The sequence below is a fragment of the Manacus candei genome, unplaced genomic scaffold (genome assembly GCF_025592945.1).
Source record: "Manacus candei isolate 608988 ecotype Guabito, Panama unplaced genomic scaffold, ASM2559294v1 h1tg000050l, whole genome shotgun sequence".
NCBI lineage: Eukaryota > Metazoa > Chordata > Aves > Passeriformes > Pipridae > Manacus > Manacus candei.
In genome coordinates this window covers 34,396,053-34,536,131 of record NW_026138098.1, presented here as the reverse complement: position 1 = coordinate 34,536,131, position 140,079 = coordinate 34,396,053, and the positions used below count along the sequence as shown (strand labels likewise).

General features: G+C 51.3%; 2 protein-coding genes across 4 annotated transcripts; both read left to right on the top strand.

Annotated features, from left to right (window-relative positions):
* Positions 1–72,602: 72,602 nt before the first annotated feature.
* On the top strand, positions 72,603–126,225 carry UNC5B (unc-5 netrin receptor B). 3 transcript variants are annotated; one of them, XM_051800254.1, is made up of 17 exons: positions 72,603–72,837; positions 109,729–109,950; positions 113,381–113,524; positions 114,984–115,087; positions 115,667–115,847; positions 116,416–116,583; positions 117,402–117,566; positions 118,306–118,338; positions 118,836–119,030; positions 119,297–119,689; positions 120,286–120,373; positions 120,462–120,630; positions 120,736–120,969; positions 121,861–122,010; positions 122,233–122,397; positions 122,494–122,675; positions 123,387–126,225. In XM_051800254.1, exons 1-17 carry the CDS (start codon positions 72,765–72,767, stop codon positions 123,550–123,552), a joined length of 2,832 nt encoding a protein of 943 aa, XP_051656214.1. In that variant the 5' UTR covers positions 72,603–72,764; the 3' UTR covers positions 123,553–126,225. The 3 variants fall into 3 exon arrangements, with proteins under 3 accessions (XP_051656214.1, XP_051656215.1, XP_051656216.1); XM_051800255.1 differs by lacking the exon at positions 118,306–118,338; XM_051800256.1 differs by lacking the exons at positions 72,603–72,837; positions 109,729–109,950; positions 113,381–113,524; positions 114,984–115,087 and adding an exon at positions 115,100–115,445.
* A 3,291-nt stretch (positions 126,226–129,516) lies between these two features.
* SLC29A3 (solute carrier family 29 member 3) lies at positions 129,517–139,683 on the top strand. Its single transcript, XM_051800321.1, has 6 exons — positions 129,517–129,564; positions 130,521–130,772; positions 134,161–134,243; positions 134,963–135,189; positions 136,185–136,347; positions 136,999–139,683. Exons 2-6 carry the CDS (start codon positions 130,533–130,535, stop codon positions 137,666–137,668), a joined length of 1,383 nt encoding a protein of 460 aa, XP_051656281.1. The 5' UTR covers positions 129,517–129,564; positions 130,521–130,532; the 3' UTR covers positions 137,669–139,683.
* Positions 139,684–140,079: the final 396 nt, after the last annotated feature.

The window sequence follows — 140,079 nt, the reverse complement described above, 5'->3', positions numbered from 1 at the left end:
TAAACCCTTCTTTTTTCCCAGGATGAAAAGGAACAAAGGCTCTTGCCTGCTCAGGAAAGAGCTTGGAATGCTGTTTCTGTGAGCTTGAAGAGCTTATTAGGGGCGAGGGTAAACAAAGAGATTTGGGGTTAATTTACACAGGAGGGGGAGGAGGGAAGAAGAGGCTGCTGTTTTTTAAAAGCTGCCACTTGTTCTGTCAATACCAGCAGGTTCTGGTTTGGGTTGTCACAGGCAGCAGTGTCTTTTCAGAGTATTGACTGGCAGCCCTCGGTGGTTTCTCTAATGGCACATTGATCTTCCATGAGTCCCTTCCAGCTCAGCAGCTGCCCAGTGGATTAGAGCGGTGGCAGTGTCACTTCTGATGGGCTGGAGGGGCTGTGACTCAGCCTTGGCTGCTGAGGGGGCTTTTTTTCCAGCATGGGGAGCCCTGTGGCCTTCTTCCACTCAAGGGCTGTGCTGTCGCTGTGTTCCCCAGCTCTCACTCCCATCTCGTCTTCCTCTGCTCCCACTGTTGTTTGGCAGCAGGTGCCTGAGCACCTTTGGAAGTGGAGGGTGCTGGGTATTTTCAGAGCTGGCAGGCTCTGAATCCAGCAGCAGATCCCCATCCTGGGTGAACACAGCTATTGGCAGCTGGCAGGAGCTGTTGGAAGCTGTTGGTACCTCTGATGGTGGGACTGGTCTCAGCCTTCTTCTTGCTGAGGTACAAAACCATACAGAAGAAGCAACTAGTCAACATAGGTGTGGATTAAAAATCATTTAAAAGCTATTTCTTTGCATAGTAAGTGGGTTTAGTGACCCCGTGTTGGAAGTCTTTTTGCTTTGGGAATGTCTTCTCTGGGATAGGTGTGGCTGGCAAAGTGACTTCTTTTCCAGAGCAACGTGCTGAGCCTCCACAGCCGGGCATTTTCCCTGAAATTTCAGAAGATCCTCATTTTTTTCACAGAATCATGGCATGGTTTGGGTTGGGAAGGGACCTGAAAGGTCATATAGTTCCAAACCCCCTGCTATGGGCTACTGGCTCTGGAGTCAGGAGACAGAGGAGCTTCCTAGTCCTTGTAGCACAGAGAACTGTGCTGTGAAAGTTTGGCAATAGGAGGGACATATAGAGAGAAACTCAGATTTTTTAATTTTATTTTTTAAAAATCCTAAGGGTTTGAAATGCTTGAAAGTTAACCACAGTGGAAGCCTTTCTTCTCAAAAGACATGTAGTTCTGCTGCCCATGGAGAACCAGGCCATGAAGGCAGAATTCCTTATTCTCTGCTCTGAGCTTCCAAGTTGTGAACTGAATAAAATCCTTCCTTCCTGTTTTCCTGGGTTTTTTTTCTTTTTTTTTTTTCTCTGCTTTTTTTCTCCCTATTTCCAGTTTTTCTTTATTGTTTGTTTGCTTTTTCCTCCCCGAACTCACTTTACCAAGTGCTTTTCTCCTGCTTGGGAAATAAAGGAGATGGATCTGTAGCTTAAAGATAAATCTTTAGGTCCCTGAGCAAAAATCAGTTCCTGCTGGGGGGGGCTGGCAAGAGCAGCTTGGGGGGGTGTTTGTGTCCACTGGAGCAGGACAGACCTGCCTTTCCCCCTTGGAAGGATCATTTCCAGAGGAAATGATCATTCTCATCTGATGCAAAATCAAGAGTCCTTTGATTTATCCATGCAATAACTTGTCTTAGCAAAGAAAAATCTAAAAACTTTCATTTTCTTCTCCCCCTTCCCCTAGTTTGTAATAGCACAGCAGATTTGCTTGTTGCTCCAGCATCTTCCAGCTGCCTGTGGGACTCCTGAGAGGGAAAGGCCCTGCTTCCCACCTTACTGTGTAGAGCTGTGTGCCTTGGTTTAACAGCAAACATCTGCAGCTTCCCCCTGTTCCGTGGCAGAGCTGGATCCTGCAAGGCTGGAGCATCCTGGACCAGGAGGCTGAGTTGCCTGGTCCCTTGCCAGGTGAATTGGCAGGAAACTGCACATCACTCCTTGGAATTCTCTGTGGGCTTTGATGGATGTTTGCTGTTCCAAAGGTTTTGGTTCTGTTTAATTGTCAGGTTTTGATGAGCAGCCACTTGGGCAGGAGGTTTCACCTCTCCTGAGGGAATTCCCTGGGCTGGCAGGAGCCTTAGGGGAACAATCTCTTGAGGGTTTTTTTTAATCCCTAAATTTTGTATTTGGAACAAATGCTTCCATGTGGGCTGAATCTTGACAAGGGTCATCACTTGGTTGTCATTATCTAATGGTAAATAGTAAAAGTTGGCTCTTCCCACCCTCCACCTCGGGCCGTGTTAAAAACAACCCCTTAATTTTGTCCGTCAGTGCGTGAAAACTAAAACCTGCTGGGGGACTGGAGCTGAAAGTCACCTCTTTGGGTGGACTCAGAGCTTCCAGAGAGAATCCCAGTTCTCATCCAAAACTGATAGAGAGAAAATTTCCCTAGGAAATAGCGGCCTGGGCCGGAGAGCATTAAACTGGAACTTTCCACCAATTAATAGCCATATAATTACAACCCGTCCCCTCCTACTTGCTGCAGACTTCCCCATGTAATTTTCTTTTAATTTTTGCTTAATAGGCACGCAGGAAAGATTAGTTACTCAGCGTGCTGCCTGCATTTGATATGTAGTAGACTCAGCAGTAAGGAAAACTGAGACGTGCTCCATCCATCCTGGATCAACCTTGTGGAGCAAGGAGAGTGCTGGAGGGACCAATGGTGCTTCTCAGCTTGTCAAGGGATGGAGAAACTTAAGGAAAATGCAGGGAAAAAAAAGTCAAGGCTGAACAGAAAAGGCAGATTGGTGAGTAGAGCTGGGGGCTGCTTGTAACACGACCATGGATTTTCCTCACTCTTCCCCCAGCCCCTTACTCTGCTCTGGGTCTGTCATAGCACCCAGGATGCTGTTCTTGCTCTTTTTCACATCTGAAACGCAAAACTGGCATTTTCTTTGTCCATAAGAGTCCCCCTCTCCCTTGCACAGAGAGAAGTCATTGTGCTGTGCTGGCACAGGTTGCCCAGAGAAGCTGTGGTTGCCCCATCCCTGGAAGTGTCCAAGGCCAGGTTGGATGGGCTTTGGAGCAACCTGGGACAGTGGAAGGTGTTCCTGCCCATGGCAGGGAGTGGCACCAGATGATCTTTAAGGTCCCTTCCAACCCAAACCATTCAGTGATTCTATGATTCCATGCAAGCCCTGATGTAAAAGGCAGAGAAACTTCCCCCAGCCACACTCTGCCATAGCAATTCCAAGGAGGGAAAAAAAAAAAAAGAAGTCAGAATTGGAGACTTTCAGGAGCATTAAATTAAAACAGTGCACAGGGTCTGTTTTGGTTCCTGGGCACGAACATGGTCTCAACTCTCCTCTCTGCCTGCTGTCTGATAACAGTGGTACCCCCCGGCTGGGCTGTGATATGCAAAAAAGAGGGAAGGAAATAAAAAGCAGCAGCCTTGTGTAGCCTGGTAAATGTAATTTCAGGTGTCCTAGCCTCTCTCATCACTTCTGTTCCCTGGCTCCCAGGAAATTAATTCTGCAGAAGGAAAACCCCAAATGTCTGAATCACATTTCCCTGGAAGTGGTGGGAGCTGGGACCTGCTTGGGCTGCTGCTCAGCAAGCTCACCTGAATTGCACAGAGGGTCCTGCACAGGGAGCAGGGATTTCATAGAATTGTGGGATGGTTTGGGTTGGAAGGGACCTTAAAGCTCAGTTGGTTCCAACCCCCTGCCATGGGCAGGGACACCCTCCACTAGCCCAGGTTGTTCCAAGCCCTGTCCAACCTCGTCTTGGACACTTCCAGGGATGGGACAGCCACAGTTTCTCTGGGCAACCTGTGCCAGGGCCTCCCCACCCTCACAGGGAAGAGTTTCTTCCCAATATCCCATCTATCCCTGCCCTCTGGCAGTGGGAAGCCATTCCCCCTTGTCCTGTCCCTCCAGGCCCTTGTCCAAAGTCTCTCTCTGGCTATCTTGGAGACCCTTTAGGCACTGGAAGGGGGGCTCTGAGATCTCCATGGAGCCTTCTCTTCTCCAGGCTGAACAATTCCAATTCTCTCAGCCTTCCCTCACAGCAGAGATGTTCCAGCCCTCTAATTATCTCCCTGGCCCTCCCCTGGACTTGCTCTTGTCGTGTCCCCCTTATCCAGGGCAACGTGTTTTCCTGCCGTTCTGCAGGGTTTGAAGCCTCTCCCTGCTGCACTTGTTAAGGTAATTAGATAACTGCTGCCAACAAATACATCCATTTAATAAGTATGCTAATTGGTATTGACCAACACGTGGCAGGCACTTTGTCATGTGCCAATTAGGAGTGCCTAAGAGCTGCTCAAGATACGAGGGGCTCATCATTAGACCTCTGGGTGGGGAGCTGAGGAGATTCAGACTGCCAGCCCAGCTGTGCCGGCACCTTGTGCCCAGGCAGGACCTGGCAGGGATGGGATGAGCACAGGGATGTGCAGAGTCCTGATAATCAGTCCTGTGAGCACGCAGGGCCTTGCCTGTGATGGATTTATGTGATCAGTATCAACCATGCACGGTGTTTTTATTTATGCCCCCAGGGGCCATAGGAGGTGGGATAAAACAGTTGGAGTAAGGGACCTGTTTTTACCTGGGTACATGAGGCAGGGCAGATCAAACAGGACCTAGGTGTGGAGGAGAGTCCTTGGAGCTCAGCTGCACGTGGTGGCAGAGCTTGTACCATGCACAGAAAAGGGGATAAGTGGTCAGCCACAGCTACTCTCCTTTCCCTAGGATGCTCCATGCTGGCCCATCCTCCTGCAGCCCTATTTCACCCAGTGTATTCAAAAAAGTGAGTATTAGCCCCTTCCTGTTTATTCCTTCATCAGAAATGTGCTACAAAAAGCTCTCCTTTCCCTGTTTTTTTCTTCTATTATGTTCCCAGGAAAACTTATCTAACCAGCTCTCTTCCCCAGGTATGAATTCCCAAGGGCACATGCTGCTGGATAACCAGGCAGAGGGGACAAAAAACCCCTTTCCCACCCCTGGCAGCAGGCACTGACTGGATGCTGTGTAACTCGGACCCATGGGGCAGTGCCAGCTAAAATTCCAGCCCAAACCAATTGCATGGCACAGCAGTTCATCCGCCCCAAATTCCAGGTGTGCATCTCGGCTGTCGGCTTTCCACTCCAGCAGCACGGGGAGTGGGTCCTGAGGGGCCCATGGGTGGTACCACCTCAGTGTTGGTGTGGCCCGTCCCTGCACAGCCAGAGCTGCTTCCTGGGGTGCTTGGCTGCTCTGCTGCCCCCACACTTTTGGTTTTTTGGCTGTGGGATGTCCATCACCCCAACATGAGTCCCGCTCCCACACAAGGCTGTTTCCTGTGGCACTTGGATGCTCTCATTCGCCTGGATTGGTTTATTTATTGCCACCATTAATTAATTTTGGTTGGGTAGGAAGGACGTGTCCCCTGAGACTGTCTGTGTGCTGGAGACCATTACTGCATTGGTGTCTGGCAGTGTCAACACACAGAAACCCCTCGCTGCTCTCAGCCTGGCACAATTAATCAACTGGCTCCACTCAGGAGCCACAGGGCTGTGTGTCCCTGTTTCGTAACGAGGCTGGCCCTGCATGGCTTTACTTAAAGCCCTATTTAGAGTAAAAAGTTACTGTTAGGACCCCAAAGCTACACCAGACACACCATCTTTTCCTACGAAGGAGCCCAGGCATTGCATGGAAAGGCCACCCAATCCTCCAGCTGGTGCTCAGGGGTTCTGTTCCCATCTTCTGCTGTGTGAAGGCTCCCGGGGCTGTGAGCTGAGCTGAAAAGCCAAAGCAGAAGTTTGTGATGGTCCCTCTTGTCTTGGCCCAAATTCAGCCTCTGCATCCTTTCTCCAGGCTGTGCCACCGTCTTGGCACACATAGCTGGTCCTGGAGCACCACAGGAAGCATAAAGGAGCGGGAGCTGGTTGGTTTTATGTGCTATCAGGAGCACATTTCTCAGAAATACAGTGACCTAATCTCACTCTTATTGATTTTGAGCTATATATATACACACACACGGGGACAGGCAAGCACTGCTGAAAATACAAAATCCTGTACTCCTGGAAGGGCAAAAATTGTTTCCTCCAGGTTTGTTTTCAAGCCTGAGGAAACAAAGGAGCAGGCAGAAAGCCTGACCCAGTTCCTGATGGGTCTATGAAACAGCTCACTGTTCCCAGCCCCAGCAGTCCTGCAGGAGCATGGTCCATGTTGTGTTTGAGGAGTGCTCCTTCCCAATCCCAAAGGTATCCAGCTGCCCAAAAGCATCACTCGGTGTTATTACTGCCTCCCTCCCTGGAATATGCAAAGTGGAAAGAGAAAAGCCCCAGAAAATTAGGCAGAGCAATTTATCTGACAGGTCAGTGCTCTCCCTGATAAAGGAAAAAACAGAGTTTGTCTCGTGGTCAGGGTGACACTTTGCCACAAAAGAGGAGCAGGGAGAAGTTAATTAAACTCTAAAGAAGCCATTTATTAGGAAAGGGAAGTAAGACATGGCTTTTCTTCAATACCGGAGAGAGGTTCATTATAGAGGAAAACCATCCTTTAGCAGTTAATAAACTATTTTCTCCCACCTGGCTTTGAGGGATGGCTAATGGAGTGCCCATGGCTCATTTTAATGTGCACTTCTCCAAGGTGTCCATGGCCCATTGGCTAAAAGGGTTTAGAAAACAGCTGTTTCTGAAAACTAGGGAACCAGAGAGCTTGGCAGGTCTGTAAATGAAGGCAGAGCCTCTTGGAGCAGTGTTTTCCAATTGCCATTTCCATTTCCAGTGCTGCTGTGCTCTGTTCCTGCTGGGGCATGTTCTGTCTCTGGGAAAAAAGGACCTTTCTCTACAGGGAGAGACAGGAGTCACGTGCAGAGCAGGAGCCCTTGTTGGGAACTGGCTGGAACACACCTGGAAGGCTCGTGCTGGCAGGGACAGCCTCTTCTTGCTGAGGCCTGACACTTTAAAGAATTCATTGCCATTGGATTTATTTTTTAAAAACAAAAAAACCCAACCAAACCTGATTTTGGATGACAAGCACCCAGACACTGAACCAGTAGCTACAAAAGCCCCAGCACGTCCTCGATGAGAAACCATTTAAGTTCTGAGTCTGGGTTTGCTCCCAGCTGCTCTGGGTTTACCCTGGCAACTCTCTCCCTTTGAGCTGGGAAACTAAAACCTCTTGTTTTCCCCAGGCTCTGAAATCACCCACTTTCACAGGGCTGCTGGTGAACACCACAGTTAAAGCTCCAGGGGAGAATTTACAAGGAATGGAAAAGGCAAGTTATTTTAGAGAGGCTTTTTCTCATTTCAGCTTGTGTTAGCCATGCTAAAATTCAACAACCTTGTTATCCATAAAGCCAGCGTGTGTGACTTTGTCACCTGCACCCTGCTGCCCTGTGGGTGCTGCCTTGAGAAGATGCTTCTACACTTCCTGACAGTGTAATACCGACAGGCATTTCATTGTGCATCAATCCAGCTGCATCCCCCTGAACTTGGGGAATCCAAGTAGGTCCAGGGAAAGAAAAAAAAAAAAAAGAAATAAGACCGTTTTCTGGCAATGCTGAGTTAATAGCAAAAGGATTAAAATACAGCCAACCTCCAAGAATGGGAAAAGGACCTTATGATATTTAGTGAGTGGATAATAAAACGGCAGATGAAATTCAAGGCTGCTAAATGAAAAACAATGCACAGGGGGAAAATCGGTGGGCTCTGAACTGGCTATTACTGCTCAGGAAAGAGATCTGAGAGTTGTGCTAGAAATATCTATCAAAATGACACTTCTGGTCCATAGTAGTCCAAAAAAAAACCCAAAACAGGGAGGTAGGAGAGACTGAAATGGGGAATGTTACTGTGATGCTTAATGAATCCCTGGTATCTCCTGCCTGGAGTCATTTGTGAGTAGCTTAGTTTTCCCATCACACAAAAAAAGTGGAGGGGAAGAAGCCTAGAAAATTATCCACAGAAGGCAAGGATTGACAAAGGCAGGGCCAGGCATGAAATCATTTGTATTGTAAAGCTGAAGAATTAATCAGCAATGAAGGCTTTGTTCAAGAAACACTTGGTATCGGGAGTATCACAGAATCCTGGAATGGTTTGGGTTGGAAGGGACCTTAAAGACCATTTAGTTCACCCCCTGCCATGGGCAAGGACATCTTCCTCTATCCCAGGTTGCTCCAAGCCCTGTCCAACCTGGCCTTGGACACTTCACTTGTTGAACTTCATGAGGTTCACACCTCTCCATGTGACAGAGGGAAGATCTAGAGAAGTTCCAACCAGCAAAGGCAAACTCTTCACCCAGCAACCAGTTAAAAAGTAGGACTCGTTGCCATGGGAAATTTTAGGTACTGGAACCTTACACAAGCTCGGAAAGTGGTTAGATATTCTCACAGGAGAAAAGAAAAGAAAAAAAAGGATGCTGTGCATGATGAGACAGTTGTTTCTCCCCATCCTATTGCAGAGCAGCTGCCTGGTGTGACAGGACAACAGGAATTTTGCCGGCGGCTCCCTCAGACCTGCCCTGTGTCCCCAGTGGTCCCATCCAGCTGGTGGCTTTGTCTCTCTGCCTTCTCCACCTCCATCCAGACCTGCTGAGCTGCTTTTGGAGAATTCTGAGTGGACTGACTCCCTGCCAGGCGCCACCTCTGGAATAGCTTCATTTGCCAAGCGTGGAATTCAACTCCATTGTCATTTGTTCATTTGTTCTGTGAGTATTTAGAGTGCATGCTGAAGGCGTTCAGGTGTTTTCCCTGCCTGGCCGGGCAGGGATAGGTGGGATCTGGGTCTCCTGCTCTGCTGGGGAGCTGAGACTAGCAGTGCCCAGCCAGGCTTTAGCAGGCACAGTGTCCTCAGAGCTGGGAGGTGATCCTTCACCCTTCAGCAGAGCCCGGCTGCAGGAAATAATCTGCCCAATGGTCCACTTTATGGCCGGGCAGACAGGCTAAAATTCACGGCCACCACTTACCAAAGAATAATGAAACATTTCCTGAGACAGCAGTAAATATCTCCTGCCATGACAACACTTCCCAGCGCCTCTTCGATCCAGGGAAAAGGTTTAAAACACAGCAAAGTGGGAGGCTTTTTTTTTTTTAACACCTCTCCACTTGCTAGGTGCCCTGGCTGCTCCCAGTTGGGACGGAGTGGGGGCAGCATAGGATGGGGTTTGTGGCTCCCTGGGGAGCTCCAGCTCTGAGCAGGTGCTTGGAGTAAGTTCCTTTTCCAGCTGGCTCTGTGTGCCATCCTTCCCGGCCCTGATGCTGATTAAAACAACATGAGCAAGGAGTTTATCAGTTACAAGGGATCAATAACCCCTGGCTTGTATCCTTCAGTGTGACTAATGTGGGGCAGGGGGGCTCTGAATTGTCATCCCCAATCTGTAGCTCTGCCCATGTGAGCATGCAGTGGGTTGGTGTGTGAGGGTTGTTTGTCACTGCCACCTCTCCGTCCCTCTCTGCATCCATCCCTGTAAGGCAGGGGGTGGCTGTGAGGAAAACTCCTTCTCCCCAGGCTGCTGGAAAGGGAGATATTTACAGCTGCTGTCCCCTACCAAGGGGTTTTGCTCCGGCCCAGAGCTGCTCTTTCCCACTGTGAGGAGATGCTGACACCACGGTTCATCCCAGGGTCCCCTGGAAATACGCCGTGCTCTCAGCATTGCCAGCTCAGCTCCTTCCCCCCAGGACAGTTTTCCAGCAGGGGAGGTGCACAGTGTGGCTTCTTGGTGTTGGGCTGATGGAAAGAAAAGCTACCAGCTAGCAAAAAATTATGTCTGAGGGCCTCCAGGCTCAGGGGAGCCCAGCCAAATGTGGTCGAGTCCTCTCTAGGCAGCAGCAGGACTGACTGTAGTGGATATAAGCCAGTCTATGCTGGTTTCCCTCAGGGGATGGGCTCCCTCCACTCCACAAAAACAGAATTGCAATGGCCAGGAGGACGTTCCATGCTGGGAACTCATCCTGCCTCTCCCTGCTCTGAGGAAAACCAGCCTGGAGCAAAGCAGTGTTGCCCTTTGCACAGGGTGAAACCAGGAGGAGATGGGGATGCAGCAGCACCAGGCTGGGCCAGGCTCAGCACAGGGCTGGGGAAGTTATACCATCTCTGAGCTGGATGAGAGCCTAGGGACAGCCATCCTGGGAAGAAATGCTCTTAGCAGCCCTGGCCACAGAGGGAAAAGGAGGTGTTTGATAGCAGAAGAAAAGCTGATAGTGGAAAAAGCGTGGGGGGAAGTGATAGATTTTTAAAAGCCAGCCAGTGAATCGCTGTCATTGCGGTGGTCACTTTAAAACGGATCAGCAGAAATAAAGTGGGTTTAGATGTACAGCGGCTTGGGGAAGCCTGAGCAGTAAAATGAAGCTGGCAGTGTGATGACTTGCTTGTGAGCTGGTTGGGATGCAGTCTGGGAGTGTGCCTGGGCTGGGAATCACATCAGAGGGCTGCCTGCTCCGGGGTGTGTCGAGCGGGCTGCAGAGCCACACTATGCATTGATGCCCAGCAGAGCAGGAAACCTCCCAGCACAGCCTGCACTGGAACATTTCAGCCCCCCCACATCTTCCTGCCTTCCTCAGAGACCAAACAGCTCTGGGCAGCACAAGGAGAGGGGTGGGAACATGCAGCAAGGAGCGATGGGGAAGAGGGAGATATCAGATGGCAGCAACCAGCAGAGAAGATTGACTTAATGGGATCAGCTCTCATTTTCTTCTTATGATCAGCACCTTGGGAGTGCAGCTTCTCTTAATTAATTCCTTTGGTCTCTAACACACGCAGCTGAGGCCTGTGTCCCATCAGTAGCTGTTTGGAGTGGTGCCTGTGGGTCAGGGCAGGCAGGGAAACATGGAGGTCCCTGTGCAGTAAGTCAGTGCCAGGTACAGAATCTCAGAATGGTTTGGGTTGGAAGGGATCCTAAAGCTCATCTAATTCCTCCCCGCTGCCATGGGCAGGGACACCTTCCACTAGACCAGGTTGCTACCTCTACAAACCTCTTCTCAAGTGGCTTGGCCCTCCTTTGGCAGAGAAAAGGGCTTCAATGGGTTTTAATAACTCAGGAGGGAGGACTTTTCTTCCTGATGTTGTTAGAGGTTGGTTTGTTTTGTAGTGTTACTCTGTTCAAGGTACGGGGGGTGGCAATGGCTATTTCATAGAATCATAGAATGGTTTGGGTTGGAAAGAACCTTAAAGTTCATCTTGCACCACCTCCTCCTATGAGCAGGGATACCTTCCACTAGACCAGGCTGCTCAGAAGAGCTCTTCTTAATCCTGCTTGGGAAAGATTGAGCTCTTCCACGGGACACTTGCGGAAGATTCCAAAATCAACACCTATTTTGAATATGTTTGGTTGTGATGTAGAATTTTCTTGCTGGCTGCATCAGTGGGCTGAGACCCAGCCAAACCTGACTTTCCTTGCTGTGGTGTGGCCATGAATTGACTGGCTGGTGGGGAAAAGTGTTCCCCTCAGTCTCCCATCAATGGTTCACTGGGTTTTTAATGTGAAGCAGAAAGAAAGAAAGAGAGAAAGAAGGAAAGAGCTCAATTTATGCTCTTGGTATCACTCAGCGTTTTATATGCCTTTGGTTAAGTTGTGATTGCTATCAAGGCTATCGAAATCTCCAGAGGCTGGAAATCAAGGTGAAAGCTTGCTTTCATGGATTATTTCCAGTCACTTTTCTTCTGGCTCTGCTAAAAATAACGCAGGAATAGCTTTCTTCGAACTTTCCTGTTCCCTCCCGGCTGGAACAGAGAAGGTCAGGAGGATGAAAGTGAAAAAAGAGTTGGGGGGAAGGAGTCAAGGCAAACTCTTCTCTTGTATGGGTTTGGATGAGATTGCTTGCTGGTTTGTTTGGGTTTTTTCCTTTCATCTAAACCTGATTAACTTTCCTTTTGCATTTCTTTCCTTTAGCTGATGCAATGGGGAAGGCTGAGTGTTTCAGTCCCACTGAAGCCAAAAACTTGCTGGTTTTAACCATTTCTTTTTGAAAATTCATTAGAAGCTTCCCCAAAACTAGATGCTGGTCTGACAATATTGCCCCCTGTGTTTTAGGATCCTTATCCAAGACCTCAGGGTGATGCTGTGTTGTGTATCATGTCTGGATAGCTGACTTGCTTTCCCTTGAAATATGGATTTTCTTAATTACTGGGTTGGTGCCTAAATTTCCTGCACCTTTTTAGTCTGAAGTGTTTCATAGGCTCTAACAGGAGATAATTGTACCTCAGGAGACAGCCAAGGTGTTATCTCAGGATGGACATCCAGGGGAGGAGAACTCCTTGAGGCCACTCAGGAGTGGCAGAATAATAACTTCTCCTCAGAAAAAGGGAAAAATAAGCGTCCTGGTGTTAACCACAAGTGGGAACTCATTGCAACTGAGAAATCCTCATATGACAGGGATTTCAGCTCATTACAGGACTGCTTCAGTCAGCCACAAGTCATGGAACTGATGGCATTTTTCAAGCAAGGGGATAATGTGCTGTTGTTTCCTTCAGATGTTCATTAGTGGGGTAAATAACAGGGGGCCACCAGGTGTCCTCTCCTATCCATAAGCTCGTATTTTAATATCCTGTCTTAAAAAAGGATCTTCCTCCAGAAGTTTTGCTTCTGGGCTGCCCAAAAGACACCCAGAGAGCTGAGTCCCCACACAGAGGAGGTGTTCCTGCCGTAGATTTGCAGCAGGCTGGCCCCTGTGGAGCCAAGAGAGCCCTGCTGGTCCCACAGGGAGGCTGTCACAGGGCCTTCCATGGGTTGGTGACACCTGCAAGTCCCACTTGGCTGTGGCTTAATGATATTATTGCCCACCCACCCTGATGCCTCGACAAGCAGGGAGTTGGTGCCACATCTTATCTCAACCTTTCCAAGAAGGGCTTTTCAGAAACACCTCCCAGGATGCAGGTGGTGGGAGGATAACCCTGGAAAACCAAAAGGGTTTCTCCAAGGCTTGCAATGCAAACCCTAACTCAGGCCAGGACTTGCTGAACAAGACATTACAGGCTTTTTTCCAGCTTTCCAAGTGGGGCAAAGCCAGAGTTTCCCCTACTCTGGGAGCAAGTTCCAGGCCCTGCTTAGGTTTTGAAGCAGCATCTGCAGATGTGTAAGAGAAGAGGGGCATTGAGGGTGCTAGAGATGGTCCAGGGGGGACTAGACAAGAGCAGCAGCTAAATCCTGAGGCAGCAGTGATCCCCTCAGCTGTGGTGCCCTGGGAGGCACCGGGACATAGCCCAGCACAGTGGGAGAGCATCCAAGACTGCTGGGAGTACCAGGAGGGATCCCAGGGACTAGGAGCCATCTGAGGGATGGGTGGAGGCAATGCCAGGTGCCAGGCACAGCTGAAGGGACAACAGCCAGACGGGCAAGTTCTGGGGCTCTTTCAGCCACCGGCTTCTATGTCACTTTGGGACTTCAATAATAATGTATTTATTGAAATTGGCTGTGCCAAAGCCACATGCTGGAAGCAGCAGATACGTGGCAGCTCGGGTAGACTTTGAAAAAGCAAGATGGGGAAGCGTTTTGGCAAAATTTCTGCTGAAAGGAGGAAATATATATTTACATGTATAGATATAATCCATCAGCTCTGCCAAAAGTGTGGTCCCCCTTGCTTTTTAAAGAGAAGGAGAAGACCCACAGCACAGCTGGCAGGTAACAGAAGACAAATACAATGCTGTATTTCTGGGGGGTTAAGCATTGCCACCGTGAAGAGTTAAGCTGGAGCTTAACTCCAGTATGTTCCCAAAGATGAGAACCAGACAGGCACTTACAGCATGGAATCCTGGAATGGTTTGGGTTAGAAAGGACCTTAAACCTTATCCAATACTACTCCCTGCCATGGGCAGGGACACTTTCCACTGGACCAGGTTGCTCGAGAGGGCTGGATCCAAATCCCTGTAGCACAGCAGTGAAATTCAATAGCATGATCTTGTGATATGGTGCTCTCCTCATCCTTAGACCAGGAAACATTATCTTCATAATAATTTTTTATGTCATTCGGGGGTGCAGGAGTGTTCTTTTATATTTACTCATTTTCTCCTGTCTCCTAAGTGAAATGCTGGCAGGCACAGGAGGGAACTGATCCAGAGGCTCGTGCTCACATCTCAAGTGTGTAAAGTAATCCAAGCACTGATGGGATTGCTAAAGACTTGGCCTTGAGGGGATGTTCAGCCTGAGATCCTGCTCGGTGGTCCCAAGCCCATGGATCATCTCAAGTGGTCACTCCAGCTGTTTGTTATTCCTCATTGGTAGCGTGTGACTGATCACTGGAATTACCCGCTGTTGCTCCTGAGCTCTGATTAGATTCCTGCAATTTTGGGAGAAGTGGGGATAATAAATAACAAATCATGAGGAGAGAATAACAAGTGCCTGTTTGTGCCAGGGGATTCCTCTTTACATGCTGAAATGAGGATTTCTCTGCTCTTGCTCTCCTCCACCCGCTACTTTTTATTAGTGTGATGAGTTTGGGTATGCTTTCCCACTCAAGCTGGAAGCAAAGAGCTGTTTGCAGCCTGAACATGTTAGCCAGGAGAGCTGGAAACGCTTGGAACAGGTTGCCCAGAGAAGTTGTGGCTGCCCCATCCCTGGAAGTGTTCAAGGCCAGGCTGGATGGGGTTTATTTGGCCAACTCTGAATTCACTGAAAAGTCTTAAGGAGAAGGAAAACCAAAATGGAAATAAAGTTGGGGGGAGGAACCCAACCCTAAAGCTTTTTTTTGTTCTACCAGTTAAATAAAGAAACAAATACGATCAGCTGGGTAGAGAAATGAAATTAAAACAGGATTTGCTTGACGTTGCTGCTTTTTTGCTGGATTTTTCTCCTGGTGCACGGAAAACGCCACTGTTGACATAGCACTGGCCGTGTCAGCAAAGGCTGGGAATATGTTGGGTGTTTTTTTTTCCTCTGGTGCTCTCTGCCTGCTGCCATCAGCCACTCAGAAGGAGTCACCTCCTGTGTCACCCCTGCTCCAGTGTCCTTTGAAAGGCAGCACTGTCACCTCTTCAAAAGTGAGCGTAAATCTGAAACTGTCCTACGGCTTTGCTGGAGCACTGCAGGGAAGCGTGGTAGGAAAGGTAAAGTCAGCGAGGCAGGGAGATAAATTCCCTTTGCCTGCCCATTAAAAACACCTCTGGTGCCCACAGTGCCAGCTTTCTGTGCTGGGAATGAGATGCCACGCTGGAGGTTTGGGGTGGCTGCAACCAGAGGTGCCATTTTTTAAGGCTGTCCTGCACACTGAGTGCTCACAAGGGCAAGGCTGGAGGCACCAGTGATGCTTGTGAGGCAGCTCCTTGAAAACCAAAACCATCTCCAGCCCCTTTCCTAACAGCAGAGACTTAAAGCACTTGCAAACCCAGTCTCTTGCATGGCAACAGCATCGCAGGCTCCTTCTCCCTCCTATTTGGTTTTCTTTTTTCCTCCCTTCTTATTTTCCCTGAGGACTTTTGCTTTTGAAATATTCTGTTGATTTTTTTTTTTTGATCCCCTCTACTTTGGAAAAGGCCGCCAGGAAGGTCTTGTGAGCAATTTAAAGGGGAGATAAAAGAAGATGGAAAAGGGGATTGTGAGCAGGGGGATAGTGCCTGACATCTGGACGGGGCTAATGTGTGATAAGACAGGAGGGTTGCAGGCAAATCTGCTGTGCTTGATCTCTCGCCAAGGCAGGGCTTGGAGCTGATGGCTTTAAGGCAGGTCTGTGTGGATGGAGCCCCAAATCCCTGGCAATGCCTGTGGATCAGGTACATGGAGGCCTGGGGTCCTCGCTCGGACACTCACTGAAGTTAAAAGTCTTTCCTGATTGACTTCAAAGGGATGTAAACCCAGATTATCTGCCCTGTCTGCCTTGACTGGGGGAGATAAATAATTAAATAAGTAAAAAGGAAGCTTCTGCTTCCAACCTGAGTGCCCAGAAGGTGGAAAATGCTTGTAGGATCTGAAGTGAGCAGCCAGGGTCTTGGGGGTGCTGATGTCCTTCCAGAAAAGCTTTGTGATCCAGCCAAACCTGCACATGGAGGTGATAGGAGTGGACATAAGGAAGAGCCATCACTGCCTTGTTAGTTATTGAGCTTGTTAATTATCTGGTTTATCTCAGTGCTTTTCTGTTCCTCTGAGGACTTGCAGCTGGAGCAGCTGGTTTTCAGTAAAAACCAGGCAAACAAATAGGAGGATGTTTAGATGCTGGTTTGGGGCTTCACTCACCCTTCAGCTCCTGTGGCATTGAGAGGCAGTGCTTTAACAGACTGGGCTTGCAGCAGATCCCTCACCTTGTCCCCAGCCCACAGACCTGAGGGACAGCTCCAAATCTGGGCTTGGTTTTGCCACGTAGGCCCCATTTCTGGTTTCTACTGGTCTCCTTCTGCAAAGCTTTGCTCTGTGACGGAGAAAAACCCGATGACAAAAGCTCAGCATTCGGGGAAGGACTTTTCCCATGAGTGCAGAAATCTTTGTGCAAGGAGAGCAAAGAAATCGCTGTCAAATGCACAATACCTTCCTTTCTTTTGGTCTAAGATGGGTTTTGGGTTTTTTTTTAAGGACAAAGAAGGCAACGATTACCAATGGAAATAATTTGGGCTGCTGCCTGCATTAGAGATAACTCTCCATAAGAGGTGCTGGCTCGGATGTTTCTCTCCATCCACAGGTGAGAACAACTTCAAAACTTAAATCCAATATATAAAGGCAGAGAGGGAAATGTTTAATTGTCCCGACTCTGCTGCAGGCTGATAAGCTCCCATTGATTTCCTGTAGCCAAGTCTCCCGAGTGTACGTGGTGGTTTGTGTGCATGAAGGTTTCTCGCTCCTTGGCTGCTTCTAATTCTCTGCTTTCTCTTTCTCCCATTGCGTGGTGAGAGCTTGATGCTTCCTCCAGAAAATTACCATCTATAGCACAATTTTTAATTTTTTTTTTTCATCCTTTCTATGGTCTTCCCACAAACTCTCCACCAGAGTAGGGAGAGAGTTCTCAGGAAAAACGTGCCTTCATCAAAGTGTATCTCTCAAACTGAAGCTCAAAGCAGGTTCCTATTCACCACATTCCTATTCACCATCCATTCCAGTGGTCTAATCCCTCCCAATTTCTACCTGTAAACTGAAACAGAGGGAATAACGCAAATAAAGGCACTACTCAAATGGGGATTTCCCAATAACTCGGACTATTTTGTCCTGGAGAACAAAAATATCCAGTTAACTCTCTATTTACTTTGAGGGTTTGTTGGAAAGAAAAATAAATGAACGCAGAAAGAAGGGATGGTCCAGCAAGTTTTAAGTTCATTTCTGAAGGCTATAAGCTCCAAAAATTTTGGATGTCTTGGTGGAATCTGGCTGCTTATCTTACCTGAGCCTCCAAACCCACTGAGACTTTGTTTTTCTCAGTGCTAAAAAAATGGTTTGTAGTGGTGGAGAAACGTCCAAAGGAGCCAAAAAGGAGACAAGGAGCATTCAGATGGGGAGGGGGGGTAGGAAGAAGAAAAAGCACCACCCTCCCTGGAGATGTAATAGGCTTAGTAGTCCTGCTTGACACATGTCGGATAAAATAAAAAAAAAAAACACAACAATGTTTATAAGAAGATTAGCTTGAACATGGTGTAATTTCTCTGGGGACTGTCCATGGCTGGAGCTCAAACCAACAACTCCCAGAGCCTTATCAGAGTAATGAATTTCCACCTCTTTGGGTCATTAAAAACCCTCCCTTTCCCCACCTGAAACATCTTTGTTTTGGGGCTCATCTGCTGCGGATGGTTGGATTTGTGCTGTGCCCTCCTTGGCGAGACGCTGGGAGTCAACTCCCTGGAAATAACCTGATGTGACTGCCTAATTTGTGGCTGCCGCCCCTCCGGGAGAAATCCCTGTCTCTGGGCAGCAGATTATCCTCAGGCTCGTTACAACATTGTTCCCAAACAAATCCCCCAGGCTTCTGCCTGCAATCACTTCTACAGTCCTGCAGGCAAATATCCCTCCGGCCGCGCTTGCCCCGGCAAAGGTGGGGATGGAGCCTGAGCTGTGCGGTGCCAGGGAGAAGGGATGTGGCCACAACTGCTTGGACAGTGGCTGGTAACCACCAGGACTAACCACCGGTTAGGTTTCAACAAGAACTGGGGTTGAAATCAGGTTTCATTTTTCCCAGGGTTTGGGGGCGTTTTGTTTTGTTGTTTTTTTTTTTTTTTGTTTTGTTTTTTGGTTGAGTTTGTGGCTTCTTTAGAAAAGCAACTAAAACAGCAAATGTGAAGAGAGCAGCTTTTAGAAATTTCAGCTTCAGTTCCCAGCAGGTACCAGCTGGGATACCTGTACTTCCCTTGGCTGGTTTTGCAGTGCCATGGGGCTGCTCCAAGGCTTGGTCCCTGCAAGCATTGCCTTCAGCCACTGCCACCACTTTTTCTGTGAGGATGGAAAAACTTCTGCTAAAAGGCACAGTTATCATGTTTTTTAGCTCACATCCTTTGGTGAATCAGAACAAACACACTGCTGAGCATAACAGCAAAGTGGCTCTTATATATCTGCTTATTAACAGGGGTGTGTGCTGGAGAGCACACCGACCCCAAAAGCAGGATGGTCACTGGTAGCCAGTCTTTAGAGGTTATTTGGGACATGTTTGGTGATATTTTAGTGATACTTCTGGAGGAACATGTCAGGGGGGCTGGCAGGGTCAGTGGAGGACCTGCAACATACAGAGGAGAGGTAATTCAAAGGAGCTCAGTGGTGGTGGGGTCTGTGGGGTCTGGGCTGAGCAGCTTGTGGTATTTGGGATGTTTGTGGTGTATGGAGAGCAGACTTGTGGAACTGGGGTAGTCTGAGGGGGATTTGTGATATTTGGGCATACCAATTTGGAAGGACTGAAAGATCTTATGGTTGGTGGGGTGGGGGGAGTTGTTCTGTGTGGTTTTGGGACTCCTTGAGATGCTTTCAAGAAGTCAAATGCTGTTGACTATTTTCAGAATTATTGATGGTGAGCTCCAGGCAGGTTTATTGATCCCAGTGCCCCAAAATGCACCTGCCTGTTGTCCTGTTATTCACTGTCTGCAGCACCATGGGAGGTTTACAGGGACCCAAGAGGGGTTTGGTGCTTGCCAAGACAAGGTGTGCAGCCTCAACAGCCCCCACCTTGAGCTGCCTGTGTGGCCAACATGACCAGAAGCTGTCTAGAGGCAGAGGGCAAGCTTTGGAGCCATCAGTGTTTTACCCAGGGTGTGAAATGCCTGGATCCATCCTGGAGCAGCTGGTGGAGGAAAGATTCCATGCCAGCAGCCAGCACTTGCATTCCCGAACCTTCACTCACTCTGGCGGGGTTTGGGACCCTTGCCCATTGCTGACAACCTGTTCCTCTGGGATTACAAGCAATTAGAGACTGTCACAGGATATCTGAGTTGGAAGGGACCCACAAGAATCATAGAGCAGGTGTGGAAACACAGCCACCCTCCCTTGGGAGGCAAAGACAGAAGCAAAGGTGAGGATCACCCCTCACCCTCCTTCCCACCTTTCCTCCTGCTCTCCTGGGCGTCTGGGGGATCCATTTCCTGCTGGCCCTGCAGATTCACGTGGGAAGAACCATGCAGCCCTTGCTTTAGAAACTGCATTTGCAAGATTTTGGCAGCTATGGCAAAGTTGTCCTTGCTAGAGCACATATTCTGGGATTTGCGTGGTGCTCCATGAGAAACTCCCCGAGTGCCTGGAGATCTCTGCCCAGTCTGCCTTTGCCTCCTTATGAGTTATGATCCAACTCTTGTCATCCCCCTGATTCACCACGGTGAGGAAATTATTTATTTGGGAGGGGAGGAGCTGTTGAGGGAGATGGATTATGCTTTTGTGGTTTAAATACAGAAAAAAAGGGAGAAAATACTCTTCTTTTTTCTCCCACCCCCTCCTCCATCTCCCTTGGTGGGCTCGGTGCTACATCCTGTATTTTTCATCCAAATTGAACAGTTTATTTTTATCTCTTAGAAAAATAAGCGTTAAAAGTTACAAGATGGATCACCCTCATGCAGATCTTCAAGGGCTGGAGGGAAGGAGGCTATGGGGAATATCATGGCCGAGGGGAAGCTGAAGGAGTAAGTCAGTAATATGTGTGGAACTGAAAGGTGGCTGGACCATTCATTCCCATTAGGAAGAGGTGCAGCACCATTAATAATCATTTTAACAAGAGCTGGCCTGAGCTAGCAGGTCTGGGCTGCATTTCTGGAGAGTGAATTTTTATTTAATAAAAAAAGTAACACGGTGCATACCAATGAGAAGGGACGGCGGGGCTCACTTCTCCTACCTGATATTTATTATTGCTTCACCTGCCTTGAAATAGGAGCATTTATTTGGCTAACACATATTAAAAGGGCTGCACATGCCATATTTCCTTTGCTGCGGCGCTCAAACCCCAGAATGCTTGGACTTAAAGCTCCAGGAGTGCTGGTTTCTGAGCAGCTGTAACCTTCCCGAGGAGGAAAGGACCATCTCACTGGGATGAAAGCATCCAACCACCAGAAATCCCACGTTTTAAGGGAGGGCTGTACACATGTCAGAGGATGCAGAGTGAGGCTGGAGTTTGCCAGAACTTCTCATTTTGCTCAGGTGTGACTTTTGTAGCTCTGGCTTTGTCTGGAAAATCAGCGGAGCGCCGGTTGGGGAGATGGAGCGTTGCTGAGGATTCTACCCATAAACTGAGTCATTTAAAATAGATAAGGCCTTCCTTTTTAAAGGAATAAATGAGTAAAAACCCTTTGGGTCTTTTATGAAGCAGCCATCAGGAAGAAGGCTTTTAATCTTGGCGATTTAAGAGAACAGGGGAATTGGCTCTTAACCAGGCCCTCCTCGCCTACTCTATTTTTTAGGGAAAAAAGCAGCAAGGCAAAGAGCCAAACCTGAGCCAGGGGATTGGGCTGTAGGCTGGGAGGCAACTGAGAAGACTAGTACAATCCCTGCTCCAGCAGGGTAGTGGGGTGTGGGAATGGGGAGCTACGGCAGCTCTTCCTGCTTTCAAAGCATTCGTGCATCCAAATATAATCACCTTTGGCACAGTGTGCTGAGTTCGTTTGGGTGTGAAAGTTGTGGCTGAGATACCTCTGTCACTCAGGAGAGGTCAGGAAAATTCTGGAGAAGGACTATCCCAGGGAACTTCTCCTGGCATGGTGAGACCAGGGAGGTCCTTTCTCCTGGCACCTGATACAGTGCCACCTCTGCAGGCAGGCCCTGCTTATAGACAGATAATATTGCTGCAGTAAGGTGCTTGGATTTGGATAGAGGTAAGGTCTGACAGGTCTGCAGGGCATCCCAGTTTGTCTGATGATGCTGATGGTATGATTCCAAAGTGAGTTTAGCCAGTTTGTCCTCAGGAAACTGTGGGGTTTTTAATTAATACAGAGGAAAAAAAAAAAAAAGAGTGAGAACACAATATCAGCTGGACTCCTGCCACGTCTGACACCTTCATCTTCCCCTCCTGACGCTGCTTGGCCAGGCTGTCTGGTAAACATATTTGATGTTTCCTTTTTGAGATGGGCCAGGATAATACATGCTCATCTCCTGCCAAGTGCAGGGTATCACCCCTGAGATCACACACACACTGGGAACACCTTGGTGTGTGCTGGGGCTAGTGAGAGTTGCAGTAACAACAGCAACACCCTTGTTCTGGGTTAAAAAAGCCTCTCTTTTCCCTGTGAGGCAGCCTGTTTTCCTCTGTGGACCAGGTTTTTCAAGCATTAGGCTTTCAGAGGTGATTCTCCATTGCAAGGACAGTGGATCTGGCTGAAGAGAGGGGAGGTTCGGGTTGTGCCAAGCAGCTGTTGGAAATGAAGGTGATCCCAAGTGCTGAGGGACAGGGATGGCTTGCTCTCATCAGTCACTGTTAAGATCTTGGTCCCCAGGCCTCACAAAGCCAGGAGAGGTTGAGGATTTGCTGTTTTCTTGGTGTCACTGCAGTAGATGCTGCAGGCTCAGTAGCTGATGGAAAGTGGAGAGAGGAGGGGCTACCTTCCTGGAGAACCAAGGAAATGGGGAGGTAGCTTCTCCTTCTCGTTTAACTGAGCCACTTCAACCCTCTTTCCAAAAAGACCTTCTCTTGTGATAGTGCCTTTGTTTTGCCTTTAGCAGGGACACTCACAAGGGACACCCTCTTGCAGGGGTTTGTAGAGTTATAGAACCACAGAATGGTTTGGATTGGAAGGGACATTAAAGATCATCTTGTTCCAGCCACCTGCCATTTGCAGGGACACCTTCCACTAGCCCAGGTTGCTCCAAGCCCTGTCCAACCTGGCCTTGGACACTTCCAGGGATGAAGGCATCCACAGTTTCTCCAGGAAGCTTGTGCCGCCTGTTCTGGGGATTCGCTGCTTTGAGAGCACTGCCTCCTACATGCCCCCTCCAAAGATTTGCTTTAAAAGAAAACAGAGTGAAAAGCCAATACTGGGGGTACTGGTGACTGGAGCAGGATCCCACACGCCTTTGCTCCTGAGGAAATGAGCAAAAACTTCAATTACTGAGATTTGCGTTTCCTCTCTGCTGATCCACAGCCCTCCTGCCTTGCCCAGTGCCCCCATCTCCTATCTCATACCTGCTCTTTCCATCTCAGAGGTTTCGGGAGTTCGGATCCGTCTGGTTCTTTCCAATGGAAAGATAGTGTATCACAGGCAACCCAGGCAGAGCCTCTGTGTTAATTAATGGTAATCCCTTAATCCTGGGGAGATGAGAGAGACCACCCTGCCCACTTTGTCCTCTCCTGAGCACAGAGAGGTGTCAGACCCAGAACAGGAAAACTGCCCCTCCAACACGGCACCAGAGGGGGGGTTTCCCTCTGATTATCTGTATTTCAATAACTGGGTGTTATCACAAGAGTTTTTTCCCCTCACTGTCGGTTGTCGTAACCTGGTGAAACCACCAAAAAAAAAAAAAAGGGAAATTATTTCTTTAGCAATTTTAAGAGGAATTAGGGCTGAAGTTTTCTAGGATGAGTTTTGTTGCCTTCTGCCCTTCCCACATTTTTATTCAGAAAGGAGCCCCAAGTGCTGAAAAGCACCTTTTCAATTGGACAATTTATCATGTTTAATCTGGAATATTCCCCAGTGTTTTCCTCCAGTCAGTCAAAACTGTTCAGCTCCTTTTCGTCTTTTTAATTTTGTGCATGTCTGTTCTTCAACACCAACCTGTAATTCCCATGGAAAATTGCATTTGGATGAAAAAAATCACCTTTTCCTCCAGAACAGTAGTTTTAATTAAAAAAACCCCCAAACATTAAAACCATAAATTGACTAGTTCTGCTTCTGATGATGCCTCTGTTTCCTTCTCCAGAAGGAAAGCATCGCATCCCAGCATATGCCAGGAGGCACCACTGGCCTGTAGGATTAAGGCCACAGCAACACCACCTCCATCCTTACCTCTCCCATTTCCCACTGGCAGACTTTGAACTTTCAAAGTCACTGACCCAGCAAGAAACAGCAGGGCAGTGTTTTGATGGCCTAAATTTCATCTGAGTCCCCTTAGCTGTGCCTTTCTTCTCTTTAAATTGCTCTGGTTTTGTTGTATTGCCTGTTTCTGTGTTTCCCATTGTCTCTCAGCCTTGGGCTGAGGCCAACATCAAGCACATTCAAGGCTCCAAAGGAGCTTGTTGGGTCTGGCACAGGGGTGAATTTTATCCCTGGATCATGCTGACCTGGAACGCAGCTGTGCCCAGGCTGGATGCTCACACCAGCTCTGACTCCTCTGGGCTGTGATGAGGTCAAGGCTGGCAAACCTCAGCATGAAAAGGAGAGTAATGTTTTGCTAAAATTGCTTCTCTCATGATGTGATGCTTCTGGGAGTCTCACACCCTTTCCAAGGATGCTTGATGCTTCCTCTTGGACCATATTCCCCAGGGTGGTCTGAGTCCTCTGCCACCAGCCCCTACCCCTCCCTGTGCTCCTCAGGAGGGGAGGATTCACACTGGGCTAGAAGCTTTTACTTTTTTCTCAGCATTAGCAGGATTGGAGGAAAACTAAAACCTGGACTTCAAATTAAACATGAAGATGGACACCATTCCTGTTCTGTGCCATTAAAAACCTGCTGGGTTAAACAGGTATATAGCCCATTTCCACACCCCCAGCAGTGCTGTTCCAGGTCTGATGAAACCTTTTCCTTGACCACAGAGAAGTAGGACTATTTCTTCAAAGCACTCTAATAAATCCATCTCTGCTGTAAGCTCAGGCCATCTCTGAAGGTCTCTGACCTTCCTTCGTTTCTCAGCTGCAGGGAGGCAGGATAGGATGGGATGGGGTGGGATAACAGGTGGGGCACAGTCTAAAACAACACTAAGGTTGATTTGCTGAGTGGATCCAGTTGCTGGGGGATAAAAAGGGACCCTCTGAACAGCACTGGGCTACTTGGGAGCTGCTGGAATGGTGGGAGCTCCTCTTTGCTGTTTGTTTTCTGCAGGAAGGGCTCCAGGTCTGCTGAATTTAAGGCCAGTATTTACTATCCCCTTAAGCTTTTCCATTTTTCCTTTTAATTTCAAGAGCTAGAATAATCTTCTGGCTTTCTGCACCTTTTCTTTCATGGCACAGGAGAAGGTTTTGGGAAGCTAGAGCCCATCTTTTTACCAGCTGCTAATACAGTCAAAGGCACCAGCTTTTCTTTCCTTTTGGTGCTTGAATTTCCTTATCTTGTGGTTCTCAGAGCAGCCCTCTGGTTTATGAAAGCTGCACGTGAGAATGGCTGGGAAGCCACAAAAGATGCCTGATGGGAAGCCAGGAAAGATGCCTGCTGAAAGCATCTTGGCCTGAGTGTAGGAACAGCAGCAACCCCTCATATGGGAAGGGAAAAACAGCAGAGGAGCCTCAGTGCTGCGAGATGTGCTGTTGCTGTGTGTGTAGGGGCTGTGATGTAGATAAAACCCCAGCTGTGTTTAGCTTTAGTTTTATATGTCTTTGCATGCCTGAACCAGAAAAGGAAAGAAATGGAAAAAAAAAGAGCCACACATGCATAAAAAATAGAGGTGGATAAGAGCTGGGTCATCTACTCAATACTTTCCTGCCACCAGATGATTGTTCCTGGACTCCTGAGTTGTGGCTGGGAATACATTAACCTTTAAAACAATGGTATTAGAATGTTATATATTTTCTTTAACCCAAATGCTGGAAACCTGGTAAATGTGAAGGGCAGGTTGTGTTGAGTGAGAGGTCCCCCAGGCAATGGGGGTTTTGGGGGGGTTTCTTTGTGAAGGAGTGTTTAAGCCTGCTCAGTTCACTTGGAGGGGGTGTTGACCTGGAGCCCAACTGGCCACCCAGGGGACTGGGCTCTGTCCTTCCAGGGCTTCGTGACAGTCACAGGGGCACTCATTTGCAGGGTTTATAGAGTTACAGAACCACAGAATGGGTTGGGTTGGAAGGGACATAAAGATCATCTCGTTCCACCCCCCTGCCATGGGCAGGGACACCTTCCACTAGCCCAGATTGCTCCAAACCCTGTCCAGCCTGGCCTTGGACACTTCCAGGGATCCAGGGGCAGCCACAGCTTCTCTGGGCAACCTGTGCCAGGGCCTCCCCAACCTCACAGGGAAGAATTCCTTCCTCACATCTAATCCAGATGTACTCTCTGGCAGTGGGAAGCCATTCCCCCTTGTCCTGTCACTCCAGGCCCTTGTAAATAGTCTTTCTCCATCTTCCTTGATGGCCCCTTTAGCACTGGAAGGGGCTCTCAGGTCTCCCCAGAGCCTTCTCTTCCCCAGGTGAACACCCCCAGCTCTCCCAGCCTGGCTCCAGAGCAGAGGTGTTCCAGCCCTTGGAACATCTTCATGGCCTCCTCTGTCCTCACTTCAGCAGCTCCACATCCTTCTGCCGTTATCTTTCTTCCTTTTTCCTTTTTTCAAAGCAGCATAGAAACTAGCAAGGGAATGTTTTTCTTTGTTTTGTTACTGCTCAAGAAGTGACTTCAATGGCAGTGATTTGCCTGTGGCTTTCAAAGTGCTGCTCTTAAATATCCATCCCTGTTTTTTGCCTGTTTTTCACAGGCAAGAGGGCCAGGACACCAAATTAGAGGAACTCAGTGTGTGCCTTATCTGCTGAGCATTTCTTCCCTTCCTGAGCCTCTGCTACTGAATTCTTAAGTGCTGATGTAGTGCTGCAGTTTTAAGTGTCTGGAAACTTTTTCCAAAGGTAGACCAGGTTCAATTTGGAAACCACTTTTTTTTTTTAATCTTCTCTTTGGACTGTTGTCTGCTGCTTTTCTGAGTTGTTCAGCAAGTTGCACAACAAAGACACAAAGAGAGATGTACTGTTATTATTGGTGGTTGTTGTTCCTAAGTCTTTATTGATTTTTATGAAAGAAATAATAACAACGTGCATGAGGTATCCAGCTAACAAAAGAGGTCCTGCAGTACTCATCTCGAATTAAATATATAGAAGCAGAATCCAACTGGGATATTGACAGGCAAATACAAAGCTTTGTGTTTCAGCACAGAGCTGGAGTGAAAACAGGACTTTGCTTTGCCGCAGCCCACCCTGGTGAGGACACAGGCAGCATTGTTCTCCTCCACAGCTCCCTGACAAACATGTCCAAAACATCTTCTTCTGAGGCCAGAGAGAAGTGTGTTATCAGTGGGAGGGAGCTGCTCCCTGAGACTCGATGTTGGGCTGATCTGTGCCAGCTGGGGGGAACTGGGATGCCCCCAGGGCAGCAGGAGTGGAGTGTGAACCCATCCCCTGGTAATACCAGGAGACAACTCGGTCAAACTGCCATGCTTGAGCTCACAGATCCATCTCTGTAGAGGGTTTCCAACGAACAGCCACTTGTTGTTTGAGTTTCTGGTGTACCTCAAAGCCGGGTTGGACAGGGCTTGGAGCAACCAGGGTTAGTGGAAGGTGTCCCTGCCCATGGCAGGGGGAGTGGAACTGGGTGATCTTTAAGGTCCCTTCCAGTATAAACCATCCAGTGATCCTGTGATCAGCTCAGGACATCCTGCCTTTCAGCAATGAGAAGGTCATGAGGAGGGAAAGCAGAGAGAAAATCTTTGAATCTGTTCCTCACAGTTGATCTTACTTTTTCCTGTTGGATTATCTTGCCAGCTCTGAGTAAGTGATGCATTCCAAGTAGGGAAAGGTGTGAGGAACCAGCTCTGACGTTCCTACTGCTCCGAACTCCCTCTGCTTTAAGCCAACCCTAAGAGAGGGCTTGGAAAAGCTCTCTCTCCTTTTTTCCTTTCCTCTCCTTACTTCTGCGTGTTCTCACACATGTCAAGATGTAACTCACAGGAGAGAAAGGCCATGTTGCTGCTGTTCCACCTGGGAACAGAACCTCCTAGCCACAACATGAAAAGGCGTCACAGTCTTTGTAGGTTTGTTGCCTGATTCTCACTCCAGAAAGGCTCTGATAAGCTCAACAAGGCTCAGGTAATGTCAGAATCTGTCACTGCCTTGGCTATACAAGGAATTCCTGAGCACGATATTGAATCACAACCATATTGAATCACAACCGTATCTCGGCTCTTAAATCGTTTCCTCTAGCAAAACATCACCCCATAGAGGAAGTCCTTTCAGCGAAGACAAAAATGAAAGTGTTTATTGGTTTGAAAAGATCCCTCTGTGTGCCAGAATCAGAGAGAGAGAGAGAGAATGGAAGTGTTAGTGCCTCTGGCAATGCCTTCGCAGGGCTGTTTGTCATCCCGGCACAAGAAGGAGCTGAGCAAACACAAATATTAAACTAATATTTTTGGTGCTCGGTGAATTTTGATTGTCAGTTCATGGCGCCCGAGGCAGCAAACAGGAATGAGATGCAGTATCCTTAAGCTTTGTATTCATGGCTGAGTTGATGCCCCTTTTATATTTATTTATAAGTATGTATGACTCTCAGTATTGCTATTTATCTGTCCTGTGAGGGGGAGATGCTAATGAGAGCAAGTGGCAGGACCCAACCAGGGCTGCCAAGTCAGGGAGCAAAACAGCAAAATAAAATGGTTTGGGTCCTCAAGATGCTGTCTGCACTAAATTGATGACATGGCAATTTTGTCTTTAACTGTGAATGGAGAGATAGCTGAGGATGTGCAGGATGACTGCAACAGACTCCAGGTTTCCCAAATTTCTGCAGTTCATTGTCAGTCCTTCATCCTACCAAGATGTGGGGCAAAAAAAAAAAAAAAAAAAAAAAGGAAAGCCGAGAACTGGTTGATCAATGGAAGGTCAGGGCTGGTGCTGAAGCTTTTGCCCAGCTGTGGGATTGAAACATGTCCTCTTCCCTCAGATGTGCCCCAAATTGGTGCTGCCAGCCTTGACTCTGAGGAGCTGGCATGGGGTTTTTTTTCCTTGGACAGACACTGAGGAAAATAAACAAGGTCATCAACCCCTGACCCTTTTGAAGAGATAGAGCCACTCTTCGCACTCCAAATTGCCACAGTGTTGGTTGGGATGTACTTTATGGAGACTGTACCAATTATGTGGCTTTTTCAGAGCCTGGGAGCAGCCTGAGCTGTTATTTTCTTGAGTGAGCAAGGAAGAGGCTGAGGGGAATGAGAGGTGATGGACAGCTTTGCAAGAAAACTGCAGTTAACCTGGAGTTAAATTGAACTCCCTGGGAATGGCAGGAGTCAAAGACAAGCTTTGTGCGACACAGCACACGAGGACAAACAACTTCTGAGCTCACCATGTGTGGCCTCTGGGAGAGAGCTTGTCCAGCACCAAGTTTGTTCAGATCCCAGGTCCTTCCTGTGGGGAGTTTCAAGAAAATTCCCATGTTGTGCTCCTCACTCACATCTCATTCAAAAATGAGCTGAATGATGAAGAGAAAGGACAAGAGGTTCTCTCTCTGTTTTTCTTCTCAACCCTCCTTGAGGATGATTCATCCTCCCCAAATTCCTGGCAATATCTCTCAGTGACCAGCAGCTCTATCTTGTGCTTCTGACTCATAAACTGCTGGAAGCTTCTTTGGCTGAATTCAGAGAAAGGAAAATTTCTGCACTGGCTTTGATCTTGCATGAAGGTGTTTTGTAGAGGGCAAGGGACAACCTGAGAGACAGGAGGAGCAAAAGATGTAGTGAGGAAGAGGTAAAGATGAAGGGAAAAGAGGTAAAACCCCAAAAAGGAGACCTGTAAATTTTGAAAACCAGGGAAAAAACAAAAAAAAATTCAACTGATCTGAAGCCAAACAGATGAACAAAATGATGAATGATGCAAAAGTATGCACTGCGGCTGATTTCCTGTTGCAGCATTGATATTAGTAATAAAATCAATATCAATAGTTATCTAGGCCTAATAACTACACAGATCAGATTGGATTAGATGGATATTACTTCTCCTAATAACCTGCTTCTGTTGCCATTGCACACTAAGTAGGAATAGGTATCGTGTCTTTTAATTAAAATGGGAGCTTCAGCACTTTGATTCACTCGTAGTCATAACTGGAAATGGTTTGTCCATACCCCAGCAATTAAATCTGTCCTGAAGGCTCCTATAAATGAAAATAAAGAGAGAATCCATTGAGAATCCTCTGCCTGACAGCCTTGGTGCTGTGGCATCTCTGATGATGCAGCGCAAGGCATTGAAAATCAAGGCAATTAAAACCAGGCTTTCCCGAGCTTTGGACCACTAAACCCCCCCTAGCACCCCAAAACAGGCTTTACAGCAATTTTGGGAGGTTCTGACATCAGGTTCTGAGGTTTTTTCACACAACCAAACCCGTCAGGTGTTTGCTGAAGAAGGCTGTGTTGAAATGGCTGTGTCCAGGTGGGACAGGTCAGGCTGGGGGTCACCAGCTCCCCCTGGCCCCCCACAGTGCCCGGTGTCTCACCTCGGAAACCTCCTCAGTGAACTCCCAGCCTCAGTCAATGCTCTTCCACGAAAAACACCAGCTTAGAGAAAACAGCATATTTAAAAGCAAAAGGCACGCTGGGGTTTATTGAATTTGTTCCAAACAGTTCTACATTCAATCACCCAGAAACTGTCTCCCTGCAGGCAACAATATCTTTTACTAACGAGTGTTAGCTGTGTGAAATAGCTCAGCTTATACTTCACAAGTTCTTTGCTGTGACTCTGCACCTGCCCTGTGTCGGGGTTCCTTTCTGGTTTTTTGGGTCTTTTTGGGCTGCTTCATGTCAATGAAACGATGTGCAAAAGGAGAAGGAAGTTAAAAACAGGATGTGAAATCACTTCAGGTCTGAGATGGGGTGAGGAAGGTGGTGTGTTCGCCTCAAATCCAGGCCCTCTGAGCTGGAGAAAGGGATTTGGGGCTGCTCTCCCAGTCTCCAAGTGGAGCAGGTCATGGTACAGCATTTCTATTGAGTTACAGCATGATGCAGCCCCCTGGGCTGTGCTGCAAGGATGCTCTGGGCTTCTTCAGAGCCTGGGTGTGTATCAGCCACACCTAAATCATACACATGGGGTTTTGGCTTGCTCAGACCTGATGCTCTGCCCTCACCAGCTTTATCCTGTGTCTCTGCAGAGCAGCAGGGGAGTTACAGAGGAACAGGCTGTTCTGGGGGCTGAGGCCCTGGCACAAGTTGTCCAGAGGAGCTGAGGCTGCTGCATCCCTGGAAGTGTCCAAGGCCAGGTTGGATGGGGCTTGGAGCAACCTGGGCTAGTGGAAGGTGCCCCTGCCCATGGCAGGGAGGTGGAACGGGATGAGCTTTAATATCCCTTTCAACCCAAACCATTCCATGATTCTGCCCCATGGTGTTGCAGCACACATGGCTGCCCTCGGCCCTCTTCCACTGCTTGCCTCCTTGGTTTTAGGCTTTATTTTATATCTTTGATTATTTTTTTTTTTTTAAGTAACTGAAATACTCCTTGAGGGCGAAGTTTGCTCTTCTTTTTTTCCTCCTCCCCTGTCCTTCCCCTCCCCAGCTGTGGCTGGAGTCTCTGGTGTGGCACCCAGGGAGTGCAGGATGTCCCAGCCACACTGGGGCACGGATTAACTGCAGCCTTGGGACAGCTTTGCTGAAGCAAGATTAAAAACCTGGATAATCAGTTTGGTCAGCTGAGCATGGATTAAGTGAAATGTCCACCTTGCATCTCTCAGGTGACAGCCATCTGATGGGAGAGCTGGAGGAGTGAGCTGTTCCTCTCCCTGCCCCCTTCAAACAACAGAAACTTTGGGATTTGTGTCCCTAACAGAACTGGAAGAGGATAAAACTCTCCAGCTGCCCAGGAGGGAAAGAGAGAGAGACACTGAATTTTTTCCCTTAAATCATAAGTCACTCTAATTGTTTTCTTCTTCCCTTTTCTGCTTTTTTCTCACTGCATCCGTTTGAATGGAGGATTTATCTTCACTGGCACATGTACACAGGGCTATCACAGGCAGGGCTGTCTAACAAAACACCTGCAGAGTGAGCAGGTGCTGGTGCTGAGCTGCTCTCCACACCTCCAGGACCCCCCCTTCCCACCCGCTCCCTGCGCACAGCAGCATCTCCCACCTTCCTCCCATCAATCCACGCTCAGGAGTCGATTAGCAAAGCTGCTCAGACGAGCAGAAAGGATGGAGCAAGGCAGGGAAAAATGTGCTGAAGAGCATGGGACGTGGGAGTGGACTAACCTGAAGGGAGGGAGGAAAGGCTGCAGGACTCCTGTGCTTTGGGGCTGTACTGCTGCCCTGTCTCCACAGCGTCCCAAGGGGGGATGCTGAAGGACAGCACACCTGAAACAAGGTAAATCATGCTCCATTGTCAGCTACCAGCCACATCTGGATTGTCCCTGTGGTGGTTTTACATTAAATATCCCTGGATACTGCCTGTCCTCCCAAACCTGGGTGTAGGTGCAGTCCCAGCCCAGCCAGTGCTCCAAAACATGCAGGGTGTGGGTGAAAGGATGCTCAAAAAGCTACTGCTGGGCATCTTCCCCTGAATTTACTCTCCCATCTGTGCCAGAGGGGTGCAGGGAGACAGGTACCCCACAGTGTGCCCCCTCCCCACACAGCCATCCCTGTTCCATCGCTCCTGCCTCCGTCCAGCCGGCCTGGCAGTGCATCCAGCCTAAAAACAAAAAGACAGATTGTCCACTTCAGCTGTAATTACCAACTGAAAAGGCCCAGTGGGGAAAGGAAGGGGTGGGGGCTGTGAGAGAGAGGACAGAGAAGGAAAAGAGGAAAGTGAAAAAGCAAGAAAGAAACGCATCCCAGAACAGGTTGTATCAATCATCCAGCCTGTGCAAGGTCCCTCTCTGCTCCCTGGGAGGGATAACTGCATCCCACAGGGAGGCATCACCTGGTTGGCTGGGCCTGTGACTTCCTTGGGGTGCAGAGGGAGGGTTTATGCCCTGAATTATCCATTTGCACCAAAGTGTTCGTCCACCCCATTTCTGCATTCCCCAGCAAGCAGCACCAACTGGGGTTGCTTACCCTTGCCCCGGGGCCAAACCAGGCTCTTTTTCAGGCAGCATCGAGCTCTGTGGTGGCTTGGCTGGTTTTTGAGCAGTCCTGCCCTGTACTCACATGCACAACTGCTGGTGAGTCCACATGGAGCAGGGAATTTCCTCTTGTCAGGAACCAGGACCGGAATACACATACCCACAAGAGATTTTGTTTGGGCTGCTTCTGCCACCCTCCCCATTCCATAAGTGTCCTATTCACTCATGTCTCCATTTCTCTGGAGTCTTTGAACATCATCCTCCCCACCAACTGGGTCCTATTTGTAGAGCTGTGGTTTGGCTTATATTTATTTCTTTGTTTTTAAGTGTATCTGCCTCACTGATTGGAGAAGCCGATGATCCTTGACCAGACTGAAGAGCAGGGGAAGCACAATGCCCATGCTCCTGGTGGTGCTGCCAGCCCTGTCCCTTCCTCCTGCTCCAACCCTGGTGAGTGATGATGAATCCTGGCTGTCAGAGGTGGCAGGTGGTGAATCAGGTGGAGAAACTGAAGCAGCTCAGGTGGCATTCCCAGAGTCACTGATGCTTCCTGGCACTGCAGCAAGGTCCTGGGGCAGTGATGGCACAGGTCACCCAAGGGTTCAGCCAGGAGGAGGCAGTGATGTGGCAGGGAAGTTTTGGGGTTGCACAAGATGAATGTAATGCAGCCCCTCCTGCGCATCTCCATGAGCCAGAAATGTGTCCGGGGACAGTCACTTTGCCACCCTCTGGCTTCCCAGCCTCCCCCAGCAAAGCTGGAGAGGCCATGGAGTCACTCCCTGGGAGGTGGGGGAAGCAGGGCAGGAGGCAGCATGGCAGATGGAGGCACAGCACACCCCACACCTCCACCTCAGGCCACGCCTGTGCTGCCCCTCTTTAAAATGCCAGCGCTGTCCCGTTGTTCTCAGCTAATGACCTCTAATGGGTCCATTAAACAGCTCTGTCTTTGCCTTGGCTTCTAATTCCCCCCTCCCCTGCTCGTAATCAGGCGGCATTACCTGCTTCAGGAGATACGATTACACTACTTAAATCTGTCCAAACGACAGCACTGAGCCAGCAGCAGAGACACTTCACCCTTCCTTGGCCAAGCCAGACCCCTGGATGCAGGTCCGAGGCTGGCAGTGGAGTGAGAGACCCAGCCTCCTCCTTCCCTGCTGCAGTGGGTGTCCCTGAGGATACCTGCCTGTAATTGGAGCAGATTTATAGCAAATAGTTCCTCCATCCCTGCGAAGCAAAGGGATCTTTGCTTTATCTCTGCCTAAAACGAGTCTTGCCAACTTGCTGTTGACCACAAGCCTTGCTGCTCTTCCAACCACACTAGCCCAAATCTTTGCTCAGTGCCAGGGCAAAATCTTCCATGAAACTCAGCAGGATATCCAGACATCCATCACTGGCCCCTGAGTGCCTCTTCAAGCACTAGAGAAACACGGACTGGAGTGACTCAAAATTGATTCTTTTTTGCTCGGCACTTGGTTGGCCTTCTCTGGAGTTTGGGGAAATTTTTAATAGCGCTATTGATAACCTGTCAGTGGGAATTTGCTTGGCACTTCACAGCACAAGCGCTAAAAATACAAGGTCCTGCTCCCCAGAGTGCTTGGAAACGTTGAGGGAAAGCAAATTTGGAGAAGGTGGTAAGGCTGTGGAGAGATGGGGAGTTCCCAGGGGCACAGCCAACCAAGAAGGCTGCAGGGCATAGGACCAAGCAAGGTTTCTGGGGTACACAGAGGAGAAAAGGGAGAGAAATGTGGGTCTGTGGGATGGTCCCTGTCTGCACCAAAGGGCCAACGGAGCATTGTGATTTTGGGACCTGCCAAATGACCTTGGGTCAAGTAATTTGCTTTTCTCCTCTCCCCTTTCCCTGAAGATGGGGAAACAGAACTCCAGAGGCTCTTTGAGGTCCAGGGGTGGAAACCATGGCAATGCTGGTTTTGGTTATTTAGAGGAAGGCTAAAGGAAGATATAGATAAGGGGAGCCACGGGCCTGAGAGAGTTGGAGACACTGCTCCACATCCTCCAGCAGATGGTTATTTGTAGCATAAGCAAGGACAGAAATAGCCTTTAAGACAACATGGCCCTTGCTGCAAACTTGCAGTGCATTTCACTCTCCATTTTATGTGTCGGTTTTATTCCTAATGATCTCTGACATGGCAGGTGGGACTTCATCTCCTCCTCTCCATGCTGGGCTGTTTGCTCCTTGGTTTCTTTTTTCCCTCCCCGTGTTGCTCCATTATAATGTCACGCTGAGCTGCTAAACCCAGCTGCAGTTCTGGCAGATGACATACCAGTTCCCTCCGCTCTGGATCTGACATTTTCAGGAGCACTAAACACACGTGCTTACAGATTCGAAAAGGGGAAAGAAACCCCACCACCAACACTCTCTCCTGGCTTTATTTTGTTGTGTTGGTGTGTCATTTTGGAGTTGATGAAAAATGTCAGATTAATGGATCTTGAAAGTGAAACCTGCTATTTAGCTGATGAACGAGCGGGGTGATGGAACAACGTGCACGGTGCTCCTCGCCCTGATGGCAGTGCCGTGGCTGGCGCCTTCATGCCATGACTTCCTGCCTGAGCTGTGGTGATGATGCTGCTCAGAGGGCATCATCCATGCCATTAGGGCCATTAGGCTCTCTCTTGTCACTCCACAGCTCTGGATTTAACACACAAAACTCTAAATATTTCAGGGCTGTGCTGGCAGACACAGCAGCTCCTTCCTCCTTTGCAGCCGAGGCTGTGGAGCCCAATGGTTTGGGAGAGGTGATCCTCCAGAGGATGGGAGGGAGGGTTAACCCCAGAAGGGAGCCTGTACTTGAAGCCTGGTCTCCTAGCAGGTAAAGAAGAGGGGGGGGGAGAGAAACTGGAAGAACTTTAAAACCGTCAGCTGATATTCTGGGAGCTTTCATGCTGCAGCAGAAGAAGCCAAGGGGGATTTTTCCTTCCACATTGATGGAAGCGGGATCAGGCTATTTATCTTTGATGAAATGCCAAGAAATGGTTGATTGTGTTCAGAAGCAGCAAAAAGATATAATAAATAGTGCTTCCTGCTCCGAGAAATGGGAGTGAGGAGCCCAGATCTGATAACTGCCTGCACACATCCTATGTTTTGTGCTGTGAGTGATGTGTCTCTGGTACCCACAGAGGATCTCAGGCTACAGGTCTGACATTTCTGCCACCTGAAGAGCTGATTAAACTTGTCTTGGGGCATTACAAAACTGGGAGAGCAGACTGTAGAGGTCTTGTTTCCTTAGGGTAGCTCAGGATAATGCAGAGGGTGTGGGTTAAATATTATTGAACAGAAGAAAAGCAACCCCCATTCTGGGGCTCACCCAACTTTGGAAAGCCAGATGATGAAAATGACCTTCAAACTCCAAGCAAGAAGATCTTCAGACTCCAGTCAAGACGGAGATGAGCTCCATGGTTGCTGTTTATTGTAGGAAAGCACCACAAAGAGAAGGCAGTGAGGGTTTGCTGTGCCATCATCTGTGCAATCAAGGGCAGGTGAAGAAGGAGGAGGAACCTCAACACATGTAAAGAAAATCCACCTGTGTCCATAGTCAGCACCACCCCAGTCTCTGTCTAATGAAGTGCTGACCCTGCTACTGTTGGAGCAGAAGAAATGTGAGATTTAAAAGGTTGGTGTAGACAACCATGGAACTGCCCATGTGAAGGCTGAGTCAAATCCTCTGGTGGACTGAACCCCACTTCTGCTTGCACGGGAAACACCAACCCATGGCATTGCACAGGCAATCAGGTAATATTTCCCTTTTAATAATCACAGGAATTACTGCTGTCAGAGGCATGAAAGGGAATGAAACCTCAGATTTGATCTCGCTTGCTCCAGCCATGGCATTCACCTCCACCTCTTGGACCCTCAGCAGCCAGACATGACCTTGATATCGCTTTCCCTGCCTGGAACATGTTTGAACATTGGCCCTGGGGACGCTAAGGAAATCATCAGAGGTACCAGCCCCACATCAAGCAAAGGGCACAGGTAGGAAACAGCTACTCGAGCGATGCCTCCTTGTTTTTTTGTAGCACCGGTGATCTGGGGGAAAAGCATTTGTTTGGAAGCTTTGAACAGAAGTACCAACAGATGCACTATGTAATAAAACCACGAAAGCCACTATTATGCTTTCAGGAAGAGAACAGAGAGGAGAAAGACTGCAGGCATTGGAGATAAACACACTGAGAATTATGGAAAGGCAATATTTAATAGTTCGCCAATTGTGTTCTCATTTCCATGCTATGTTACCCCTAGAGCTGAATTAAATACGGATTTTTTTTGTTTAAAAAAAAAAAGGGCACAAAACCAAGCATCTACCATCACCAAAAATTAAAATGTTGGCTGCTGCACCTCCTGTTTCTCACACCTGCACCAGTTCATCCCCTCTTTCAGGCAGCCTGGGGCAGTTCTCGTTCCTTCCCAATGGCTCTGTTTGCCAGGGTTGTGCTGAGAGCTCAGCAAGGGAAATTGGGAATTTTTATGGAGCCTCTCTGTAAAGGGTGTGTTTCACCCTTCACACCTGAATTTTTCACTGGCACAACTGCAGATCTAGAGAAATTCAGGAAACTTGATGGAGGGTCGGAAGACACGGGAGGTAAAGGGCAGTTCTGAGAGCTTCTTACACCAGCTTCACCTCTAAAAGCTATAACAGGGTGAAATCAAGGCCCATCCAGTATTTTTTCCCCACAGTTGCTATAGACATATTTTCAGGGAAGAATAAACCCAGGAAAGCTGATATGACTGGTCCTGATGTCACAGAATCATAAAATGACCTGGGTTGGAAGGGAGCTTGGATGTCATCTAGTTCCACTCCCCATGCCATGGGCAGGGACACCTTCCACTAGCCCAGGTTGCTCCAAGCCCCATCCAACCTGGCCTTGGACACTTCCAGGGATGGGGCAGCCACAGCTTCTCTGGGCAACCTGTGCCAGGGCCTCCCCACCCTCACAGCCAAGAATTCCTTCCTAATATCCCACCTAACTCTGCCCTCTGGCAGTCTGAATCTATTCCCCCTTGTCCTGTCGCTCCAGGCCCTTGGAAATAGTCTCTCTCCGTCTTCCTTCTTGTCTCCCTTCAGGCCCGGGAAGGCCACAATTTGGTCACCCCAAAGCTTCTCCTCTCCAGGCTGAACAATCCCAACTCTCCCAGCCTTTCCTCCCAGCAGAGCTGCTCCAGCCCTCTGATCATCTTGGGGCCTCCTCTGGACTGGCTCCAGCAGCTCCCTGTCCTTGCTGTGCTGGGCTCCCAGGGCTGGAGGCAGCTCTGCAGGGGGAGTCTCCTCATCTTCATGTCCCCCTGTTGTCCCCTTCAGCAGTGGAGGTCATTGCCCCAAGGGGAGGCAGAGCTGACAGATCCCTCAGATACCAGGAAGGTTGGCACTGACAGTGCTGAGGCTGCTCTGGATCAGCAGGACCACGGAGCTTGTTCTCCCCTGGCTGTCAGTATCTACCCGGTGACTCTCCTCTCACACCTCCATTGTGGGACCCTCTTGTGTGGCACTGATATCTCCCCAAACGTGTGTGTGTGTGTGAGCAGGTGTTTTAGCATTGCATTAACACCACAAATAAAAATAATAACCGTCCCTAAACAGTCCAGCTCTTTCAAGGAGGTACTACCTTGAATCATTTTTAAATTCACGTGAGGCAACTTGGAACTACCTCCAAAGGGCTCTCTATAAAGCCAGATTGTACTGCATTTAATACCAATGCTTTTAGCCCTCTCTTTCCTTATTTTCTTGTACTTAGATAGATTTTCCTGTAGAGGACTTTGTTGTTTGGTTTTTTTTTTCTTTCCAAGTGCCTGTGCTGGCTCACAAGTGACTCAGTACTTGATCAATACTACTGGTGGCTGTTGGTACAGCCACTGATGGGAAGCCAGCAGGGAATTATTCAGGTGAAAGCCTCAGAGAAAAATCAGTCAGGGGAAGGTCGGTTAGTTTGCTTGGTTTAAACCTGCAGTGCTTTCAGAAATGGGGAGGGGAAACAGAGACAGCCAGAAAATAGATTTTGGAGAATGCCAGAGGTATTTAAATACTCAATGGAGGGAGTTTATAGTGACAAAACACATTACCAGTAAACCAATAAAAAGCATATTTCCAATGCCTCTGCACTTTGCAGAAGGAAAAAGCCTGTAAGGACATAGGAAAGGCTTTTCTGGTTCAGCTGAAGAGCATGTCTGTACTTACCACAAAGGCTGTCCTGACCTCCAACTGTTTTCCTCTCCAGGGAATCCTGGAGACTGATGTGATTTCTCTGCCTAGTAACACCCAGCAGATTTTCCTCCCTGCCTTCACTGCATCCCTCTGTGAGCCCACACAAATATCTTCCTCCCCAAGATGTTCAATGTGCAGAGCAATGGTGTTGAAGTTTGCAGATAGGCACAGGGTGGGGGGTACTCAAAAACTCCTTCAAGGAGCAGATTTCCTTGTAGGTTTTTATAGAATCCCAGAATGGTTTGGGTTGGAAGGGGCCTTAAAGACCATTTAGTTCCATCCCCTGCCATGGACTGTGACACCTTAGACTATCCCAGGTTGCTCCAAGCCTCGCCCAGCCTGGCCTTGAACACTTCCAGGGATGGGACTTCTACCTTGGTACATTCTGCTGTCCTCTTCTCCAGCATGACACAGCTTGGAGTGAGCATGAGGACCCTCCCTGCCTTTCCCCTCTTGTCCTTGGGAAGGAAGTTTATTCCTGATGTTTGCAGGTTGTTACCCCCACCCGCCGCCAACATTATCTGATGCCAAGTGATGCAGGGAGAGGTCACACTGCCTTTGATGGTCCCATGGGACACTGGAAAAGTGCTACTCTCCACCTGGGACTGAAGCAGGTCACACCACGCTGCGGACCTCGTGCTGCTCTGCTCCGGGGATGCTCTGCTGTCAGAACCCTCCCCGGGGACTTTCTGCTCCAGCAGAACATCCTGACCTTGCAGCTCTAAAGGTACTCGAGAAAACACCCACATCACATCTGTGGCTGGGTTTGGGCAGCCAAAGGGAGGAGCAGGAGCTCCTCGGCACCCAGCAGACATCTCTGCTTGAGAAACCCAGTGCCTGCCAGCAATCCTCTCTCCCTGAGCCTTGTTTCCCTCTCATTCCAGCCCCATGCTATGGATGCTGTGCTCCACACCGTGTGTGCCATCCATCTTCCCAGCTATGTGCTGTCACATCTTCCAGGAAGGGGCAGATTAAAAAAAATTGGCCTGGACAGAGTTCCTTAGTTAAATGGAAACTGCTTTGGTGGAGAAACAGTGACCTGAATCCCTCCCTGCTGTCTGACCACTTACGGGGGAGAAGAGGTGTGGGGCTGAATTTGGGGAAGCCCCTGGTGAAAGCCTTGGCAGCACAGCACTGCATCACAGCCTGTGAAAATGCGAGTGTCACCCCCAGGCTAAAGCCAGCCCTGAGAAACCTGCCAGCCCAGGTGAAACCAGCCAGAAGTGACTTCCCCCATCCTCCTCGGGAGGGAAGATAAATGTCATCAGTCATCAGCCGTCACGGCTCATACAAGGCACATTTTTCTCTCCCTGGTTCTGAGCTGAAACCACTCGGGAGGGAGGGAGGGGGAGAGAAGGGAAAGCACAGGGAGGGCGAAGGGGAGCTGTGAATCCTGATAAACTTTTCCTGTCCCTTGGGTGGGTCTGTCAGCGCTGATGGAAAAGCGTGTGCGTGAAGCTGGGGGAAATAAGGAATGTGAGCACCCGAGCACTGGAAAGGCAGCCAGAGCACGTAGATAAATGGGTGCCTGGGTGAGCAGGCATCTGTGCAACATCCAGGCCTGTAGAGATGGAGCCCAAGCTCTCAGCACCTACCTGCCACTTCTGCTGGAGAAATGCTATCAGCAGGCCACTGCTGAATGCAAGCAGTGGTGGGCCACGAAGGGGGGGAGAAGCTTCGTTATAAGACATAACACATTACAATATGGAAAATATCTAACATTGTTGAATAATTTTAGCAAGTTGAAGCTAAAAGTTTAACATGCCTTGATAACCCTTAATGTTTTGAGGGGCTGAAAGTCCTCCATCCCTTCCCAGAAGATGCCTGCTCATTTCTGGCATGGTACCTGAGCTGAGCTAGCCCGTCATCCATGAGTCCCCCACCTCAACTGCCCATCACAGAATCATTAAGGTTGGATAAGATCTCTGAGACCATTCAGTCCAGCCATTAACCGAGCTCTGCTAGGTCTACCACTAAACCATGTCCCTAAGCATCACATCTGCACCATTTTGAACACTTCTAGGGACAGTGATTCCACCAAATCATCCTTCAGAAGTCATCCCAGTGGCTCAGGAGCAAGGTGGAGAGAAAGCAGTGGGCTGGGAAGAGTTAGAGCTGGAGGAGATATGCCAGCTGGGAAGCCCAGCTTCTCACCCAGCTTCCAGGTCGTTTAAAGTCAACGGTGAGTAACAATTCCTGCACACCAGTTAATTCCAGTTGCAAAAGCCAAGGAAGTATTTTCAGTGCAGTGGGCAGTGCTGGGCTGCACAGGTGGGCAGGAACAGGCAGGGAAGGGGATATTCATCCTGAAAAAGAGGAGCATTTGCTGTGAACCAATTCATGATTTAAATGATTCCCCCCTGCCCCCCCCCAATGGGGGATAATATTATGGGTCTCCTCTTTTTTGAAACCCTGGTTGTTGCTGCTCTCTGTCCCTTGTCAGGACAAAAAGAGGTGATTCCATGATCAGCTCAATTCAGACACTTTTCTTGGGATACCTGGCACCAGAAGACCTTCTGTGTATTGAACAGTCTAAGTGGAGCCTTACCCATGATCTTGTCCAGTCTCTCCCGGAGCCGGGGCAAACTCTTGGCATCTGTGGCATCCCACAGATGCCACTCCAAACCACTCCATTCCTTGGGAAGTGCTGGAATCACTATCTCTAGAGGGATTTAAAAAATATGTGGATGTGGCACTTGAGGACATGGGTTAGTGGGGGGCTTGGCAGTGCTGGGGAAATGGTTGGAGTCAGAGGGCTTTTCCAACGTAAATGATTCTGTGAGAAATCACTTATCCTCTTTGACAACATCCCCAAGCCATGGGGCTCTGCCAAAACACCTCCACCCTGCTCAAGGACCATCATGGGATTTCTGCTCTTAATTCACCCCAGGGAAAAAAGGACAAATCCTGCTGAATCCAGGACGACTTCAGGTCATGCAGCTAAAACTCCTCTGCCAAACTTTGCTCAGAGCATAGCCTGACACATAATTCCATGCAAATAGCTTGCTAAGTAAGTGAATTGAGCTTCTCTCACCTCTGGAAAACTGCTCCTGAACATGCTGCGACCCGTGGTGTCCTCGGGTGAACCAGGTATTGGAAATCGTTCACCGCTTCAAAATTTGTTCTTGGGCTTATTTTGCTCAATAAATGAGCTGTGTAGATTGTCAGCACCTGGTCACATAGACCATGAAGGGTTTCCTTCCCTTTCCTAAACATGCCAGGAGTCAGTGGGGTGGGATGAGACCTGGGAAGAGGCAGTGGACACACGGGATTACCAGATTTTGGCATGTTTCAAACCCTTGCCTCCCCGAGCAATGAAACTTTGTGTAAGGCATCACTCCAAGGGAAAATGGACCCTGGCAGAGAACGTAGCTCAGATTTCATCTTCTTGTATTGAGTTCACACATAAATAATTACCTGTGAACTTGCTGTTTCGATCTGCCCCACTGACCAACCTCGGCTGAGGCCTGGGAAATTCTCCTTCGTTAGATGATTTGCATAAGATGAGCCAGAGGAGAAGTGCCAAGGAAAAAAAATTACTTTTTATATATATATATTTATTTTTTTTTTAAAACGTGAATGCATCAGGCAGCATTTGCAACATTTGCCCAGAGGATATTCAGTTCTGGTATCGCTATTTTCGTGGTGGCTCTCTGCAGTGATTAATTTAAAGTGCCAGCATCAGGAATCATGGGAACATATGAGAAACCCAGTTTTTCTTTTAAAATAGAAGTAAGTTTTCTTCCCAGCATTACAGCAAAAAAAAAAAAAACTAAAAAAAAAAAACCTGGAAAAAGGTCATCATTAAAGAGATGTAAAACTTCTCTCTGCTTCTCATCTAATCTCATATTTTTTTCATTCCATTTCTTAATTTGGAGGAGAAGAAACACTCCCGTTCGGAGTGCACCGTATGCTTGCACATCACCAAAATGGAAAAGCCAATATGATCCAACCTTTAGGAGCAGATGCCCCAATATCCCTGAGCCAGGGTGCTCAACACGGGCATGGCAGCCACCACCTTACCTACATCTTTCCTGACACAGTTGGGCTTGTGGTTCCCAAACCAGTAAAGGAGGTGTGTGGACTGTTGAGGGTGTCTCCACCCCTCCCTTTTCTCTGTACAAATGGGATTTTCCCCCTTCCCACCCAGCAGTCTGAGCTGCTCTTGGCCAGGCAGAGTAAAGGCAAGACCCCTCCAAACCAACCCCAAGCCTGGGCTGGCAAAGGGGTAAAGCCCCGTGGACATTCATGCAATTTGGGTTTGGTGCAGCAGATCCAAGGTGCTGTGGGGCAGAGTATCTGCCTGGATGCAGAGCCATTGCTTCTCCTAATGTGCCAGGTCACCTGCATGCCAGGTCTCCCTCACCGGAGTGTTTTCCCATGGAAGCAGCAGGCCAGACCTCTGGGTGAGGGCCAGGCAGCAGGAGGGGTCATGCCCACCACATTTTGCTTTATCCACTGGTTTAGGGTAACAGAATTACAGAATCGTTTAGGTTGGGAGAGACTTCCAAGTAGATCATCAAGTCCAACCGTTCCCGCAGCACAGCCGAGCCCACTGCTAAACTGTGTCTCCAAGTGCCACATGACTTTTAATCCCTCCAGGGATGGTGACTCCACCACTGCCCTGGGCAGCCTATTCCAATGCCTGACCACCCTTTCCAGGAAGAAACTTTCCCTAGTAGCCAATCTAAACCTCCTCTGGCACAGCTTGAGGCTGTTTCCTCCCATCCTGTCCCTTGTTCCCTGGGAGCAGAGACTGCCTCCCCACTGGCTCCCCCCTCCAGTCAGGGACTTGCAGAGACAGAAGGTCCCCTCTGAGCCTCCTTTTCTCCCAGCTGAGCCCCCCCAGCTCCCTCAGCTGCTCCTGCTGCTCCAGCCCCTTCCCCAGCTCTGCTCCCTTCCCTGGACACTCTCCAGCCCCTCAGTGTCTCTCTTGAAGTGCTCGGCTCAAAACCAAACACAGGATCCAAGGTGTGGCCTCACCAGCACCCAGCACAGGGTGACAGTGTGTGAGGCATCTCACCATCAGCTGGAGCTGGGATTTCTGGAGCATTTCTGCCACATCCTTAACCCCAAACCCATCCACTTTCTAGGGTGTCGCATGCACACGTGCTCTGCTTCATCCCTGATGATCCTTCCCTCGATTCACCGACCAGTCACCTCCTCCTGTCCCCACACCTATCCCAGGGCTCCTCCATCGTCTTCTGTGTGGGTCACCTTGCCATTATTATGCCCTGCACATCCCTCCCCTCTCATTCATCCCCTTGTTTTAGGCACCCCGGGGTGAATCCCATTCCTGATGGCAAACCCCTTCCCCGAGGAAGCCGAGGGCTCACACTTATTTACCAGGGAAAGGATAAGCTACAGCGTTTATAGAAAACATATTAATAATTTTGCCCTTTCCCTCCACATTTACCAAATTGATTTTTGAACTGCTAGCAGTCGGATTGCAATAAATATAGTTGAAATCCATTGCACGTAATGGTTTATAAATTGTGAATCATAATTCAGCGGGAGCCCTGGGTTTGGCTTGCTGGCTGCTGCCGGGGTGTGCATGCACGCCTGTGTTTTCCTTTCTCCAGCCCTTCAGCCTGCACAACTCTCCAGTGGAGTAATAAATCGGGAATAATAGAAGCTCCGCTAACTAAATTTCACTTGTCAGTTGGAAAATTTTGTGCTGGGCGTGACATTCCTGCAAATAGCGCAAGGTAAAAAATGAAAATAAAGTATTGACCTGGGCGGGAACAGCTTTGCTAAGCCCCCGAAAGTTTGAACCTAGTGAAGGAGAGATGCTTGGGAAGGGGGAGTATCCAACAGCAGTTGGATGCCCCTCAGGTGGGGGTAGAGATGACTGTGCCTCCACCAGAATGACCTTTGCACAACCCTATCCCTGCAGCCACAAGGCACTGGGAGGGGAAGCAGGAGGGTTTTGAGCAGACACTGAGATTCCCCTGGGATGCAGAGTCCGGGCTGGAGCTCAGCGCAGCACCCAGGCAGGAAAATCCATATCTGCTGCAGATTTATTGCCTGTCGGGGAAAATGTAGCACAGATATTTTTAAAACTTGGGGCCATTAAGTGCTCTCCAAACGGGCCTGCTCACCTGCTATTTTAACAACATGTTGTGACACCGCCTTATTTTATAAGTATTCCTTTCGGATTTATTAACTCTAAGCTGTCTCATCCCATTTGAAGGGAGGAAAATGCCATCTAGGTGACAGCTCTGGTTGGGCCAAAACTGTTTAATGAGGTTTTATAGGGACCAGGAAAACTTAAGCACCATTCCAGGATTTTGGAGAGGAAGAAGAAAACATGGATCAGGAGCAGTGGTATTTACATTGCTTGTCATTTTCCTGCTCTTTCCTCAGCACATTCCCCTCACGTTTATTGTGGGATGGGCGCATGTGAGCCTGTGAACTTCATCTGAACCTGTGATGGTTAACGTGAGGAAGAGGATGGGAATATTCCAAACATCATCCTGGCAGCAGGAAGTGTCTGGAATAGTGGCACATCCCTAGGCACAGTCCCTTTTTTGTGCCAAAATCCCTTTTTCCTGAAAAATACACCCCCTGAGTATGCGCCCTTGGGCGAGGGGAGAGGCAGCGCCAACAGGAACGCTGGGGGGGTGGGTGAGGTCATGGAAAAGGGAAAACAAACTAAGTCTCACATCTGGGAATTGGCTGCCAGAGCAGAAGAAGGGTGGAAAAAAGGGACTTCAGGGCTTCCCATCCCGTTGCTGGTGGCAGAGGGCTCAGGGCAGCGCCCGGAATGGGAAAGAGGAGATTGGAAGCTCAGCTTGGTGCTTTGAGTTTGTTTTTTTTTCCCCAAGCAGGTTTATTTCAGGATCTGGTGGATAGGAGGTGTTGGATGTGGGTGCTTGGGTCCTGTGGGATGCACAGGTAGGAGATACAGCAGCTCTAGAATGTCTGTGAGAGTTGAGGGGTTTTTTTTACAGATGGTCCTTAATAATAATCTGCTGACACCTCTGCTCTCCTTCCAACACTGCCAAGGGTTTATATTTTCCTATGGTGAGCACCTTCTATTTTTCAGTTTTAGGAATGAAAAAGAAAACCTCGGTCCCAATTTTTGGCAGAGCATTCTCCAAACTGCCCATGATCTGCCTGGCTCCAATTTTATTTACGTTACAATCACAGCAGAGCTTTGCTTGGAAAAATTGAATAAGTAGCCAAGAAGAATACACACAACTGCCCAGGAGAGATAATCAGTTGTTAAAACATGCCTGCTGCTCTAATTAGAAAGGAAAATGAAATTGGGTTTAGAGTGGAATTAACTGAAGGCTCCCTTATCCTGTCCATCTACTCTGCTCTCCCACCCCTTCTGGACAAATATGATGAAAAGGGGAAAGAAAGCTCTGAAGCACCTGCTCCCTGGAGATCCCTCCAGAGCCTGAGCCTGAGCAAAGCCAGGGAAAGAAGCCCTGTCCCTTCTGCTCATCCAAAAATGTACCTTCAGCTTCAGTACCACCAGTTATAGAGGCTCACACAGAGCTCTTGTGCCTTGCACTAATTTTTGGCATCCAGGGAACAGGCAGAAGTAGATTGATTGTGCCTAATAGGTGGTTTAAGCTGTTAGAAATGATTTTCTGTTTATTAAATCTTAGGGGGTACCGTAGATATCATCTCCTTCTCCAAGTGAAGGGTTAAAAGGGTCATTGCTGCTGATATAATGGGAATAACACTTCAGTCTTCGCCTCTCCTTTGAAAGGAGGAGCACTCTGGCCCTTAAATCTGTCCCCTCAGGGGGAAGGGGTGTAGATGGTTGGGCTGTGTTAGGTGGTCAGCACTCTTTTGGTGTCTGCTTTGTGATCCTGTTCCTTCCTGAGCACAGGGTGATCCATCCTTTGGCCTTCCCTGGGAAGGTCCTGTCCCTCCAAACGCTTGTCACTGCTCTCTGCTGTTCAGGGAATGACTCTGGGTTTCCCACACGTGGGTTTCCAGGATGCTAACAGCCCTTAAAAATGGGCGAAATGAAACATTAGCAATGATAAAAAGGACCTTTAAGGGTTTGCTGTGACCCTCATAGCGCCTCCGAGGACACTTCTCCCGGCGCCTCGTCACCCTGCCTGACACCTCCTGCAGTAAAACACCTTCTCTCTGCTTTCACTTGAAATCCAGCTTTGCAGATTCCGAGGAGGAAAAGCAGGATTTTAGCACTGTGTCAGGAGTTTGCCTGCAAAGCCAGAAATGATGGCTCTGAAACTGGCTTGCAGTGGTGATGGGGAACTTGGGACAGGGAGCAGCCAGGACTTCCAGTGAGATACTGTGCAGGCATTGGTGGGAGAAGCTCCTTGGTCCAAGTGAGGAAAAGAAACTGGCCCATGGGAAGACTTTGCCAACATGAATGCCATGCTGAAGTCTTTTTTGAACACCAGCTTGCACAGCAGTAGCAATGCCAGTTTTTATTCCTTTTGGCTGATTTGAATGTATTTACTGGCAGAAGTCAATGTTTGGAGAAATTTTGATATTTCTAGGCAAGCTCCTTTGCAGACATCTCTTCACCATCCTCTCTGAGCCTGGATGCCAAGGGTAGAGCCCTTCCAACCATGTCCTCCCAAAGGGCTCAGGCCCTGGTGTTTCACCAGAGTACTATGTACATCCTAGAAATTTGGGTGTTCCTCCTTTCCTCATCATTCTCCCAACATCTCCTCTTTGTTAACCTCTGCATTTAATACCTGTGTGATGCCAGGAGTTAGCAAGGAAGGAAGGCACTTTCTGGCTTTTCCCTTGGATTGAATTCACAGAATCACTGAATGGTTTGGTTTGGTTTGGAAGGGACTTTAAAGATGATCTAATTCCAGCCTTCCTGCCATGGGGCATTCCTATAGATCCCAGCTTCCTACCTGACTGTCCTGGCTGGCTCTAAGGAGAGTCTGCCTGATAAATGAGCAAATTGCTGGATGGCTAAAAAATGTACAGTCCATGTCCTCTGTAATTTGTTCTACCACAAAACTGTCATGGAAGTGAAATGCAATCGATGGATCAGACCTGAAGGCTTCAATTTAATCTCTGCAAAGATTAATCTCTGAAGAGTCAAAGTTTTCCCTTGTTATCTCTTTTTTTCAGTGCCACCAGAGCCCCATCCCATCACACTCAGACAAAATCCTCAGGTAATTTCATACCTTTGCACTTTTTGTTTCCTTTCTTTAAATAAAACTCCCTCCTCATCTGGAGGGTCAGCAGATGTACCATCTAAATCCAATTGAAATCCTGTTCTCTGGATGAGGCACTGGCAAAAATGAATAAATGGGGTTGATCTGTCATAGGTTGCCTAGATAAGCTGTGGCTGCCCCATCCCTGGAAGTGTTCAAGGCCAGGTTGGACAGGGCTTAGAGCAACCTGGGCTAGTGGAAGGTGTCCCTGCCCATGGCAGGGGGTGGGACTGGATGATCTTGAAGGTCCCTTCCAACCCAAAGCATTCCATGACTCTGTGATCTACCTCACCTGGCTCTCCTGGACTCTTTTTCCCAGAAGAACATCTCTGATGGTTTCTATTTTTACTTCCACTCATGACTGAGTTGTAACACTGCTCACCTTCATATGAGACCCCGAAACCTCAGCTTGTCCCTCTTGCACTTGCCTGATGGGCTTGGGGATGGATTGGGACCACAGTCTTTGCTCTGGAGGATTTCTGAAGGCATCTCATTTGTTTCAAGCCCAAGACACAGCCCAGCCCTTGGATGCAGTGTCTGAAGGAAAGCACGTTCCCCTGGAGACTTGTCTGCCCTCTCCAACCTGCAGAGCTGCAGAGGAGTCCACCACGTAGCAGCTGGGAGGTGGCTGATCTGCATAAATTTGTGTTTTACTTGTTTCTGGGTGTTTTAATCTGTTGCAATTAGCTTGCTTCCTTTATGGCCATTTGTTGTGCTGATTGTTTGCCATATAAATTTGGGCCTGAGCCAGAGAAGGCAGCAGTCTGGAAACCAGCTGGTACCTGAATCTGGTCAGAGCACTGGGCTGATGCACAGATTATTTTATGATGACTTATTTTGAGCCATGAAGAGGTGAAGGTTTGGTCTTTACCAGCCTGGAGTATCACTGCCCTAAAAAACCAAAACTCTACAACCCCCCCCCCAAACTCCTTGACTCCTATGTTTGGCTCCTTCTTAAGGTCATGTTTATGTTGGAAAACTAGTGAAAGCTACTGAAAACTGATCACTATGAGCTGAAGGGACTTTATGCTTGATGGTGGTCCCCAGGAGATGGAGATTTTGGGGTTGCTCCATGAGGCTGCAGAGGGAGAAAGGCATCACTGCTGTTCCTGCTTATGTTACCTGACTGGTGCCAGTTCAGAGGAGACTTGTAGGAGTGTAAGAACTTGCTCTCAGAAGATATCGGAGAACAACAAAAAAAAAGGAGTGGAAAGCTGCTTCGCAAATCTGTTCTGTGTTGCTTGTGGAGTGGGAGGGGATGAATGTGTTAAAAGAGCAAACTTGTCTCTGGGAGGTAAAATGTGGCCTCAGTGGAACTTGCAAAATTGTCAATTTGCAGCAATTGGGGTGCCATGATAGGTAGAGAATTTGGGGTGGTACAGGCACTGCTGGAAGCCTTGGGAGGTGGTGCTGCAGAGCCCCCAGCCTTACTCTGTGTGCTCTCCTGGTCCTGATTTCCCCAGGATGCACGTGGTCTGAGCCTCTCCTGCTCACTGTGTGGCTGACACCAGTCAGGATCTCCCAGCAAACTCTTCCTGGGGACCTGAGTGAGCCCCACTTACCTCCCCAGGAGGGCGGACAGGTAGGAGACAGGAGCATCAGCCACTAGCACATGCAGGTATCCCTGCATCCCTGGGCTCCTGGAGGTAAGGAATACCCAGCTGTACCTGATATAAACTCCCAAATCTGCATCGCCTCAGCACTGCAGCTGTTGCTTTAGCCCTCTCAGGAGTTGGGGATAAAAAAAAAGGGAACTCCATCAGGACACAGCAAGGTGTCCTTCAGCATGCCCCTATGCCTGGGCTCAAGCAGAAAAAGTTCCAGGGCATAACTCGGGTGCAGAAGGGATGCTGGGAAGGGTGAGCAGCTTCCAGGTCTCCCTGTCACCCTCAGGATGCTCCTGTCTCTCTCCAGGTGCAGATGTGGGAGAGAGGGTATGACCTTCTCCCATCCCTCTTGGGAATTTGTGGTGTCCATCTGGGAGTCTGGGCTGCTCAGGATTCCTGCTGTGCAAGGCATGGCACGGAGTCAGCCTGGGATCACGGGTGCTGCTGGGTTAGGAAGAAGTAATAATTCATGTCTCTGTTCCTGGGTCACACTTGAAATTAATGAATGGCTTTGAAAAAATTGGCCACTTTCCTTGTATTAATATAGTTTGGACTCTTTCTTTGCCCATGGGTGTCCAGGCACAATTAGGTCACGCTTTCAAGCTCTTTCCAACTTGGAAAAGACAAGATTTTATTTTGTAATGAGAATTGGAGGTGCTCTGCTAATCCCATGGCTCCCGCCGCAGGGTCTGCAGTGTGGGGGGGAAAGCAAATGTAGTGGGCAAACTGTGATAAAACCCTGGTCTGGTGTGACTGGCACATGCAGGTATCCCTCAGTATGAGGCACAAAAATCCACGCCAGGATTCACAGGGCTGGAATGAAGTCATTGCAAAGCATTTGCTGCCGGGTGCCTTCCCGGGCCCAGCTCTTAACGGCTCTTAATGGGCCAAAACCTGGGAGGCTGCGAGGGGGAGGCTGAAGTGAAGCCCTGATTGTGAGGCAGAGCTTCAGAACCCCATCCAAGCACTGAGCTTTGTGTTACAGATGGATGAGAGGAGCAGGAGAAGTGGCATTTCTGTGAGACCACATTTGGCTGGCACTGTGTCAGGGAGGATCGCTCTGGGGGCAGAGATGCCAGAGGAGAGGAATATTAAGGAGAGTTTGAAGGGTTGAAGTTTCTTCTCTGGGGGTCTTTGAGGGATGTGTGCATGTAAAAAGGAAAAGCCCCCCCAAAACTGTGTCTTGAGCATCTCTCTTGTGAATCACAACCTTCTTGTCTTTCTGCAGCCCACTAGGAACCCCAGGCTACTGTTCTCTCTCCAGCATCACCTTTATCCTTCTTTTAATATGTTAAAATGTTAGTTTGGGGTGTCTGGGGGGTGGGGGGGAATTTGGGTAGTAGGCTGGCTCCTCTTCCTGCTTCCCCCATGGTGATGGGCACCAGGGCTGTGTGCATGGGTGATGGGGACCACAAAGCAGGAGGGGAAAAAAAGAAGCCACACGCACAGGAGGGGAAAATAATCAAGGTGAGGGGAAGGAAAAAAACCAACTTGTCTTCTTGTAACACGAAAGCCCTCCTCCCCTGGAAAGAAATAAAAGCCAGAGTGAAATGAAGGTAAATGCCAGAGGTTTAAGTACCACGCTGCTGAGTGTGTTTTAAAGGTTACCTTTCAGGGGGTTGGAGAGGGAGCAAGAGAGCGACAGAAAGGGAAGGAGTTGGAGTACTTCCCATTGCGAGGGCCACTCCAGCTCTTAATGGATTTTTATATCCCTGTCTGCTTTTTGTGACATTATTAAAATTGCTTATTTTTAATTTTTTTTCCCCCTTTCTTCATCTGGGGGAAGGGGTCAGAGAGGGGAGCAAGAGGGACAAACTCTGTTGCCGTGACAATCTCCAGCTGCAGGGTGCATGGCTGACTGGGAGCAAAAAGGAAGTTTTGGGTAGTTTTTGTCTTAAGTGTGTGTGCACGCCAGGACCAAAGTCACAGAGCTTAATTACAGGCGTGGGAAGGTGACATTTCCAGTGCTTACCTGATGAGGATAAAGAAATGAGGGGCCTGAAGGAAGGTAAACACCTGTGTATAATATGAACGCTGTATGGCAGACCCCCCCCTTGTCTTCCACCCAGCAAATATCAACCCATTTGCTATTCAGAAATCTGCCAAAAACTACTTGTGGCTTAGGGAATGTGCCTTTACCTTTGGTAGGCTGTGGATGTGCCCAGCACACATGGGAGAATGTAGGTCAGCAGCTTCTAAAAGTGGGCAAAAATTGGTCTTGGAGGGTAACACAGGATTCCTGCATCCCAGTGGGATGACAGTTATCTGCTTCTGTGAAGTGTCAGCCTGCTGGGTGACTTCCAAGGTGCTCCTTACATCTCAAGGGCCTCATCCTCATGGCATGCTGGCAAAGGGAAAAAAAAAGCCCATTTTTGGGTTTCTGCATGGGATAAAAAAAGACACACTGGGGCTAAACTTGGATAGGAAACATCATTTCTGCTGGTCACCTCCCTTTTTCCCTGCACAACTGAGAGGTGTCCAGGGCTGCTTGCCAGGAGCAGAGTAGCATCACCTGATGCTGGAAACACAAGACCATGAGTGCACATGCTCTGTTTCTTATAATGGATGGCAGTATGGGATCCTGGGGTGCTCAGCCTGCAGCATCCTTCGCTCCCCAGGGATGCTCAGCCTGCTCTGGCTGTCAGGCAAGGGAGATACCTCCTCTCTGCTCCCAATATCCCAGAGCAAAAGCTCGTGGAGTGGAGGCAAGAGGCGCTGCAGAGACTGGGATGCATCAGCTGGAATGGTTTGTTGTGACTGGATAAACACCCATGAGGGCTCAGGGCCCCCTGACAGGACAAAGGGGTGCCAACCTCTCGGGGCCAGGCGGGCTCAGGAGGTGGCACAGAGGGAAGAGCCCCCAGCACCATGACAATCTCCACCTCTGTGAGCCCCAGCAAGCCCGCTGGGCACCCTGGCTGGGCTCTTGCTGGGTGTCAGATGGCCTCAGAGAAACAAATTATCACCTTGGCTGGGAGGGTGATGCGGTTTCATTTACTGCTGCTTTTAGCAGCCGCACTCGGTGCCCAGCAGGACCTGGCAGCCAGCACTGGGGGAGGCAAGTGGAGATGATGGAGGGTGTCCCCCAGCACTGAGTTCAATTTTAGCCACTGTCACAGCTCCTGCAGTGAGGGATTTGCTGTAATTGCATGTGCAGACAGGGAGACAGGAGAAAACCCCTTGCATGGGGTGCCCGGGCAGACCGGGATCCCTTCCCGGGGGAGATGGGGGCTGCAAAAGCCCCTTTCCCACCTGGCCACGAGCCTTGCCTCTATGGGAAAGGCTTCAGCAAGGGTCCCAGCTCCTGGTGGGGAACCAGAAAGGATAAGAGGGATGGTGGGTGCTACCTCTGCTTCACCTGCAGCCCCCTCTGTGGATGCATCATCAGTGGACTGCACCTGAACCTCCCCCAAGTGCCCAGGGTAGGGACACAGAGGGACATCCTCTGCCCCCAGAGCTGCCCAGACACATCACCAGGCACTGCTACTCCCACCCACAGATGGGTGGGAACAGAATTAACCCCTTAAAGCTTTTCAGCTTCACGTCTGAGATCTGTGTTTTCTCAGCAAAATGGGGAGTGCGTCTAATAAAATGAACTGACCTTTAATACAAAGTGGGGGCTTGGGGGGTTTTGTTTTTTCACCTCCAGGGTCTAAATTATTTCTCTTATTCTCTTTTTTATTTTGCTCTTATTTCACCAGAATCCCAGCATAAAATACCCTGGAAACAGCTAGAGAAAAGTGGGAAAACAAGCTGTTATTGGGGATACTTGGGGCTGCCACAGAAGTCATGGAGCAGCCAAGAAGTGGCAGGACTGGGAAGGTATTGTTTGGTTGGTTGGTTGGTTGGGAGGGGGTTGGATTTTTTTTGTAAGAACAGGGCTTAGCATCCTCACTTAAGGAGGGCAGCAGCACCTACTCAAGCTTGTTTATGGGATGCTGGCAAAGGAGAAAGGATAGGTCAAGTAAAGAGGGAGCTGTGCTGTCAGAAAAGGGAAGAAAAGCACTGGTTATCCTTCCTGAGAGTATTAAGTGTGTGCCAATGTATATATTTAGGCTGTGGTTAACTTTCTGTGCCTCCCAGAGCCCCAGGCCAGCGCTGCAGGGGTACCAAGTGCCCTCAGTGCCGGATTAACACGGCCAGCACTCGATTAGGACTCGTGTTTATTGCTTTGGTTGATAACACTGCTACAACGGGGGGGGCAAAAACCCATGAAAGCAAGGGAGACATGGAGATTTAATTGGATAATTCTCACTGAAGCATTTCCTGGTTAACCAGCCAGAACCCCACCTGCATCTTTCCATTATTTTGCATGTTAACAAGGTCTGCGTCCCGTGAAGCGGCTGGTGGGGCGTGAGGGGTTATTAAACCTGGCAGCGCCACTTCCAGTTATTCTCCAGGGGAACTAAAGGGTGGAGCTGGATGTCAGTGCTCTGATCCAGCAGCCCTTGTGGAGCTGGGTGCCTGGGCTCTTCCTTTGGATGTTCACACAGAGCTGGAGCAAAATGCAGCTGTTTAGGAGCTCGGTGTCATCATGAGCAGACACTCTCCACCAGCAGAGAGAGAAATGATGAGGTGTTGACATATAACTTCCATCAGGGTGAATAAGCAGGAGCTCTGGCTTTATTTTGCCTTTTTCCCTGCATTTGACCAATGAGTAATAGCGCAAAGCAGGGTAGTGGGAGCAGAATCACAGAATCATTTCGGTTGAAAAAAGGACCTTTTAAGATCACCTTTAAGTGCTGTTCCCCCAGCACTGCCAACCCACTAAACCATGTCCCCAAGTGCCACATCCCTCCAGGGCTGGTGACTCCACTGCCCTGGGCAGCCTGTTCTAGTGTTTGACAACCCTTTCATTAAAGAATTTTTCCCAATATCCAACCTAAACCTCACATGGTGCAGCTTGAGGCTGTTTCCCCTTGTCCTGTCCCTTGTTCCCTGGGAGCAGAGCCCGACACCCCCCCCGGCTCCCCCCTCCTGTCAGGGACTTGTAGAGCCAGAAGGTCCCCCCTGAGCCTCCTTTTCTCCAGGCTGAGCCCCCCCAGCTCCCTCAGCCCCTCCTGCTGCTCCAGCCCCTTCCCAGCTCCGTTCCCTTCCCTGCACACGCTCCAGCCCCTCCGGGTCTCTCTTGAAATGAAGAACAACTGAAAACATCTGGACTTGTTAATTTTGCTCTCCCTATCTATCCAAAACAACCTCAGTGAAGGGGTTTCTTTCTCCCAAGGCCAGGCTGGGCACAGATATTAAGCCATGTGGGAAAGACCTGCAAAAGATAGTAATGGAAAAAGGTTTAAAAATATAAAATATATCACTGGAAATTTCTGGAGCTCTTCCCCTCCCAGACAACCTGACCTTCAACTGGTTGAACTCCGTCCCACAATTTTAATGGCTGTCAGTGCAATCACAAGATGGTTGTTCTTGGAAACACTGAGCCATCCCTCAAGCCTTGAGAGAAATTCATGTTGCCCTTGTCCATCCAAGGAGGTTTCACTTCAAGTGCTTTATTTATCTCAGAAGCATCATGCTGTTCTCTGGGAGGTTGCCCTCTGCTTCGACCCTCAGAAAACATGTCCTGAAAGATGTCACTCGGTGGGGAAGCAAGGCATAAATGTGCTTGTCTGAAAAGCTGCAGAACCAGGCTGGGCAAACAAACACCAGGAAGGTGGAGGAAGATCTCCAGTTCTCCCTAACATTCCTAGCAAAGAGTGGACAGCCAGAGAAAAGCTACTATAGGACCCACTCCTGCCACAGGACCCCCCTCAAGATGGGTATTTTTCACAGTTGCTTCTAGGAGGGGGGAAATTTGAATAAGCAGCTGATAATCCCCAATTCTCAAAAGTATTGTGCGTAGTAAATTAGCAGCAGCAAGGGGAGGCAGGTGACTCAAGCTGACTCAGTCACAGGGAGCATCCTTCTCCCAGAGCGTGGTCACAGCTTGGCTTGATGCAGCTCTGACAGGAATCCTTTAACCAGAGGGGACCTCTCTGAATGCCATGAAATGCCATCAGGTCTTGCCCACGTTGGGGCTGAGTCCTGCTCCAAAGGTAATTAAAATTAATGTGCTCCTGCAGCTTGGCTCCATCCGGGTTTTAGATGCCACAGGAGAAGCAGGCTCTGCACAAGCTGCTCCCAGAGCTGCAGAGCTCAGACTGAGAAGGGACATTTAAAATCCCAAGATTAAAATCTCCAAGTCCTCAGTCCAGGCCTAACTTTTAGCTGGGGAACTACAGGTGATGACAGACATCAGAGACCACTCCCTGACAACCCTCTGCTCCACAGACACAAACTCCGTTCAAAACCAGGCACCTCCAGCCCTGTCACTCACAGAAAGAGACGTCAGGAGCTGGCAGCTTCCAAGGCCCTGAACTTCAGGACTTCAGGTCAGTGTGAGCACAGTGTTCATTCAGCATCTGCAGTGGGCACTGGGATGCCACAGCTTTGATGGGATGTTTTTCGCTGGGATGTTTTCCCAGATACTGTGATGGTCTCCTTTATTGCCTGGTAAAGCTGCCCTCTTGGCAAAGACAGCCACCCTTCCTCCTCAGGGGCTCTTGTTTTCTTTTGAAGAACCCAAAATCAAGCAGCTGCCACCCTCCTACACTTCTCCACTTTATCCAACATGGGCTTGTAGGTGCAAATGGAGACCTCAAGTCCCATTTCAGCATGTGAGGATGCAAAAAATAACAAGAGCATTAAAGGGAGCTGGAGAGGGACTTTGGACAAGGGCATGGGGTGACAGGACAAGGGGGAATGGCTTCAAACTGACAGAGGGCAGAGTTGGGTGAGATTCTTAGCTGTGAGGGTGGGGAGGCCCTGGCACAGGTTGCCCAGAGAAGCTGAGGCTGCCCCATCCCTGGAAGTGTCCAAGGCCAGGTTGGATGGGGCTTGGAGCAACCTGGGCTAGTGGAAGGTGTCCCTGCAAGGGGTTGGAACTGGGTGGTCCTCAAGCTCCCTTCCAACCCAAACCACTCTAGGATTCTATGGCTTCAGCCAGGCAGAAGACCAGGAAGTGTGACTCGAGGTGCATCACAAACAGAAATGCACCAGGATATGTGGCTGGAGACCCCGACCCCTCCACCTCTGACCTTCCCAAATCCAGCCTGTCTGGCAGGTACCCCCTGTGTCCCCCCTGGTGCTGTTGGCAGGTATATTGCAGGAGGAAACCAGGCTTTGCCTTGGGAGCACCATGTGTCATTCATCAAAGGATGTTCCCAGCACTGGGCAGTGACACACATTGTTAGCGGGGCCAGGCTGAATCAAGAAAAACAAGTGAGATGACACTCAGAGATCAGTAATTCCTCCCCCTCACTCATAACTCTGTCAGCCCTTTCAGCTGAATTGTCAAAATACGTTTGTCACAGAACAATTCCTACTCTTCTTTTATTTTATATTATTATTGTTTTTTCCTCTTTTTCTGACGCTGGCTGAACTCATCCGTTTGGAACAAAACCCAATATTCATTTCCTCTCTGGGCAGTTGATTTTATTATTGGCTCACCTGCTCCAGCAGCTGAAAAGCTATAAGACTAGCTAGATCTTCAAAATTAAATTCTGCTGGATTTTTTTTCCCCAGCCTCACGTATTCCATGACTGCAGGTTACTGGCAGGGATTTGAAGATGTACTTGGCAAAGGCACTTTCTGTCCGGGACAGGGATGAGCAAAACAGGAAACCTGCTTCTCCCTAAATCAGCATCTTTCTGAAGGCTCAGGCTGTTCCAGAGCAGGACAGACCTTGCTTGTGCCTTGCCCGTCTTTTCTGGGGGGTGAAGTGGAGCTGTGGGCAGTCACTGGATGTTCCATTGGGAAAACAAAGCCAAAAGAGGAAAACGTGGGATACTTTGGGGGTGTTTTTTTGAGGGGAGGAAGGCTCCAGCTTACACCCAGCTCAGAAGCTGGGAGCCCTGCCAGGCTAGGATGGACTTGGGATGATACTTGATCTTGGGATCCTTCCCAGGCTCCCCAATTCCTGCCACGGCAGGATGAATTTTGCTGCTTCAGGGACTGCATTGAGGAGGCCAGGATCAGTTCTGCCTTCCACTGCCAGCTTTGCTTATTTTAGTACTGCTCTTCTCTGCTGGGAGAAGGGAGATCTTGGGATGGGGAGGGAGGGATCCATATGTCCCATTGCATTGCTAAGACCAGCACTCCCAATCCAGACCCAAAATGCTCCAAGGGCTGCTTGGAGAGCTGCTGTTAAAGTCTTGGAAACTCCAGATTAGCCAGTGCTGAATTAAATTCCTCACCTTTCTTCCAGGTGATGTTATCTTCATCCTGCAGCCAGAGGAGCGAGGCCTGGGGGTAGGAACAGAGCCCTAATCTCTGTTGACACCAGCTTTCACCTCCCCAGCGATATCCTCCGCCTCACTTGTCCGTGCACCTGTTTTCCACGCCTGTCTTTTCCTGGGAATCCCAGCTGAGATGTTTGCTCCCTCAGAGTTGCCTGCAGATGCCAGCTGAGGTGCCAAAGCCAAAGGGTGACCTCACCGTTTCTCAGCAGGAAATAAGTTTGCCAGCAACTGGTATTTTCAGTGACCTCATATCGTGAAGGATCTGTGTCCCATCCTACCTGGAAACACCATGAGGCAGCGCTGGCAGCAGGAGCCAGTGCTTTTACTGGAAGGAGTATTTTTAGCTTGGCAAGGTGTTGCCCTGGGAAGCTTATTCCTCCAGACAGTAATACCTTGGGCTGTCAGAGCAAGCCCATGGAACCTCTGGCTGCAGCACCCAGAGGAACAGCCCAGCCAGCCAGGGGTGGCACCAGCACCATCCCAGTGCATCCCCAGCCCCGGGGCTGGATCCACGCCCGCCTGCCAGCGCAGGTCAAGGCTGGACACGTGTTGGAACACGAAAATCAATCACAGCTGAAAATTAGAGGAAAGGGAAGTGTGAAGAAACCCTGGTGGGTGTCAGACAGGCCCCCCCCAGCCTGCCCTGAGAGCTCTTCCAAATGGATAACACCCAGGGAGGGTGGTGCTCCGGTGTGCACCCTTGGATTGCTGCTCTGCCCTGGGAAGTGGGTGCTGAAGCTGGGTGGCCTGTGGGTGCTGGATGATGCTGTGGTGCATGATATGGTCCCCAGGCTACCAGGAAATTCATCAGTGGGATTGGATATCCACAGGCAAGAAGGGCCACACTCCCTCCAGGCTGGCATTTCCCTCGTGATCCTCCTGATAGGCCAGGGCAGGAGGATGAGGAGCAACACCAGCTGTCATTTGCTGTACCTGAGGATTGGCTGAAGAGAGAGAAGGAGCTGGCAGACACTAATTACCAGCTGCAATAAAGGAATGGGCAGGACCAGCCTCATTAGTGGGACTGGGACGGTCTGGTGTGAGTTCCCAGCCTCTGTATGGGCTGTGCTTCTGTGCCTGCCCCCCCACCCAGAGCTGGCTCCCAAGCTGGTTTGAAACCCAGAAGAAGGGAATAAATCCCAGTGCAGTGCATGCAACACCTGGATTTTGGCATGAGGAGGCTGTAGGAGGGCCTGGGGGACGCAGAGCAGGCTGGCTGGCTGGGGACACCTCTCAGCCTGCATCCCTGACCTGACATCTGCACCATCAGGTAACACCAAGCTGGTCTTCTATGAAACCCCTAGAACCATCCTCCTGCTAAAGAAAGATATCCAGCCTCCCAGTATCAGCATGCTGTTTTCCCAGGCACTCCCAGACTCCCACCCACCCTGCTGAGACCTTGGCTGTGCTGTCAGAGGCAGCAGCAGCAGGATGGGGAGGAGGAGATGGGGTGGCGGGCGAAGCCAGAGGCTCAGAGTGCGACAGAGCAGGTGACTATTTTATCCTTTCAGGGGTAGGAGGAAGCAATTGCCATGTGGCACTGCCTGGGTATACCTGGAGGGTGCAGCTGATGAATAGGACTGTTTTACTTGCCGCAGGCTGAGACACACAAAGCTCAGGAGAGTTTTTTCCTGAGCTGCTCCATTAACACAAACAGACAGCAATGCGAGCTGCTGACACCGGGGTTAATTAAATCCATCTCTCCATCAATTCTTATTCAGCTATTATCGATGGTCATTAGATCAGCGACAAAGTGACAAGCAAACAGTAATAGACTCATCTTAACCCTTGTGATGCTGGAGAAGGGTGAGCAGTGCAGGTGAGTGGGGAGGTGACTTCTCTGGTTCTCTGCTCAAATTCTGTCTGCTCTCTCTTAGAGAATCCCACCTGGATTTGAATGAGTCCCCTTGGTAGGGCAGGTCACCAGCCCTGTTTTTCCAAGGAGGAGTCTGTGCCTGTGTCCCTTTCTGTCCTTTTCCAACAGCTTCATGGCCCGAGGTCATAGAATGCTAGAAAGGTTTGGATTGGAAGAGACCTTAAAGATCATCTCTTTCCAACTTCCTGTCATGGGCAGGAACACCTTCCATTAGACCAGGTAGCTCAGAGCCCCATCCAACCTGGCCTTTGACACTTCCAGGGATGGGCAGCCTGTGCCAGGTCCCACAGGAGCTGCACTGTTCCTCAGGGACACTGGGGACAGTGGATGAGGTCCCTGACATGGTGACTTGTGGACTGAAAGCAGAAAGGTCCCCCCTGCCATGACATGGGAAGGGCAGGATGCTCTGGAGCAGCTGCACCTCAGTGTTGGTCCACTGGGTCAAAAAATCCCCCTCATTACGAGGCTGCCCCAAACTGAAGGGCAGAGCGATGGGGTGCTCACCTCAGGAACCAAGCAAACCACGGGTAAACTACTCACTGGGATAATTCCACCCACGAAAGGAATAAGAAGACTAAAAGAATGTGTATTTTCAGCTCCTAGAGCTGTTCCTCCTTGCAGAGAGGCAGAGCTGCTTCCCCCCGCCCCCTGCCCATGTCCTAAAGGCCCTTCCAGTGACACTCACACTTTTACAGTCAGGCTCACGGGGAAAAGCTGCTGCTGCTGCTCTCCTCCCTCTCCCTCTCTGATTAACAGCTTAAATGAGAACTGAAGGCTGCCCAAGGGCTGCAATACATTTTCACGCTTCCGCCGCCGCAGCCACCAAGCCAAGGTCCAGCTCCCTCCAAGGTCACTCACAACCTTCAAGTGTCTTTCCAGCTTGCTTGGGGAGTTTGTGTCCTGCGGTTTTAACCATTTAAAAAATGTATTTGTTACCACTTTCCTGCCTCTTACAATCCTTGTTCTCATGTTGCTGGAATCGGTTTGGTCATGGTGGTAGGGACATGATTTTCTGGAGAAGATGTTTGAACTCCCTCTTTCCAAGCTCTGTCCTTTGGCGCAAAGACAAGATTTCTGAGTGCTGGTAGAAGTGCCTCATCTGCTCTGGCAGAGAAATGTTTGTTCTTGCAGGATTGCCTGGGGTTTGTGTTCCTGGAAATAGTTAATAGTTTGGGTGCTGGTTCATCGCTCTCCAGCACACGCTGCTGCAGCGCTCCGGTGTCTTTGTGGGGTTCAGAGATCTCGGCCACAAATAGCTTTCTGTGTGTCGCTCTGTACAGCAGCTTTTAACACCTGCAGAAGCTGCAACATGGTCAAGAGCTGGCACAGAAACACTTCACGAGTTGGTAAACCCTTTGTTGCTGGAGCCAGGAAGTGGGCATCCATGGAGCCAATGGCCAGGGGGAAAAGGAGTCAGGATGTTGCAGGGTGAGTGTGTGACAGACCCCTGTCTCCAAACACAGCCCTGCTGCTGGAGAAGGACCTTCTGGGTGCTGAGGTGGGACCCAGGCCTAGCTCAGCCTTGACCCCTTGGAGGGTTTGTGCATGGATGGTGCCTCACTGCCTCATGTGATGGTGATGGCAGGTAGTGTCTGCCTGTGATGGGCTAATCCTGGTCTCCTGGCCATCACCCCAGTCCTTTCTTTGGGGAAGGGAGACCTTGATCCAGGCAGGGAGTAGGGCACTGGTGAATGGAGAAGCAGGAGGGTAGCTTTTCCATGGTCATCTCTGTAACTGGCATATATTTAGTGGGTGGAATCCCTGCCCATGGCAAGGGGTTGGAATAGGAGATCTTTAAGGTCCCTTCCAACCCAAACCAGTCTGTGATTCTATGTCTCTAATATTCCCCCTGTGCATATACCCAAGGCAGTATTTTATCCCTGCTGTTCCTTAGCCAAGGGATACAGGATGGACACATTAGGAAACATCCTTTATTCCTGAGCCAGGGGAAAACAGCACAGAATGGGAAAGTTGATTTCAGCTCCAGCAGATTACCTTAGGCTAAAGGCTGATCTGCAGGGGAGAGCAATTGCTCCCCTCAGCACAGCCCTTGATCTAGCAAAGTGCCTGTGTCCAGTGGGGATCCAGCAAGTCTGTGCCTGAGCTCAGAAAGAGAAGAGGTAGTGGGGCAAGGGAGTGGTGGAGGGGGCAGAAACACTGGTGAGCAAAGCCCAAGTGCATCCCTGCTCCGGGCAGGGACATCGGCTCTGCTCGGCAGCTTAAACCTCACACACGTTCCTCCCCTCCTGAAAAGGGGAATAATTGCCATATTCATTTGTGGAAGGAAATAATTACTTCAGTCACAACACAAAGTCAATTTTTGTCCTGAACCAGAGGGAGCCCTTTACTGACAGAGGGTATTTCAGGGAGAGCAAAGACAAGCCTGGCATTTGTACGCCACAATTTAAAGGCGAGAAGGAGCCAGTGGTGGGTTGGGGGGTGGGGGAAGGTCTTTTTCCCCCTCTCCCTCTGTTTTTTTGCACATCAAATCAGATAACAGCTAAAATGTTCTGACTTCTCTGGCTCAGGCTGGGGGGGAGAGGAAAGGTCTCCATTAACTTCTTTAGCCATGCTGAAATCAAAAGATGACTGTGCCCAGAGAGCTTTTCCTCCATCCTTTCGCACAGCAGCTGGGCGAGGACTGATGGGCAGATTGAAACAACTTGTTGGTCATTTAGTGTGGCCAGGAGAAGCCCAGGCACAACACAGGTTAAACAGTTTACAGGAATTAAAAAGGAAAATAATAAAAAAGAGTCACCTGGGGCCTATCTGTGTCCCTGCTATGGGAGATGGTGTTTGGTACGTGCCCAGGAATGTGGCTACTGAGTGTGGCTCTGCTCCTGGGACCTTTGGGGCAGAGGGAAAGGGCAGTTGGCTTCCTGGAATGGGAGCACAGGTAACTGATAAGCTGGAGCCGTTGGTGTGGCTCCTCTGCTCTCGGGTGGCTCCGGCTGAGTGCCCAGTGTCTTGCTGCACAGAGCCTTCCCATTGCCCCATCTGGATTGCCCACCCCATCTCACCAGCTCCCAGAGGGAAGCTGGGGCATGCCTGGCTCACCCAGGGCAGAGGGGAAGGTGGTGTCTGCACCAGCTAATTGACTGATACTAAATTATGTGGGAAAGGAGGAAACTGGAGGCGGATGGCTCTGTAAACATATCTATTTTTGCCCATCTGCACCACCATGATTGAAGCTGGTGTCGGGGGTGATATATGATAGAAAATGGATGAAACATTGATGCCAGAGGATGAATATTTCAGGAGGAGCCGTATACATTGTAGAGGGCTTTTCTTAAATCTTTAACCACTGTTGGATAACCTTGAGAGGGGTGTTTATGGGTTTATTCCTTGGCAATGGGAGCAGGGAGTTTGGAGTGTGATATTCTTGTGGGAGGGCCAGTATATCCCATTGAATGGGGCTGCTCAGCTCAGCTGGCACTGCAAGGAATGTCATAGAATGGTTTGGATTGGTAGGGACCTAGTTCCAACCCTGAATATCCTCAAGGATAATGCATACCAAACCTTTCCCAGCTCCAAAAGCAAGTACAGGACATAAAAGTGAACCCCAGCTCCATCTGCCCCCCTACACCCCTTAGAGCATTCCCAGCCTGTGCACTGGTTACATCCACCTCCCAGCAGCTTGCCCTGGTCCTGGCCTCACATGTTTGGGCACAGCACCCTCAGAACAGTGGGAAACAAGTTTGCTTTCTCCTCCAGGCTGACCAGCACCTGGCTTCAGCAGGGAGGCTGTCCTTGTTCAAGGGATAAGAAGTGGAGATTTGGGCTCAGGCGGAGAACAACCAGCCCAATCCAGGAGCACTTACACCATGGGGGAAGCTCAGAGCAGCTTGCAGCCTGGTGAGTGGAAAAGTCCTGCTGGCTCGTAGCTATTTTGAGGTAAGGCATTAATTGAGGACCAGAGGGAAAACAATAAAGCCATCCCCGAAATAGAAGCTGTCAAAATGTCGTTGCTAGGAGTGAAACCCAACCCAATTTATATTATTTTTTCCTGTTGCAGAGCCTGTCGGCTTCAAAGCAGCTGTGAAGGGGCCTGAGTTTGGGGTTTTCTTTGCTCCCACCAAAACCAAACTTCCCAAAGATGTCCCCTGTGCCCGGAGCAGGCGCCGGGCAGGCAGCGACAGCCGGGCACGCGCTGGGGCTAATGGTTTTCTGTGACATTTAGAAGGTGCCTTGGGGGCCTTTTGCATTTGCTGCTCCAAAGATTTGCTTGTTTATTTTGGAAATTAGCAGCATTCAAGCTTTTTTTTTATTGAGAAAACCTCTAAGAAAAAGGGTTTTTTCACACGGAGGGAGAATTGCCTAGAGGACGGATGTTCAGCAGGGGTTTTGCTTCCAGGATGGGAAGGGAGAGGAGGGTTTTTTTTTAAGGAACAGTTTTGATGTTTCATGTACAAAAGCAGTGTTACTGTAACACTCGGGTGTGTCTTTCCAGGAGCAGGATCTCCTGCTGCATCAATCCTGAAACTCAAGTCTGGGGCTGGGACCTGGGAAGGGTTGGCATGACTGACAGGACTTCTCCCTGCTTTTCCCTGCAGCCCCAAATGGAAGCAGGGTGATTTATGCGTCTCCCACCCCACCTTGCCTCTCCATAAACAGCATTTCATCCAAAGAAGTGTGATGAGCATAAGTGGGGGGGCCAGGGGAGGGGAGAAAGGGAGGAAAAAGCCTGCTCTCCTCCTTATCCTATCCCCAGCTGGGCACGTGTGGTGGCCTGTGAGGGCTTTTGGTGTTGCTGGGCAGAGAGCCTCTCCTGCACAGTCCTTTTGAGTTGTTCCCAAGCCACAGTTTCCAAGGACTGACCTGGAAAAGCGCTTTCCTGCCACCAATATTATCTCACAGCACTTGCCATCTTTTCTTCCCCCAATGCAGAAAGCTGCAAATCGAGACCCTGAGGCACCCACATAGCGCCAAGACAACTCTTGTATATCTCTTTTAAAGATATATTTTCCATTTTGCAGTGTTCAAACACCATCTGCTGTTTTGTACGGTGGTGCTTTCACAGGAGGGGTGCATTTTTAGGTGTAAATTGTTCTTTAAAGTACATATTGAGAGTACCAGAGGCTGGAGCAGGTGGAAAAACCCTACAGTGAGCACAGAAAGTACCACAAACCTGGTATTTAATGGACCTCAGTGGAGGGGGACTTTAGGTTTAGGTTGGATACTAGGAAGAAATTCTTCCCTGTGAGGGTGGTGAGGCTCTGGCATAGGTTGCACAGACAAGCTTCCCCTTGGAAGTGTCCAAGGCTGGATGAGGCTTGGAGCAACCTGGGATAGTGGAAGGTGTCCCTGCCCATGGCAAGGGGTTGGAATGACATTGTCTTTAAGATCCCTTCTACCCCAAACCTTCTAGGATTCTGTGAATCAAGGCCAGTAGCACCCCAGCAAAGCCCCTGGGGCTTATAATAATAAACTGCTCATGCTGCCTGTGAATGTAAGTTGTGGAGGATTGGGGTTATCAGGAGCAAGGAGGCCTCATTTCAGAGGAATGCTCTTGGCCAAAACCCGGGATAATGACACCATCCCCCCAGTTAAAATCCCCTGGGCGCTCTGTCTCCTTTTCAAGGTGAGTAGAGCAACAGCAACTAACTGGTGAAGAAACTTAGTCCCTGATCTGTAGCATTTAAACAAATACGATTGAAATAATTGGGTGGCTGCTGTGCCGTCCCCTGTTGCAGTGTCACTGCTATGTAATGACTGCCCTGTGCTGCTGCAACATCAATTTGGCGCCTCGTTGCCGGCTATCACCTTATTTATTTTAGAAGCCTTAATTTATGTTGAGCCAGGTGTGCCAACTGGCCCAATTATACAGAGGTTGGGAGCGGCTCCTGTGAAGAGTGTGGGAGTTGGAGCCAGGTGCTGCAACAGCCTCTTCCCTGGCATCTCCTCCTGCCTCTCCAGGAGGATGCTCCAGGATCCCTGCTTGGTCTGGGCTTAGGCAGGCTCCATAGACCATCTCCAGCCAAGCACAGGGAAGCAAAGGATGTTTTTCACTTGTGATTTTTGTTTTTCCTCCCCTTTCTCTATTTTCTCTCTTTTTTTTTTTTCTCCTGTTCCAGCTCCTTGCTGGCAACACCAGACGTTCTGTTTTGACGAGTTAATAAACATCTCCCCCAGGAGCGAGGGAGCTCCAACATGCTCTGCTTCACCGTGTTTTATGTCTGACTTACAGAGTTTGCCGAGCAAGAGGTGTTTTTCTATCTGAGAACTCTGTGGCTCACGTTTCCCACTTTTCCCTGGAGCTGCTGCGCTTCCCTGCTGATACCAGGAGCTTCCGTGCCGTATCCTGGAGGGGAACCCATTGCTGCAGCCTCCTCCAGCCCTTTCTGCCACCCCCAGTCCCAAATCATCCCTCAGATCTTGTGCTTTGGAGCTGTTTATCAGCCTCAAATGTTAAGATACTGCTGTACATCTTGCTCTGGGGCATCTCTGTGACCTGCACACTCCCATGTCCCTTCACTGCTGGAAGGGTCACCAAAGGACACCCAACACTGCTGCTATGAGCTGCTGGTGAAGGCCACGTCCCTGCATCGCTGATACACCTTGCCTTGCTCCTCCCAAGCACCTCCATCATTGCTCCCCTAATACAGAGCTCCCCCAAACTGTTGTTTTTATCAGCCTTTCACACCAAAACCCAAGAGTTCTTCATAATTTTCAGACCACCCTGTGAGGAAAGCCCTTGGAAACCTAAAGAACAGGGACAGATGGACACAGTTCCAAAACCTGCTGCTTCTAGGACGCCCCTTCCTGGCTGTATCAACTCAGAGGTGGCTGGTGCCTTTGTGCCTTTTGGCAAGAAGAAATGAGACCTTGGATATGGTGCAAGGCAGCCCTGGGAAGACGGTCCAGGGAGCCAAATTGCCAGTTCCAACTTGTAGAATATTACTGCTCGTGAATTATGGATAGTTATTGCACCTCCTGGACGATGAATTATTGAGCTGATGTGCCTGGTGGAGAGTGAGGAGCTGGGGCCATGTTCATGGCAGGCAGATCCAGCCTGTGGTATCCTTGCGGGGAGCAGAGGATGTTTTTCTCCCTTTCCTTCTGAGCAAGAGCCTCTCTGCCTGAAGCTGTGGAAACAGTAGGGCTCTGCCCACCCTGTCTCACCCAGTCAGCTGTGAGGGCAGCCAGGGGCAAAAATCCCTGGCAAGGGATCCCGGAGGATCCCTGCACTGGGACATGGACATAAACCCTGGAGTCCCCTCTCTGTCTATCCTGGAGCATCACCATGAGCAGTTCCGAGCCAGATAATCTCTCCTTGCCCTCAAGAGGATTTGGGGAATGATTTATTTATCTCCCAGGCTGTGCTGGTCCAGCATTGCTGGCAGGGGATGGCAGGTCTGCTGAGCCCCTTGTCCAGCACAGGCTCCAGGCAGCCTTGGGCTTTAGGGACTCCCTGAGGTGGCTGCTCCATCATGTTTAACAGACCTTGACAGACCTGTGAGTTTACCTAAATGCTTTCTGGGGGCCACTTAGCCTGTAGGTCTCCATAGCACCCTGTGGCAATGAGGTTATAATTTAATCACGGGTGGCGTGGAAAAAGCGCCGTCTTTTGTTTGTCCGTAAACCTGCTGCCCGATAACTCAATTTGGACATTCCTAGTTCCTCTGTTGGAAGAAATGGGGAATTATCACAGCCTCTGCACCTGCTCCACCACACTGGGGCTTTTATGCTGGCCCACTGTGGCTTTTTTTTCCCTCTCCCTTATTCATATCTCCTGGCAGTTTCCCACTCCCCTACCAGCCCAGCCTGGCTTCACACGGAGGATGGAGCTAGAAAAGTCTCTGCTTTGCTTCATGGCTGTGTTGATCTCCCTTCTCTACCACTCTCTTCTGTTACAGGTGCGTGAGAGATGCTCAAGAGGCACTGCTGACTCTGGTCCAGACTCGGCTCCCTGTGGAGCAAACCATGGTCTTGATGCAAATCCCCAAAGCATCTTCTGGTGGCATTGGGTGCTCACTCCTTCCCTTTGTGTCCATGTGTGCACATGGGGAGCTTTTCCCAGCCACCCAGCCCAGCCCCTCACAAGGGAAAGGATTCATAATATGGATCTTGGTCACCTTGGGAATCACTAATCTCCTAACCAGGATGGCCTGGCCTCAGGGGAGAAGTTTCCACCTCCATCCCCCTGTGGGACAGAGATGCCATGAAGCACCATCCAAGGTGGAGGAGAGAGGTGGCATGAGGGTCTGAAGAGGTATCAGGGAGAGGTGGGGGCTGTTTGTGTCTGCCTCTCCCTTCCACCCAGAGAGTTTTCCATCACGGCTCGAGCTGAAGCCGAGGAGACTCTGGAGTGGGTAGAAAGTGAAGCGCTTTCCCTAATCGAATCACACGCCAGTGTCACTCTGCAAAGCAGAAAAGGAAAGCTCTGCAAAGCAGAAAGGACTTGGGAGCCACTGAACCACAAACACTCCTTCCCTCCCCAGTGCCTCCACGGAGATCCTGCCTCTCTTCTTCTCCATCTCTCACCCATGAATTTGGCTTGGGAGGCAACCAGGACTCAGAGATCCCGTCTTGTCCCCCATGTCCAGTGCAGGGCCTGCACACCAGGTATCCCATCGGCTGGAGGATATGTAAATGGTATTTCATGGTCTTGGTCTTCATCTTGGGGTATTCTGCCCTCTCCAGTTATCCCCCTGACAGCGATGTCTCCCTGGACATGCGTAATGTCCTGCTAGTCAAGGGGGCCTTCTCCATCCTCAGCTCCCGTGAAGATGCTGCATCTTCTCCTGCATCTTGCTCAGCTCCCTCAGGAGTCCCTGCCAGCCCAAGTGTGGAATGTGCAGTGCACAGCATCCCTGTTTGGAGGTGAGGGACAGGACAGCCCCTTGCCTTCACCTCCCTGCTCCAAGGTTAAAGGGGTAACCTGAGGACCCCAGTGTGGGACGAGAGAGCCCATGGAGTGGGGGGAGGAAGGGAGTGTGCCGGGTGTTTCTCCCTCAGAAAGCATGGGAGAAAATTACAGGGAATCATAGAAACATGGAATGGTTTGGGTTCAAAGGCACCTTAAAGATCATCTCATTCCCTGGGCAGGGACACCTTCCACTAGCCCAGGTTGCTCAGAGCCCTGTACAACCTGGCCTTGAACACTTGCAGGGATGGGGCACCAACAGCTTGTCTGGGAAACCTGTGCCAGGGCCTCCCCACCCTCACAGGGAAGAATTTCTGATCTAAATCTCTCCTCTCTTTTAGTTTCAAACAGTTCCCCCTTGTCCTGTCACTACCTGCCCAGGGAAGCTGGCCCATGGTGAACCCAGAGGACATTGATTCCATCCTGGTGCCACCAGCAACAACCTACCCAGCAAAATACCCTGGCCCACCTGTTTTGCAGGAACACCTGCCCTCTCCTCCTCCAACCCTTTTTCTGCCCTGACTCTCCCTGTATTATGGAGAGGAACAAATTCCCTGTCCTTTCCAGGCAGCATCCAGGACTTTTTGGTAGCAGTGACAGCATCCTTGCAGCAAGTCTGTCAGCAGGGATTTCCACAGCCTCCTTCAGTGCTTCCAAAGCTTCCAGGTGAGAAAACTGTCAGTAGCAGGGGAAAAGATAAAATGAATCACTGCTAACCCAGTGTTTACTTTGTGCCAGGGCTCCATCGGTAACAACAAGCTCCCTATAAAATTCCCTCTTTACAAAAAGCAGGGGCATTTCAGCCCAGCTGGATTCCCAGAGGAGGGAGGCAGCTATTTGTGGAGTGAAAGGAGATGTGGTAGGGTGAGCCAGTGAGGAGTAGAAGCCAGGGCATCGGCTGCAGCATCCCAGGGAAAACAAAACTCTGTCTAAGGCTTTTCCATGCTGGGGAAGCCCTTCCCAGTGCCTTCACCCCACGTTATCTGTGGCTTTGCTCTATATCCCCTCTTTTTCTCCCATGTGCAGGTCTTCAGACGCTCTCTTCTTCCTAATGCCTAATCAGGTTGGTGGGATTGGTTGTCCTGATAGCACAGCTGTGGATAATATTATTCAATTTGCCTTGAAGGCCTCTGAACCCCCAAATAGATAAGCACCTCTGGCTAGCCCCCTGGTTAGCTGCCTGTGGCCCTTCTGGCCAATCACAGCTGCAAATAACATCTGGAGGCTTAAAAGAGAATGCTCTTTAAACAAAATAGATAAAAATCATATTTTGCCCCCAATAGAAATTTTTTTGTACCATAAAGATGTCTTGATATCTCGGTGCCACCAAGCCCAGCCTCATCCCAGATCACTGAGGTGTTTAGTGAGGAGCAAGGTCTGAAAGGAAAAGGAACTAACAGGGGGTGTTTCAGCCCACCTAAGGCCTGCTCTGCCTCTAAAGTTTGGGTGGGAAGAGAAACCCACCCCTCCCGTGACGGTGTGGTCAGAGCTGAAGGGCGCCATGACCTCAAATCCCGAACAAGCGAGTCTTTGTCTCACCTCCTGATTATGCTCTGGGAGTTTCCTCTGTTTATTATTCATCTGATTGCCATAGTTTTTAACGCTTTAATGCATCCACCTCCCTTCCTGGTTATGCCAGAGACCCGAATATCCAACCCAGAGAGGTCAGAGGGTCCCTGCTCAGGTGTCATGTGTGTCACCCACCGTTGGGATTTGGGTCCTGCTGCATCCCTGAGTGGGAGCAGTCCCTCCCTGTGCCTGCTGCAGAATGCCAACCCACCCTTTCCCACATGCCAACAGCTTCCCCTTGGCTTCATCCGGCCCTGTCCTTCTGGGGCTGATGACCCTGCCAGGGCAGCTGAGCCCAGTGCAGCTCCTCACACCTCGGATCAGCTGCTGGGAGCTGATTCCCTCTATGCTGGGAATTTGATTGACGCGTTCAGGCCAGGCCATTAGTGGGAAAACGAGGGGTAATATGTAAACACCTGGGAGGAAAAACGGCCCTTTGCCTTAATGATAGTTTGTAGTGTCATGTTTTTCTCAAATTGTGCAATAGGGGTAAGTGAGCCCTTAATTTGCATTGCTTTAAATCATATTTTGAATACCGGGCAATGACAACACCACTCGGTTTAACCCACTCGCGCTCTCTCATTTCTACAGAGAAAAGGCACAAAAGGCACACTCTCCTTCTCAAAGTAGGTGCTCCAAATGTCCACTCTGGCTGGAAAATACCTTAATTTTCCAGTTTATTTTCCCAAAGCTGTCAGTCTCAGCCTCTCTCCAACGCCAGCACTGCTGGGTTTGCATCAGGTGCATCCCTCCCCCTCGCTGCCCAGCCGAGCACTTCCCTTACAGCTTCACTCCCTCGACAGCAATTGGAAATGAGATTTTTTTTTTCCCCCCCGCTCTTCAGCCTTTTCCGGCACGTCCCAGTGCTCTGTAAATACCGGCTCAAGTGCGGCCGGGTGTGAGATGCTCGAGGTGGCACTGCAGGCAGCTGCATGGCCACGAAGTGCAGGTGGCCCAAGCGATGTGCCACGAGTTCCTCCTGTTTTTTGGGGTGTGGCTGGGGCACCCATGGGACTGGCTGAGGGTGAAGGTGGCACCCGGGCAGCAGGAAAAGCTCGTGATGGCTCTGGAAGGTTCCCAAAAGGTGGATTTTCATCTTTGGGGTGATGGTTTGCACGCAACACCCCAATTCCACTGCTGCTCCGTCCCGTCGGGATTCACGCTGCCCCTGCGAAGGCGACGACCAGGCTCAGCCCTGGGAGCAAACCCGCGTCTGGAGCAGCTCGTGGAGCCTGGAGAGCCCCGGCGCCAAACCCACGGCCCCGGTTCCACCGGGCTGGCGGCGGCACAGGCTGTAATTACCGCCTGCCTGCCAGGGCTCCTTCGCCCCCACTGCCCTACCCCGAGGAGCTGAGCAGCTGCCAGCAATTAAAAGTAGTTAGCAGTTCCCATGCTATTTTAACCATTTATAGGCAGCCATGGCAGCCCCTTCCTTAGTGGGAAAGAGTGGATCTTGCTGTCACTCAGCACTGCACAGCCCTGCTTGCACAGATGCCGCTGCAGCACTGCTCTAGCATCGTGTGACTTTGCTGAATTTGGGGTTCTCTCCCCCAAAAAGAGCCTGCTGAGCCCTTTTGCCCCCCTCCACTGAGCAAGGGGCCAGGGTTGGGTTTAAACCCAGCTTGAGGAGGGACTCGCCAGGTGGAAAACTGCAGCCCCAACAAGGTTTACAAACCTGTAAGTTTGTTAACATTTCTTTACAAGAAGGGAGATGTATGGATATCATGGGATCACAAAATGATTTGGGTTGGAAGAGACCTTAGATCATTTAGATCCAATCCCCTGGCATAGGCAGGGACACCTTCCACTATCCCATGTTGTTCCAAGCCCTGTATAACCTGGCCTTCAACACTTCCAGGGATGGGGCAGCCACAGCTTCTCTGGGCAACCTGTGCCACAGCCTCACCACCCTCACAGGCAAGAAATTCCTCCTAACATCTAACCTAAATCTCTCCTCTTTCAGTTTAAAAACATTCCCCCTTGTCCTATCACTACCTGCCCCAGTAAAAAGTCACTCTCCATCCTTTTTATAAGCCCCCTTTAAGTACCAAAAGGCCACGTATCGAGGAGCAGTTGCAGGATACCTCCCTCAGTGTAGGAATTTTATTTTTAATTATTTGTGTGTGTGTGCATATGTTATCTTTATGCTCCTGTGGGTACATCCTGCAGCCTGGATTTTAATGCCCACTCTTGGGAGGGAGGGGGGGGTATAAGAGTACCTGAAGGGAGCTTACAAGAAAGATGGAGAGAGACTTTTTACAAGAGTATGGACAGAACGAGGAGGGGGGAATGCCTTCACACGGCTAGAGAGGAGGTTTGGCTTAGATATTGGGAAGAAAATCTTCCCTGTGAGGACGGTGAGGCCCAGGCACAGGTTGCCCAGCGTAGCTGTGGATGCCACATCCCTGGAAATGTTCAAGGCCGCCAGGCTGGACGGGGCTCTGTGCTGGGCTAGTGGAAGGTGTCCCTGCCCACGGCAGGGGGGTGGAACGAGATGGACTTTCAGGTCGCTTCCAACCCAAAGCATTCCATGATTCCATGATAAGCGTCCATTCCGCCACCCCCCGGCACTCACATCGCAGCAGGACGCGCCGCTTCACTCGTGCAAAGTGTTTTTGCAGGGGGAGGAGGACGCGGCGGGGGACTGGGGGGGGGACTCGGCTCCGAGCGCGTTGCGGGGCTCCCTCTTGTGCCCGCTCGGCCCCACTGCACAGCGGGACCCGCCGCTCCGTGGGTTAACGCGCGTTCCCCACCCCAGCCCCGCAGCCGCTCTCCCGGCCTGGCTCCATCCCCGTATCCCGGGACGGGGCGGGCGGAGGTACCGGGGGAGGGAGGGATGGAGGCTGAGCCCGGTCGCAGCTCATCGCAGGGATGGAGGGCCCCAGGCCCCGCCCCCGGGCCCCGCCCCAGGCCCCGCCCCCCGTGCCGGGCAGCCCGGCAGTGGCGAGGCGGGCGGGCAGCGCTCCGCTCCCGTCCCGATCCCATCCCATCCCGGTCCCGGTCCCGCCGCCATGCCGCCGCCCGCCCTCCGCATCACCCTCCTCCTCCTCCCGCTGCTGCTCCGCCGGGCGCTGGCCGCCGCAGGTAAGGGGGGCACAAGTTTGGAGGGGCTGTGCGGGAGGCTGTAGGGTGGGCAGCGTCCCCCCCCAAAAAAAAGTTCACTGCCGGTTGTGGCGTTCAGCCTTGTGACGCTGAGTTCGTGTTTGTTTTGGTTTTCCTTTAAGATAAAGGCTGAGGGGTTGGCGGGAGGGGAGACTCTCCCTCCGCGCCGTTTGGGGGGGATGCTCGCGGGGGTTGCGGGCTGGCAGCGCCCTCCGCGCTCGGGGGATGCTCCGGGCCGGGGCGGATGGTGCTCCGGGTGGGTGGGAGCTGGCAACGCTCTGCGCTCCGGGGGGGATGCTCCGTGGGGATACGGGCTGGCAGCGTTCTCCAGTCCGGGGGAGATGCTCCGTGGGGAAACGGGCTGGCAGCGCTCTCCGCTCCGGGGGGGATGCTCTGGGGGGATGTGAGCTACCAGCGCCGCTCCCTGCCCGCCTCGCCGTGCCGCTTCCTTATATTTCTCTCTCTCTGTATATATATATATATATATATATATATATTTATTTTTCTTGGCAAAAGCAAAACAAACCCAGCCCTGTTTTTGTAGTATCGCCAGCTGCGATTCCCTGGCGTGTCAAAGAAGTGATTATTGAGCCTGGATTTTCTTTTTAATCTATTTTTTTTATAAATCTGCTTTTTCATAAGCCGAGCCACTGATGGCCAGGCAGCCAAGTGGTCTTTTCCTACGGCTCTTCAAAGTTTCCTGTGCGCAACGCAATCTCGTGATTGAGATGCACTTAAATCCAGCCCTTCCGTCAGTAATCCCTGCCACAGACAAGAAACAGAGGCACCTCTCTCCTGCTGCCCTCTCTCGTTAGGACTCCTGTGATCAAATTCAGCCTTTCAGCTGTGTTTTTCCCCCCACACCCACTCCACAACTCCCGAACATCCTCAGCATCTCGGGACTCTGTCCTTTGTCATCCTCCGGCGGTGGCAAAGCAAAGGTGCCGGGTGTTTATTCTCCAGGTGTAAAAAGACGTGCTCGAGTGTAGAGCTCAGAAGTGGAGCCCCATAAAGTTTGATGGCTTTTAGAGGTTGGAAGAGACCGTAACCGTGATGGGCAGGGTAGTCATCCCCGTGGGAATTCGGGATCTCTCGCTCCCCGCAGCTTCTGGCGAGGGTTTGAGGACACGTTGCAAAGCACAGATCGGTCTTGTTAGGAGTTGAAAGCGTCTCCTGACAAGCTGATTTTCTAGGAAAATGAACCAAGCCTTCTTTTCTGAAGCGTAATTAAGGTGACGAGGAATTTTAGGGAGGGAGTTTAATTAGATTAATATTTTTTCCGCCTCCGCCACACAAAGATCCAGTGTGTTTGGGCGAATGGGAAACAGGAATGGCACTATTGACTTATTCAGTGGCCTGGACGTTCCTGCAGCGGCATCTTCCAGCCGGGAGAAACTCTCCCTCGTTGGGAAGGGAGAGGTTTGAGGGCTGGCAACTGGTGTCCTGCTTGGCTGGGAGCGGTGCCGTGGTGTAGGGATGGGCAGTGAGGGGCCCGGGGGCTCGACATGGCGTGGGATGCTGGGGATGGGTTTGGGAGGGCTGGATTAGCCAGGCTGCTGTGGGGCAGGGTTTGGCTGTGACCAAGCAGTGGGGATGCCGAGGGGAGGGTGAGATGTCACTGGGCTGGTGGTGCAGGACCCCTGTGCCTGGCTCCGTCCTCTTTATTTTTGTGTGCACCGAGTTCACGCAGGGGTTGAAATAAAAGTGGGCAGGAGGGAGGGAGGGAATGAAGGAAAAAAAAAAACAAGTTAAACCTGACCCACCCGGCTCAGTTTGAGCCTGGGGAGCTCTCTCAAGGCACGCTGCTAATCTGGCATATGTATGTCTGCGTATAATAAAGTTTTTAGCTGTAGAGCTATAATTAGTGTTTCTCCAGGAGTGTTGTGTAGAGGTGGCATGTGATGATGCAGAGGAGGCAGCCGAGACCCGGTGATCATCCGCTCCCTTCCCCATCCTTGCCTGGTTTTAAGGAGGGAGGGAGAGCCATCACCTAGAAAACAATTTTCTCTTTTGATAACAGAGAACGTACACATTGTTTGTGTTGGGTTTTGCAATGCAGGGGGAGAAGTGTTGTTTTGGGTGTGGGTCTGAAGCCCAGAAGCAGCTGGTCCACTCATCCATCCCCTGGACTGCTGCTGGGGGAATCCCAGTTCCCAGCACATCCCCCCATCCTGAGCCTGGGGCTTTACCTGCCAGGCTTCCTCCTGCTCCTCTGTGTGCACCTCTGGATAGGAGAAAACTGCGTGAGGATTTGGAGCTTGCTTGAGGTGAGGGTCTTTCCTCGAGGGCTGCACAGAGGCTGCAGAAGGGTGGCTGAAACCCCGAGGGTGATGCTGGAGGGGGGCACTCAGCTGACAAAGGGGTTTGCAGACAGTGTGGCACTGCCATCCTGGTGAAGGACTGTCCTTCCATCCTTCTGCTCTATCACCAGTGGGAAGACACCTGGGGAGGAAGGGATATCAGCATCACTGTGAGCTGTGAGGACAAGTGGTGGCAGGAGGCTGCCTGCCTGCTGCTGCTGTCGGGAGCAGATGGCCAGGGCAGAGCTGCTCCAAGACCTGTTGCTCATCCAATCCTGCCCTTTGGAAGTGGAGGCTTAAGGACAGTAGCATGTGGAAGGATCTGCTCTGGTTTTTTTTGTTTTGTCTCCTTCTCCTGTAGCTGGTTGGTTATGGAGCCTTCTCTCTCCTAGAAGTGGGTGCTCTCTGTGTATGGTAGCAGCAGGGTGAAATACCGAAACAACAACAAAAAAAGGAGAGAAATGGGAAAACACTGATTTAAAGAGGGCAGAATCTCTTGGAAGTGGTAGTTGGGGGGGGGGGGGTAGAGGAGAAATCCAGCTTGTATTTTCTCTGTTTAGAAAGCACAAGCACATGGCTGCTGACCCTGTAAGGAGCTTGGAGAGTCCATCTGTGTCCTTTATCTCCCTGCTTTGTATATCCCATGGGTCCTTTTGATGCTGTGCATGCTGGTTCCCTTTCCATCCCTGTCCTAGCTGTACAGGAATAATATATATAAAAAATATCTAAAAAACAGATCTGTATTTTGGGTCAGTTAAGCGAGCCAAGATGCTTCAAGGAGCTTGGTTTTCCTTCCATTTCTAGCAGTGGCAGCACTTTTAAATCCTCAGCCCCACAGCTCTCTCCCTCCCAGTGTGTTTGGGGCCAGAGGATCATCCTGCCAGCCTCGTAGGTTATCGGGAGAGTCCTGAGCTGGGCTTTGCTGGGCCAAGCCAGGCTGGCAGGTGGGTGCCAGGAAGGCAGCAGGAAGGCTGGGAGGTGAGGGTGGAAGGGGCTGTATGGAGTCTGTGAGGAGTTCATTACAGCAGATGTTGGTGCCATAAAGCCACAGGTTCCTGCTGTTTCCTATTCACTTATATCCTCCCGGCTTTAGCGATGCTAATGCGAGTGAAAACATTTGCTGGAGCAGGAGAGAGGGGGGGAAATAAATCATCAGCCCATCCCCTCTGCCCCCTCCTGCCATCCCACTCGTTCACCATGGGAAGGGGGGATTATCAGGGCTGTGGGGGATGCCTGAGCTGCTCACTGGCTGCCATCGGCCCCTCCGTGGCATTTTAAGGCCCACTGGCTCCAAGTTTGGTTTTCCATAATATGCAAAGCTGTAATTTGCTGTAATCAGTTGTATTGTGCAAGACACCCCTGCCTGTGAGTCACAGCACGGTGGCACCAAGCTGACAGAGCCCTGGCCCATGGGGTGCTGGGGTCTGTGAGGGGACCTGTGTCTGGTGACACGGAGACTTGTTTCTCCTGGAGCTTCCATCCCTGGAAGTGTTCAGGGCCAGGTTGGATAGAGTCCTGGGCAGTCCAGTCTAGTGAGAGGTGTCCTTGCCTGTGGCAAGGGGGTTGGAACTAGATGAACTTTAGGGTTCCTTCCAACCCAAAGCATTTTGTGATTCCTGCTGCGCATCCTGGGCTGAAGGGACCTTGGCCAATCCTTCCCTGGGACTGCCAGAGCTCAGAACCTTAAGGAAAAAAAACCACCCAAGCAAACCAGAGCCTTCATGGTGTCCCAGGATTGGTGAACCAGTAGCTTTTGAGTGATGTGTCTCCTCACGTTAGGCTGGAGCATTGGAAAAAATCCTGTATGACCTGCACTAGGACTGGGAATTGCAGAGCTTTGGCTCGGGAGAGGCAGAAAGCCCCATAGAGCTGCTCTGGCTTCACACCCACCCTCCCAGGGACCTCTCTTGGTGGGAGCCTGGAGGCCTCTCGCTGGATGCAGCACCCTCCCTAACACTCCCTAAATCCTCCCTCTCCCTGTCCCTGCAGCCCTGCAGGCTTGGCTGATGCTTGGATTTTTACTGTCGAGGCAGCTCTGGAGTGCGGGTTTCCTTTTAGCTTCACGCTGGGGCTCCCTGCACAGAGAGTGATGTTGTTCTTGAGGGTCCCAGCTGGGTTTTGGGATAAATCAGTTTTGGTCCCATTGCGGAGCAAAGTGCTAAAACGGGGGAGGCTGGGGATTCAGAAGGCAAGCAAGCATCCCAAAGGCTGCACAGAGTATTATTTTTGAAGCCTCCTGGTTTTTCGGAGGCCTGACTCACGGCGCAGGAATGCGCTGGGCTGGCAGCCCCAGACCTGCTCCTCGGAGGGGAAGAGCTGCCGTCCCCTCCTCCTCCTCCGGAGCCCGTTCCCGTCCCAAACTGCTGGGCTGGGCTGGTAGCAGCCACATGTTTGCTGAGCTTGGATTTTTAGGGTGTTTTTCTTTTTTTTTATCCCTCTGCTATTTGCCTTTTTTTTTTTCCCTGGTTTTCTTTTTTCCATGTAGGGGCTCAAAACCCCATTTTTTTTTTATTTCTGCTGGGGAGGCTCAGCAGCTCTGGATCTCCTCGGCTGCATGGAGGTGAGGGAAAGGCAGTCGGAGCCCTGAGATCTAATGCCAGCCAAGCTGGGAAAGGCTGGGCAAAGCCACGCTGGAAAACGAGGAAAGGGAAGGGAAGGGAAGCAGGAATTATTTAGCACGGGGCTTGCTCCAGCGTGTCCTGCACTCTGCCTTTAATCTCCTGCGAGTCCCTCCCTGCTGCAGCCCAGCATGGCCCCGCTCGAGTCTCCTCTGCTCTCTGCTGCCTTGGGTGGCTTCTCCCACTTTTTGGGGGGCTGTTCCCAGTTTCAGTGGGCTTCCTGAGACCCACACAGACGTGTCACAGCTGGGTTAGGTTTGGAGTGAAACGCCTGAGGCGATGGGGCCCCAAACTGGGGGTGCAGGCACTGCTGCCTGGTGTAACTGGGGGGGTGTTGAAGCTGTAAGCCTTGAACAGAACTCTTGATGGCCAGGGGTGCATCTTGGGGTGAGTCTGGTAGAGGGACTGTGATGACAAGTTTGGCTCCCTGTGTCCCTGCAGGTAGCCCAGTGTTTCTCTGTGGAGCCCACCACGGGGAAATTCAGGTAGGGGAAAAAGCATGGAAGCAAAGCAATCCCCATGTCACTGGGATGCTCAGCAGCAGGCAGGCTGTCTTACAGCTTGAGGGGGGGAAAGCGTGGTTTTTCTTCGTTGTGAACTCTCCTTCCCATCTTTCCCTGGGCTTTGCCAGGCTCCTTCCCTTCCTGCCTACCTGGAGCACACATGGAGGCCTCTGTGTCTTCTCTCCTCCTGCTTCAGCCCCTCTTCACTGGGGATTGATGGCCAAGCTCAAGCTCATTTAGGTGCTGGGAAATATTCCCTTTCCAGCTAGTTCCTTGCTGACATGGCTCTTTGCTGGGGGAGGAGGAATTACCAGGTCCCAAGCCCTGGGCATGGCTGTGGAGCCACGTGGGGTATAAGCATGGGGATGGCAGTGGCACAGGAGTCCCAAAATTGGACTGTGACCATGACATAAAGTTTCCTCCTGGAGCTGAATTTATCCAGGTGAAATATGTATCAGGAGCTGCATCCCATTACCTGCCACACAGGGCTTGGTCTGGATGGATGGGGTTGACATAGCCCCCCAGATTTAAAAATCAAATGGTTTTGAGCTATTTTCCCCCTTTGGCTTTGCTTGTTGTGTCAGTTTAAGGCAGTGCTGGTGTGTTGTGTTGTTTGTTGTCTTTTCTCATACCCTGGGAGATGAAGGACATGAGTTGAGACACTGATATTATTACTTAAGAGTAATAATATACCTGGTTGTACAAGGAGAAAACTGAGCGGAGCTTTTCTCTCCTGGCATTTTGGGCCTGTACTGTCCCTTTCCTTGGGGGAGTGAGTCCCTTCAGGTGAGGAACAAGACCTGTACAGATTTGTGGGAGTCTCCCTTTGCACCACAATCTGTCTGCAGCAGTCCATAATATCATACCTAGAGCACGGCTGCCCTTGCTTCTCTCCCCAGTTTATTCCCATATCTTATGGGAATAAAGGAGAAGGAGGAAAAGCACCACAAGCCATCCCTTCCCAGCTGGAATACCCAGGGCTGTGAGCACAGGCTGCCACCCTAATCGGTACAACCCTCTCATGGAGCCAGACACAAAAGTCAGATCCCAGCATCTCTCATGCTTCTGGGGGGTCCCGCCAGGGTGGTTTCCATAAAGACCCCATGAATAACCTTTGCTGCCCCCCAGCTCCCCTCCTTCACAAGCTTACTCCGAGTGCCAAAGCTGAGGGATTGTTTCCCTTTGAAAGAGCGTGGAAAATCCCATTTTGAGATGTTTAATGCGTATTAGATCCATCTGCCTTCCTCTGGAGCGGGGCCACCGCAGGAGGAGAGGTGAGGACATCCCAGTGCAGATGGGTGGGCTTTGGGGCCCTGCAGGAGTATCCCCAGCTGGAGAATCCATGCAGGTGGATAGCATGGGATGCCGGAAAGAGGTGTGGGGAGTGAAAAAAACCCTGCAAAGCTTCCGTAGAAGTGGAGAAATGCTCTTGATATTGATGTTGCTGCAGGCACAGGGTTTTTTTGGGTGCTTTGGCTTGTCCTAGGGATGAGTTTCAGCACACCTTGATCTATTGGACCAAATGGCTGTCCAGGTGCAGGTAAAACGTGTGTGAGAAGGTTTGAGTGCAGGATGGGGCATGAGGAATGCTCCTATAAGGCACAAGGATGCTCCTCCCCACTGGGCATCCCTCCCTGTTGGAGTCGTGTGGGGACGGACGTGGTGGCTGTTAAAGGGTGGGAGATGAGGGCACAGCTGAGATGAGAGCAAGATTTTCTTCACCCAGACTTTGTACTGCTGTTCCTTTGTGAGCCTTCCCTTTGTGGACCAACTCTCATCCCTGGGAGCTGCCACTGGCGTGGAAGTGACCCCTGATTGCTCCCTTCTCGCCACGCTCCCTCCTCTTCAACAGCATTGAAATGCCTCTGCAGGTCCTCTTCCAGGATTTAAACAAGGAGCAGCACCTTTGGGTGGGCTCCTGGATGCACCTACACTTCCTGGGGCAGTGACAGGGAGGCATGAGACGTGTCAGACCATAGCCAGGCTTCCCGGCCGGGTGGCTTGCGGAGGCGGGAGGCTATTAAAGGGTTGTGCTGCATCGTATAGCGTGGGAGCTTTCCTTAGGCAGGAGGTTGGAGAGCCCAGAAACTCCTCGGGACAGATTTAAATGGGAGAAGGGACACGCCTGGGATGCAATATTGCCGTCAGCAAGTGTCCTCAATGCTTTCTAGGCTGTGAGGTTTGGGGCACACGTGGGCACATCCACCCAGCCGTGGTTGAAGGCACCAGGGTGGTCCTCAGTGGAAGACCTTGCTTCACTGACCGTCCAGTTTTCCAGTGGACTCACATGATATCTGGGAAACTGGAATACTTCCTTCAGGTGATGGTGACTGCTGTTTGGAGGACTGAGAGCAACTGGAATGGAGGACAGTCCCATGGTTGGCAAGATGGTGTTTTGTCAGAGGTTGGACTCGATGACCCTGGAGGTCTTTTCCAACCTTAATGATTCTGTGATTCTGTAACAGGGTTTTATGGAATAAAGTTCATTCCTCTGGGTTGATGCCTCCCTGCCATCATTGTGGGGTGTGCCCTCCCTTCTCATGGTCTGTGAGCAGGGGCTGATCTCCCCCTGTGGAGACCTCGCCGTCCTATGCCATCACCCAGCTGCGTTATTGGCTCCATCTGTTTGGGTTGGCTTGAAGAACAGAAGGAGGGTGTTTTCCAGCAGCCAGAAAGTGGTTGCTATTTAAAACAACTGAAAAAAAAAAAAATAATGTGGTCTGCTGCTTCCTTTTCATCTGTGGAGCCGAGCAAGCGTCCCCACCCTCACCTGAAGGGGCATCTCTGAAGGCTTTGCAGGGCCCTGCAAGTGAAGGTAGTAATTAGTGCTGGTCATGAGGGTGGATCTGCAGTGTGGCCAGGCTGTCTGCTGTGGGCTGGCCTGGGGCCATCACTGCCCAGGTGTGGGATCCAGCAGCCTCCCTCCACCCCTGTTTATCCCAAACAGGCTGGGGGTGCAACCTTTGCCTCCCCACTGCCGCAGCTCTTTTTGCAGTTGCTGGATGTTGCTATGGTGTTCCTGCACTGGAATATTATTTTTGAAGGTTTTTCTTTCCCACTTTGACAGATGTGAAATGTAGAGACAGGCTTAAAATGAAAGCATGGCTCCTCGAGTCCAATTACGCAGCAATTAAAAGTAATCAGCGGTCTGGGTCGCTGTGCCGGAGACGGGGTTCACTGAAGGGTTTTCTCTTCCAGCTTATCTTGGAGAAGCTTAAATGTCTGTCTCTTCTGCTGTCTGGGACCTGACTGGGGGACATTCCGTAGAGCGGGCCAAGTATTGCTGGAAGTCTGAATTAGGCTGGAATTAAGCTGTTCCCAGTGCTCCCAGCTCCTCGCTGGGATGTCCCTACACAGCTCTGTAGGGTCTCCTCTGAGTTGCATCGGTCTGTGTTTAGGGGACAAGGATTTGGTGACGTGGTATCACTGCTGGGTGCACGCCCAAGTCTGTCACCATTGCCAGGGCCACTTTGGGCTGGAAAGAAGAGGAGGTGGCATTTTGGGCTCTCCTTCCACGTCCATCTGCGCGTGTCCGCCAGGTCTGCGGTTCCGCTCGTCCTCCCCTGGCCCTCAGGAAGAGATGCTGACTCAGTTGTGGAAGCAGGTTTTCCTGCAGGACGCCTGATTCCCCTTGCACATCATTTTGGCTGCTTTTCTGCAGTCAGAGCCTTGCAAATGCCTCTTTCCGTGCTCCGGCGTCGGCACTAAAGGGATTTGTTTCGGGAGAGGGGATTTGGCTGTGGAGCTGAGCAGCACAGAGCTGCTCGGGTGACCGGGATCCTGAGTGTGAGGAAGTGGGGTGTGGGCTGCCAAGGGCTATAAAACTGACTTTCTTCCCCTTTTCAGTCCCTCTTTTTGGTTTTTTTTTTCCATTAATGTCTGTGCTAAATCATTTGCTACTGGTGAATGACTAGTTTTGGATTTCAGGACTTAGAAGCCTACTGGTTAATCCCTATCCTGGGTTGTGGGTCCTTCAGCTACCCTGACACACACACACATATATATATATATATATATATTATATATATAAAATATACATGTGTGTATATATATATAAAACAGGGCATTGAGGCACATACTTCAGACTCTAAAATTTATACACCAAGATAAAAACGTTGGCTGTGCCCAAAGCTGGAAAAGCTAGATCCAAAAGCTGGGAAGAGGGTTGGGCTCTGTTTGGGCTGAACAATGACTAACCAGAGCTGAGTTTTTAAAACAAATGCTTGGGATAAACTGGTTATGCAAACTGGGGCGAATTGGGCAGGTTCCTTTGTAGTTTATAGCAAAACCCTGGGAGTCTGGGGCGTGTTGGGGCTGGTCCTGCCGGGGATGGAAAAACCCACACGCCGGCTTTGCAGATGGGGTCGCAGCCTATGGTGAAGGATCCTGAGGGATAAGCAGTAGGGGAAGCCACAGGTTACTGCAGGGCCTCATCTGTCCAGCTAAAACCTTGAGTAATGCTGATCCTAAACACAGAACAGGTCAAAAATAGAGATTTTTTTTTTTTAAAGTGTGGTTTTTAATACCTGCTGAGGGGAATTCATGCTGTGCCCAGCTCCAAGAAGCTGTCAGGCTTGCTGGTCCTGTGCTGCTGAAAATATACAAATTCAGAGGATTTGGGGGTTTTTTTTTGCCCCGGGGTTGGTGGCCGGGAGGGTGGTGTGGGGCACACAGGCACTCCAGCAATGCTCGATATGCCTTGGGAAGGCAGTCGGGCTCACAGACCACAAGGCTTCTGGTTTCCATCACAGCCGGTGCTGTTTTGGCCAGGGGCATCCGTCCATCCATCCGTCCATCCATCCATCCATTCCACACCCTCCCAGGCTCCGCAAGGCCTCCTCTCCACTGCAGTGCTTTGGGGACACGGGGAGAAAGAAGCAGGTCTGAGCACCCCTGTGAATTTTTAACCTCAAGGGCTGGGGGAAGGTGAGGCCTCGCTTTTCACGAGGGCAAACTAATGCTCCATAAAAATCCCTCTTACTGCTTCCCACTGGATTGGTCTGGGCTGAACAAAAACCAGCTTAGGCTGCCGTAGTCATTTTGAGGGGGGAAAAGCCTGGCTGCTGGATGAAGCAGAAAATGAGATGAAAACTGCCTAACAGGAAGATAAAAGATGATTTTTGCACAGAGGGAGGGGAAAAGAGGAGGAGAAGTTGCTGCTTAACCCTGAGCATTCCTCTGACCACTGGCACTGCTGCACCCGCTTGCCATCCCTGCATCCCAAAGGCATGCTGTTGTTCCTGTCTTCTGCAGAGGGATGAGGTTGGATGTGGTCCCTGGCTGGCTGGGGAAGGAAAAGCTTCCCTTGTAGAGTGGCTCCTTGTTGTGCAGGCACTTGCTGCCCCCCTCCCTTTCCATCTCCGCATCCCAGTGACATGCTAGCTCTGTTTCCATCAGTATTTATGGACTGGCTATAAGGGGACGCAGCGGATCCAGCCGGGATGTTAATGACCCCTGCACGGAACAGCAAAGCCCACTTAGCAGTCTCGGCCGAGGGGTTTTACTGCAGCCTCTCCCGCTCCACCTGTGCCCGTCTCCTTCCCTCGGAGAGGGATGGGAAGCGCTGTCGGCACCGTTCCTCGCTTAAAGAGAAAAGGGCCCTGGTTTGTGTGCCACAGGGAGGCGGGGGAAGGAGAGCGTGTGTGGAAGGTTTAGGGGGGAGAATGCAAACCATATGTTTCTGCAAGGGTCGAGTTGCAGAGCTAAAACCAGCAGGGAAGCCAAGGAAGCCAGAATCCTGCAGTTTGGCTGCGCTTTGCATCCCGGTAGGTGTGGAGGGGTTGTCCAACGTGGCCTAGCAAAGGATGATTTAGCAAAGTAAACCCACACTAAGAGATGATTTGGGTCCCTGTCCAGTGTATTTAGGGCTGGGGTCCAGGGCTGTTTCCAAGCCTTGGGGTTCCTATAAATAAACAACAAGGATGCTGGGAAGAAGCTCCTCTGGGTTGTCCTGAGTTCATGGTGTTTGCAAGCCTGACAGGAAGAAATTTTTGCTGGGAAGGGAGTGCCTGCAGCCTGCTGGAAAAGCAAGGGTGATGTGCCCTGCACCATGGCTGTCCTTGCAGTCTCCTTTTAGCTATAGAGAGGCAAGTCAGAGGAAAAGGTCTGCTTTCCCTTCTCAGAGTGGAAAATGTTCTGTGCAGGCAGCCTGGAGAGTTGTGCAGACATCGGACCCGAGCGATGTGAGCTGGATGAAAGTGCTTTTAAAAAGAAATCCGAAGACAGGAAGGAGCGCCGAGGTCTCCCAGCAAACTTTTTTAGCTGGGAGACATCTTTTGTTTCCAAAACTAAAGGCACGGAGACAGTATGTGCTTCCCCAACCGGCTCCACGGAGCTGTTTGCAACCTGTCAGCTTGGTAACCATCTGCTCTCAGCCCATGGGGACCGAGCTCTATGTGGGACACGGGAGGAGGGAGGCACTGCCGTGACCCCCAGGAGTGGCTGTGGGCTCCAGCCCCTCGTCCAAAGGGACCACAGGGCACAGCATCACCTTGTCCCCCACACCAAGAGGAGCTCCTGTGCCAAAGATACAAAAAATCCCCACGGATTTATCTTTTGGCTGGATGGCTTCTGTGTTTTTTTTCAGTTGCTGTTTGTTTGTTTGGGGGGGGGGAGGGGATTTCTTTTTTTAGCTTGATTTCCTATAAAAATCCAGACTTTTTTTTTTTCCCTTTCCTGTCGTGCTGTTTGTGTGTCTGCATCCCTCCCCCTCTGACTCAGAAGGAGATGTCTCGTAATTAAGCGCCCGCCTGATTAGGAAATTAGCAATAAAGTTTTTATCTAGGCGAGCTAGTCGGCCAGTGAGAGGGATCTATTAATATCCCACTAAAAAAAAACAAAAACCCAACCCAAAACATCAACAGCATAACACTTTCCACCTACTATTGGGGAACGCAAAACGCCACGTGGGTGGGAGCATTTGGAGCAGATCTATAGGAAAACAGGTTTTGCTCGGCTGCTCGAGGGACCACGGCGTACAAGCTGGGATGTGGGGTACCTGGAAACACGTGAAGGACTGAGGAAAAAGTTGGAAAAACCTTAGGCAAGGTGAGGGAAGAGCTGAAGGCTGCTGTCAGGGCATGGCAAAAGGCATTTGTTGGCAGGTGACCTTTATTTGAAGGAAATGATCCTTTGCTAATGATGTTTGAGATGGCAAGGGAAGCGGGAGAAGAGCATCCCATGCCCTGGTCAGTGGGGGGGGGTTGTGGAAGGAAGGGTGGGCTTCCTTGCAGGCTAGACACGGGCTTTGGATGGAATCCCTTGGCATGGTGGATGTGGTGTAGTTACTTGGGACTCATTTTGCCACCATGTGTGTAGAAAAAAGGGAGTTAAAAGGGCATTTATGTCAATCACGGGGCCTAAAGTTTGGAGGAGTTTGGGTTATCTCTGGGTCAAGAGAATGGTGCAGCTTTGGCTTTTCGTGTTTTTGGGGAGCAGGAGTCCCTGACCTCTCTGAAAAGGGAGCATCAAGGGGAAAGATGGGGGAGAAAAAAAGGATCTTCCATTGATATGATTCCAGCTGCCGCTGCAGGTCCTGAAGGTCTCCCCAGGGTTTGATCTGGCTGGTATTTGTCCCTAGGGAAGTGCCATAGTAAACCTGGCCCTTGCTTCACTGGCTCATCCCAACCAAGCTGCCCAGGAGATGCTTTAATCCAAGAGAAGCTGAGTCTGGGGAAGGGCTCAGGTCAGTTGGGTGGGGAAATGAGTCCCTGTCCTATTGCAGAGTTCCCTGGGATTTAAACCACATTATTTGCAGACATAGGCTCTTAATGCAGTGCAGGAGAAGGCTTGGAAAACCATGACAAGGTTCTCAAGAAGCTGGTGAAAACAAGAAACTGGAGCTAGGAAAGGAAAAGTGTGTTTTTATTCCAGGACAGGGATGTTTATTCCAGATAATGCAGAGAGATGGCATCTCTTTTAATTTAAAAAAAAAAAAAAAAGGGAAAAAAAGGAAAAACAACCTCTATTTTGAGGCTGCTGAGAAAGTGACTGCCCCTTGTGATGTTTCACAGCTGAGATCATTTCTGGCTGAGTGAATCCGCTCTGGAGGTTTTAGGCTCGATCTGTATGGGTGAGCTCAGAATCTGAATTTTTATGAGGCAGTGGCGGGGTAAATCTCAATAATTTTGGGCCAAAAAATAAAATAAAGCTGCGAAGATGCATCAGTGAAGAAAAGACTGTCATGTTTTGGGGTGAATCGTGATCTGGAGCTGCTCTGCTGTGAGGGAAACAAGAAGCGAGCGTTTGCTGAGAGAACACGAGCAAAAGCTGGAAGGAATTACTCTTCTTTTCAGAAATAGGTAATAGACATCATTTTTGGAGTAATTAAATTTCACAAGTGCTAATTCAGGACGAAATTTAGTCTGTTCACTGTACTGCAGACTTTGGGAGAAGATATGAAGTCCGAGGCAATGCAGGCTGCCTGTGGGAGTGACTGAGGCTCGGAGCAGGGCTTTAATTTCAGCGCTGTATCAGTGTAATAGTGTTGTTTATAAGCTTCTCTTGCCACATGAAAGCAACATTGCATTATCCTGGTTGGCCCTAAAAGCAGGGAAGCAGCCAGAAGAGGGCTGATTACAGAGCAGCAGCTCTTTCTTCCCATCACTACAAAAGAATAGACAATAGAAACCGGGATCCAGTTTTAGCTCCAGTAATGCAATGCCCTCCTTCTGGTGGTCATGTCACATGCTGCCTGAGTAATTCCCATCCTTGTTTTGCCTGGAAAACCAGCCTCTGAGGGAGGGAGGAGGGAAAGAGGGAGGGAGGAAGCAATGGCTTTGACTGGGTGATGCCAGGATCAGGCACCCCTGTCTGCAGCACAGAGCTGCAGGGAAGGTGGTGACATCCAAAATCTGTAGGGATGGCAGTGCTGTGGAGCTGGTGGGCTGTTGTTTGAGGGGTCACCATCCCTAGGAATGGGGAGCAGTTGGGCTGGAGCCTGGGGTTTGCATGGAAGTCTGAGCCTGAGGCACTGGAAGAGGAACTTGCAAAAGCAGCTGTGTGGTTGCTACTTGCTCGTGCCATGAGCTTCTCATCCATGCATGGGGGGTGCTAAGGCATGGAAAATGTGGATTTTTGGTGGTTTTTTTTCTTTCAGGAATAGTTAACTTGACCTTTCCAAGGTGGCTTGGAAACAGGACAGTTTGTTTCCAACTTGTTTTGTATTGCATGGCTTCCCCAGCTTGGGTGATCCTTATGGGATTCAGGAGGTGATTGGAGAGCAGGTGATTGCTAAGGAGAAGGGGGACCCCTCTGAGACTGTGTTTCCAACTCCATCACTGCACCAGGTGTGGAGAAAATTCCAGTGGAGTTACTTCTTAAAAAGTAGCTGCAGGTCACAGCTGGCTTACTTTGTGCTTTGGCATTCCCAAAGAAGCCAGATGGGAAACCAGTGCAGAGAGAAACCTGCAGCAGAAACCTCACAGTTCTTTGTGCCCGGGACAAAGGGTTGGTTTGGAGTTACAGGGAAGAAAAGGAGCTGTGTTGGGGGGGAGTGGGGGGGGGGAAAGGTGTTGCAAGATGGGCATTGGGACTGGAACACATAGCAGGGGAAGCAAATGGGGCCAGAATGAGCAAATACATTGTTGAGGATGATTGAGGATGCTGGCCCAGGGGAAATCTTTCACCAGCCTGAGGGTGGTGCGGATGCTGATTTTCCTACTTCTCTGCAGCTTTAAACAAGCAGAAGACAAATTTTCCCTGGACACTTTGGTGGCAGGAGGTGGGTGCCCACCATCAGCCTCTTCCTGCTCAGCCCTCAGGAGCGTGTGCTGGGGATGTGGCCGAGCCCCAGAGCTGCTGCCACCCCTCAGCCTTTGGCCTCGGTGGTTTTGTAACCTCATTTCCCCCCGCTCACTTAGTTTGCAGTGAGGAACACCTTTTATCCACCTTTTAGATGCTGAAGACTTATGGTTCAGCCTGAATATGTTATCAGAGCAGTGTCTGATAAGTTTTCTGCCTCAAGCCCTGGGGAAGTGCCTGTTCAGGGTCGCTGCAATAGATTTTCCTCCTCTTTCCTAGCTGCCTAAGAATAGTGTGATTTTTTTACTTACTCCTTAACTGAACATTATTACTTTAATCAGTGGAAAGAAAAATGCAGGGCCCAGCCAGTGTTGTGATGCCTCTCCCCGCTTTCAGAAATCCACGAATGGTTGGCAGGATGTGTTGTTAGGAAAGAATAAATCCCTGATTATTTGGATGAGCTTGGACTGTGTGAGGAAGGTGACAGGAGAACGGTGAAAGGTTTGGCTTGGGTGGGTGGTGGAGCCAGTGGCTTGATGTTGGACGCGGAGGTGATTGAGGGTGGTGATGGTGGAGAGGCATTTTCTGTGGATGGTGTAAAGGGGAGCAGCAGAGGCACCAAGTCATTTTGTTTTGCAAGAGGAGGGTGATTCAGGGGTCCCTGCTGGAGTTTGGAAGATGGGAGGAGGTACCACATGGAGTGGGATGCTGAGCATCCATGGAAGTAGCCTCGTGTGCATTAATCAGAGAGCTGCCTGCAGCTCCCCTTTCAAGCTGTAATAGCCAGACCTGGCAGAGTCAATCCCTATCTATTTAAAGCACTTCAATAAATAAAGATACTAAATAAAATCACAGTGGCCCTGCACTTTCTCCGTGCTTCTAGGGTTTCTCTTTCCCCTCCCCACATTGACTTCTGGATGCATCCAGAGGCAAAGAAAGGGGGAAGAAGGGTCAGGAGTCTTATTTTGGGTGGGCGACCTACACCTCACACCAGTGGTCTGGAGCCAGACTCCAGCTTGGGCATCTGCAGGGTGATGGCAACAATGGGGCCTGGATTTACCAGACCCCTTCATCTCCCCAAATTATGACAGTAGAGGGGGGACACATTTTCTTAGGGATATTTTATTCCAGGCAGTGTCCCTGGCACAGTAGAAGCTCTTGGTGGTGTTGCTGTTTTCTGTGGCAGGGAGGTGACGAGTGGGAAACTGTCTTTGCAGGCCCTCTGTAATGCTAATGGAAGCTGCAGGTTGGGTTTTTGTTGTTGGTTTGTTTTCTTGTGTTTTTTTTTTTTTCCTTTTCCCCTTGCCAAAGACTAACCGGGGAACACTTGTTGGAGGATAAAATTAAAAAGCCCGTGGTGGTTTATTTTGAGGGCAGTGTGTTTGCTTTCACATCATGCTGGAGGGAATTGCTCTGCTACTGTCAGCAAATAAATAAAATAAGAGCTTTGTTTTAAATTAGACTTTCTTCTGGTAGCTAATTAGGCGAGCTGATACCTGCAGTTGCATTACCTAGGCACCGGCTGTACCCAGCATATTTGAGGCATATGGCTGCTGTCGGCAGCTTCTAAACTTCATTAGCCCCTTATTACGATTTTTTTAAAATATCCCTTTAATTGGATGCGAATTCCCTGGGACCAACAAGAGTCCTTTTTGGGTGGATGCCCACGAAATCCCTGGCAGGGATGGAGCTGGGGGTTGCAGACACTGGCTGGGGCTCGCTGTCCGTGGACGCCGCGTGCCTCTGGCACGATGCGAGTCCGAATTCACTGTGGGTGCTGGTGTGATGCTTTCCAGCCACTGAGGAGAAAGTTCTGGGTTCCTAGTTGTGAAAATAACCACTCGAAGCTCTTTTTGGGTGTTAAGAGCATCCAGCCCTCGTGCCGGGAGGGAGCTGAGGGAGCGCCAGGCTGGAGCCGTGGCTCCTATCCCACCTGGCAGCAGGCGGGACGAGAGCCAGCAGCGCCTCCTCTCCTCCCCGCTGGTGCTGGGAGGCTGGAAGTTCCTGTCGGTCCTGTTGGTGATGGAGATCAGCCCGGTGCAGCTCCTGAACCAGAGTCTGAGCAGAGCCCACCACCCTCCTCGCCAGGGAGGAAGGCTCTGGGGGTCCCGCCCTCCTCTGCCTCCCACCGGAGAGACTGCGAGGGTCCACAGACCGAGCCGTGAAGGTCTTGGGCTGTTTTGGGAATGGCTGTTTTGGGAAGGGCTCACAGCTCTCACCCCGCGTCTTTTTGGGCGGGACGGTGGCTCTCCGGGCTGTCGCCTCGTGTCCCCCCGGGAATGCCTCGGGCATTCCCAGCCGTGCTCCCGCACCCCGGGCTTGACTTTACGGGGAAATGAAGCAGAGTAATTATCCCCGGGGATAATTACCCGGCCCTTGCGCAAGGCGGGGGCGCTTCCGACCCCTCCGGCCGCCCCGGGAGCCGGGGCTGGGCACCGAGCCCTGCGCACCCCTCGGGGGTCCCTCCATCCCCCGCCCCTCCCGAGGCTCCTGCTCTCTGTCTGCTGGGGCCAGGGGAAGGGGGTTCTTCCTTCCCCTCCTCCTCCTCGAGCTGCTGCAGGGGCTGCCCCCATCCCGCATTCCTCCTCGGGAGGAGATAAGGATCCAGTCTGGCGCCGGGGTTTCAATGCGCTCCCTGATTATCGGCAGGCGCCGGGCAGAGCCCCGGGCAGCGATAAGTGGGGAAGGGGAGCGGGGAGGGGGCTGCCCGCTACTCCGCACCCCTCCCCCGCACCGCTCTGAACTGCGCTGGGGGAATCCTCAGTCTCACTTGAAAGCCTATTTTTTTTCCCTTTAATTTCCTTTCTTTAAATTTTTTTTCTCCCGTTTTCTTTTTTCCTTTTTTTACCTGTGCACCCGGGGCTTCTGTGGCTTCACTGCTGCCCGGCTGGGCTTGTGTGGGCATGAGGAAGAAGATGTCCCAAGCTCAGAAGTCTGGTTCATAGAATCACAGAATGGTTTGGGTTGGTCCCTCTCCAGCTCCCCTGGAGCCTCTTTAGCTACTGGAAGGGGCTCTGAGGTCTCCCTGGAGGCTTCTCTTCTCCAGGCTGAACAATTCCAGCTCTCCCAGCCTGGTTCCATAGGGGAGCTTCTCTGGCCCTTTGAGCATCTCCGTGGCTTCCTCTGGACTCACTCCAGCAGGTCCATGTCCTTTCTTATGCTGGAGGCCCCAGAGCTGGACACAGCACAGTAGGTTGGAAAAGCCATCTGAGTGCCATTTGGGCACAAAGATGCCACCACCAAGCACACAGTGGTGCTTTCCTCCCCTGGAAGATGGGATGTGTATGTCCAACATCATGTGCTGTGGTGGAGCAGGCACAGTTCTCCATGGGACACTGCCACGGCGCACAGTTCCCCTTCCAGATGTTTTATTGCACATCCAGGCCTTCCATGTCCCCCCACCAGCTCCTTGCATTGCAAGTCCCCCACCAAGTCCTCAGCAAAGGTCCCTTCTGAGTTTTAGGAGCAAAGGGCAGGGTCTTTTTCATGGGACAAAAGCTCTTATCATGCTTGTGTCAGCGCTGTGGCATCTCTGTATGCAATTAAACCCCATGTGTCTCCTCTCTGCCAAGGAACCTGGAGGCAAAGGAAGAGGCTTATCTTCCTGCTGGTGGCTGGAATGCTCTTGCTGCCCAGAGGCATTTCTCTGCTGTGCTAATGCTGAGATCTGGGGATAAAAAAAAACCCCACACAACCAGTGAGTTTTGCCCTCTCTTTTCACTCTGAAGCTTATAAATAACAGTGCAGCATCCTGTGGAGCAGTGGTGGGGTTTGATTTTTTTTTTTCCCTTAACTTTTTTTCCTCTTCTAAGTGTAACTCTGGGCTGATGTCCCAGGAATGTGATCTCTCCGGCTCATAAAAGACCAGCTTCTGGCCTCCTCCTTCCTTCCCAGGCATTAAAGAGCCAGGCCTTGGGGATGAATTGGTGGGCTCTTGCATCCACTGGGATGCTCCACAACATATGGGGCCTCTGGTTTCTGGTGTGATCTCTCTGAAGCTTCCTGCATTAATATTTGATGCTCTTCCTTGGGGTGAGCGTTAACAAGAAATGACCACCACCAAAAAACGTGCTTTTTGTTTTTAGTGGACGGGAGAGAAAAAGAAGGAGGAGGGGGGGAAAGCTGAAATGCAATCGTTTTTTATGGCTTTCCGGAATGGCTTGGATGTGGGCTGGACAGCAGCGGGTCAGGAGCAGAAGGAGCAGATAGCCCCATGATCATCTGCCTTACTTGCATCTTTCCCTTTCAGGTCGTAAATATAAAACCACTACTTGAAAAACAAAAAGCTCGTTAAGCTGTCAGCAGGGTCCCTCTTGGAAGGTCGTAAATGTGTCTCTTAGCAGTGACTTTTGTTCCTGTCGTGACTGGGGCTTAGGCACCAGGATCCTCCGTGGGGCCGGAGGGAGGTCACTGCCCGTGAGGACACCAGTAGCTCGTGGGGGGGCTCTGACCCCACTTATGAGGGGAGTACCATCCCACTGCCACAAATTTGAGGCTCCCCATCCATTCTTGATCCATGCCTTGGCCTTCCATGTGGACCTCAGGGTATGATGGTGCTCCAGTGGAGCACAAATCCTGCACAGAGTCAGGGTTGTCTCTGCTGGCCAGGGCTGGCAGAGCGTGGGCTTCTCCTGTAAAGTTTCTGGAAGGGTGATCAAAGACAATAGAATACTTGAAATCTGTTTAAATCTTGTGGGAGCACAGTGGAACATCTCTGCCAAATGATCCCCGAGCACCGTTGGGTGGTGGAGTCCCCATCCCTGGGGGTGTCCAAGGAACGACTGGACACGGCACGCAGTGCTCTGGGCTGGGTGACAAGGTGGAGTTGGACTCAGTGGTCTGGGAGGTCTTTTCCAACCTGATGGTTCTCTGATGGTGTTTACGGTTGTGCTGGTAATGACAAGCCTTGGTGGCTGTCCTGTGGCGGGGCTGGGCGCCACGGGCAAGGGCACAGACTCTGCCTCTGCGTCGCCTCATTGATTTCATCACAAACAGCTCGGCTCAGCTCCTTGCAGCTCACTGAGGTGGGTGTTAGAGATGATCCAAATAGCCCAGCAAAGAGCAGAGAGGAGGAGGAGCTGGTGGTGAAGAGCATCCCGTTGCCTTCTCCCGGGAGATGCTCTATAAAGGGGCAGCCAGGAGGGTTGGTCGGTCTTGTTGGTCAGTTAGGTGGTTGACATAAACACAGGTTGTGCTGGCGGGGTTTTCCCGCTGTCTCTGGATAGACAGAACTACTTTGGAGATCCTTTGCATGCACTGGTTGAGAGGTTGGATGTGGGGCTGGAGAGGGAGATGTGAAGCTGGCACTGTCCTGACTCACAGGCATAAGGCAGTGGGTGCAGAAGCAACCCATGCTGGTGTGGAAAGGATATCCACATTTTATGGGCTGTGTTTCCTCCAGAGAGAGATTTTCCACGCTGAAAATAAGGTCACACATCCCTGGGATCTGTTTGTCATTTAGGGCCCCGATGTTTTCCCCTTGGTTACACCATGTGCTGCAAATGCAGCCGCTCTTGAATTAACATCTAATTAGCAGCAACCAAAAAAACCTGTGCCTGAAACAGGAGGAGAAAGAAAAGGGTGAGAAATTAAAGATGCAAAAGACCTGTTAGATCATCTGGCCCTTCCTCTGGGATTGTTCTGGTGGTGTTTTGTCCAGTCTTGCTCAAAAGTCTCCAGGGCCATTACTGCTTCCCTCGGAGGCCCATTTCATTGTGTATTGAGAGAAACCTTCATAAATGTAAAAGCTTTATACAATTGAGGTAAAAGAAGAAACAGATTGAGTCATTGTATTGTTCTTTGTAATCAGCTTTGCTTTTCATTAATTTCCTCCCCAAAGCCTTATTTAGGCTGGGAATTTTAAAGAAAAAGCACGTGCGAGGGATGGTGGGAACGGGCTGCCTGACTCCGGTGGGTTCCTGTGCATCACCCTCCTCGCCCCGACGGCCTGCCTGTGTTCAGACACCTTCAGGAGCCGGTCTGCCTGCTAGCTGGGCCAAATTTAGCTGTGGTGGAGACGTGGTCAGTGCTCTCACGGCCTCCTGCAATGGGGTCCGACTTGTCTGGGCAGCTGCTTGCTGCTGGAGCTGCCTAATTTAGCTGTTTTTAAAGCAATAGCACAAAAAAAGCCTACAAGTGGGCATCAGCTGGGGCAAAGGTGACTGAAAACGATGGAACAAAATCAGACTGGGCTTTTGCAGGCACTTGCTGGGGGTTTGGGAGCTGTGCCCTTTGCTGCAGGGTGTGCAGTGACAGGGGATGGGGCACGAGCATCCGGCGTCTCTGTCCCTGACACAGCGGATGCTTTTTGCTAGTGGCATGTTCTGGGTGAGGCTTCTTTAATTAGGCCTCTATATCCTCCTATGTCCCAGCGTTTTTGCTATTTTAACCTTGCCAGCCTGGTGGATAATTCTTTCCTTTAATGTGCCTTGGTTGTTCCGCTTTCCAAACACTCTCCTTCCTCCTCTGGTATTTTAGTGGAAGGGGCCCCTGCCCGTGGCAGTGGGGCTGGAATGAGATGATCTTTAAGGTCGCTTCCAAACGAAACTCGTCTGTGATTCTGTGATTACTTTCTTTCCCCCTCCCTGTTTTCCTCTCTGACATCCCCGTTCTCATCCCTTGCATGTCCCTTTCACTCCCCAAGTCCCCTGCATCTTGTCCAGGCTCTCCAGGGCGAGGTGCTCCACATTCAGGCAGGCTGCCAGCATGGCTGCAACACACCCCAAAAGAGCTGCCCTTGTCCTTCCTGCTCTTGTGGGACACCTGAGCCACGAGCAGCATCACTGTTGGCCCTCAGCAGCCCTACAGGCTGCTGCCCACAAGCCCACGAAGAGAAATAAATGAGCAGCGGGTGCCAGATGCTGTGCAGGCAGCTGCTGCTTCCTCTCCGGCGTGGTCCAGCGCCACACCGGCTTTAATCCTCCCCTCTGGAATACCCAAGGTGCTAATCCGGGCTCTGCCGGAGCAAACAGGAACTACACCTCTCCCTGCGTAGGAAATGCTGAGGAGATGTTTTGGGGAGAACTGAGAGTGCTTTTGGGTATATCTGGTGAGCTGGGGGGATGCCATCCTGTGCCAGGAGCGGCTGGATTGCTCCAAGGAGCTGAGTGAGGCTGCTTTGCCAGGAGTTTTGTGCTTTGCCCCGGCACAGCCGATGGAACAGTGGAGGATCAGTGGAGTTGCTCCACGTGTTTGAGTGTGGTTGGTGCATTTCCTGGCTGTAAATGCAGCCGGGGGTGCACGGAGGTGACAGAAGTGACTCCTGCTGTGGTCCAGACCGGTCCTGAGCATGGCTGCTCTTCCATGACAACTGCCCCTGCTATCCAGCCTCTCTGTGGGGTCGCTTGCATCCCTCTTTTCCTGCCCCCGTTGGCTTTGGGTGGGTGGAGAGGGAAGGTGTGGGTTGGCAGCTTGGGCTGGGGCCACGGGGGAATTCCCCCGTGCCCGAGTCTGGGTGGAGATCCTACCAAGCCAACTCTCCTTCCTCACAGCCAGCCTGGATCCTTCCCCAGCCTTCCCAGGATTGTGCACGGGGCCATGTGCCGGGCAGCTCTTCCACCAGGGCTTTTGGGGCAGTAAGAGCTGCAGGTGAGAAGTAGAAAGAAGAAAATACCTCCAGCCCCTGTGACTGCTGGGCAGGACCTGCTGTCTCCTGCAGGGAAGGATGTGTGCCCTGGACTAGGGTGTCTTTCACTGCTCAGGGCATCCTTTAATGCTCAAAGCCCTGTTTGGAGGTGTTCTGTAATGCTCAGGGGGTGTCCTGAGATGCTCAGAACCCTGTGCCAGGGTGTCTTTTATGCTCAAGGCATCCTTTATTGCATAAAGCCCTGCTCAGGGGTGTCCTGCAATGGTCAGAACCCTGTGCCAGGGTGTCTTTTTTGCTCAAGGCATCCTTTATTGCATAAAACCCTGCTCAGAGGTGTCCTGCAATGATCAGAGGGTGTCCTGAGATGCTCAGGGGGGTCTTACACTGTTTGGGTCATCCTGTAATGCTCAGAGCCCTGCTCAGGGGGTTCCTGTGGTGCTTAGGGGGTGTCCTGCAATGTCCAGAGCCCTTTTTGGGGGTGTCCTGTGATGCTCGGAGGGTGTCCTGCAATGTTCAGAGCTCTTTTTGGGGGTGTCCTGCGATGCTCAGAGCCCTGTAACAGGGTGCCTTGAACTGCTCAGGACACCCTTTCACCCAGCCCAGCTGGGGAGCCAAGGAGTGCCCCTCTGGGGAGGGGTTTTGGGGACCTCCACTGGTGTGGAGCTGCAGGTCCCCGGAGCTGTGCCGGCGGCCGGGCTCACGGCAGGGCCGGGGCCAGATGTTTCCCAGATGTTACTCACTTCCTGTCTGGCTTCTCCTCGTTCAGCTTTTTATGTACTTGTTTGTTTTGGACTACAAACAAAATAAAAAGGGTTTTTATAACCCTGTTCCCCTGGGGCGGCGAGTTCAGGATATAATCTGAGCTCTATTCACTATTGTCTCAATCCCCCTCCTTGCCCTCGGTGTCGTCCCCGGGCTCACACTCACACGCTGCTTTTGTTAAGGTGCTTTTTTTCCCACATGACGTCTTCTCCCAACAGACCATTTTTCCTTATGACCTCTTCCAGCTCTCAGGGGAGCTCTGGGAATATCCCTGGCCAGTTTGGCATGGAGGCCTGAGGAGGAAACAGTGTGTTTCTCGGTGCTGACCTGCTCCTTGCTGCGGGCTGTGTTGTTTGGAGGGTTCTCCCGTGTCTCTGAGGATGGGGAAACTCACTGCACCGATGACATCTAGCATCCCCATGGATTGCTATTGTGAGCAACTGTAGCCACTTTGCCTTGATGAGGATGTTTGCAGAGGAACGGGGTGGAGGGTGCAGAGAGTGAAATAGCCACATTGACCGCTTGTAAAAGAAAAAAGGAGATGAAAACACTTGGAATAAAGGTGTTTGTGCTTGAGTCAGGTTAACAAAGGGGTCAGAAATGGTATTACCATAAGGAATGCTGTCATTTTAGGGGTAGGATGGATGAAATAAAATTATCTCAAAAGTATTGTTTTGGCACGTCAGGAAGTTCTGGTGATCGCGGTATAACCAGGAGCTGTTACAAACACAGCCATGGAGTTTTCCCATCCTGAAAAGCACCTGGATCAGGATCAGTCCTGCTGCTCAGCAGGGTTGTTTGGTGGATGATCCCCTCTCTGTCCCCCTGGGTCTCAGAGCATCCACTTAAACACCGTCTCAACTCAAACAAAGTGAATCTGGCAGCATCCCTTTAAAATGTGTATGTTCAGCTCTTTCTGCACGCCTCTCACTTCATTTATATTGTTTTTCCTGCCTGTTGGGGTTAAGGCCCCTTTTCCTCTTTTCTTTCTCCTTCTCTCTTAATTGCCTGTTAAATAATTTAAATATTTAGGACTAAAGGGCTTCAATTATCCATTAATTTACATTAGTAATTTATATATCAGGCTGAATGGACACACTGTTAGTGTAATGGGTCCCTGTGGACAGGCAGAAGCAGAGCTGCAGTGTGTTTTCCTGGAAGCGTGGATGTTTCCTTACACCTCCCAGCCTGGATGTCAAGTGTGTGGAAGGGACCTCACTGCCCACACGCCTGTGGGGACAGGCTGCTGTGGGGTCTGGAGTCCCATCTCCTTAGGAGAGGGTTGCTTGTGTTTTAAAGCAGCATTTTTTTATTTCTTTTTTTTTGCATTTTGAGCTGTGCTTGCAGGACGTTGAACATGTCACATGTTGGTGGACATCACAGAATGGTTTGGGTTGGAAGGGACCTTAAAGATCAAATCATTCCACCCACTGCCATGGGCAGGGACACCTTCCACTAGCCCAGGTTCCTCTAAGCCCTGTCCAACCTGGCCTTGGACACTTCCAGGGATCCAGGGGCAGCCACAGCTTCTCTGGGCAACCTGGGCCAGGGCCTCACCACCCTCACAGGGAAGAATTCCTTCCCAATATCCCATCTATCCCTGCCCTCTGGCAGTGGGAAGCCATTCCCCCTTGTCCTGTCCCTCCAGGCCCTTGTCTGAAGTCCCTCTCCAGCTCTCCTGGAGCCTCTTTAGGCACTGGAAGGGGTTCTAAGTTCTCCCGAGAGCCTTCTTTTCTCCAGGCTGAACAATTCCAGCTCTCCCAGCCTCTCTTCATAGGAGACATATCCTTTAGTGAGGACAGGGTTACTTTGGGAGGCTCAGTGCAGGACCTCAGGGACTTTCTGAGGCTAAACCCCTCAGCACAGCCATCCATGGGTGCTTTAGGAGTGCCAGGGAGCAGATCCAGGCTGGTGCATGGCTGGTGCTTAGCCTTAGAGACCAGTGTCCCTTGGGCAGTGACAGCTCCTCCCTCCTGTCCCCCTGCCCAGGACGGGGATGGGGCAATACCTATTTTCTGCGTTCAGAAATACAGTTTGGGGAGGATTTGGGGGGGGGTTTCAGGTGCTTGTACATGTTTGTTTGGACCCAGCCCAACGGCCCCCAGCCCCGGTCTAGCTGGCAGCCGTGGTGGCAGCTCCCGGTGCCGCGGCATTGCCGGCGGCTGGTCCAACCGGGAATCCTCAGGATCCATCCCTGCTGCGGCAGGAGGATCCAGACTCCCCGCTGCAGGGCAGGAGGGGGGGCCGTTTACTGATTGGGCTCCAGGGAAGAGTAAATTGGAGCCAAGCTCCATCCCTGTAGCACGGGGGAGGGATGCAGGAGCGTGCCCTGCTCCGGGGGGAGGCTGCCCCGTGGTGCTGGACGTGGGGAGCTGCACCAGCCCTGCTGCCCTCCTGGAGCAGAGGTCACCTAATGACTCTGATTACCCACAGCACGACCGTAGTTAAAGCAATTAGTGCAGATCGCTTATGGAAATGCAGCCGCTGGGGGACAGAGAGGAGAAAAGGACGAGGCTGGGGGGCACCGTGATTTTTTTTTTTCCTGCTTTTTCCATGACGTTCAGTATGCGTGATCCTTTGCCCCTGCTCCCCTGAGACCTTTCTGGATCACCTCTGGTGTCTCTCTCTGCTGTGCATCCCTCGGAGGTGCCTCTGAGCCCTTCAAGAGCCATTTCACTGCTCTGCCTTGGATGTCCTGCATCCACCCGAGCCATGTGTGAGGTCGTGTTTGTGACCATAACAAACCTGGACTAAGCATCCCAAACTTTGTTTAACTCGGCAGTCTTGCATATTTTTTAGGGCAGTTTTTGTCAATACCTTGGGATCTTGTAGCACCAAGGGAGGGAGAGGGAGGTGAGGGAGGGAGCATTGATTTGCTTGTTGGTGTATCTGATTTGGAGGTCCACATGTGTTGCTGCATCAGTTGGGACACTTCCAGGTGGAGTCCCACCTATATGGGTGGCACAGACCGCCAAAATTGGGGCATTTCTAGCCCTGGAACATCCAGCACCAAGTGGTACCCATGCTGAGAAGGGAATGATGCTCGTGGGAGGTTGGCCCACCTGGGAGCTGGAGTTTGGTCCCTGGGGCAGAGCAGGAGCGTGTGTGCCAGAGGACAAAGGGAGGAAAGAGAAGCTCAGCACTGTGGGAACAGGGGCTGTGTCCAGAGAAGAAAAGGTGGAAATTCCCGGCAGTGAGAAAGGAAGAAACTGGTCCTCTGGTATTGAAGTGCCAGGGAGGGGAGGAGGGTGCCAAACAACGCTAGGAAGCTCCTGAGGGCTTCCCAGCTCGATGGAAATGGGAGCGTGAGGGCAAAAGGCTTTGTTTTTTGTAGGGGTTTCCTTCCATTGGTGCCTAGGGTGTTTCTGCTCCCCCTCTGGATGGTGAAGCAGTGATGCCAGGCACCAAAAACAGCCACCCACCAGAAAAAACCCAAAACCTCCCAGCTTTGATCAAATCCCAGTTTTTTTTCTCTCTGTAAAAGCAGGTGTGAGGTGCTGGGAGCCCAGCTGGCTGCGGGGTTTAGAGGGAAAGGAACAAAACTTATCAAGGTAATTGCTAAAATCCTTTTGCAACCAGCCAGAGACCTCCCTCTGTGCCACGATGGGGACACCAGGCCCTGGTCTTGGGTACCTGCTCTCCATCCTACCTGCTCTTGGCTTCAGGGATTAAATCCTAACAGGGAAGAAGGGATGGGGAAGCCTTGTCCTCTAAGCTAGTCTCACTGATTGTTTGGGGGTTTATTCTTTAATGGGGATATTACTGAAAGTGGGGGGAGAGAAAAATCTTAATATTTGACATTCAGCATCAGCAGGGATTATTTTTTTTTCTCTTAAATCTTTTTCTATCCCTATTCTCCCTCTCCCCCCCTTTTTTTCCTTCTGTTTGTCCTCTCAGTAAAAGGAGAAGGGAAGAAAAGGGCAGAGAAAGGACAATGAAAAGCAAAATATTACCAGACTCCATTTGTGGTGGTTGTTCTTGTTTTGTTTTTTTGTTTTTTTTTCTTTTAATGTTGTTTTTTTTTATCATAGCAACAAATCTGAAAGATTAAGGGCAACTTTAAAGACTGTTTAATAAAGGGACCTTAATAAGCCGCTCTTGTGATGTTCCTCCCCCAGCTGAATTAACGGGGAATTCGGGGCATGGAGTGGACCTTTCCTTTTGTTGTGTTTTTTTTTTTAATGATTAAATAATAACGTGAAGATTAAAATTATTTCAGATCAGGACAGCGCTGCACCGAGCACCTTCCCCTGCGGCATTGGAATGTCTGGCAGGGTGGGAGGTGACCCCTGGCTGCTGGGTCTGGGTGCCTGGCAGGGGGGAGTGGGTGCTGCGGGTCCCGGGGAGCGGGTGCTGCTCCCAGCCCACGCCTGCCGAGCGAGCGGCGGGAGAACAGTGGGAAAAGCATCGGGAAAAGTAGGGCAGCATCTGGCGAGGGGCCCGTGGAGAGGCTGGCTGGAGGCGGCGGGAGCATCCTCCCAGCCAGCTTTGGCTTCCCGGGGCTGGCGGGAGGAGAGAGCGAGTGAGAAAAAGACAAAAATGACGGGAACAAACAACCAAAACAAAACAACAACAAAAAAAAAAAAGGGGCAAAACCCCCAAAAAATCCCCCCAAAAAAACCGAACACAAAATCCCCAGCTTTCTCTTCTTCCCTTTGCGAAGAAGGTCCCCTCTTTGCAGCCAGCTGCCTGGACTTTGTGGTTTGCCTCGCTGGGTTCATGCTGCCACAGTGGCTTCCTAGGGCTGGGACACGCACAGCCGCCTCCTCTGGATTTTGGGACACAAGTACCACAACCCAGGACCACCAGACCTTGTGAGCCACTTTTAGAGAGCGTGGCTGGGTTCTTTCCCACCACCCCCCCCCAGATGTTTGGCATCAGCATGCTCAGAGGGTGAAAGCTGCTGCCCTCCAGCTCACGGTCCGGTGGGATGTGCGTGTTCAGGGAGGGATGCTCAGAGCTGGGATGATGCCTGCTGGGCAGCAGAGCATCCTTCTCTTCCCAAGGAGCAGTGGGTGGTTCCCAGCCCTGCTCCCTGCTGGTTTAAAGTCACTTTTCATGCCCAAAGCCAAGGCAGTCACCTCTGGATTTGCATGGTCAGGGAAAAAGAACCCCCAGCTGAAATTTGCACTCTCGGAGGGAATGCTGGGGAATTTACATTTTGAAATATGTGTGTGATTTCAGTGAAGGGGAAATCGCTCTCTCTCTGCAAAACTGGCAACTTTCCTTCACACGGAGTTAGCATTTTAAAACTGCACTGCTCAGTTGAACAGGACACCCTTCTTTTCCTTCCCTTTTCCCATTTTCCAAGGAGAGATCCCATCTTGCACTTGGTTTACTGCAGTTTGAAAGATAATTAATGATTCCTCGGACTTTCTGGCACTAACCAGGGCAACAAGTCCCTGTTTGTTCCTTGTTTCCTTTTGCCTTCTCTCTTTTCTTGTTGAAATTATTATTCTTTTCACAACAGAAACCCAGCACACGCCGTACATGTGAATAAACAGCACGTTACCGCATTCTCTGCTGCTGGCTCTTTTCTTTTATGAGCCAAAGCAAATAAATAAAAAAGTTCATATAATTATTGTCTCCATTAAAAATAATGTTGTAGCTTAGTAAATAGAACAAACCCTACAAGAGGACCGTGACAATGGAATTAAAATAGCACAAAGGGAAGTGTCTGTGCCCGTAACAAGAACCAGCGCTAGATGAAATTTGGAGATAGTTTTCCAACATAACTGCTTCCCTGAAGGGAATGTATAAAACAGCACAAAAGAAGCGAGCACAATAGAGTGTAACAGGGATTTGCTACATAATTCCTCCTCCTTTTTTTCTGCCTTTCTTTCTTTTTTTTTTTTTTTTAATTCACTCTCTTTTCCGCGGGTATTTACGGGGATCTGCGCAGCTCACAGCTCTGCTCCGTTAAAACCAGAAATAAGGAACAATTTACTCCAATCTGCCCGTGTCGTGTTATAAATCCATATAATGAAAAATGAAGAGGTTTTTGTACCATAAGGGATCTCAGCTGTTTACACTTCTCATGAGGCTTCATCTTTGATTATAATAATCATAAAGATAAACAAAAGAGTAGTGGCTCCATAAATACTCCGACGTAATGCGTAATCAACAAGATGAATCTCTCTCTTCCCAACTCCCAGCATGGGAAGTTGCTGCCAGAGCCTGGGTGTTTCTGCTTTTGGGGGTTGGAGATGGTTGGGATTTGGGTTGGACCCACTTAGTCATGGCTGGCAGGGGCACAGGGAGGCTGCTGTGGGATGGGCAGGGGTGCAGAGCTGGGGTGCCCGAGGATGCTGTGGTGGGATGTGCAGGGATGCTGCCATGGGATGTGCAGGGATGCTATGGTTGGATCCCCTGTGTGAGGGCACCCTGCCTTATTTTACCTCTCAGGCTGCTTTGCAAAAACCTGACCTGAGAATTTAGCTAAAAAGTTGATTTATTTTTATATTTTTGTCTTTAAGTGTTGTTTGATCCATAAGGCCATTGCATGCAGACACATTCTTGGTGCTACCCAGCTTCTCCTACCCATCCTTTTTTTCAGCACAGACTTTGCTTTCTTTATTTTGTTTCCCCTTCCCCATCCAGTCCTGGTTTAATAAAGGTGTGCAGCGAGATAGGCCGGCTGCAGGCTTTTCCTTTGGCTGGAAGGGAGAGGAGGAAATCTGCTTATTTTTTTTCCAAGGGTGTAATTAGGGCTGGCTGGGTGCACCCCCTCATTACCCACACTGGGGAGGAATGCTCTCTAATTATAAAGCCTGCCTGTCGCCGGGTTGGAGAGAGTGCTAACCCACTGGGAAATGCCTGTCTGTCCTGCTGTCCGTCTGTCCCGAGCTGGGTGGGCTCTGGGAGGAGCTGGAAGGTGATGGGGTGAAGGAGTGATGCTGGATGATGCCAGGTTTGGTAGGAAGGGTATGCAAAGGGACTGTGAAGCTCCTGGCAGAGGGCAGCCAGTGGAGGAAAAGGAGCTGATTTGTCAGGCAGAGAGGTGCTTGGGGGAAAGGTCAAAGTGGCTCTTTGCAGGTTTAATTATTAATAAAAGATTGGTGAGAATGGAGAGGCCAAATGCACCCCATGCAGCCAGGCTCCCAGGTGCTTTCCTGGCTGGTGGGAGCAGGAGGGGATGGGTTCCACTTTTTGAGGGGCCAGAGAGGTAGAACAACATGTTCTGCAGACCCAGCACAGCCCTGAACACGGCAGCACACCGATGGCTCCAGCCTTTGCTGAGTTACCATGTCTGGGGGAGGTGTCAGGTGCCACGGGGAGGGTCACCCCACGTCATCCCATTGGCATTTTGACCTCAAAATTCAACCTTGCTCCAGCCTGGAGATGAGATAGAATCATGGAATGGTTTGGGTTAGAAGGGACCTTAAGGATCATCTCATTCCCTGGACAGGGACACCTTCCCCTAGATCAGGTTGCTCCAAGCCCTGTCCAGCGTGGCTTTGGACACTTCCAGGGATGGAGCAGCCACAGTTTCTCTGGGCAACCTGTGCCAGGGCCTCCCCACCCTCACAGCCAAGAATTCCTTCCATAAATCTAACCTAAATTTCCCCTCCGTCAGTGTGAGCCCAAATGAACTCAGAGGCTGGGTACCACTGGTTTTCCTTGGTCCCCCCAGAGGTTCCATGCTTAGTTTTTTGGCCTCTCTTGGGTCTTTCTCATCGAGGGAGAGGTTAATGAGCCACGCTGAGTTAATGAGGCCGGGGGTTACATCAGCCAGCTCAGCCCTGGGGACCTGTTACATTCCCTGCCTCTCACTTTCGTCAGCGCTTCCCAGCTTGTGCCTGAGCCCGCTTTGAACAGTCCCAGGGTTTTGAAGGCACAGGATTTTGTGGGCTCTGTTCAAGGAGGCAGCAGGGAGAGTTTGATGTGAGTGGCTTCAAGTTTTCCAAACCCATCCTCAGCAACGCTCTGTATTTTGGGTGGTCCTCCTTTCTCCCTGCTGTGGCTCCAGTGGAAGGCATCCCTGGAGAAGGGATAGTGGGCTTGGCATGGCACTGCCCCACCTCATGGAGACTTTGCCTTTGAAGATGCCCCAGGCTGCTGTCACCTCCTCAGTGATGGGGCATCATGTTGGGTGACCACACATGTGTGGGGGGCTGAATTTGGGGTGAGAAGGGGATGCTCAGGGAAGGATGTTTGGGGGAGGAAGGATGCTCAGGGTGGTTTTAGGATGAAAAGCTTAGCTGTGTGTTAGCGCTGGACACAAAATTGTACCAGGAGGGCAGTCTGTGATGTCTGCCCATAGGAACAGGGCAGGCCTGGAGTGGTGATTCTGGTTCCCCATAAGCTCAGGGATGGACTGGAATGTGGTGGGAAGCCTTTGCATCCCTCCGGGGCTTGCAGTGGGGATGCCCTCAGTGGGGCAGGCATTCTGGGATAGGAGTGAGCCAGCCACGGCTCCAGCATAGAAATCTGCTGGAGCATAAATGGCAACAGCACTAATCCCTAAATGAGTTCTCCCTGGAAGCAACAGGGGGGGAATTTGGGGAGGGAGGGAGTCCCACTCCAGCCTTTCAGACACCTCCTTCGGCCAAGCCAGTGGCCAGAGCATCCCCTCCATCTCGGTCTCTGGAGCCAGAGCCATTCCCATCCCTGCTGGGGGATTGGGAAGGGGGATTGGGAAGGCAGATGACTCTCCTCCCGTGGTGCTGGAGATAAGCTGCCATATATTTTTTCATTTCTACAGGAGGATTTTAACCCACCTGGCAGGTTTAACCGTTGCCTCCCAGGCCTTACCCTAAAACAGCGCTTGCCCTGAGGCAGATGGGAATGGGGGGAGGTGGAGACAGAAGGGGTTAAGCGCCCACTGCCGCTGAGATTTAGCCGGAGAAACCCAGCCGGAGGACCCAGGCATCCCAGCTTAATCCTTACATCCTTACATTGCATCCCTGCCTGCCTGGTACGGGGGAGGGAGGGATGGTGGCCGTGGGTGATGGGCAGCTACTAATGCTCCTGTAATCTTCCAAATATTTGGAGGGATAACAATTGCAGGAGAGAGGATTTTAACGCTTTCCTGTGGAGGTTTGCTGGGCCATTGCTGCAAAGGGAATTGCTTTCCAAGGGGAATTGCTTTCCAAGGGGAATTGCTTTCCGGGCTTGCCATCCCTTGTGCCGAGGTTTGGGGTGATGGAGGGAGGGTGAGGCTGGGTCCCGGCTCCAGGGCTGCTCCCCATGGAGGGGGTGGGTGGGTTGTTTGGGATCATCGGTCGATCGTCAACCGAGTTGCAAGCGCTGGCTGCAAACATCTGCAGGTCACCCCCTGGGGAACAGATGCTGCAGATAATCCAGCTCAACCCCGGCAGATTAAAACGTGTGATGAGGGACTGGGAGAGAGAAGAAGCCCTCGGTGCCTATTCCCCTCCTCCCTTTTCCGCCTCGCTGCTCCCACCACACTCATCCTCAAGGCGTCAGGATTTGGCCCCACGGGTCGAGCCAAGAGCTGCTCCTCCTTGCCTTTCCCCCCCCCCCCAAAAAAACCATCTCGAGTACTGAAGGCTCCATCTCGAGTACTGAAGGCTCCAGCTGCCCCGTAACACCATGCCCCAGCAGTGTGAGACTGTGGGATGGTGACAGCCTGGGACTTCCAAAAAAAAAAAAGAAAACAAACCCCAAAAGAGAGCTGGGAAGCAGGCACCCACCTCCAGCAGGAAGGAGGGAAGCCAGCAGATGGGAACCCCCTGTAGACGTCTGCCAGGGAGATGATGATGGCAGTCAGCGGAGCGCACACTCAAATATTTATTAGTTTGTCACTGCTGGGAGTTTTATTGCTCGTCTGAGTGCGGGACTGGAAATCCTGGCTGTGCAGGGCTCCTCTCCTGCTTTCCCATGCAAAAGCATCTCCTGTGCATGCTGCTCCTGTGGTCAGTGGACCAAAGTGTCACCTCGGGTGGGCAGAGCAGAGGTGGCCTCTCTGGAGGTGAGGGGGTTGCACCATTGGGAAAGTACTTTTATTTTTGGGGTGTTTTGCAGTTGGTGCTGGATAGTCAGGGCAGAAGGAGCAGCAGTTGTTCCTCCACATGGCACAAGCAGCCATGTTTTCCCCCCCTCCCTACTGATTGTGGACTTTTTGGGGGCCCCCCGTGCGTGTTAGCCAAGTGAGAGGTTTCCCATGCGGCGGGTGGCCGGGCGTCGGGAAGGGGGATGAAAAGCTGGGTTGATGGCTTATGATAAATGGGCCCAGCATGATTCTCCTCCCTTTTCTTATCCAAAGTCTCCGTTGTTCCAGTGCCTTATTTCTTCCCCAGCTTGTTTTACTACTAGTGGCCATATCATGCTGGAGAAAAACGCTCTGCCCAGCTGCACATGCCTTTTTTTTCAGCTGGATTTTTGGATGGAGAAATCATCCTCCCCGTTGATTTGCTCCCATCCATGAGCCTTAGGGATCCGTGGGGTTGGGGTTCCATGGCATGGCCCCCGTTGTGAGTCTGCCACAAAAAAACCATCATCCTTTTTCCCCGTCTCCTGTTAGAGCTGATTTTTTGGCCCCAGATCTCTCTTGGCCAGAAAAAAAGATCTCTCAGATGTTGTCAGTTTGCAGGATTTAAACTTTCCCAGCAGCCAGGATGGTCTTTGCTTTAAAGGTTCAGGTGTTTTGGGTTCAAACCTTAAATTGAGCAGATTTTTGTAGCCACCAAAAGCAGATGCTGTATCTGGCTGGGGACATCATTGTATTCCAACCACCCTCATCCCCAAAGCCACTGTGCCTCCATGAGAACAACCTTGAAGTGTTGAGCTTGAGATCCACAGCATTTATTTGGGCAGACCCCCCCTCTTGGAGCAGGGGCTCGGATGGGACCCAGCAGGTTTTTGGTACCTCCGGGGGTGTTTCACCCCCAAACCCTGTGCTGGGGGGCCAAGGTGGCTCCCATCACAGCCTGGAGCATCACCCATCCCACTGGAGATGATCACTGGTGAGTCACAAACCTGGCATTTTCATCCCCATCCAGCCATGACTCATCCCCTCCCCGCTCCCGGATCCTCTCGGATGACCTGAGGTCCTGTTTAGCGTCACCAAAGTGGCACTGAGGTGGAAGAAAACATGTCTTTGGTGTTGACTGCTGGAGGAGGACCTCTCCTTGGCCATGGTTTGGGATCAGGGACGTGCACTTCGGCGTGTCACCTCCATAGGGGAAGGACCTTCTGAAAATTGGCTTCTTTAGGGACATTGAGGCTTCGTGGGTCATTCTTATTAAACAAAAGCCAGGAGCCACCCCTGCCCTGGGGATGGGTGGCCAGCAAGCCCCCAGGTGGATTTTTGGAGGGTGCCTGTGCCCTTTCCCAGCTGCCAAGTTCAGGTGTGACTTTGCAGGCTGCATGGCACAGGGATACAGGGAGCATCACTTCAGGGAGGTTTTCACACGAGCCCAGGAGTGAAGTTTTGTTGGCTGCCTCTGTTGCCAGTTAGATTATCTCCTGCCAGCCCTCTTTGCCAGAGAATTTAGATTTGTGGCATCGAAGCGGTTTTTGAAATAAAAAAAACAGCAAACGACCAACAAAACAACAAGTCAGCAGATGAAAAATTGAGTAGTAACTTAAAAAAAAAATAAGAATAAAGATAAAGGATATTTGCCGGTGGGACACAGGCAAGAGGCTGCTCAACAGGAGAGGGGGAGCAGGAGCTGGGGCATGAGGCGGGCACGGGGGGCAGTGTGGGACTGCTCAGGGTGAGGGGCTCACACCTCGGCATTCCCTGTTCCCCTGCCCGCTGCAGGGCCTGGGAAAATCACAGGTCTGCAAACAAGATGGGGGAGGAAACAACCAGCAGCACAGAGGTGGGGAAGAGCCAGCCAGAGAGAGAGAAATTAGCCCGGAGTTTAATTCATTGTTTCCAAAAGAGCAGTTAATGGATTATGACAAATGTCCTACCGCTCTCCCTCAGTGCTGTGTTAAATGGAAATGGAAAGTCAATTTTCCTAAATGGATTTTAAACGACTGACCTCGTGCATTTTTTTTTCCCCTCACTGATTTTTGCTCAGGAGGCAGCTTGGTCATCTTGTTTTCTTGATGCATCTGATTATATTTATTTTTTTTTCTCTTCTTCCTCCTCCTCCTCCTCACATCTTGGGATTCTGATTCTCTCTGTGCAGCACCGTTCCTTGCCAAGGGTGATGAAGGGAGTGGGCTCCTTCCTTTTCCCTGCCAGCTCTGGAGATGTTATCGCGGGGCTGGGGATATTTACTGTTTTCCTGCACGCTGCAGTGCCTGGAGTTGAGAATCACAGCTCTGGCTGAGGGAAGAGAGGAGGAGGAAAAGCTCATAACTCCTTTGGGTGTAAAGAAAAGCCTTGCGATGTGACCTGACTGCTAGTGAGATTCCCAGGAACAACAGGTTAAGCAGTAGCATCCCAGTGCACCACTGGGGATTTTTCTATTAGTCCTGGGATATTTGGGTTTGATCTTAATGGGTGAAATGTCTGGAAACAGGCTTCCTGCAGATGATGCTCAGCATCAGTCACAGCATCTTCCCAAGCTGTTGCGGGGGATGAGCCACTCTGAGGTTCCCATTCCTCAGGGATTATGTCCCTGTGTGAGCACTGAGGTGCTAACCCCTTTCCAAGACTTTTCTTGGCCTGGCCTGAGCACACCTGACCTCTTTTTCCCGTTATTTTTGCATTTAGATGGCTTTTGAAAGCAAAAAAGCAGGAAGATGGAGGTCCCCAGGTCACTGACCCCTAGTTTCTGGGGTGAGAGGGTGTGAATCCTGGTGGCACCTTTGGGTGATATTCTCTGGAGCTGGCTGGGCTGGAAGCAATTGCTCACCTGTTGTGTGATGCTGAAATCCGAGTGTTGACAGGGGTGTGGGATCCCAAACTCCTGAGCTCCACTGAGGATGTGGATCTCACACTGGATGTCTGAGATTTGTGCTGGGATAATGGTCAGCATTCCCAGCACTGAGCCCTGCCAGCATTTTCCCTGGGGCATACCCATGCATTCCTCAGGGCTGTGAGGAGGAGACCTGAGGTGGGGGACACCAGCCCCTGTGGAGCCTCTCAGTGTCCCCATCAGCATCCCTGGACCTGGGTTTGTTCTGCTTTTTCCCTCGTGGTGTCCTCTAGTGAGATCACCCAGGCTGTGGGCTCAGAGTGTGGGTGAGGGGCTGGTACCCAGGAAAAAACAGGATAAACTCCACAGCTCTCTCAGTAGCAGGGATTTGATTTTCTGGTTTTGGGGGAGCCTCCAGCCTTCTTTTGCTTTTCCAGTCATCCTCAGCAAGGGCTGTTGGTGACACCACCATGTGCAGGGCACTCCTGGGGAAGGACGGGAAGGGATGAAGCAGTGTAAGCAGGAGATGCATTCCTGCTGGGATGGGACTAAGGGCACCTCCCCCCCCTCTGGCTCCCCTGGCAGGGCTGGAGTACAGCGATGTGCTGCCCGACTCCTTCCCCTCAGCGCCGGCAGAGACCCTCCCTCACTTCCTGCTGGAGCCCCAGGACGCCTACATCGTGAAGAACAAGCCCGTGGAGCTCGTGTGCCATGCCAACCCTGCCACCCAGATCTACTTCAAGTGCAACGGGGAGTGGGTCAAGCAGGAAGACCACGTCACCAAGGAGAGCCTGGACGAGGTCACTGGTGAGCAAACCCACCTCAGCATCCCCCTGCCTCCCCTTCCCTCTCGTTTTTCCGGGTGCTTCTGCCCTTTTCCCTCATGCACAGCCAACCTGCTGAGGGCTCTCCTCCAGGCAGGACAACAGGTAGACTTTCCAGAGCACGGATGAAGGCACGATGATGGTGCTGTGGTCACCACACCCCCCGGAAGCTTGGGGAACTCAGCCAGTCTGCTTGCACACTTACCCTTCTGCAGGACCTGGGCTTGTTAAATGGGATTTTAAAGGCAGCATGTTTAAATCCGATAAAAGAATGGAACAGCTTTCCTGCAAAGTGCCTAATCAACACGTAGGAGTCATTGCCAGGAGGGGTGGCAAAGGCTGGCAGCTTACTCAGGTTCGCAGAGGGATTAGGTGTTTAATGGGTAATGAGAGCAATTGCAGGTAGGATTTGAAATGCCTTTTGATGGCAAATGAGCTCTTCCCTGCCTCAGAGGATGTCAGCCTCTGGCTGCCTGGAACAGGGGGTAAGAAGGTGGTTCGAGCGTTTTAGGGGGGGTTTTATTCCATGGGACTGGGCTCCGCAGAGCTGCTTGGTCCATGCCTTGAAACCTCCTGGCATGAGAAGAAGGTTAGGAGTTGGATATATCGTGTGATCAAATAGATTTGCTAAAATTGGGATGCTTTAGCTCAGCTCCCATCTTTTCTGCACCAGTTTTGGTACCCGTGGTCTGACCAGGGGTGGAGGAAAACAGTCACAGTTCCCACGTAACATCTGTTCTCTGCAAATCCCTGAGCATGTGGCATCTGGAGGGCTTTAAACCAAGGCAGCCCTTTTGAACTGCTGTGGTGTTGGCCCTGAGAAGTCAGGCTGGGCTTAGAGGAGAGACTTCATTAGCCTGGAGCCACAAGTACTTTTACAGAATCTCTCCTTGTCCCTGTGGTTTTTCCCACAGCCTTGCCCTTCCCTGGCATCTCTCTCTCTCCATCCTGCACTAGCCATGACCCGGTCTGTGCTTGGGCCCGTCCCTGAACCTGCTCTGCAAAAGGGGGATCATTTCTTTTCTCTGTGGCTCTTTGAGTCTGTCCTCCTAAAGCTGCTTCAGCTATTCCTGGAGTGTTCTTCTTCCAGAGGAAGGGTGGTCAGAGATGCCACCTCTGAAGGGCAAAGCTGTCCTCTTGCTTCTCCAGAGGCTGACAGGAGCAGGGGGCCACAGCGTTTCTCTTTTCCAGGGTGCATCTCCACCTTCCAGCTCTTGCAGAGGCCAGAGTTGAAACCCTCACCACTCCAGGGCAGAGTCAGAGCTGGTCAATGACCGAGCAGCCTTTGCTGAGGGGTTTTGAATTTATTTATAACATCTGGCCACACTGGGTTGAGCCAAAGGTCCCTGTGCCCTGTGTATGGCAGTGGAGGATGCTCAGGGGAAGAGCACTGAACCAGGACAAGGAGGCAATGATGCAGCCTGCTCTGTTACCCTCCCAGCTTTCTGCCATCCATGATTAGGGACTCCCTGCTCTGGTGGCGGTATCTGAGCAGTGTAGTCCAGCCCTAGATGAATTCCCCACTCGTTAATTTGTCTGAATGCTGTTAGGACTCATTTCTCCTCTGGATCATCCCAGCACCCTACAGCAGGGAGTTTCATGGCTTACTGATGTGCACTGTGGAAAAAAACCACTGTGTTTCTTAGGCTCATATAATCCCAGAATGGTTTGTGTTGGAAGAGACCTTAAAGGTCATGTAGTTCCATCCCCTGCCATGGGCAGACATCTTCCCCTAGATAGGTTGCTCCAAACCCCATCCAACCTGGCTTGGAACACTCCCAGGAATGGAGCATCCATCTGGGAAACCTGTTGCAGGGGAAACTCCTTTGCCTTGGGCCCTCCCAGCAATCTGTGGAGGAAACAGCGTGCACCACCTCAGTCCAGGCTTCAAAGATGGTATTGCTGCTATCAGGGAACACACCAACAGTACCTTCACTGTGGAGGTGATGCCGTGCATGTAAAAGCTGCTGGCGTGGGCATCTCTGCCCGGCAGCTTCCCTGAGAAAAAAGGAGCTGGAACCAAAGTGGTTTAACATGCTAGAAAATCTGCATTTGCAGCGCCTGACCTTGGTCAGGAAAGCTGCTGCAAAGGGCACAGGGCAGAGCTGGGCACAAAGGCACAGGTTAACACGGTTAGTTTTTAAGTGTCCTCGGTTAAAGCTTGGAAAAACGGACCTTTAAGAAGGAAAAAAAAAGGAAAGGAACTTTTAGGATGATGTGTCTTGAATGAGCCCGACTCAAGTAATGCTCTGTCTGCGTCTGATCCAAAACATTTCATGTGGAAGAAAGCAAAAATAGGCCAAGTCAGGGAGGATAATTCAGCTGGGTGAGAAGGGCAGGGCAGGAAGAGCAGCCAGGTTTGGATGCCTGGGAGCCCTTACATAGTCACTCCTGTGAGCCTTGAGCTCAGCCTACAGTTTTGGGTAGTCATTGCTTTCAAGGGGACAGAAATACAGCATTTGCAGGATGCTCCCCACCTTTCCAAGGCTGCTCAACCCACCCCACTGGAGCTTTCCAGATAGACAAGATGTGTTTGAGCCATCTCCATCCTGGGTCCTTCTAAAAACCCTAAGTTTCCCAAAAGCACTTGGCCCTAATACCTTTTCTTTGGTTTGTTTTGTTGGTTTTTTGTTGTTTTTTTTTTCTTTCCCCCGAATAGTGACAAAATAAATTGTATTTCCTTGTCAGCTCTCCTGCAGGAAGGTGGCAGAGAGACAGTAATTGCTCCTCACAGCGCTGGGAGCGGGCTGTAACAAAATTACAGCTGGGGAGCGTGCGGCGCTCGATCGCCGTGAAATTGAGGCCTTTTTAAAATAGAAACTGCAAATAAAAGGGCAGGTATTGCTTAAAATAAGGAAAAGTAAGCCCTGAGGCCCTCCTACCCTTGGTGATGGCCACTGATGCTTCAGCATGTTCTGAATGTGGTGTTGTCACCTTTACCACCTCACACCCCTGCCATGGCCAGGGTGATTGCCTTAAGATCTTCTATTTGTCTTGTTATGTTTGTATTTAAGTGGCACTGACAGAGATGGTTTCTCCCTGCAACAAAGCCTGGGAGGCATCCTTCAAACCCTGGCGGGGGGGGAAGGAGTCTGGGCAGGGACGTTGGTGACGTGGGAGAGAGCTGGTGGAGGAGGGCGATGCCTCTAGAAATGGTGGAGAGGTCCTGGTCCTGCTCAGTCAGACTGAGGAGGGACAAAACCAGACAATTCCACGGGATCCATTCCCCTGGCTTCAAATCCAGGTCACCCTCCGGAGGGAACAGTCCCCCTGATTTGCAGAGGTGCCATCCCCAGATGAGATACCCCTGTTCCCAAGCTCTGCACGTCCACCATCCCTCTCAGGTGCTGCCTCGGTCCCCCTCGTCCCGGACGCTCCTGCCGAGCTGATGCCGTCCCTCTCTCCCCTTCCAGGGATGCTGGTGCGGAAGGTGCAGATCGAGGTCTCCCGGCAGCAGGTGGAGGAGCTCTTTGGCTTGGAGGATTACTGGTGCCAGTGCGTGGCCTGGAGCTCGGCGGGCACCACCAAGAGCCGCCGCGCCTACGTCCGCATAGCGTGTAAGTGCCCGGGACATGCCGTGCTTGCTCCCGCGGGGCTGCCTATCTCCAAAAGCTGGCTCCCTACTGAAGTCACTTTTTGATCACTCGGAATGACCCATCCTTGCTGGATGGCCCTGGTCTTCGCTCCCCATCCCAGCTCCAGCTTTGCTTCTGGGCGAGAGGCTGTGGCACTGCCTGGGTTAATGCCGCAGTGCCCGTCAGCTCAGCTCTTCCCAGTGCTTTGTTATCCCTAATAACCCAAGGATAGCACCTTGCACGCTCTGCCTGAATCAGCGGCTCAGTGTCCCCGAAGTCCCTGCTGTCATATGTCACTTCTCTGAGCTGCTGTTTGGGGGTGTCAGCCTGACTAAGGGCGGGTTGATCAGGCTGTTCCCTCCCCAGTTTGCTCGATTAGCAAATGAGATGGCAAAGCCGTGGGAGAACAGCCAGGATTCCCCAGCCCCAAATGGATTTTGCTATTAGAGGGCTAATAATCCCACGTGTTATCCAAAACGGAGAGGGCTGATGAATTGGCTAAAGGGTTTAGCTTGAACAGGGAAAATCACGGGATCAGAGGACCATGGAATGGTCTGGGTTAGAAGGGACCTTAAAACTCATCTCATTCCAACCCCCCCTGCCATGATCAGGGACACCTCCCACTAGACCAGCCTGCTCAAAGTCACGTCCAACCCCGGCCTTGAACACGTGTTGTTTTTTCAGAGCAGATGAGGTGAAGTGAGGGTTAGGAAGACACGTTGAGAGGGCTGGAGCTGTAGCAGAGGATTGCAGCACCATCTAGTGATGCTTCTGCTCCTTCCAAGGCTCTGGAGCAGGACACAACCATATTCCCCACATCCCGAGGGGCCTCTCCTTCCCCAAAACACTGTCCAGCCCCTTGCTGAGGAAGCCTGGCTTTTCCTCTGCAACCTTTCCTCATTGGAGTGCAATGGCCACATTTCCAGCAAGTCTGGGGATGTGGCTTAGCCAGGATCAACTAGGGCAGAGCTGAGCAACAAACCCCCTTAACCCTGAAATCTGGGAATTCTCTTGAATGTGATGTGGGAGCACGGATGTGGGAGCTGAACTGTTCTGCAAATCTCATTTTCCCCCTTCATGAAAAGAGGGTCCTGGAGCAAGGTCCAGAGGGAGAAGGAAATAGAGGGGATAAAGAAACAGTGGTCAAGCTGAGGTTTAGCCCCAAAAGGAAACGACAGGATGGGGTATAAGCTTGCAACAACATGAAGGAGGAAAGATACTGTCCTTGAGCACCACATGCTGCCCAAATGCATCCTGGAAAACATGATTCTCCAGCTCCTTCCTCCCAGGACACGTTTTGCTCTGGCTGTGCTATGCCAGAGGGATTTCCTGACTTGTGGACACTTGGTGCTGAGTTTTGGAGGTTGCCCACCAAAGTTTTGGAGGTTGCCCTGCTCCTGCAGCAGCGCTGGTAACCCCTGGCTTTTCCTTTCCCTCCCAGACCTACGAAAGAACTTTGACCAGGAGCCACTGGGCAAGGAGGTCCCTCTGGAGCACGAGGTCCTGCTGCAGTGCCGCCCGCCCGAGGGGGTCCCACAGGCCGAGGTGAGTGGCTCCACAGCCCCAAGGAATGCCACCCTGGTGGCTGAGGTGTCCTCTCCCTTCCCAGGGCACGTCCTTGCACATGGCTTGTGTCCATGATGGATGGCCTCGTGCCGAGACCGTCAGCTCTCACTGTGCAGCAGAAAGGTTTATTTTGGGCAGTGGATCTCTTACTGTGACATCTAGTAACACATGTAACCTCAGCACCTGCTCAGAACACCTCCCTCACCCTTCCTGAGGTGCCCTTAACCCCTTTTAGAGGGAAAAATCTTCAGCCCAAGGAGTTGGCTGAAGGGGAGCAGTCACCAGTGGGAGCAGAGGTCAGCTGGGAAAGTCAGTATGGATGGGTTTCCTTGCCAAGGTGGTGGAGCTTTCCATGCCCACAGCTCTGTCAGCCCCTGGGAGCTGTGCATTGGTGGTAGCCACATCCTTGGCCCAAACAGCAGTTATGTGCTGTTTTTAAGGAGAAATAAATACAGTCAGAGGCAAGGTTGGCCAGTCAGTGGTTGAGGTGCTGAGGACATCAGTGGTCTCGGTGATGGCTCACTCACTGTCCTCACCCACCCCTTCCTTTATTGCCAGGTGGAGTGGCTGAGGAACGAGGACGTCATCGACCCCTCCCAGGACACCAACTTCCTGATCACCATCGACCACAACCTCATCATCAAGCAGGCCCGGCTCCTGGACACTGCTAATTACACCTGCATGGCCAAGAACATCGTGGCCAAGCGCCGGAGCACCACGGCCGCTGTCATCGTCTACGGTACCAGCCCTTGCTTCAGGGAGGGGACCTTTGCTCTGGCCATGTCCCCAGGCCAAGGGGGAACACGGGAACTTTCTGGGAGTGGTAGGAGGGAATTAAATTAGTGCATGAAATCAAGTAATAACCAATATCTGCAGAACAGGATCCTCTTATAGCTTGCACAGCCTGTTAGGGGAGGTTCGGAGGTGTAGGGGTGGAGGTATTTCCAAGCCTTCTCTGTCGGGTAGGAAGGTGGATGGAGGCTGGACCCAGACGGATTGTTTTGATTCTCAAAGCAGCTGAAAAGCTGTGTTTGGCTGAACTTGGCTATGAAACCAAGGATCTCCCTGGGGCCAGGCACAAAAATATTTTGCCAAGTGGAAAAAAGACCAAAGCTTTGTCCCAAAGGGCTTAACTAAAAGGCTTGAGCATCTTGGGCGTGAGGTGGGATACACGAGAAGGAGTCTTGTGATTTGCTTTTCGTGAGAAGGAGCTGTACAAGGGGGTCACAGATGTAAGAAGCCAAGGCTTAGCTGCTGTCCCTGCTGAACTGGGCTCTGGTGTCAGTGCTGTCCATCTCCTCCTGCAGTGAACGGTGGCTGGTCCACCTGGTCCGAGTGGTCTCCTTGCAACAACCGCTGTGGCCGGGGCTGGCAGAAGCGCACCCGGACCTGCACCAACCCCGCGCCGCTGAACGGCGGCTCCTTCTGCGACGGGCAGCCTTTCCAGAAAATCACCTGCACCACCCTCTGCCCAGGTAAGGCAGGTTCGCAACCTGGTGTGCCCACACTGCCCATGCCCCAGGTGGAATGGCCCAGCTCTGCTACGAGTGCATCCCAAAGAGATAGGGGCTCAGGAGACCCAGTCCAAAGCACCCACCTGGAGCACTGCGTCCAGCTCTGGGGTCCCCAGCATAGGAAGGACCTCTTGGAGCGAGTCCACCAAGATGGTGAGAGGGATGGAGCACTTCTGTGAGGAAAGGCTGAGAGAGTTGGGATTGTTCAGCCTGGAAAAGAGGATGCTTTGAGGGGACCTAATTGTGGCCTTCCAGTGCCTGAAGGGGCTGACAAGGAAGATAGAGAGAGACTATTTACAAGGGCCTAGACTGACAGGACAAGGGGGAATGGCTTCACTCTGACAGAGAGTAGGTTTAGATATTGGGAAGGAATTCTTGCCTGTGAGGGTGGGGAGGCCCTGGCACAGGTTGCCCAGAGAAGCTGTGGCTGCCCCTGGATCCCTGGAAGTGTCCAAGGCCAGGTTGGACAGGGTTAGGAGCAACCTGGCCCAGCAGAAGGTGTCCCTGCCTACGGTAGGGGGTTGGAAAGAGATGATTTTTAACGTCTCTTCCAACGCAAACCAGTCTATGATTCTACCCTATTTTAGTCTCAAAGAGCTGGGGGTGTCTGCAGGGACACAACTGCCCTCCCCAGATGGCGGCAGGGCGGGATGCACTGGGATAACACTCCCCAAGGGAAGCCCCTTTGTGCTGCCAGCACCATCCCGGCACGGGGGAACGAGAGCCCCCGGGGCCGTGCCAGGGCTTTTACTGACGCTCCTGTGTTGGGTGTCCCGCAGTGGATGGCGCGTGGACGGAGTGGAGCAAGTGGTCGGCGTGCAGCACCGAGTGCACGCACTGGCGCAGCCGCGAGTGCGCCGCCCCGGCCCCCCGCAACGGCGGCAAGGACTGCAGCGGGGGGCTCCTGGACTCCAAAAACTGCACCGACGGGCTCTGCCTGCAAAGTGAGTATCCGGGCAGGCGGGCACAGGCGCGTGGTGCCACTGGCCACGCTGCTCCGGCGCTCGGCCACGCTGTCGCTGGCTGCGCCTGCAAGCCGGTGGAGCAGCACCGCTGGCACCTGGGCTTCAGGTTGTGTCTTCCACAAGGTGTTTTCAAGCAGACTGACCCCTCCCGAAGCTAGTTCTCACCTGGAGGAAAGAAATCCTGGGGATTTTTGGTGGGGTCTAAATGTCCCAATGGCATTGAGACCCTCAGCCCCTCTCTAGGTGTGGGGTCTTGGCTGAAATAAGGCTGGTTGTGGTTGGCGGGGGCAAAGCAGAAGGGGTTTCTCAGCCCCACCATGAAAACACCTGCCCTGGGTCGTTGCTGGGTAGGAGCTCTGGAGCTCCTGAGTGTTTAGGGAAGCAAACCAATAGTGAAGATAATGGTGCTGCTGTGCTGTGAGTGGGCACACTGAAGGCAGCCCAATGCTGCCACCTGCTGCTGTGTGACACCACTGTCCCCTTTAATGCCACCATGGCCAGATATTTCCAAAGTCCTGTTAGATAGGGACATGTGTCCCAGGGCCTGGCTGGGCGTGGGGATGCCCTTGTCACTGTGCTTCTGCCTTCCTTTTGGCATGCCCTGGGGTACAATGCTGATCTCCCATGCCCCCAGGCTGGCTTCCCCCCACTTTCTGCTTCATCTCATGCCCATCATCACCTTCACCATTTTTTTTTTCTAACTTTGTTTTCCTAACAGATAAAAGAGTTCTAAGCGAACCCAAAAGCCACCGTAAGTGCTCATTTCATGGCCATTTTTTTTTTCTGTTTGTTTCTTTGGTTTGGTTTTGTTCTGTTGCATCTGTGGTTGGGCTCCTCAACAGCTGGGCAAGGACAGGGTGGGAAGAGGGAGCAATTAAAGCCCACCCCAAAACTCCTGTGTACTCCTCAGGATTGTCTCTATTAGGATGTGAGGGCTGATCATGAACCTGAGCTGCACAAATCTAATGTTTCTGGGATCCTTGGTGCTCAGGTGAAGTTGGCATGAGCTGTGGCCAGGTGTCCTACAAAGGTTTGAGGGCTTCACCTCCATCTCATTCTCTGGCATCGCTTTTGACTTCTTACTCTTAGAAAACACCCTCCATCCTCCTGCCAAGCCTTCCCAGCAGGCCCAATACGCATCTTCCCCTTCGTGCCTGAGATGGTGGTAGGGTTTGGGGAGCGCTGGTGGGTCTTGACGTGCATTTCTCATGCTCCTTTTTTCACCTCCACTTCTTTAATCCCTCCCAGTGCTGGAGGCCACAGGTGACGTGGCCCTGTACGCCGGGCTAGTGGTGGCCATTTTCGTCTTCATCGTGATCCTCATGGCTGTGGGGGTGGTGGTGTACCGGAGGAGATGCCGGGATTTTGACACGGACATCACGGACTCATCAGCTGCTCTCACCGGAGGATTCCACCCTGTCAACTTCAAGACCTCCCGGCACGGTGAGAGCCACATTCCTGGGGGAATGTGCTGATTTCTGAAGGCTGAGGGCTCCATGATGAGGGGAATCAGTGCAAAGCTTTGAGCAGCCTGGTCTGATGAAAGGTGTCCCTGCCCGTGGCAGAGGGGTTGGAACCAGGTAATCCTGAAAGTCCCTTCCAACCCAATCCATTTTAGGATTCTGTGATCTCCTCCACTCAAGCAGTGCTTTCCCAACCCCTTGTTTCCTCCGCTGTCTTCATCCCACCTGTGTTTCCTGCTCCCCCAGACAACTCCCAGCTGCTGCACCCCTCGATGCAGCCGGACCTGACGGCCAGTGCGGGGCTGTACCGCGGCCCCATGTACGCCCTGCAGGACTCCTCCGACAAGATCCCCATGACCAACTCGCCCCTGCTGGACCCCCTGCCCAACCTCAAGATCAAGGTGTACAACTCCTCCACCGCCTCCTCCTCGCCGGGGCTGCACGACGGCACGGACCTGCTGGGGGGGGTCCCTGCCACCGGCACCTACCCGGGGGACACCGCCAGGGACGGGCACTTTGGGAACGTGCGGAGCAAAGCCCTGGGTTCCCAGCACCTCCTTGGCTTGCCCCGGGAGCACGGCTACAGCGCCAGCGGCACCTTTGGCTACCTGGGGGGAAGGCTCACCGTGCCAGGCACTGGTAAGCCCCGAGCTGGGAGGGGGGACTGTTTGGCTTATGAACGATCAAGGGGTTGCTCTTGTCCCAGAAAACTTGCCTACTGTGAGCAGCCTTTTGCTGTCCCAAAGCTGGCTCAGGGAAGAAAGGCAGAAAGCCATTCCCAAGCCAGGCTTGGAAGGCTAGAGGTCACAGCCTCCTTGGGTTTCACTTGGCCTTTCTCTGATATTGATCCAGGGCCAGCACCTTGCAAAAAGATCCAAAGATTAGGATTTTCATCCTCACGCATTGGCCTGGCTCATCCCTGCAGGTGGTGTAGCTGTGGGCCATCCCAGAGAAGCTGTGGCTGTCCCATCCCCGGAAGTGTCCAAGGCCAGGCTGGATGGGGCTCTGAGCAACCTCATCTAGTGAAAGATTTTCCTGCCTGTGGCAACGGGGTTGGAACAAAATGATCTTTAAGGTCCCTTCCAACCCAAAACGGTCCATGATTTTCTGATGTCGAAGTGTTTCTCTCTGGGCTGCCCTAGCTCCCTGCTGTCCTGGTGCTGTCTGGCCAGGGGGATGGGAGGGTGGTTTCTCCCTCTTTTTGTGACTAACAACACCTATGTGTTCCATTCCAGGGGTGAGCCTGCTGGTGCCCCACGGGGCCATCCCCCAGGGGAAGTTCTACGAGATGTACCTGGTCCTCAACAAGGCAGAGAGTGCCCTGTAAGTCACCCTGTGCCACCCGCGTGCCCGCTCCTTGTTGGCCACCATGGAGTTCCCTTTCCAACCAGTGTCCCCTCTCCCTCCCCAGCCTGCCCTCCGAGGGCACGCAGACGGTGCTGAGCCCGGCAGTGACCTGTGGGCCCACTGGCTTGCTCCTGTGCCGCCCCGTCGTCCTGACCATTCCCCACTGTGCCGACGTCAGCTCCTCAGATTGGATTTACCAGCTGAAAACACAGTCCCACCAGGGAAACTGGGAGGTAAGGTGGGAACCCAGCCCAGCGGCCACCAGAGACCGTCAGCCTTGAGGGACACAAGCCCTCGGGACCATGGGCTGACCCCCAGCCTTGATGTCCCATCTGTAGGAAGTTGTGACCCTGGATGAGGAGACCCTCAACACTCCCTGCTACTGCCAGCTGGAAGCCAAGTCCTGCCACATTTTGCTAGACCAGCTGGGCACCTACGTCTTCGTGGGAGAGTCCTACTCCAGGTCAGCCATCAAGAGGCTCCAGCTGGCCATCTTTGCCCCCACCGTTTGCACCTCCCTGGAGTACAGCCTCAAGGTCTACTGCTTGGAGGACACGCCAGATGCTCTGAAGGTAAATATCACCTTCCCAGAGCTGTTTGTGCTGGCAGCAAGATGCTGCCTGGTGCCTCTCAGGGTGGCCTGGCCCCAGGGAGCAGACAACCTGATGCAACTGCCTGCAAAGTGACCACAGTGAAATAATAAGGTGTTTACTGCTTTCCCTGTCCTTCTGCGCCTTCTCCGAAGGAAACAATGAGGGTGTTGCTTGTCTCCTCTGCTGGAACCCCTTCCTGCAGGCATTCCATGAGAGGTTGGGCTGCTCATGGGTGGGTTTTCTCTCTGCTGCACAGAAAGTTGTGATTTACCTCAGTTTTCTATAGATCCTCTTATTCCTGCATGGATCTGTGTGTCTCCCCTCCTTCGGAGTGTTTTGTGGTATAGACACCATCCAGTGCAGCACAGGAAGCTGGAGTTTTGATGCTTTGGCTACCTGGACCACTGGTGTGGTGGCTGTGTGATTCCCTGTGACCTGTCCTGTGGATCCTGTCAGGATTGCTGTGGTGCCTCTAGATGGGGATGTAGGCAGCACTCTGGCTCCCAGAGTGTCTTTTTCTCCTAAAAGCTGATGGTGTGATGGTGGGATGATGTTAAAGACAAATAAGGTGGCACCCTTCAAAGGAGTCCCTGACCCTTGTGTTGGACCTTTGCATTCTCTGAGGAGTACAGAGGCATTTACGGATGCTCACATTATCAAATTCAAGTTTTAGGTGAGGCTGGTGCATGAGATGAGTTGGCAAGTTCTGTTGCTGTGGCAAAAGCTGCTCTCCATGGCTTGTTGTTGCTGCTGGCTCTTCTTGGCAGCTCCTCTCCCCACTCCATGCCTGGCTTTGGGCATGGAGGTGGGCAGAGGAGCAGCCCCTGCCCTTCTCCTGAGTCTTCATGCTGCCTGTCCCGCTGCCCACAGGAGGTGCTGGAGCTGGAGAGGACACTGGGAGGGTACCTGCTGGAGGAGCCCAAGCCCCTGCCCTTCAAGGACAGCTACCACAACCTGCGTCTCTCCATCCACGACATCCCCCACGCCCTGTGGAGGAGCAAGCTGCTGGCCAAGTACCAGGTGAGGGGCTGAGGGGGCTCAGAATGGCAGCACCATCTTCAGCCAGGCACCACAGGGCTTGGGAGTGCCCTGCTTTTATCTCCAGATTTGTTTCCCAAAGGGATGGGGGAGGAAGGGAGACTGGCTGTCCCATCTTGTCCCTCGTGGGGTGGCTGGAGGAGGTGAGATCTCCCGGGGGAGCTGCTGGAGCCTTGGCTGAGCCCGTGCTTTGGTGGCCCGCAGGAAATCCCCTTCTATCACATCTGGAGCGGCAGCCAGCGAGCCCTGCACTGCACCTTCACCCTGGAGAGGTACAGCCAGGCCTCCACCGAGCTCACCTGCAAGATCTGCGTCCGGCAGGTGGAAGGGGAAGGGCAGATCTTCCAGCTGCACATCACGCTGGGAGAGGTGAGCGCTGGGGCGGTGGGGGGATCCCAGGGAGGGGACACGCTCGGGCATTTCAGCTCTGTGCTGCAACATCTCTCCCTGTCCTTCCCCTTGCAGCACTCCAGCTCCTTCGACACCCTCCGCTCCCACCACAGTGGTGCCACCCCCACCACCCAGGTGGGACCCTACGCCTTCAAAATCCCCCTCTCCATCCGGCAGAAGATCTGCAACAGCCTGGATGCTCCCAGCTCCAGGGGAAACGACTGGAGACTTCTCGCCCAGAAGCTCTCCATGGACCGGTGGGTGTCCCTGTGCTTTGTTTTCCACTGCTGTGCCCCAGGCAGGGGGGCTTCACTCTGTGCTCCCTCTGTGGTGCAGGCCCCAGTGAGGTTATGTCCAGCTCAATAGGTACAACCAAAAATATGGATATAGTTCTGCATAGTTATATCCATCTCTATCCATGGATACAGTTTTAAATTAAAAGAGGAGAGCTTTAAATGAGATATTGGGAAGAAATTCTTCCCTGTGAGGGTGGGGAGGCCCTGGCACAGGTTGCCCAGAGAAGCTGTGGCTGCCCCATCCCTGGAAGTGTCCAAGGCCAGGTTGGATGGGGCTTGGAGCAACCTGAGCTAGTGGAAGGTGTCCCTGCCCATGGCAGGGGGTTGGAATGAGATGATCTTTAAGGTCTCTTCCAACCCAAACCATTCTGAGATCCATCTGTGGGTCTCTTGGCACTTGGAATGGCCCTGGGACCAGGGCAGTCCTGTTCCTGCTTGGGTTCACCCTTAGGACTGAAGGGAGGGAGGGTAGTCTCAGCAAAACAAAGCTTACATTGCTTTTGCATGAATGTCAGCTCTGTGTAAAAGTTGAAGATGGCATCTCGAGGGCTTTGGCATTTGTGTTATGGCATTCTTGCCACGGTTCATATTGCAAACAGGTTTGCTGCTCTGGCATCCTCCCTCCTTCCACCCCCGAAGGGCTCCACACCAACCTCTGCTTCTCCTCCTCAGGTATCTGAACTACTTTGCCACCAAAGCCAGCCCCACCGGGGTGCTCCTGGACTTGTGGGAAGCCGAGCACCAGGACGACGGTGACCTCAACACCCTGGCCAGTGCCTTAGAGGAGATGGGCAAGAGCGAGATGCTGGTGGTCATGGCCACGGAGGGGGACTGCTGATGATGCTCCCACGGCTGGTGGGCCAGGAGGACGAAACAGGGGGTGAGGAGGGGTCCTTCCCCAACGGCTGGGGGTGGGAGGCACGTCCATCCTGAGCAAGGAAGGGCAGAGGCCGTCACTCCTCCTCCCTCCCACATCACTGTCAACCTTAGAGACCCATCCTCAGCGTTTACAAGCAATCCAAGTGTTACGCAGCATTCCTCTTCCTCCTCCTCATGGCACGGGGAGGAATTAGGGCTTCTTGAGTTGGGATGGGGGCTTTCCTTTTCCTTCTTCTTTTGGGTTCCCCTCCTCCTCCTTTAATAGCATTTCTGCGTTGAAGAGGCGAGTTCAATCCAGGCGAACGGCTTAACTCCTGTCAAAGGCTTCAGGCAGCTTAACGAGGCAAATAAGAAAGAAAAAAAAAAGGAAAAAAAAAAAGTTTCTTAGGAAACGCAAATAATTTATTATCCAGATCTTTGGATGTGTCCTTTTTAAAAAAAAAAAAAAAAAAAAAGAAAAAAAAAAAGGCAGATTTATAAATTTTTTGGTTTTTGTTTTTTTTTTTGGTGCGTGAGAGCAAGAGCATTGCTGTGGTCAGGGTGGCAGAGAGATTTCAATGGACACACTTTTGTAGGGAAAAGTGTGTGATCCAAGTCAAGCAAAACATGTTTACATGTCCTGGGACCCCCAGGGCGTCCGTAGGGTGAAGTGCCTCTCCGCCCCTCTGGTTCAGGGCCAGCTCGGACCCTTCCCAAGGTTTTTTCCCTTGCAAACTCCCCTTTCCCTGGCTGCAGTGCCCAGTGGATCGAGGGACTCCCACCTGTGAGGAGGGATGAGGGATGCTGCCCTGTATTTGGGGTTCAGGGTAGGGAGAGTGCATCCAGATATGGGTATTTTTAATGAATTCTTCCCTGGCATTGTTTAGGGGAGCTTTTTAGGATGACTGCGCCTTCATTTGTGTAACTTCAGTACAAACCAAAGATTTCAGTCCTGCACCAACCTACGGACCCCAAGGCCAAAGCGGGGGGTGTTTTAAACCCAGCAGGATTTTTCAGTGAACACTCCAAACCTGGGCCGGGGGGTCAGAGGGAGGTGAGGAGTGGCTTGTGGAAGGATCCAGGGAGAGCAGAGGGCTGATGGGCTGGGATGTGGCCTCATCTCGGGTCCATGTGCTCATCCCCGGTTTTTGATGCAGTATTTCAGGAGGGATTCAGGGAGGAATACCTCAGCGTCCCCAGGTTGTGAGCCAGGCTGAGCATTTCCACATGAGGGACAGCATCGTGAACAGTGATCAGGTTTCCATCCCTCATTGCAGCTCCTGTTTTTCCCTTTAACAGGCTTTTTGTAACGATGGGGAAGTTGGCGAGCGAATGGAAAGTAATCAAGGGGTAGGCAGGAACCAGGTTCCTCACACAGATACGGTGTCTTGATGAAGGTAAAAATTTAGGTTGCCTGCAGATAGAAATAGTTACTCAGAGAGTGCTGTATCTTAGAAATTTGTCTATTTTAAAGAAAAAAATAGAGGAAGGGGGTGGTAAGCTCAGGATTAGGCTAGGTCACACGGCAAGGCTGTGGATTCTCCGTCAGTGGAAGTATTAGGAGCAGGTCCTGCTTTGGGCTGCAACGCGCAGTGTCCTGGCTGCAGAGCCCTGGCCCAGTGCCACGGGGTGCCTGTGTCATCCCACAGTGTGCTGGGGACTGGAGCACGCTCAGGGAGCCCTGGAGAGCATCACCTGCACAGGGCAGCTCGGGGAGAGCTTTCAGTATTGCTGGGGCACGATAGGATTCCTCTGGGCGGCTCTTGGAGCCGTGATGGAACACGTAGAGCCACTCCCTGTTGTGTTTCGGGATCTTTGGGCTTGTTGCTGGGTTTTCAAGGCTGTGGGAGAGAAGGGATCTTTTCCACTTGTGCCGGATGGGAAGACTGCTGCTGGGTGAGCTCCTGTGTCACATGGGAAGGGTTATATCCATCCTGTAGCTTGCATTTGAGCATTTCTGAGACCCTGTCTCTGAGCTAAGGAGGAATAAGCAAATTTGGAAAGAAATGAAGACTTGATGGATAAAACCAACTGCTGGTGGTTTGGAGGGCTCCTTTCTCACTTTCACGGTGTTCTCTGTGAGATGAGATACTCCTTCAGGTTGCCTCTGAATCTCTCTCGCTCCCATTCTCGCTGTCTCTCGTTTATGGATCACTGCACTGGCTCGTGTGTCTGTCCATCCGTTCGTCCATCCGTCCCGCCCGTGGGTGCCTCTGGCTCCATTCCCATCCATTGCATTCATCTTCCCCTTTCCCTTTGGCAGGCAGCAGCCACCTGGCCCAGCTGTGTTTGGGGAGGTTCTCCCCATTCTCCAGACCAGGGAACCTGTGCTGGGAGTGGGGCAGGAGGGAGGCAGGGTTTGCCCTCCACCCTGGTCCCCTGAGCACATGGGTGCAGCTCCCATGCCTCCCACCACACCCAGGGGTTTCTCCAGCCAGGCCTTTAGGCAAAGGCAGCCCCGTGGTCCATGTTGTGCTGGCAGTGTCCATCTCTTGCTCCGCAGTCTGTTTCCATATTTATATGTCCGGGGGATGGGCCTGGTGGCATCCTCTGAAACCGTGTCTGTTTATTCTGTAAACTAAAGAACTGTAAATAAAGTTTAGCATTCCTATTGTAACAAATTAATTTTTATGCAATAAATTATATTTCCTAGTCTAATAAAAAAAAAAAAAAAAGAAAAAGAAGCAATCTGCTCCTTTCCTTTTCATCACTCACTGCTGGTTCCTGTGGGATTTAGCACCTGCAGGGATTCAGCTCTGGCAGCATTGGCAGTGTGGGGATCCCTGTGAGCATCCCTCCAGTCTATTTTTGGCTGGGATGCCACAGGCGTGCCAGTGGGAGGATGTTGCTGTCGGAGTCCCTGATGGAGATGAGCTGGAGATGGATTGATGGATTGTTTCAGACCCGCTTGGGTGATTGCAAGGTGGGAGCCGAGTGCTACAGCCGAGTCTCTTCTCTAAGCCACCTTCTCCAGCAGTTCATTCCCTTCCCCAAGGGATATCCTGCAGAAAACAATGCTCTTTCCAGCAATGACCAGGAGCAGGGTGGCTAATTTGGGAAGGGGGAATAGAGCACGGAGCTGCAATCTGCAGTTTGGACATCCTGTCCTCCAGCATCCCCCATTGCTTCCTGCCTTGCTTAGGGACTAACGCTGCTCCTCTGCTTCAATTCCAGCAAGGAAACGAAGCCAGAAGGGTTTGCAGGGGAACACGAGGGTCCCGCTGAGCCTGCCTGGGCCACTCACTTTGTCCAGCTCGTCAGGACCAGGTGCCACCAGGAGATGGCATGGTTGTCCCTGCTCTGGGCAGGCATGGAGATTCTGCAACTAGTGAAAGAAAAGGGAAGTGCTGCCCTGACACCGCAGCACTTACAATGTAGCCATGCAAAAGTGCCAAACCCTCCCAGCTGGGCTTTCCAGCTCCGGATAGGGTGCTGAGGCAAATGCCTTCTCAGGAGAGGTAAGCTATTCAAAGAATCATAGAATGGTCTGGATTGGAAGGGACTTTAAAGGTCATCTTGTTCCTCCCCCCTGCCATGGGCAGGGACACCTTCCACTAGCCCAGGTTGCTCCAAGTTCTGTCCAAGTTGGCCTTGGACACTTCCAGGGATGGGGCAGCCACAGCTTCTCTGGGCAATCTGTCCCAGGGCCTCACCACCTGCACAACCAAGAAATTTCTTTCTAATATTCAAACTAACCCTGCCCGTTGTCAGTTTAAAGCCATTCTCCCTTGTCCCTTTCTTTACACCTGAATTCCTTTAACCTCAATCTCCCAAGTTGCTTTCCTTGGGCACCTTTTCCACTAAACCATTTCTCCAAGGGCCCAAATCCATGGATAGCTTTGACCGACTGGTGCCTGATTTCATCCCTTGTTCCCTTATGGAAATACCCAGCTTGCTCGATCCCCTTAAAATTCAGCTGATACCTTGACCCCATTCCCCACGACAGGTTCAAAATCGACAGTTGTCCCATTGCTAAGCATTGACAGATTTATTCTGCGGGACAGAGGACATGCAGGAGCAGCAGAGCAGCACAGGGGTGTCCCTAAAACCTGCCCCCAGCCCGTGTGGGGGGCTGCGTTGCTGTGCAGGGTCTCTGGAGTGTGGGTAATGTTTTCTGGAGGGGCCGTGGTGGCTCTGGCCCAGCGTGGCCTGGCTTTGTCCCCCCTGCTGGGCTGTCACAGTCCCTTGTGCTGATGTGATCCAAGGCTCTGCTCCAGCAGTGGGTTTTTGGACGTGATGGATGGCAGCAGGTCACAAATATCAGGCAAATCCCTCAGAGTTGATGAGCTGCTGACTCGGATAGGCTGTGCCATCTCCTCAGGTGCTTTCCCAGGCTGACATGTCAATGCAGATGAAAATCCCAAGGAGGAACCTCTGGAGAGAAACCCGTGCGCTCCTCTCAAGCCTTTCCATTTCAGCACATCTCCAGTGGGTGTGATGGTTGCGTGCTTCTGCTTGTTTTGCTCACAAAAGAGGGAAAAAACATGGGATCCTGTGTGTGTCTGAGGTTATTTTGACATCGGGGTGGCCAAGGCCACCTGACCTGCTCTCTTCACAGGCTCACAGGCTGGAGCTGTGTGGTGGCCAGCTGTGCTTGCACTGGTGCTACTGGGAGATATCTGGGTCCCTCTGCATTTCTCCCATAGGCAGCTGTAGGTGGAAAAAAATCCAGACTAGACCTTTTTGGGGTCTTCTGCAGAAAAGTGGAGAGCATTTTGCCTTGATGAAGAAAGGCTGGAAGAAGGGCTTTTTCCTTCAGTGGAGGAAAAAGCAAGGAAGAGACACAGGTTGGTTACCTTAGGGACTGGAGGTGGGGAAGGCTAAAGGCAAACACCTGGCAACAGGAAACAGATGATGTAAAACCCCTCTAATGTATTTGCCCACACAAATACAAATGAATTGGCAAAGCCTGTCTGATGGTTACAGTGGGGTTACAGAAAAACTGGGGCCCCACCAGTTTATCATTTCCCTGCGTGGCTGAGGAGCCAAACACATTTTTGGGGAAGGAAAAAGGGAAAGAAGAGCTAATGATGATTTCCTCTCCAGTCACATTGTGCTCTCAAGGTGAGCATTAAAGAGTAGTTTGAAGAAAATTGAGGACTTTACAGTGAAATTCATCCTGATGGGGTGTTGCAGGAAGCACAGTGAGTAAAGGAGGATCTCGGGTAAGGGGCCCGAAATCCAACACAATATGTTCCCCATTCCACAAAAAAAAAATCAAGCCAGACTGTGATTAACACTGATTTTCACAGAATCCCAGTATGGATTGGGTTAGAAGGGACCTTAAAGCTCATCTGATTTCAATACCTGCCATGGGCAGGGACACCTTCCATTAGCCCAGGTTGCCCAGAGCCCCATCCAGCCTGGTTTTGGAAACTTCCAGGGATGGGGCAGCCATAGTTTCTCTGGGCAACGTGTGCCAGGGCCTCCCCACCAACACAGGGAAGAATTCCTTCCCAATATCCCATCTATCCCTGCCCTCTGGCAGTGGGAAGCCATTCTCTCTTGTCCTGTCCATCTTGTCCCAAGACCCTCTCCAGCTCTCCTGGAGCCCCTTTAGGCACTGGAAGGGGCTCTCAGGTCTCCCTGGATCCTTCTCCAGGTGAACACCCCCAGCTCTCCCAGCCTGGCTCCAGAGCAGGGGGGCTCCGGCCCTCGGAGCAAATCCATGGCCTCCTCCTGCCTCGCTCCAGCAGCTCCACATCCTTCCCGTGCTGGAGACCCAGACCCGGACACAGGTGGGTGTCACCCGCGCAGAACAGAAAGGCAGAATTTGGGGTGGGGAGGGGGCGGGGCCAACCCTTGAGCGGGCGGGGCCAGGACGGGGAGGCCACACCCCCGTCTGAGCCGGGGCGTGGCCAACACGAAGGGGGCGTGTCTAATCAGGAGTGGGCGTGATCAAGCTGTGAGGGGCGTGGCCAAGCCGTTAGGGGGCGTGGCGGGGCGTGGCTGTGCGGGGCTGGAGGCGGCGGCGGAGCCGTGCGAGACCCCTGTGAGTGCTGCGGGGACGGGTGGAGGGATGCATGGCTGGCTGGGGGGGTGGAGGAGCGGGCGGCTGGAGGGTGGGATGTGTCGTTTCCTGCTCCAGAAATGTCCTTTTTTTTTGTTTTTAATTTTTTTGCCAAACCCCGGCATTTCCGCCTCCCCCGCGCTCTCCTTTCTCTGCCCTGCCCTCCTGGGCGGGGGTTTCGCTGACGCCGCTCGGGGGTCGGTGCCGATCGCTCGGTGGGTCCCGCTGCCCCTGCCGAGCCTCCCGCTGCCTCCCCGGCCCCTCTTCCAGAGCCCGGTGACGTTGCTGTGTCTTTATGAGTCATTTCGCTCAGCCCGGCTGACGTCGCGTTTAGTTTACGAGCCGCCCCGCACAGCCCGGGTGATGCCGTAGTAGTTTACAAGTCGTTTCGGAAAGCCCGGCGGTGTTACTACGAGTTTACACCTTGCTCTGCGGAGCCCCGCGGCGCTGCTGGTTTGCCGGCTGTTGGTTTTTTTGGAGCCTCTCATGAGCTCACTGAGGTTTCCTGCTCCTGCAAGGCCGAGGGCACGGGTTAATTATTAATTATGGGCGGAAATGTGGGTGCTGCTGGGGTGGAACCTACCATGTCCAAGTCGCTTTTCCCAAGTCTTTCCATCCCCATGCCGAGCCAGTTCAGCTCATTCATGCAGCACTGGGGTGCTCGGGCCCCGGCACAGGTTGCACAGAGGAGCCGTGGCTGCCCCATCCCTGGAAGTGTCCAAGGCCAGGTTGGAGCAACCTGGTCTAGTGGAAGGTGTCCCTGCCTGTGGCAGGGGCTTTGGAATGAGATGACCTTCCAAATCCCTTCCAACCCAAACCACTCTGTGATCCCATGATTTGCTGGGGCCAGGGGAGGACGGAGCCCACCCACAGCAGCCTGTGGGCAGCAGTTTGTAACCCTGCTGTGATCCCACCCTCGCGGGTGGTTGTTTTTGCAGCGTGCCAGCACAATGCACCCGGCAGCCGGCAGCGTCCCCCCAGACCAGGAGCCCCTGATCGAGGAGCCCCTGGGGAACAGGTACAGCCGGCCCAGGCCGAGCGACCACTTCCATGGGGCCTACGTTATCTTCTTCCTCCTGGGCATCGGGTCCCTCCTGCCTTGGAATTTTTTCATCACGGCAAAGCACTACTGGATGTTCAAGCTGCAGAACTGCTCGGACAAAGCCGAGCAGGCACCGTCGGACCTGCGGGTGAGTGTCCTGCTTCCAAGGCAGGGAAAAAAAGCTCCTTCCCTTCCTGACTTGCTCTTTTTCTCCCTCCACCTCCCCAGAAGGTGAGTGAACATCTCCTGGGGTCTCACCTGCTGCAAACCAGAGGTAGAGGTATATTTGGGGAGCACAGATAGTAGCGAGAGAGATGCTTAAAACCACTTTGGGGGGCTGTCTTCTACCTCCATTTGGAGTGGTAAGTTTTAAGGTGTGTCTAAAAAATCGGGCTAAGGCTGCCTTTCATAGGGTAATTTCTGCAGTGCAAAGTAAAAATATCTTTGTGGTGGGTTGTTTTTTTGGTTGTCTTTCTTTTTTTTTTTTTTGTCCTTCAAGATCTGGCAGGTGTGACATGAATATGTCCTTGCAGCAATAAACATTTGGCTTCTGGCATATGGGGTGAGGAGCTTGTCACAGGGCAATTGATGAGACAGCCTTGGGGGGGCACGTTTATAGCCTCCCTCTTTCTCCCCAAAAAAGCTGCCTTCTCTTGCTCCTCCTGCCACAGCAGGATTACTTCCCTGTGGCTCCCTGGCAAAGCTATGGCTTTGTTTCTTGGTGGATGGAAAAAGTGTTGGAGTGTTGAGGCTGCATTCCATCCTCCTCCTGAGGCCGAGCTTGTTCAGGTGGTTTGGGCACTTTTTGTTTTCTCATAAACACAGAGCCAGGTGCGACGCCCACGTTTGCCCTCTGATTTCTCACCCCAGTACACCCACAGCTCTTTTAATTTTAATAATTATTAAGCCAGCTGCATTTTTGATGAGGAGGAAGCAGAGTGCTCCTACCAGGATGCTGAAGTACAGGTCTGCTGGTGTAAATCGCAGTACTGAGCAGATTAAACCGATGGAGCCCAAGCCCCTGCACTGCCTAAAGACCAAAGCTGTCTGCCCCTGTGCTAGTGAGGGTGGTCAGGGAGGGGTGAAGCGTGCTCTGCCACCACATGGCATGGTGTTCTCCCACATTCCCTGCATCCCACCCACTGTTCATTGCTTCTACACCACACTGGTCTGAGGCAATTCTTGAAAAAGCTGGTTTTAGGTAGGGTAAGTATCCCTAGGTGTCTTCTGGCAGAGCTGCATTCCTGGTCAGATCAGCCATTGCTTTGTTGAAAAGGTTTTTCTCCTCTTTCTCCATGGCCACGGGATGATGCTTTTTCCTCCCTCTCATGAAAAGCAACGTGGCTTTTCCTGCAGTTGAGCCTGATGAAAATTAAACCATTCAACCCCATTTCTGCCCTGGGATGGTGAGTCCTGGGGCTGCAGCAGGAGGGTTTACCTGCCACAGAGCCTGATTCTGGAAAGGTGCCTCTCTTCCTGGCTCCAGCCTGCTCCTGTCTCCAAACCTGCTCGCTGCTTCCAGTTTCATGCTCTGTGCTCCAGGTAACACTCCAGTGCCTTCAGCCACCGTCATGGACCTGGATTCCTCTTCTAGCCTGGCAGGAGCCCAGCTGCCAAGTCCAGGCTGGAACAGAATAAAAACTACTTTGCAAAAGCATCTTGTGACTAATTTGCCACCATGATGCCTTGTTCTTGTTTGGGGTTTTTTTAAAGGCAGTGTGCTTGGAGGTGCTGTAGTTAATATGAGCTTAAACACTGCCATTATGTGCCTCAGCTCCATGGCTGAGGGATAACACCTTCCCCCAGGAGAGGTGGAGCTGGGAGGAAGATGCCAGCTTTGCTTTGGGGTTTATTATTATTTGGGCTCAGCAGAAAGGGAGAAGAACTAGGTATAACCTGCACTGCCAAAAATGTGCTCTGAAAATGTCTGTGATGAGTGGGAATATCCACACAGGGAGAAGAGTTACCACTGGAGGTGGATTAAAACCAACGAGCAGGAGAGATGATTATGGAGCCTGATGTTTTCCATTGGTCCAGGCAAGGATTAAATTTGCCACCCACCATTCTGCTGCTGCATTAAAAACATTTAATATTTGCCCAGTTTTCTTCTCACTGCTGGTGTGAGCCCATTTGTTGGGAATGAATGAATGCTTCTTGGGGATGCTCAAAACACAGCATCTCTGCTGGGTTACTTTGAGTACACTTGTGCTCGGTGCAAAGTGCTACAAAGTTATTTTTCCTCCCCAAAAGCAAAGGAAAATTAACTTGGAAGTACATTGAGTATCCACTGGATGGCTTGGGGGTTTATTTCAAGTGGGTTGGTAAATAAGTTGTAGCCAGCATTTTGCTTTGTGTTTCCTCCTGTAATTCATCGTGGGGCTGTGGAGCTTTGAGCCTCCTGCTTGGCCAAGCCGGTGCTGTAAGCACAGGCATTTGTGTCTGTCTATCTGGACCCTCTAGGAGTGATTATTACACTTCCTGTTGCTTACAGTGAACCTTCTGATAGGGAAGGATAGATGAATGTGCTTGTAAACTGATTAAAATGATACAAAGCTGTAAAAAGAAATAATACAACATGCAGAGAAAATGCGCCAAGTGCCTTCTCGTGCTTGGACATGATGGGCCCTGTCTCTAGCTGCATAACTGCAGAAAATGAAAGCCTATATGACAGGGATACGTAGGTCATTGTCTTCTTTGTGATCCTTGTCCTACCTGCTTGCTGAGATTCCTGCAGAAAAAAATGGGATTAAGCACCTCAAGGGGAGGAGAGGGAGCAGGCACGCTTTGACACATAAAGTGGATTGAAAATGTAAGCATTTGGCTGCAATCTTGGCCAAGAAATCTCTCTCTGTGCTGTGGTTATTGCTTTCTGTGTTCCCAGCCTGACCTCTGGGCTGGTGGGGATTCACTGGAGCTGCTGCCAACCTGCTCAGATGATGCACAAGTCCGTGGAGTTAATGGGTGTGGAGTCTGAATAGAGTTTCTCTATGAGTTTTATGTGTGCAGAGAGGGAGAATGGGAGGGAAAGTCATGTCCCTGTGTCCCTGCTCAGGCTGCTTTGGCATGAGCTTGTTCTCACGTGTGGTGTCCTGGTTGTTCCCATCTTGGGCTTTCGAGGCAGTTGGCTAATCATAAATCAGGACACAGAAGCATTAATATTATTAAAACCAGCCCTCAAGGACAAGAAAACAGTCAGGGAGTTTCTCCAAAATGCTGGAGCCAGCAGGAGAAATCCAGCCCTCCTTATTTCAGGTGCTGCCCCATGGGGCCAGTGTGGTGGTATGGCAGGTATTTCCTTCACCTTTTTTCCTTCTGAATTTGTGTCCCTAATTTCCTGAAACAGCCCAGGGCTATGGGAAGATGAACTCCAGTATTCCCATGGCCTGTTGCCCTGAATAGTTTGCAACATGTGCTACAATGCAACGAGGTGGACACCTACGCCATAAGTCCCTATTTAGGACCTGAAATTTGTGTGTTGTTCTTCCCCTCTCCACCCAGTCTTTTTTACTTTGTTTTTAATTTTTTTCTCCTGGCAGGACTATTTTGAGAGCTACATCTCCATTGCTTCCACTGTGCCCTCGGTGCTGTGCCTGATTGGAAACTTCTTGCTTGTCAACAAGTAAGTGTTGCTCTGATCCTGGGTCCCCAAGCCGTGGCTTTCCCTGGCTTTGCTCCTGCCTTTCTCTGGCTTCAGTCTTGATTCTCAGCTCAGCCTGCCCTTCCCTCAGGGGGAGGCCACAGGGCTCAGCCTCCCTGTGCAGCCAAAATTCCCCCCCCACCCCACCTCTGCCCGAGTTGCAGCTGGCTGAGATGAAGCAGGGTGAAGCACCTTGCTCCCCACCACAGCACCCAGGCCTGCACTTGGCTTCAGTAAATCAGTTCCTAATAAATTCCTTGGTTAATTGCTTGGAAACAAGTTTTCCTTCTTAAAAATACCCTTGTCACCAGGGGACCGGCTGACAGAAGCCATGCTCATTCAGGCAGGAGCGATGCCTTATCCTTGTCTTACCAGCCCCCTGAATTGGGTTAAGAAATGGACCATCTGCACCTTGTTGCAAGCTTGGCTTAAATCTACAAGGACCTCATCCCTTCATTTGTACCCTTCCTTAACCCAGATCAGGTTTCCAGCCATGTGTTTGTGTGCCTAATCTCCAGATCTCAGCTGCTGGACTGGCTCCCTGCCTCTCTCCACCTCCTCATTGCTTTGTATTCCTCATCTCCCCCCACCTCTCTTTATTTTCTTCCCTCCCTCTGGCGGCAGAGGAGTTGCTGTGCCCCCTGTTGCACCTTCATGTTGCAGTTTAAAGGCAGGAGTGTGCTGTCCCCCGCTGTCCCCAGGGTGCCTGCCAGCGTGCGGATCCTGTCCTCCCTCTTTGTCATGCTGGCCGTGTTCCTGGTGATCACGGTGCTGGTGAAGGTGGACACCTCAGCCTGGACCACCCCCTTCTTCGCCCTCACCGTGGGCTGCGTGGCCGTGGTCAGCAGCGCCTCCACCGTCTTCTCCAGCAGCATCTTCGGGCTCAGCAGCTGCTTCCCCATGAGGAACCTGCAGGCCCTGATCTCAGGTGGGTGACCCCCGGCCCTGCCGGGATCGTGCACTCGGGCTTCCCCCTGGCTTTCTCTCTGTCTCTCTCCTGCATCTGGGGTTTTGTCACACGGGGTTTATTTTAGAAACTTGGCTTTGCCTAATGATAAAGGGAAGTTGCTGATGGAGAAACACGCTCGGTCACATGAGCTTTGGTTTCTGTAAATACCCATAAACTGACCCTGGATATTTGCTGGGTGCAGGGAGAAAGGGAGAAGGAGATGACATCCCTCTGCTTTGCTATTTCCAGCAGAGGGATCTTCAGCTTTGCCTTGTCTCCTCCTCTCTTTTTAGCATTTCCATGCATTTCCATGAGTGATGAGGGGCAGGTTGGGAGCTGTGAGTGATGAGCTCCCTGGAGCTTTGATAACATTATAAATGTGCTGTGGAACGGTTGACAAACCAAGAGGGGAAGGGGAAAAACTCAGGATGGAGAAATTTTTCCTAGGGCCACAACAGGAATGTTTTGATGAGTTTATCCCAGAGGGGGAAAGCACCACATTCCTGAGATGACATTCCTGCTGCTGGTGGCTTGAATTCCCATCTGCGGGAGTGCAGAAGGGAGGTGATAATGTGTGTGCCAGTGGAAAGAAGGCTTTGGAAAGGGTTTGTAACTTTCTCTGCGGGACTTGGGACATGCAAGCTCAGCAGATTGGTCCCATCCTGACCCATGTGTGTGCTGTGGCTGTGCTGGAAGGGGATGCAGGATGGGACCCACAGACACCTGTGTTGCAGTGAGGTGTGGAAATGGAGAGGAGGTGATGTGTGCAGCTGCTCCCTCAGCCGGGTTTGGGGACCAGCACAAGGGGCAGGGGGTGAGCTCTGTCCCCCGGGGAGCTGTGCGTGTTGGAAGGTGTGAGTAAGAGAAGGATGCTGGTTCTGGGTTCCCCCTCCTGTTCTCTGTCTCTCACCTGTGCCCTCCTGGGTTGGTCTGGCTCAGCGCCAGCGCTGAGCTCCATCTGCTCCCGCACACAGGCCAGGCCATGGGCGGCACCATCAGCGCCGTGGCCTCTGTGATAGACCTGGCAGCAGCAGCCGATGTCACCGACAGCGCCCTGGCCTATTTCCTCACTGCTGACATCTTCATCGTGGTCTGCATCATGGTGTACCTGCTGCTGCCCAGGCTCGAGTACTCCAGGTGCGTGCGCCCGCTGCCAGGGCATCCCGTGGGCACGGGAGGGTTTGCTGCTGTCAGTGCCGAGCAGGATTGCTGGGGGGATCCGTGGGATGCTCTCTGTGCTGATCCCTGCCCTGTCACCCCTCAGCATCCCAGTGGGAGCGCTCCAGCGCCTCCAGCCACGCTTCCCCATTTCGCTGAAACCACAGACCGAAACTGGGTTTCTGGCTGAGTTTCTGCCAAGCTTTCTCAGGGGCACCAAGTGCTGATTCCGGGGCTCCCAAAATCTGTGGAGTCAGCTGAGAGCTGTGATCTGGAGGCAGCCAGCCAGGCCCCCACCGGGCATCCGTCTCTGCCACATCCTGCACTGTTGTATGTGACCCGTTGGTCTCGTTGGTGCTTGTAACCCTCAAAACCCCCTGCCCCCCAAATGCCTGCATCCCCTCTGTGAACCATCAAGGGTGTAATGGGATCCCCACAGTGAGGAAAAGGGGGTGGTGGGCCTCTGAGGGTTTCATCTCTCTGTACGAGGTGGGAGCTAGAGGTGGGATGTAATCACTGGGTCCAGCGGGCATCCCTGCATCACCAGCTTCTCTCCTGCTCTCTCTCCAAATCTCAGTTTGTATTCCCCTTGCACACTGCCTAATAGGCTCTCTCCTTCTCTTTCTCCAGGTATTACCTGAGCAGCCAGAAGGAGAGCCCATCTCTGGCCACTGTGCCACCCGACAGCTCCGCAGAGGACAGGGCAGAGCCGGGAGGCACCACAAATTCCTCCTTCCTCACAAGAAGCACTGGCATCCCCCCACTCCGCCCCATCCTGCAGAAGACCGCCCTCCTTGGCTTCTGCCTCTTCTACGTCTTCTTCATCTCCATCATCATCTTCCCTTCCCTCTCCTCCAACATTGAGTCAGTGAGCAAGGACTCGGGAAGCCTGTGGAGCACCAAGTACTTTGTGCCACTCACCAGTTTCCTCCTGTACAACTTTGCCGACTGGTGTGGGAGGCAGATCACGGCCTGGATCCAGGTACCTGGCCCCAAGAGCAAGTTGCTGCCCGCCCTCGTCCTCCTCAGAACCATCTTCCTCCCTCTCTTCATCCTCAGCAACTACAAGCCCCGCACTCACATCCGGACAGTGCTGTTCAACCAAGACGTCTACCCAGTGGTCTTCACGGCACTGCTGGGGCTGAGCAACGGCTACCTGGGGACACTGGTCATGGTCTACGGCCCCAAAATCGTGCCCAGAGAGCTGGCCGAGGCAGCAGGGGTGGTGATGACGTTCTACCTCATGCTGGGGCTGGCTGTGGGGTCTGCCTGCGCCGTTTTCGTGGTCCACCATGTGTAGAGAGGCAGCTGGGGCAGGAGGATTCCCTCAGTTTGTGGTGCTGCTGTTGGATATTCAGGGAATTTTTTTCCCCAGAAAAGTCAGGCATGCTGTGGTTTCGAGGCAGGCTACCTGTCTTGGGAGGGGGGTGGTTGCATCCAGGGGGATGCAGAGGGAAAGTCTCCCTTCTGGGAAGGGGTGTCCCCTGTGCTTGGGGACGTCCCAGCAGACATGTCACTCTCCAGCTTAATGGAGCAAAGAGACCAAAAAAGCCTCATCCTTGCCAGGGAGCTCAGGGAAGCACCAGAGGCCCTCACCCCAGTGCCAGTGAGTGGCTTGTTGGGGCCACCACGCTGGTTTTAAGCTGAGCCCAGGACTTTTAGGGGCACCTTGGGTTTTGCTACCTCGCTGTTGCAAGTTCAGCCCTGCAGGGGTTGGGTGGTCTCGGGGGGATCCCCCATCACTGAGCTGTGATGGTGGTGCTGAGCTAAAAGGGGTTTGAGCCCTGGAGCACCTTAACACAACTCTGGGAGCAGATAGCAGCCGTGACAGGGATCAAGGCACCGTTTTGCACACATTTCATACAGTCATTCCAAAAAAAAAAAAGACATATATAAGGGAAACCTTTCCACTTGGGACTCTTGCTTGCTTTAATTTCTTTCAGGTAAAATGTAATTGAGGGATCATCCACATCCCAGCAAGGTGCTGTCAGTGCTGGAGCTGTATGTTGTGGCCAACCTGAGAGCATTTCTCCTGCTGTGACCATGGGGTGGTGGTTGTGGACACCAACTTACCTGTCTGACCTCCAAGGAAAGTGAAATGCTGAGTGGTCCTAGCCTGATGTTTTTAAGGTGGCTTTAGTCTGTGTTGAGAGAGGTCTATGGAAGGCAGGGAGAGGTATTAGAGGGGCTCTGGTGTGATGTTCTCAGCAGAAATCTGGTTAATTCATGTAGACAAACAGCATATGGTCTCCAGATGTTTTCAGAGGGGTGAGCTACTGTGACACCCAAAAATACAGACCACCCAAAGAGGACTGGCTTTTAAAGTGGCTTAAACTCCCATATGCTAGTGCAGCCTGGTCTAAATCAAATTATTGCATTTATTTTCTTAAATTGGCTGGATTTATGGTCTAGGAGAGGTGAACTGATAAGCAAAGGTGTGATGGCAGAGTTTTACATTGCAGTGATGCCTGAGGGGTGCTGTCTATGGAAAATACTTCCTTTAAGACGTGGTTATTAGCAGATGTTCTAGTAGTGGGATGTTCTCTCAGTATCTCCTGCTTGTAGTAGTGGTGGAGCTCCTGGTTGGGGTTGCCAGGCATCTCCATGCTGGGCTGGATGTGGGGCTTTGCTGGGAGAACAACAGGGTTTAGGGTGGTTATTGCTACGGGGTGACATGTAGGATTGGTGGACATTGGGTTTTTTTATAATAACCCTTTCCAGCATTTAGTTTGGGCCTGTTGGCAATACCCACACAGAGCTTTGCTTTATGGCTGATTTTTATTCAAACATAAAATCCAGACAGAAGTGGAAAATGTACCGGGCATGTGGCAATGAGGAGCAGCTTTGTGGTACATGCCTGGGCACGTGTGGGCTCTTAATCCTGTCCCTTTGGTGGGTTTGGAGCCCTTCAGCCCCCACCACCTGGCCAGGGACTGCCCTGACCCAGGTGAAGGTCCATCCAAGGGCTGAGGGTAGGGATGCTGGGTGCTGCTCAGGGGGTCAGTGCTCCCATCACCTCCCTGGGCACTGGAGTAATGCAGTAGTTGGTCAAAAAGCCCAAACCAACTTTGTGCTGGCAACCAAAAAGTCCCTTTGTGGCCTTTATGCATCCCATGTGAGAGCCTGCCCTGTGCTCTGCTCTCCCCAGCTTGTATGTTTTCCTCCCATCCAAGGAATGATGAGATTCTGCTTGTTTTCTCACTGCTTTGCATTTCTGCTCCTCCTCTCCTTCGTGTTACAGACCAAATACCTCTTGAGGCAGAACTTAATTGTGTGGTACCATTGCTAATAAAAATAATTCTTGATCCTGTGCAAGTGTTGATGTCTGGAGTGATTTCTCTTGGAGATGCACTGATGCACGGAGTTTTAGCTGGCATTTTTCCTTCTGGTCATCCCTCTCTCCCAGCCTAGATTGCAAACTGTGAGAAATCACTGGCAAGGGCCAGGTGAAGGAGCTACAGAAGAATTCCTTTGAGAGCCTGGTTGTTCTAATTGAACAACTCCAAACGCACAGGTAGGTGTGGAGAGTATTCTCATGGCAGGGGGAAGTGAGCAAAAAGCGAATTTATCCTTTGGTTTTTGGTGGTATTCAGTTCAGGAAGGCTAGAGAAATGAGGGGAAAAATCAAATAGGACAAGAATCAGCTCTGTGTATAAAGCAAGGAGTGCTGGTGGGAGTGGGATGGTGCCAGGAGCCTGAGCCATGAGCCTC

Coding starts and splice junctions, on each gene's coding strand:
- UNC5B (XM_051800254.1), top strand. CDS start 72,765: ATGCCGCCGCCCGCCCTCCGCATCACCCTCCTCCTCCTCCCGCTGCTG. Junction 118,339..118,835: donor AAGCGAACCCAAAAGCCACC/GTAAGTGCTCAT, acceptor AATCCCTCCCAG/TGCTGGAGGCCACAGGTGAC. Junction 119,690..120,285: donor GCTCACCGTGCCAGGCACTG/GTAAGCCCCGAG, acceptor GTTCCATTCCAG/GGGTGAGCCTGCTGGTGCCC.
- SLC29A3 (XM_051800321.1), top strand. CDS start 130,533: ATGCACCCGGCAGCCGGCAGCGTCCCCCCAGACCAGGAGCCCCTGATC. Junction 130,773..134,160: donor AGGCACCGTCGGACCTGCGG/GTGAGTGTCCTG, acceptor TTCTCCTGGCAG/GACTATTTTGAGAGCTACAT. Junction 134,244..134,962: donor AACTTCTTGCTTGTCAACAA/GTAAGTGTTGCT, acceptor CGCTGTCCCCAG/GGTGCCTGCCAGCGTGCGGA.